At 35.8% G+C, this 131,198-nt stretch overlaps 1 protein-coding gene across 1 annotated transcript; it reads right to left on the bottom strand.

The window, feature by feature from the left end:
* Positions 1-53,626: 53,626 nt before the first annotated feature.
* Positions 53,627-114,402, bottom strand: LOC113915863. Its single transcript, XM_027581783.1, has 5 exons — positions 114,313-114,402; positions 95,072-95,196; positions 90,516-90,670; positions 69,645-69,929; positions 53,627-53,901 (listed from the first exon to the last, which is right to left on the bottom strand). Exons 1-5 carry the CDS (start codon positions 114,400-114,402, stop codon positions 53,786-53,788), a joined length of 771 nt encoding a protein of 256 aa, XP_027437584.1. The 3' UTR covers positions 53,627-53,785.
* Between the last annotated feature and the right edge of the window lie 16,796 nt (positions 114,403-131,198).

Here is a 131,198-nt window from a genome sequence, read left to right as displayed (position 1 = left end):
CTTTTTTTTTAAATCTTTTTTTTTTAAGATTTTATTTATTTATTTGACAGAGAGACACAGTGAGAGAGGGAACACAAGCAGGGGGAGTGGGAGAGGGAGAAACAGGCTTCTCGCCGAGCAGGGAGCCTGATGCAGGGCTTGATCCCAGGACCCTGGGATCATGACCTAAGCCAAAGGCAGACGCTTAATGACTGAGCCACCCAGGTGCCCCCAATCCTCTATTCTTGGTTGGTCCCCCTGGCAAACAGCCCTCATCCTTAGGTGCTTTCCAAAAGTCACCTCACTGACATAAACTGAATTGTGGTGGAAGGGAGTCTGTTACGAATAACAAGAAATCCATTTAATATTTATGGCTCTGAAGCAATTTCAGGAACTGAGAACAAGAGACTAAATATTATGACGAGATGCTCACGTTGCACTCATAAGAAATATATATTTGAATGACCAAATATGTATTTCTTATAAATCACAATATCACAAATATAAACCCTATGTTACTACTGTTTTCTAATTCTTTGTCCTTGTTCTCCTCTGAGCACTCTAAATCTTTTATTATTTTAAAAAATGCCATCTACATATTGTGTATTACTTTTTCTGAGCTTTATTGAGATGTAATTGACATAAAACATTGTATAAGTTTAAGGTATACAATGTAATAAATTGATATATATACATAAATAATTATTATAATGAGATTAACACCTCAATCATCTCACATGGTTGCCATTTTTTTCTTTGTGGTGAGAACTTTTAAGACTTGCTCTCTTAGTACACTTGAAAGTTGCTAAGAGCATAAATCTTAATACCATTGACTATGGTCACCATACTGCATATTAGATCCCTAGAACTTATTCATCTTATAACTGGAAATTTGTACCCTTTGATTTCTTTCACCTATTTCCCTACTCCTCCACCCTTGGCAACAACCAATTTACTCTGTTTCTATGACTTTGGGTTTTTTGGTTCCACATAAATGTGAAATCATTCAGTATCTTTGTCTATTTAACTTAGCGTAATACCCTCAAGTTCCATCCATGTTGTTACAAAGGGCAGGATTTCCTTCTTTTCTATGACTGAATAATACATATACATTCTCTTAATCCATTTAGCTCTTGATAGACACTTAGTTTGTCTCCATGTCTTAGTTATTATAAATAACATTGCAATGAACATAGGAGTGCAGATATCTCTCTGAGATAGTAATTTCAGTTCCTTTGGATATATACTCAGAAGTAGGGTTGCTGATCATATAATAGTTCTATTTTAATTTTTTGAGAAAATTCTATACTGTTTTCCATAGTGGCTGTACCAATTTACATTCCCAGCAGTAGTGCAGGAGGGTTCCCTTTTTCTCTCTACATTCTTTCCAACACTTGTTATGTCTTGTCTTTTTGGCAATTGTCATTCTAATAGGTTTGAAGGAATAGCTCTTCGGGTTTTGATTTGTATTTCCCTGATGGTTAATGATGTTGAGCACCTTTTTATGTCCCTGTTGACCATTTGTATATCTTATTTGGAAAAATATCTATTCAGGTCCTTTGCTCATTTTTAAATCAGATTATTTGGGGTTTTAGCTTTGGAGATGTATGAGTTCCTTACATATTTTGAATATTCACCCCTCATTAGATACATGATTTATAAGTATTTTCTCCCATTACATAGCTTGACTTTTCATTTTGCTATTCTGTAGCTTTTTTGTTTGACATAGTCCTACTTATTTATTTCTGCTTTTGTTGCTTGTACTTTTATTGTCATAATTAAAAAATCTTTGCAAAACCAATGTCAAGAAGATTTTTCCTTGTGTTTTCTTCTAGGAATTTAGCTGTTTCAGGACTTACATTTAAGTCTTTGATCCATTTTGAGTTAGTTTTTGTGAGTTGTGTAATATAAGAGTCCAATTTCCTTCTTTTGCATGTGGATATCCAGAATTCCCAACACAATTTATTGAAGAAATTATCCTTTTCCCATTAAATATTCTTAGTTCTCTCATCAATTAGTAGCTGACTGTATATGCATGAATTTATTTCTAGACTCTCAATTCTCTTCCGTTGATCTGTGTAGGTTTTTTGCCAATAACATACTGTTTTGATTATTATAACTTTGTAGTGTAGTTTGAAATCAAGAAGTGTGATGCCTCCTGCTTTGTTCTTTTTCTTTTCAAGATTGCTTTGGCTATTCAGGGGCTTTGGTGGTGCTGTACTAATTTTACACAGCACTACAATTTGTTGAGGGTTTTTATCATGAAAGGATGCTGTATTTTGTCACATACTTTTTCTGCATCTATTGAGATGATCATATGACTCTTATCTTTCATTTGTTAAAGTGGTGTATCATATTGATTGATTTGCAGGTGTTGAAACATCCTTGCAACCCTGGAATAAATCCCACTTTGTCATAGTGTATAATTATTTCAATGTACTTTTGAATCAGATTTGCTGATATTTTGTGAGAATTTTCACATCTCTATTCATCATGTAGTTTCCTCTTCTTATAGTGTCCTTTTTCTGGCTTTGATATTAGGGTAATTCTGGCCTTATAAAATGAGTTAGGGAGTGTTCCCTTATCTTTAGCTTTTTGGAAAAGTTTAAGGAAGCTTGCCATTAATATTTCTTTAAATGTTTGTTAGAATTCGACAAGTGTAACCATCTGGTCCTGGGCTTTCTGTTGTTGGGAGGTTTTTTTTTTTTTTATTATTGACTCAATCGCCTTACTCATTATTGGTCTGTTCAGGACTTTTATTTCTTCATGTTTCTGTCTTGGTAGGTTGTACATTTCTAGAAATTTATCCATGTTTTCTAGGTTATCTAATTTTTAATATATGATTATTCATAGTAGTCTCTTATGATACTTTGGATTTCTGTGGTATCTCTTTTAATGTTTCTTCTTTCATTTATAATTTTATTTATTTGAATCCTCTTTTTTCTTCTTAGGCTAGCTAAAGATTGGTCAATATTATTTATCTTTTAAAAAACTCTTAGTTTTATTCATCTTTTTATAGTGTTTTCTTATTTTCTATTTCATTTATCTGCTCTAATTTTTATTTCTTTCATTTTGCTAATTTTGGGCTTAGTTGGTTCTCCTTTATCTAGTTCCTTGAAGTATAATGTTAGGTTGCTTATTTGAGATCTTTCTTTTTTCTTGATGTATGTGTTTATAACTAAACTTACTTCCTAAAACTGCTTTTGCTACATCCCATAAGTGACTGTGGGTTATGCTCCCCTGCCTGGATGGCCTATAGGATATGTTCCACGGCCAGTGTGGCCTGTTAGCTGGGGTCCAAATCAGGCAAAACTGTCAACTGAGCACCCTGGCTGGAGGGGGCCATGAGTTGGGTTCTGCAGATAGGCAGGGCTGCTCACTGAGATCTTTGCTCAGATGCCACTGCAAACAGGAACATGGTCTGCCAAGATCTGAGTACTGGTGGCAAAGACTCTCAATTTCTATCTGATCCCCATTGGTCATGCTCCATATGTTCGCCCAGTAATTCCATGACGAGGGTCCTGAGTGAGCCTCCCAAGAAGCATTCTGTAATGCTGAGGAAGCTGGAGGTCCACCTCGGGCTCTCTTTTTCCCCCAGAAAAACTGTAGGGCCAGGGAGGCTCTATCAATTCTGCACTGTGCCAGCCCAGAGGAGGGAAGATACAGTTAAAGTGAAACTGCACCTCCTACCCTTCTAGTGCTGGTCCTCTCAGGCTCTGTTGTCCAGGGGAGTGCATCAGCCTCACTTCTGGGGTCTGGGATTTTCACAATGGTGTCTTGTCTGTGGATAGCTGTTAGTTAGTCTTGTGAGGTCCACTGAAGTTGGGAGTGACTTATGAAACCATCTTGATGACCTGAATATTTTTTTTAAAACTGTAACATGGTAACTTTTTTCTAAGTTTTCTTTTCAAAGATAAGATTTTTGCTACTGTTAACATTAAGAGATTTTAAGCTCTTATGAAACTGTTCCCAGACTAAGATAAATCATTTCTTGAACAACTGCAATCGAGGTACCAACTAGACAGTGAGACATTCACTTATTTAAAAATGAAGCACTTATTCCACATATGTGAAGATTTACTTTAGTTTCCTTACACAGTCAATGGCAAAGTAAAGGAAAAGAAAGGAAAGGAAAGGAAAGGAAAGGAAAGGAAAGGAAAGGAAAGGAAAGGAAAGGAAAGGAAAGGAAAGGAAAGGGAAGGAAAGGGAAGGGAAGGGAAGGGAAGGGAAGGGAAGGGAAGGGAAGGGAAGGGAAGGGAAGGGAAGGGAAAGAGAAGAGAAGAGAAGAAAAGAGAAGAAAAGAAAAGAAAAAATAGTGAAGGAGAAGAAGGAAAACAAAAAAAAAGTAACAAAGTATAGTTTTGAGAGCTTACTGGGTTCTAAACCTGTGCTAATAAGCACTTGAGAGGTATTATCTCATTTATTCTCATTTATTCCACACTATAATTCCAGGAAGCAGGTATTATCCCCATTTTATGCATAAGAAAACTGAGGTCATGGGGCACCTGGGTGGCTCAGTTGTTTGAGAGGCCAACTCTTGATTTCGGCTCAGAGCATGATCTCAGGGTTGTGAAACTGAGCCCTGCATTGGCCTCCATGCTAGGTATGGAGCATGCTTAAGAATCTCTCTCTCTCTCCTTTTGCCCCTCCCCCATCTCTAAAAAAGAAGGAAGAAAGAAAACTGAGGTCATGAAATACCCAGAAAATTTCCCAGAGTTGTGCAGCTAGTGGTAGGTGCACTCAGGTTTTTAAAGGCAGGTTTATTTTATTCACCCACTATGTGCTAGGTGCTCTGCTAGGCAAAACCACATGCTAACTTTTTACTTGAAGAAAGAACACAAAAAGCATCTTATCAGATTTCACAGTATCACTCAGAAGTCAAGAAAGACCACAACAAAGCACTTGGGTGTGATGTTTCACCATGGCATATGGAAATACTGTTGTCATCACTGCCAACCCAACAAGTAAGATTTTCAAGGGGAAGAAGGTGACACACAAAGACAGCTTTGCAGAGAGAAGAGTACTTGTTCTTGACTTTGTCCATTTTCATAGAATAAAAGTAAACAGGAAATATCAGAACGTCTAAATGTAAAGCTCTTCTAATAACAATGGGAAAATATTTCTTCAAAACATTCGAATATCTTAAAAAAGATGTAATACCCTTATTATTGTTATAGCCAGATGGTGTCCTGGCTCCAGCTAGTATTCATATCATATTCCTTATGAAATTTTAGACATCATATTTATTGTAATGTTGTCATTTTTTTTGTAGCACAATTTAAAATGCACTCTAAAATGAGCATGTAACTTACTATTTCATTTACAACTGACCTTTTTCATTTAAAATAATTTCAAAAGCAAAAGGAAATTTTTATAATATGCAAATTATATATAATAATTTAGAAAAACTGGGTAGCATAACCTAATTGTCAAGAAAAAAAGCAATAAAATGTTCTAAAACCTAGACAATATTCCTAATCTATTTATAAATCTTGAAGGGGTTTGATCTTAGCATACTACTTTCTTGTAACCAAAGGCACTGGGGATACAACTCTCAACTGAGTCCTAATCCTAATAAGATCGTCTCTTTATGAAGCCCACATTCTGATAGGGAGAAATCAACAAAAATAAACAAGGCAACAACAGATGGAAATAAGCACAATGGAGAAAAATAAAATGGTGAAAAATTAAGGGAGTTAGGGAGTGGACTTGTTATTATTGCCATGCAAGGAGTTCAGGAATGGCCTCTCTAATGAGTTGACATCTAAGCAGAGACCTAAATGAAATGAAAGAGAAGAGCCTTCCATATCCTGTTGTAAGAATATGCTCGGTCTGTTTGAGGAAAAGCAAAGGATGACTGTGTAGCTTCAAATGGTGAGTGAGGGGTAAATAGCAAGGGATAAGGTTAGGGATATTGTTCAGGACAGTATGTGTGGAAACTTAGAGGCCACTGTGAAACTTTGACTTTTACTACTCTGAGATGGGAAGCTGTTGGAATATGTAAGCAGAGGAATGACATAAGCAGATTTACATTTGTAGAGCATCATTCTGGAAGCTATTTTGCAAATAGGTTCTAAAATATGAAGAAAGAAAAGGAGAGATCTTCTAATAGACTGCTGTGCTATCCCTGCTAAGCAAGGACAGTCACATGCTCAGTGGTGGTGGTGAAAGTTGCAAGTAACCAGAATTTGGATGTACATTGAGTGTAATCCCAAGATAATACTCTGTTGAATTGGAAGTAGAATGCAGGAGAAGGTGAACCATCAGAATGACCCCAAGATTTGGGGCTGAATAGCTGGAAGCAAGAGGAAGATTTCAGGAGGACTAGATTTGAGGGTGAAAGTAAGTTTAATTTTGTACACTACAAGTTTGATCTTCTATTACAGATCTAAGTGCAGAAGTTGAGAAAGTATATTGAATATATTGGATATAAGGTTGGATATTTAAGAGTCTTGAGTTCTGGATTCCAATATGCAAATATATTATTTGGAAGTCATGAAATAACCTATCATATTTAAAACCATATTTAAAGCCAAGAGTCTGAATGAGTTCATTAAAAATTAGGCAGATTGAGGAGGAGATTTCTAAGGATCAAGCTCTGAGATACTTCAGCATTATTAAGAAGCCGGGTGTTAAGTAATGTGAAAGGTTAAAGATAGCAGCAATATTTTTTATATTCCTCCCAATATGTGATGTGTCTATTTCCTTTCCCTTTAAATTTGTGCCTGCTTTGACCAATAAAGTACATAGCAGGAGTGACACGATGCCATTTCTAGGCATAGGCTGCAAAGTGCTGGCAGCTTTTGTCTTGATCTCTTGGAGCCTGAACCTCCAAGAATGAAGTCCAATTACCCTGGTGGAGAGACCACTTGGTGAGGAAACTTGCTGAGCTCAGTCTTTCAACTATTCTCACAGAGGCATCAGGTATGAGTGAAGTCACCTAGAAAACTTTCAAAACAGATCAGCCACTAGCTGAATGGCATCAAGTGACTCCAGTCAATTCCACATTTTTACAAGAATCTCCCTAGCCCAAAGTCCAAGTGCAAAAAGTTGTGAGATATAATAAAGTTTTGGATAGTATCTTAGAAAACAGGAACAAAGAGGAAACAGAAAAAAAAAAAAAAGAAAGGAAGGAAGGAAGAAAAGGAGGGACCAGTAAGATAAAAGAAAAGTGAGACAGATGACTCCTAAAAGTCAAGTGAAAAGAAGATTCAAGAATGAGGAAGTGACTGTATCAGATACTGCTTGAGTAGGATGAAAACTGAGAATCGACTTTGTGTTTAGTAATGTTGAGGCCACTGGTGACTCTGACAAGAGAGCTATTTCAGTAGAATGTTGGGGACAAAATCCTGCTTGGAAGGGATTCAAGAAAGAAAGGGTAGAAAAGAAATTGGAGGCAGAGAGCATGGAAAACATTTGAGTAGTCTTGTTTAAAGGAGACCAGTGAAATGCTGTGGTTAGAAGGCTTTGAGGGGCCAGGGAAGTTATTTTTGTAAGATCAATTAAATAATATTCCTCTGCTCTTGTGAATGATCCACCAGGGAGGGGAAAATTAAGGATGAAGCAGAGACGGGACAATTGGGGAAGTATTGTCCTTTATTTCATGAGATGAGCAGATCTAGCGTACAAGTGTAGGGGTGCTCTTATAGAAGAGCACAAACTTTGTCCAATACCCCGATGACAAAAGGTCAAAGACAGAGCCCAGTAATTTCAACAATATAGTGGTGGGTTCATATATTTCTTTTCAAAAGTGATCATCCTGGCACAAGACTAGAGCCATAGATCATTAGGTTAAAATAATTTGGTTCTAGGCATTTGTAGGAATGCAATATTTAAAAAAGGTTATATGACAAAGAAATAGAGAGAAAGGATTCTTTAATAAATTGTGAGACTACTTAGCAAAATGGTAATATCCTGTTGAGTTCCACCACTCGCAATCTTTACTAAAAGAAATTCTAAGTGCACTTAAAAGTTAATAGCTTAAAATCAGATTTTATATATATATATATATATATATTAAAGTTTAACCTAACAGAGAATTCAATCTTTACCAGATCTCTTGATGGAGACAATTTTCATAAGTTATAAGTAATACAGTGTAAATTTAAAAAGCAGAGTACAAAATGCTGTATTTACTATGAATATACCCACTCAGCCTGCAATTGTTCAAATATAGAATTTCCAAACTGGACTTCTTTAGCATTCATGACTACCTGTCCCTAATTTTCTGGTTCACAAATCTATGAAATGTTTGAACCAAATGAGATTTACTCTCCTCAAAGTTACCCTTATCAAGGAACTGCTTTTTTTTCTCTCTGCTCTCTGAAACAGAGATGGGGGGATTATGCAGATCATCCTAAATTTGAGGTCTAGATAGAAGAAGAGAAGAAGAAGGGAGAGGAGACCCATTCCCCAAAAATATCTTACCCACAAGACAAAAGGCACTGATCCTTTGCACTTTGGGGTCTATGCACGTTACCCCAACCCTACTCTTCCTAAATATGTGAGGTTTTGTCATTAAAAAGGATGTCTTTCATACAGTCATCACTGCCTAAAGGAAAAAGACAAGAAGTGAATACATAAAACATATTTGTTTTGGACTGGTAGGATTATGGCTAAAGTTTCTATTTTTATACTTTCCCTACTGTTGTGATATCCTTTAAACATTTAAAAATCCAATATAAAAAATTGAGAATCATTTAATTAATACAAAGTTCTCGAGATTGCACACATTAATGATTATAGCTCCAAGTTAAATTTTACTCTCCCCAGTGTGTTTATTCCTACTATACATTTCTATATTAATGTTTCATTTACATTTTGATTGTCATTGATTTGGATTTACCTGGAGTCAGATCAAGATTGGATCCTGGTTCTATTGCACATGAATTATGTGTACTCATCTGGTAAAATGGAAATAACTCTTCCAATAAACTTGGGAGGATAAAATGAGATAATCTAATGGAAGTGTTTTATGAAGTGTAAAGCACCATGAAATATGTCCTTTGGTTATTTTTATACTAAAATATTAGCCAAGAGAAAGTTAGATTCCATTTATGGTCCAAGTTTATTAACCTTTTTTAAGAGCAAGACCTAATTTGGGACTCTTGTCCCAAAGGCAAATGTAAGAATGAGAAATGATTAGAGTGAAATCAAGCATATTTAAAATTTAAATTTTTCAATAAAATTTGTTATAGAATAATTAAAATTGGTCAGACCCCAGAGCTTTCCAAAAGAAGAAGAAAAGGTAGTATCTTATTTATAGAGGAATGATACGGAAGTGAAATATATATATATATATATATATATATAGCAACTGCTATTTCCAAATAACCTTAGTCTCCAATAAACAAAAGACAAATATTTTATTGGCTAAATTTAAAAAACTACTACCTTCAAAATAATTTCAAATGCTTATGTATATGTATAACTGTGCATAATTTTAAGGTATTGTCATCTAATATTTGAGTTTTTATTAGATCTTAATATTTAATATTTAAAATACAATACTCAATATGCAATGAAACTGTAAAAATTGGGAAATAAGTAAATCACCTAGTTCCACCAATGTAACTTAAATATCACTGATTATTATGATTAACTTCCTCTCCATTTTGTATATACACATGCACAAACACATATGTTAACATGGTAACCATAATGAACATACAATTTTGTATGTTGTATTTTCACTATCAACTCTTTAACATGTTGCTACACCTATTAAGTTTTTTCCTTTAAGCACAGTATAAAGAGTTTCTCTCCCAAAATGTGGAACTATTGAATAACACTTAACAGAATTTCCTTTTCTAGAAGAGCTGTGAAAATAGATAAATTTCCTAAGGAAAAATGACAGTGTGATTTGGCACTCAGACACATTAACGTGCCCACCACAATGTATGCCAATTTTAAGATGCTTTTATTTAGGAGTGCAAATCTGTCCTCAGTTTTACCTTTTTTTTACCAATCCCATATACTATATATTGAAGAATGCTAGGGGTTTATAGTTAGAAAGTAGGATATAAATCTAGATCAAAGCCAATATTTTGGGAGCAATAAATTTGTGTCAACATGAAGATCCAATAAGAAGAATAAACCAAGACCCAGCAACATTGACCATTATCCATAGTACATATGCATATATGACCCTGGAGAAAAGAAGCAGAACCAAAACACTTCTCTGGAAAAAGCAGAATCATGAGATTATAGACTCAATAGACATCGTGACAAAAGAGAGAATCTCTTCTTATTATGAGCAAATTGGATTCTAAAAAGTTATTCTTAATTCCATTTAATAACCCCAAATTAACACCGTAAGACTGAGGTCTTCTCTAGTACACAGCGAGGAAACTTGTTTTGTCAATCAACTGAAAATAGAACAGTTTCATACCTGTGAAGGGAAACAAAGCACGAGGCAGAATAATAGACTTTGAGTATGTGTAATTTGGGAAGAAAAGGCATAACAGCTTTATGGTATCAAATTTGCATGCTAACTGTCAGTTTAATCAGGGGTCAGCAAAGGATGACCTGTGGGCCAGGGTCAGTCTAGTCTAAAGCCTATTTTCATCTGTTGAAGGGCATCTCAGCTCCTTCCACAGTTTGGCTATTGTGGACGCTGCTGCTATGAACATTAGGGTGCACATGCCCCTTCTTTTCACTACGTCTGTATCTTTGGGGTAAATACCTAGTAGTGCAATTGCTCAGTCATAGGGTAGCTCTATTCTTAAGATCTTGAGGAACCTCCATACTGTTTTCCAGAGTGACTGCACCAGCTTGCATTCCCACCAACAGTTTGGGAGGGTTCCCCTTTCTCCATATCCTCGCCAACATTTGTTGTTTCCTGTTTTGTTAATTTTTGCCATTCTAACTGGTATAAGATGGTATCTCATTGTGATTTTGATTTGTATTGTATTTGTATTGTAGCCTGATGGCTAGTGATGTTGAGCATTTTTTCATGTGTCTGTTAGCCTTTCTGTGTCTTTTTTAGAGAAGTATCTGTTCATGTCTTCTGCCCATTTTTTGACTGGGTTATTAGAGATGGATAAAGAAGATGTGGTACATATACACAATGGAATATTATTCAGCCATCAGAAACGATGAATACCCACCATTTGAAACAACATGGATGGAACTGGAGGGGATTATGTTAAGTGAAGTAAGCCAAGCAGAGAAAGACAATTATCATATGGTTTCATTCATATGTGGAACATAAGCAATAGCACAGAGGACCGTAAGGGAAGGGAGGGAAATCCAAAGGGGGAGAAATCAGAGAGGGAGATGAACCATGAGAGACTATGGACCCTGAGAAACAATCTGGAGGTTTCAGAGGGGAGGGAGGCGGGGGCAGGAGGTAACAGGGTGATGGGTATTGAGGAGGGCACGTGCCGTGATGAGTACTGGGTGTTATACGCAACTAATGAATCATTGAACACTACCTCAAAAACTAATGATGTACTACACAGTGGCTAACTGAACATAATAAAAAAAAAAAAAAACCTATTTTCAGTAAATAAAGTTTTATTTGAACAGAGCCATGTCATCTGTAGTTGCTTTTGCTATACAGTGGTGTCCCACAAAGCTTAAAATACTATCTGAGCTTTTGCAGAAAAAGTTGACAGACCCCTGAACTATAGTCAAAGCATCATGATAGACACACAAATCATCTTCGCCACCACCCCCGAGAGTGCCAATACTGCAAGCTTTCTTTTGACTGTCTCCATCATAATCTGAAAGATAAAGCGAAGATTTGTGTGTGCATGTGTCTGTGTATGTGTGTTCCTCACGATCACCATATGAGAATATTATTTCCCCTTTCTTCCACCATGAAAACCGAGCCGCTGAGTGTTAAGTAATTTGCCAAAGGTAACACGGTTGGTAAATGACAGAGCAAAACTTCAAACTAGCTTCAGAGTCCATGTTCTTGATCCCTATCCTATATTGCATATCATTCTCCTTTTACACAAAAGAAAAATGAGGCTCAAGGAAATTAAATATGTTGTTCAGTACCAAGTGCCATTAAGTACCAAGTAGAAAAGCTAGACTTCGACCCCAAAGCCAACACACCTTCCATTTTTCCACATAATTATCCCACTATATTATCCCTAAGGAGATAAAGAATTGGAAAAGTTTAAGGGAAAAATAATACTCATGTTAGGGTTGGAAAAATACCTCTATGAGAAAAGATCATTTGATCCCAAGAAACAAATGATGTGGTTTAAATTAAAAAAGTAGGCAAGAGTGACATGGCCTCTGTAACTAAGAATGCAGTGAATAGAATACAACAATCTTTAAAAACATAGCCTTTAATTTAACATAAGGCAAATATACAATCTAATGAGTACCTCTGAGACTATAGATAGGATTATGCCTAGAATACAATGGTGAAAAATCAGCAAACAAAAACAAAGCACAAATTAGATTTTATAGAAGTAATGTAGAAGGAAGGATTGGAATTATAATATTTACCTATGAAAAGACAGGCAAAATGATAAGATTTTTGGTAAAAAGAATATAAGTGACATAATTGTGTGAACAAATTAGAGTTTACCCAGTGACAGGATTTATATGGTGCTTTCCTAATATAGAAGATCAAAATGTCCCAGAAGTGAGATACAGGAGCGATAGAGGTTTTCACACATGTGAATAGCTATTAAAGTCCAAATTATGCTAAAAGAGAATTCACTTTTGCTTGCCTTTGTTACACAGGATGGCATTTATACAACCAACATTCACTATATGTCAGGCCTTGCCTTTAATTTACTTGTAGAGACACATATAAGGTATGCCATTAGGAAAAACACTACACAAAAGTCAGAGGGAAGATTTATATGACCTCATGGGAAAATTTTGTACAGATTACTAAATAACTAAATCAGTAGTTGAATAAAAAAATGCTACTCAGTGGAAATGGAATTGCCTTAGCCCGCAGTCTTGGATAATTCTGTGCCAGGCTCTACTCCGAGCACTTTTACAGACATTTACTCATTTAATTCTCACTAATATTTATGTATGCGTATTGCATTTTACATTCTGATGCTTGATCATTGTACTATGTCCACTCTGGTCACCACAGACAAGAAACTACCCACTGGTTACAAATGCCCTGAGTTTCTAAATTCAAGGGATGAAACAACTTTGGGATCTATCACAAGGTTTTAGTAACCTTCTTAATACTAAAGGGGATCAGGGGTGGGATTTTTTTCACCAGCTGAATGTGGACACGATATAACATGTATACTGTCAGACACTATAGTCTAATAGATAAGTCCCTGGGTTGAAAGTTAGGACCTCGAATGCTGTATCATCCATTGAATCACAGAATTACATCACATCTAAGTGAACACATACTGTACAGGAACAATTTAACATTTTATTAATGGCCGATTTGATTGGTCCCATAGTTAATCTTATGGGTTGTGCAGAAATACAGCTGGGGAATATGAATCTATAATCTATGGTAAAAAACAGTTCCCAATTTGGAATGGCTTAACACAATAAAGATTTACTTCTTGCTCATGTCATAGTGAGCAAGTGGTTTTCCTCCACTTTTTATAAGGCAGAGAGCTCCTTCCTTCCATCTTGCAACTCTGCTATTTGAAAATCCTTTGCTTACTGCTTTGCAGATGACAGAGATCATTGAAAACTTACCTTGTTTCACTTAACTCCCTCAGGTTGGAAGTGACAATCATCCCCCGGATTAATGTAAGGCTTTTGTCATATGACTCCAACCTTACTATAGGGGATGCTAGAAAATGTTGGAGAGCACGTGCAATATTCGATTAACATTAATGATTTCTTCCAGAAGAGGTGAATGACTATGGGCAGGATAATTTAAGGAGCCCATGCTAGATTCAAGACCCGAACTCAGGCCTTCTAGCTATCAGTTCAATGTTCCCTCCAGATAATATGTGGGGTTAACAAACTAATGTCTCTAAAGCCTTTGAAATTAGCAAAGGGACAATTATTTCTCATTATAAAAGCTTGCATTTTTTTGTGATTTCTTAAAGGAAAAAATAAAGTTTCTTCAGCCAATACAGAAACATATAGCCTTAATTAGCTTTCTAGGGAGGTTAACAAAACCAGCCTATATTTCACCGTTTCCCATTATTCAGAAGCTCTAGTCCAAAAGCTGTTGTACTAATGTTCTTGTTGAAAAGATTTTATCAAAGGCAAAATCCAGACTATACCTTTTTTTGATATTCCATCCTCTCCAAGTGAGAGTTTAGAGCTGAGAATCTCGTGTGGGTAGGATGACTGATGCTGAGCTACAAAGTACAAAGATTTCTCAGAGGTATTTGAAAAAAGGCTTGTGAAGCTTTCTAGGCTAAGATGTTTGATTTTTAAGATCCTCTCTTTAAAACCTGGATGAAGGAATAAATCCCATTGTGTTTTGGTGGTTGTCTGCTTCCTCTCAAGCATTCTTGGCTTTAGTGGCTGGTGTCAGAAGCCAGAGAAGCAATTCAGTCTACTGGACATTTTAAGAAACTGTGGTTATCCAAAATCTGGGTTCTAATGAAATCCTGAGTTGATCCCATGACTTGGCCAAACCTTTCCTTTTTTTTTTTTTTTTTTTTTTAAGAGTAAAGCTTTTTATGTTACTCCAACCAAGAAATAAAAGAAGACAGGAAGATAGTAAGCTATTGCTTTTCCATTCACTATCCTGGTATGTTGGGAGGATCTTTCTGCCTTTAGAAAACCCAGGTTCTGCATCCTGTCATTAATCCAGCCAGGAAAATAAATGGTAAGAGCACACCTGTGGTGAATAACATCCACACCTATTCCATTTTCCCCAGTTAGTCACTAGTGCATTTTCTTTCTCTTGATGATCGCAGCAACTCTTGAGCACAGTATGCAAGTAGTTTATGATACACTAGTAGAAATGTTGGTCATTATCTTCTTGTTTCTTTTCTCTCAAGACAAGGAAATTCAGTACAAACTGAGCCTTTCATGTTCAAGTTTATATTTCTCTATATGTGAAATGAAATAGTTATATCAATCTATCTTCTGATGGACATGCTAAAATCTATCATATGTGTTCATTTTCTAAATAAAATGTTTCCATTTTTATTGAAAGAAGTACCATCACTTACTTTTACTAATCTGAGATTGATTCCACATCAATAACTTTAGGATGTGCTGCTAATGAGAACTTGAACTGATAAACTTTTATTGCACTACATTGTACTTGTTTACTTCCCTTTCTATTTAACAAGACTGAATTAAAAAAAGACTGAATTTAAAGTCAAAGCCCATGTTTTATTCATCTTTGAATTTCTTGTCCCTAGAACCCTAAGGTCTTAACAAGTATCTAGAAAATAAAACAAGAGGCCCTCAATATTCTTTAATTGATTAATGTATAGACCAAGAGGTCTAGAGAGAAAATAATATCTATTCACTTAGAAGTAGCAGTAAAATATTAAATAAACATGTTACCAGCTTAGTTTTACTTCCTTCAAGACAAATTTAAAAGTTACAAGGTCAAAAATACTTATAAAATTGACATGATATCACACTAGAAATATAAATCATGTATAATTCTAGGCTAGCCAAACTAAACTAAACTAATAGAATGTTCAAGGTGGAAAGAAACATTGAGAGCTTCTAGTTCTTTCCATTTGAGGAAAGTAAAACCTAGAAAGGAGAATAATCCAAAAACAGAATATAAATTCATGGCAGAATTTGGGCAGTTTGAACATGAAATCAGTGCTTTTTCCCCCTGTTCTATTTATTTAAATATAATGAAATATTTAAAGACTTTATTCACATGCATGCCAGATGTCATTAATTTTAATTTATGTCACCACATAAGGTATTAATAAACAACTCAACAAAAATATTTGACGAGGCTGTTGATATTTAAATCCTGGAATGCAATACTTCAAGACTTCAATTTTTTAAAAAAACTTGTATATATGAAATATTTGCATGTTAGAATTACTGAATTGGAAGACCCTTATTCAAGAGGTGATCTGCTCTTGGCTTCAGGGTAATAAATGTTAAATTCTCTTACATTTTTGAACAAATTTATTTGCAAATTCTAAATTCTACAGACATTGTTTATGAGCAGAATATTCATATATTCATTAATTTCTCCATTTGATGCTGAGAATATTAAAGAACATAATGATAACGTCTTTAAGTTCATATGTCCAATTTTTGTACATGTGTCCTAAATTTATAACTGCAATATTTTTGGCACAACCTTAAACAGATGGTGGGGTATTTGGTGATGCCTCTAGGGGAAAATCATTATTATGTTAAGGCAGGGAATCATGAATGCAAAGAGAAATTTACATTTTCTATCACCAATAGCACTACTTTTGAGTTTGTTTTGTATTTGTCTTTATTGTCCCACACAGAATTTTTTAAAAATAAAATTTTAGGAGACCAAGGGACTTTGTTCAGGATGAAATAAATATTTGGAAAATGTAAAAGAACTTACACCTGAGACTTTTCTCTAAGGACTAAAGACCACATTTCTCTTTTTTATAGCAAATAATACAGCTATAACCTCAGGGTGTGCTTGCTTCTCCCATCTCAAATGAATAATATACATTACTTTTAACTAATATCCAGAGATACTTGCAGATTATTTTCTAGGTAATAAAAGACTTGCAACTTAAGTAAATGGTCCCATTTAGACACAATCTATGATCATATAATATTGAAATAAAGTCCTTTATAAAGTACATGAATTAAAATATTCCCTAAGCTCACTAGAATAGCTGCTTATTTTTAAATCAAATTGCTTTCCACAATATGCAGTTAAATATAAAAGGTTGTTACAGTTGTATAATTAAATATACTTTGCTATTGCTTTGGAAGCATATGGAGTGATTTTCATTTTTGCCATCTGAGAATATAAGATGACCAATACTCAAAAACATAACATGAAACAGTTCAATATACAAATATCTCACTCTATGCGTCCTAATTGCAAACTCTTCTGAAATTATCTTTGAGTTGATACTTGTTCCAGTAAAAAAAAAAAAAAAAAATTACACCCTTCCACAAAAAATAATTATTTTCTAACTTGAGAAACGCACATTTTTCATGAAAGTCACTGGCTTGTCTCAAGGTTTAATTGAAACCAAATGAAGTCTAGTAAAACTAATCAAAACCAAACAAACCCTTGGGCTACATGAAGGACTTACAGCTAGCAGGTTTCACCTCGAGTTACAGTTCTTCAAGACTTGGTTAGAGCACTCTGAAATCAAATTTAAAATGCTGCCATGCCATGTGAACTAGACATAAAATATTCTCCCAGGAGTTCCATGAATGGTTAAATTATGAATGCAACCTTATGACCTACAGAATTACACTATGACTATCAAGAAAGGCAGAAAATGCTGAATTAATTCATAGAAAGTAATTGATGGTAAAGAATTAACCTAAGACATTAAAGCTTATCTCATGTGCTATATTTATATCACTCATTAAACAGAAATTTCGGGAAATCTCCCAAATGTCAATACATAATTTGCATAAATCATTCTACAGGAGCTGAAATTTCTAGAGTAATGCAGGGAGAGATAGAAAGCAGTAAAAAATTAGGGGGAAAGACAACATAGGGATCCTGGGTGGAGTACCAGATCTGAAGCTGAATAGTAATGTGATTTTCAACTTTTCACACCTGAGTTTTCTTGCTACAAAATGAGAGTAATAATTTCAACTCTTAACATACACTTTTCTCCGATGTAGTCATGTCAGAATGATGCAAATGGAAGTTATTCTGAAAGCGTAAAGCAGATATCAGCAAACATCTGGAAGGTACAGAATAGAAAAGATGATTGCTTGCAAATTACTACTTCACAAATAAGTATGCCTCTTTGCATCTGAAGCAATACAAAGACCTGATAGAGAAAAAGTGACTTCAGCTTTGCTATAGAAGAATATATGTATTTTGATGTGTCTTATTTCATATTAAACCATATGAAATTAATTGTTTCTCTATTCAATGTTTCAGCAGGCAGAATACTAAGTGTTTTGACCATATGCTGAATAGAATACCAATGCCGTATATAAAAGTGATTTAAAATATTTGGTATTACAATACTGAATAGGTCCAAACACCATCTTTTATTCTATGTACCTTGGCTCTTGCCAAGTCACTTTTAAAATTATGGGGTGTTAAAAAACAAATAGACATAAAATAGAACAGAACTGTCCTAAGGGAAAATTTCCTTTCAGTTAGATAACCTGCATTTCTTACAGAGAAAAAGAGAAAAGAAATACAATTGGGAAATATTGTTATTACCAATAATTTGGTGCTGTGCTTAATTGAACTTTCAATTATATACTTTTGTTTATAATTTTAAAATGTTGACAACCTAAATAATTTGATAATATATCTGATCACTTTTTTATATTAGTAAGTTAGTATTTGGTAATCTAATTTTTAGTAACTTAGAATATTGCCATTAGTCAATTTTCACTATGTGTACCTTATGGCAAAACAGATTTTTAACAGTTACCTTTTAATTTCTAATGCCTTACATAAATTTAAAATTATTAAACAGTCTCTCCAATAATGTACCTGACAAATCCAATTGCATGTGCTTTTAAATGCTCTCTGCCATTATGATAAGCATTAAGCAAGAGAAACAGAAAGCGAAAACCTCTAAATATTTACCTGGGAATAATAACATAAGACTTACTCGTCCTTTTACACGTGTGCAGAATACTGACTTACTCAACAGCTTTATTTGATCTTAAGTTAGTAGATTTCATAAGTTAATGTCTTTTCTAAATTCATTATCATCAGTGAAATTAGGCTTATTCTTCTAATGTGTATAGGGACAAAAGAAAATGGTAATGTACTCTACCTTCTTTACTCCAATGTCCACTTCTGTAGGTGTGAAATTGCACAGAAACTGAAGAATACCTAGAATTTCTGCTTCAACTGAAGATATCCTAGTTAAGTCAGACCAGTCTTTTAGTTGAGAATGAAAAATAGCTAGATAAAATATTAAAATTGGAGGGGGAGATGAACCATGAGAGACTATGGACTCTGAGAAACAAACTGAGGGTTCTAGAGGGGAGGGTGGTGGGGGGATGGGTTAGCCTGGTGATGGGTATTAAAGAGGGCACATATTGAATGGAGCACTGGGTGTTATACGCAAACAATGAATCATGGAACACTACATCAAAAACTAATGATGTAATGTATGGTGATTAACATAACATAATAAAATTTTAAAAAAAGAATTAAAAAAAGAAAGCTTCTTTAATGTATCAAGAAGTTATAAATTCATGAAGCATTACTGGGCTGAGATCCAGGGAGAGGACGGGAACTCATAAAACCAAACCCAGCATTCAAGTCTACTTTTGTACCGGAGCTACTTCAGCAACTTAGCAGCCTTGCAGAGATCAAAATACAAAACCTGGAGTGCAAGGTTCTAAAAAGTTTGGGCTATATTGGGCATAGAAGCACTCCCTATATCAGATTGCAACCCCAAAGGGCTGCTCCCTAGGAGTATAGGTGAACCAGAAATAAACCAGCCATTAAAAATACCTACAGCTCAGCTGTACATTATCAAGAGCCCATAAAATGTTAAGTCTTGAAGTTGGATTAGGGAATCTAGGATTTCTTGCACCTCTAGACATATAGCAAAAGTAAACCAAAATTCTGTGTGTAGAAAGGTAATGATATACTGGACTTTGAAAGTTTTCTACAGTGTTTTTTAAAATATAATGTCTAGTGTACAAAGATAACTAGGTACCCAAAATTTGCAAAACCCAATGGAAACACACCAATGGAGGCTTTACATATTGGAATTACCAGACTCTGATTGTAAAATAACCATATTTAAAATTTTCAAGAAGATAAAAGCCAGGCTGGAAAAATGCAACAGAGTATTCTCAAGTGATAACAAAATATTTGTAAAAGAGCTAAATAGAATGTATAGAACTGAAAAGCATAATAACCAAAATAAGAAACTTAATGGATTTAAGAACAAATTAGACCCAACTAAAGAAACCATTTGTGAACTGGAAGATAAGTGAGAAGAAACCATCAAGAATAAAGTACAGAGAAACGAAAATATTAAATTTTTGGACTAAAGATATTATACTTAAGGAAACAATAAGAAAATGTAACATTTGATTGGAATTTCACAAAGATAGAGAATGAGGCATAAACAATATTTGAAGAAACAGTGGCTGAGAATTTTCCAGAATTGAAAATGTCAGTGTACAAATTTAAAAATGGAATGAAACCCAAGCAGAATGAAAAGCAGACACATCATAGTAAAACTCAGAGAACCACAAAGAAGAAATCAGAGAGAGAGAGGGAGAATGAGAGAGAAAAGATAAATTACTTTCCAAGGGTTAGTGGCTGACTTCTTAACTGGAAGCCAGAAAACATTAAAATGTTTTTCTTTAATGTATTGAAATGAAAGAAGTTTCAACTGAAGATTTTATGTCTAAAAAAAAATATTTTAAGAATGAAGGTGAAAGGAGTATTTCAAACAAAAACTAAGAGACTTTACCACCAACCACCTATACACTGAATGATATATTTCAGTCATAAGGAATATAATCCCAAAGGGAAGTTCAGAGAGGCAAGGAGGGAAAAGGCACAAGGGAAAGTATGGACATGTGGATAACTCTTTTTTTTAATTTAAATTTTGTTAGTTAACATATAGTGCAATAGTGGTTTCTGAAGTAGAATTCAGAGATTCCTCACTTACATACAACATCCAGTGCTAGTCACAACAAACGCCCTCTTTAATGCCCAGTGCCCATCTAGCCCATCCCCCACCCCCCTCCCTCCATCAACCTTCAGTGTGTTCTCTATCCTTAAGGGTCACTTATGGTTTGTTTTCCTCTCTCCTTTTTTTTTTCTTTTCCCCCTTCCCATATGTTCATCTGCTTTCTTTCTTAAATTTGGAAATGTGGATGATTCTAATTAAATACTGACCCCATAAAACAATAATAAAGGTATTATATAGTTTATAAAAATATATGGAATTAAAATAGTCCTACCTCATACCATATAAAACAATCAATTCCAAATTAATTATATACATCAATTCAAAAGACAAAGAAAATGAAGATTCTAAAAGATACAGAATGTAAGACCTCAGAGTAAGAAAAAGCTACTTAAACAATACAAAAAATGTACCAACCATTAATGAAAGATTGATAAACTTGATTACATTAAAATTAAAAATTTTAAATTAAGAAACATTTCCCAGGAGACATTCTTAAGAAAGTAAAAAAGCAAGCCCTCAAGAAGGCATCAAATGAGTTTGTAATTCGTATAATTGACAGGGCTCATCTGTGGAATATATAATGAATTGTTACAAATCCATAAGCAAAAGTCAGGCAACTTAATTTTGTGAAAAGGAGAGGGGACTTGAATAGGCATTTTAAAAACAGGATATCCAGATAGTTGCTAAGCATACTGAAAGCACACTTAACTTCACTAATAATGGGAAAATTTCTAATTAAAAACACAATGAGATACTACACCCACCAACACAAAACGCTGGGTAGGATGTAAAGCAACAGGGCGGCTCACACACAAATAGCTGGGTATCATTTAATAAAGAGGAAGATCACTATGAATAGCATTCCACTCCTACTCCTAGGTAAATACCCCCCAAATTATACACATATGTGGAGCAAGAATCTTCTGTAAGAATGCTTGTACCATCATTTTAAATATACAGAAACTAAAATATGCATGAATAGTATAATTAACATTCACTGTAGTACCTAACAGCCATGAAAATGAACTAACTATAGCTACCCACAGGAATATAGATGAATCTCATAAACAACATTGAAGGAAATAAGCCAGGCACAAAACAAACTTGAAAAACAGATAAAATTAACTTTTGGTGTTAGGAATCAGGATAGTGGTTATTTACCACTGGGGATAGGTTGAAGACAGAGATAATGACTGATGGGGACCTAGGAGATCTTCTGGGTTATGTCTTTTTCTCTGTTTTTGATTTTTTTAAAGATTTATTTGCTTATTTTAGAGAGAGAGAGCTAGTGCGCGGGGTCCGGAGGGAGGGGATGGAGAGGGAGAAGCAGACTCTGCGCTGAGCAGCGGAGCCCAGTGCTAGCTCACAGCAGGACCCTGAGATCATGACCTGAGCCTAACCAAAAGCCCCACACTGAACTGACTGAGCCCCCCAGGCGCTCCTTTCTCTGGGTTTTTGGTTTGTTTGTTTATACAAGTGATGGTTACTAAGGTATGTTCATTTTATGATAATTCATCGATCTGTACATTAATGATATGTTTTTCTGTATGTGTATTTTATTTCACTAGTCAGTAAACCATACACACACACACACACACAGATACCATAGCTATATAAAATTAAAATGTTAAAATGCATGACAGCAATAATTCAAAGAATAGTCCAGAACTTTTTGTCCTTATCAGTGAGTTCTAACAAATATTTAAGGAATATATATTTCCGATATTATATAAATTCTCCTGGAAATTAGACAAAAAGTATATTCTACATCTTATTTTTATGCCTAGAATACCATGATATGAAACTAGAAAAAGAAAATGTGAAAATAAAATTTAGGTTGCTCTCGTTCATGAATATAGATGTAAAAATTCAAAGCGAAACCTCTACAAACCAAAACCAGGAGTGTATAATGTGCGAAATATATCATGACCAAGTGAGGTCTATCCAAGGTATATAATGATGGTTTACATTGGGAAATCAAAATTTCCACAACCATGATACTTAATGCTAAATCTAGAACAATAAGCAAAAGACAAAGATAGATATCATTACCCTTCTTGTTCAATATGTCAGTATTGAGAACTGTTGACATTTGTAGATTACATATATTTTTTAATACAGAAAATGGAAAAATCTGTAAATTGATGGAATGAATGAGTTTAGCAAGGTCATTCTCTACAAAATCAGTATACCAAAATCTTTTGGTTTTAACTATCAGTCATTTAAAAAAATATTTTTATAAGGTACAACTTAGGATAGCATCGAAAATATTAGGCAGCAAGGAATAAATCTAAGAGAAGATATGCAGTAATTCTGTAGAGCAAATGATAAAACTTTACTGAGAGAAATTAAAGATCTACATAAATGAAGAGCCGTATCATGTTCATGAATTGAAAGACTCATAAATAAGTCAACTCTTCACAAATTGATTTATAGATTCAATGTATTACCAACCAAAATCACAACAGAATTTTCAACTATCCAGCTGATTCTAAGATGGAAATGGAAATTTAAAAGGTCATGAATGGATAAACACTCTTATATGAAAATAAAACACAGGAGCCTTGCTCAACTAATATTAAAACTTACCATAAAATATATTAATATTTAGACATTGTGATATTAGCACAGGGAATAACACAAAGATGAACAGGAAAAGATTAAAGACCCTGCTATATATACACTATACGTACGAACCCTTTATTTAGCTGTCCTACATAATAATAGGAAAGGAACATTTTCTCAAAGTACATTGTTGGGACAATTTTTAATACTTAAAGTAATACTTTGGAGATTTTTTGTTTCCTAATGAAAATAGTCCTTATGGAATCTTCTTAGCAAATTCTTATATTTCAATATGCTCAGTTTCCTAAAATGGCTTTCACTGTGCTGTTAAACTTAGGTAAATACTTCAACCTATAATGAGGTCAACAAAAATTTATTATTTTACTTTCAAAGGATAGGAAGTTTGGAAAATCATGATGATGCTATCTGGTGTATATTTTTGCTATAAAAGTATTTATTGTTAAAAAGGTACTCAATAGGTGCAGCCTTAAAATTGTTCAATAACTATAAAACTATTTCAAAAATGATTTTATTTTTTTACCCACTGCTTAGATTCTTACCAAAAAAGAGTTGCATTTAAAAACTACATCCTTTTTTCTAATACCTAATGGCCATTATAAGGCAATCTAAAATAATGCCTCACAGTTAAAAAAAAAATTAATACTATTTCAATGAAACTTTGTAATGAAATTCTTTTAAATTATTAGTTTTTATTAAGGATAAAATATACTAAGCATGAAAGTGGGCATGTAGGTATTAGATACATTTTGAAGAAATGTATCTTCATTATATTAATATTAAATTGCACATTTGCTGATCAGAAACTAGAATGGAATATATATATAAATTTTTAAAATATATAATATATATGTATACTGTGTATAAATAAATATTACATATGTACAAATTTTTATTTCAGCATGACCAGTCTTTTTTTCTAAAGTAAGTTATCATATCCAAATGTTAAAAATTTAGTAAATCTTGCAAACTTACCAGGGAAGCAAACTTCTCTCTCATTTTGCATGAACTAAAACAGAATGTGGACTTTTACTTTCTAGTATACACATTTCTATATTTTTAATTCTTTAGATAAATTTTGCTTTTATATTTCTAAATACAAAATATATTGATTTATAAATAAAACAAAATAGCTTGATTATAAATGTTATTTCTATGTATTTAATTATTAATTAAAATCTATTGATATAACTATATAACAAGATAATAAATAATTCTACTGAAAAATATTGGAAATTTGTAAGTCAGATATTATTTGAATTATAACAAAAAATTTGCTAAGGAGTTGTTATATTAGAAGTGGTCACTGAAAATATAATGCCCTACTTTTAGGAAAGAAATACTGTTAGAGCTCTCTTCACTTTACAGAATTAGCACAGAAATCTGCTTCCAATTAAAAGAACTGTGGGAGAACCCAGCTGTATTTGGGATTTGGCAAATGTACTAAACTGTGCTCAAATGCTTTGGTTTCAGTAAAGCCTATAAAGTATTTTCTCATGTCTTTTCCTCCTTAACTTTAAAACACATGTACAGAGCATGAATCTGCAACCTCTTTCTCCCTCCAGTTTCAATGATTAGAAAAAAGTTTTACTCTTCAATGCCCTTAATATTTTTATCTCTCGAATACACAAATGGTGAAAAAAAAAATTCATGAGATCACCTCTATAAACTAAAGGATTTATATCCTGGTTGCTATAAAAGACCATCTATAAGGAAGTGATGTATTTCCTTCCTTGAGATAGATAGGGGAGTAAAATAATACAATTATCACCAACTCACTGTGTGCCCGGCACTATTCAAAACCGTTTGCATACATTAATGTATTGGATCCTTTCAACAACTCTATGAGATTAGCTATTACTATCATCAACATTTTACACACAGGGAAAGTAAGATATAGAAAAATTAAGTAAAAATTAAATAGGTTATATAGCTATTGCATTGCATATCTAGGATACAAACCCAAGCAGGAATCCTTGACAATGCATTTAACAGTGCGGTGACACTCTATGATATCAGGGAGCATGACAAAATCAGACATAGGTTAAACACTAAGATTTTCACTTATTAAACACTGGGACCTCTAATACAAACTATGGCATAGAACTACTCAAATTCTGAAAGGATATAAGTTCCTGGCACATTTTAAATACACAATACATGGCAATTCCCACTGATACAAATTTTTCCCCAGCCATATTACGACTCACAGTTCAGTTTTAAAGGAATGCAGGGTTCCTGGTTAAACCTGGAATAGTGAACATGTTTATCAGTTCTGTCTTTAAAAATTCCATTACAATGTCTATAAAAGAGTTTTTTTAAAAGAGAGGAGGATTGCCCAGGAGAACGGAAGAATGGAGAGGGGAAAGTAGCAGATTTCAATAAAAGAAGGAATCTGTTTCAAAAGAAGGTGGGCAAGTGGTGAAAGAAAACATATAGGAGAAACCTGAAATCTAAATATCTGAAAGCATAAGAAAGCCAAAGGAAATCAGCATGCACTGTATACCAATAAAAGTCTCCCAAATATGAGATACCACAAACCCTGAAGGCAGAGAGTGGGTGAAATAAAAATTAGAAGAACTTGGTTGAATGTCTGTGTGAGAAGAAGTTGGATTCCTAAACTTAGCAAGAGTTACTCCACTTGAAAGAAGAGGATGAAGAGAATATACTTTTTCTAAAAATGTGTCTCTTTTAGTCTGTTAGCTAATTTATATTGATGGAAGATAATTCAACTTGGGCCTCACTTACTTTGGAAAAGCTAACCAGCTCTTACATCACAAACAACAGGAGAAGAGAAGGGGCCCTCAAGCCTCTGTCGGTCATATCCCAATGTTTTTTGAGCAAGAAAGATCAATTTAAAAGATGGTTCTTTCTCCCTTATTAAAGTTGTTTCAGATAACTTCAGAGTGGCTTTCATTAAGCTGATCTTTCACATGTTTATTGGATTTCATTTTTATATTCCTTTTTTTCCTCCATGCTTTTTTTGGGTGTTGACTTGTCTTCTAGTTTACTATCTTTTCATTTTTTTCAAATCTACTGTTAAAACCATTTATTGATATTTAATATCAGATATTGATATTTTAATTTTATTTTACAACTCTAGAATATCCCTTTGAATATTTTCATAAATAGCAATTCTGTATTGAAATTCTACATCCTTACATTTTATTCTACTTTTCCTCAGTTAACATTAACATTTTAATTATAATTAAAGTTATTGCCAATATGTAAATATCTGTGCATCTACTTTGTCTATTCTTTCTCTTTATATTTTCCTGCCCCTTTACATGTTTAGTAATTTTTATGATATCTTGAAAATTCATGAAGGAACCACAGAATTCCAAATAATGGTATCTTCCATCAGAAAGGGTTTGGCCCTTTCCTTTGTTAGACACATTTAATGAGGGACTGGTGACACCAACCAATTAGGGTTTGAAATCTTTCAGGGTTGGGTTGAAGTTTTGGTAAGACTCAGTCTACCTGTCGGTTAACTCCTACTCCTAAGGCATGGCCTCCCCAGGTTTTTGACAGAAAGTCTGGCAAATATCATTTCTTCATCCCTGAAAGACTTGGGAGATCAAGCTCTGCTATTACAGGTTTCAAGGTCAGTTCTTCAGCCACTTGACCTTCAAATCTTCTACTCAGGGGTAGATTAACCGTGTGTTTGAGTAAATTACCCTTTCTCTTTGGTGATTTTGTTTTCTTAATCTCCACAAGTCTGCAGGAAATTTCACTCTGCCTTTTTTGACTTAGTTCCTCAACCTCTTGAGTAGTCCCAGAACTCAGCCATGTGTTAGAGTTCTCTCAAGTTTACAGTTTATCACTCTAGCTTTCCAAGATAACTGAAAGCTTTGTTGGTTTCTTTTTTTCCTAGTAGTAGCCCTCTGCTTGGATTGAGCTGATTCTCTGCCCTCATTCAGAATTGGCCAGCGCCTTAGGGAATTAAAAGCACCTGGTGATCTTCAGATCATTTCAGAATGGCTCTACCCTTTCTGATATCTAGTCCTTATTGTTCTATTATACCTTTACAAGTATTATTTTTGTAATTTATCTTCCTTTTTCTGATAGCTATAATGTCTGCTGTGGGTTGGGGCCCACACAGGAACAGTGAATGAAGAGGAGATTTCAGGCTTAAAATCTACAGTGAGATAAAATTTCTGCTTGTGCTTACTTGAACATGGATTTGACTGAGACTATTACATTTTTATGTAAATTTTCTCTTCAAAGAAACCACAAGGGAGATTTTAAAAAGGCTGTGATTTTCAACTGTCAAAGCAACCTCAAGGTCTCCAAATCTATGCTAATAGGAAATGGACTGTGAAATCTGTATTTTTCCAAAGGAGGGCTTACATTCCAGCACTCACTTAAGATATGGCCATGAGGAATAATGGATAAAAACAAACAAAAAACTTCTCAGACAGAAAATTTTAGGAGCCATGAAGGGCAATAGAAAAAAATAGTTACCTCCAGAAAGCAAAATAGTAATGATCAATTTAGAAAGATCTAGCAATTCTTGCTTAGCAGGATTTGATAATTCTAATGAACTAGTGACATTATATAGTCATAGATTTTCTGAAAAAAGGGATTTTTTATTGTATTTTCTGTCCCACTGTATATGAGTTTGTATGTAGAGTCAGGAAAGAGGTAATTAATAATTCTTCCTTTAGTTTATGACCTTCTGGATCACAATTTGCTTTATCTCACCCAATGAAGAGAATTAAACCCCCTTTGAGCTTGATCAAGTAATTAAAAAAAGACTGTATCATCTCATGTGGGGCAGAAAAAAATGTATTTTAAATATATCAAAAACAAAAACAAACAAACAAAACCATGGCTCATGGGTATATGGGTGATCAGGCTATGAGAGAATGGTATTTGTCAACCAATATCCATTCTCTCATTCTGCTCTTTTAGTAACAGAACCCCTAAATATTTAACTGAATGTATACCTGTTAGGAGAAATCATGTAAATAAGAAAAGCCTCCTGGATGTGAACAGAAATGGTGCAAAATGTGAACAGAAAAATACACAGCCTTGAAAGGAAGCTATTTGTCTTCAACTTCCTCTTCTCCTTGTGCCAGTGTAGAAGTAAGCCAGTTTTGTCTATGCAGACAAGAGAAACATTCAAGGGCATGGTAAAGTAGAAACATAAAAGAAACTTGGGACTCTGAATGACCTCAATGGGCAGGGCATCTCTGTCTATCCCCTTTCTACAGCCCGCTCCCCTGCCCCCAACCCCACAGCCACAATAGATTGTCACCTTGGACTTTTACTGGAGAGACATAAAGCTTCTGTCTTATTTAAGCCATTGCCCATTTGGTCTCTGTTAAAGCACTGAAATCAATATTCTATTTAATATATAAGCTTTGTAAAATTATATGCTTTTAAAAATATGTGCAATTACAATTTATTATTTTGATAAAAGCTAAAATTATACTTTATAAGAAAAAAAGAAATGCTAACCCCCCAAAATTTTGAGTACATCAAATATTTCTAAATTATATATAATTACCTTAGTGTTATTTTGCTAAAGCTAAATGACATTTTATGATCTGTTTACAGAGACATAATTCATAAAGGACTTTCACATATGCCTGCTTCAATGTTCTTAGTACCATTTATTAAGAATTATGATATTCATGGCCATAATCAAGATTGATTATCTTGAGAGAATTCCCTATTGTGGAATATCCAAGCTTCAACCACCTTTAAAGGTAATATGATGTTAGTGGAAAGAGTGAATGTCTTGGAAGTCGAAGGAACCGGTCAAGTTCTAACTCCACCCACCCCATTCTTTTCAGCAGTGTGCCCAAAGGCAAATAACAGATTCTCTTTGAACCTCAGTGTCCTCATCTATATTTTGAAGATAATAGTTGCCTATCTTTTTTACAAGATAGTGTCAGTCAGGCTCAAATAAAATAATATACATGAAAGTAATTTGCAAGTGTTGTGAATCAAACGTTATAAGCCTTAGAAAATAAGTGAATGGTAACTCAACAGATGATGAGCCTAACTTTCAGAACAAGTTACTTCTAGGGTAGGATGAGGGATAATCTGCAGCAGCAGAACAAGAACAAGCAGTCAATGAAGCTAGCTCTAAGGGTAAAAAGTAGGTAATGTCCAAGTTCGGATAAAAAGCTAAAATTTTTTAAATGTATTTATTACAAATAACATGAAGCTGCATGTAGTTAAACAGCATTTGTTTCTCAAAATAACATGAATAAGACATTTTAATCGATTTCACTGAGTATCAAATATATTGCAGGATTTGGAACTTGCTAGGAAAACACCATCACTCTCCTGAAAATTTCTGATCTAAGACTTAGAGGAAGGTCCTTTCCCAGCAGTTCCTTCCCTCTCTGAGTAAGTCATGGACACTTTCTTGAACTGCTTCTCATCTCACAAATAGTCAGGGTCTGGGTGCTAACTCAAGTCTTGAATCTCCCAGGACAGGAATGACTACTCCTGCTTCCCCTCTGCTCTTTTCTCCCATCCCACAGCTTATAAAAGCTGGTAGTTCTATTGTGATACATTCCTTTTAAATGAATAAACAGGCATCCTTTCATCTGTTGACTTTATTCTCACATTCTCCTAATATTTTCCAGCTTAGTGAGAGACCATGTCCAGTGCTTGATGCTGAAAGGCTAAGACCAAAATGGCTGGTAAATTTTTCTTCTTAATGGGTATTGCAGAGTGATCTGAAGGGATAATTTAGTTTCTTTTAGAAGGTAAGAAAGGGACTGGAATTGGTTTACACTCCCTTGGTTCTTTGTTTTCTTCCCTCAGTATTTCTTGTTTTCAATTTTGACAGCTGAGGTCTAGTAGGTACTTGATAACTTTTTTTTTGAGATTTTATTTATTTATCTGACAGACAGAGAGACAGAGAACACAAGCAGGGGAAGCTGCAGAGAGAGAGGGAGAAGCAGGATCCCCAGCAAGCAGGGAGACCGACACGGGGCTCCATCCCAGGACCCTGGGATCATGACCTAAGCCGAAGGCAGACGCTTAACTGACAGAGCCACCCAGGCGCCCCAGTACTTGGTAAATTCTGATAAAGATAAATGCAAAAGAAGAATCTATTAGGAACCAACCATCCTGCAGCTAAAACTGTTCCATTTAGTTAGTCAAGGTAACTCTGGAGTTAAAGACTTAGTTAATTCCAATAGATTTTTCCCCTTCACTATGAAATAAATGAAATATGATGAAATAAATAAAAAACATATATGAGCATGGAGAGAAAAAACACAGCTTTACAATGGTGGCAATTGTTATGAAAAGCATCTTAGTAGTTATTCAATCCTCTTAATATAAAAAGGAGTCATAGGATTATTAGAAGTAACAGAACAAAAGCAAAGTTAAACTTGTTAAAGTGAAACAAGTAGATTGCATTTAAAAAAAACTATCGGGGCGCCTGGGAGGCTCAGTCAGTTAAGTGTCTGACTCTTGATTTCGGCTCAGGTCAAGATCTCAGGGTAATGGTATCGAGCCACAGGTTCTGTGCTGGGTTTGGAGCCTGCTTGAGAGTCTCTCTCTCTGCCCCTCTCCCTTCCAAAAGTGTGAATTGAACAAATAGATGAAAATGTCTTTCTCCTAAAAATCACCCCAATATACTAGCAAACAATATATTACTTCAAAATGCAAATCCAAATAATGAAATTGAACAGTAATTAAAGAACTACAATGGGCTGAAATTACTTTCTCAAAGTACATTTTCTGAATTATCTAATTATCACTGATTCTTTTAAACTTAAAAAAAGTAAGTTTTTATTCATAATGCAAAAAGAATCTTGGCATATTCATTCTGGATGCTTTTGTTCCCTAAAACAGAATTAATATCCAAAATCAATTTGTTTTCAGGTAATTTTAGTCATAGATACAGTAAGTATGCCAGTAGGTCTTAAAACCCATTCTGTACTCACTCACCTGAATTTAATTATAATTTGAACAATTTAGTTTCATTTCTTCTTAATAGAACACCATGGAAAAAGTATTAATAAAGAAATAAGAAATTATTTCTTTTTAGATATTTTAAACCCTTCCAACTAAGTTTTCCCAATCAAATTTTTAAAAATTGAACCCTGGGGGGCGCCTGGGTGGCTCAGTTGGTTAAGCGACTGCCTTCGGCTCAGGTCATGATCCTGAAGTCCCGGGATCGAGTCCCACATCGGGCTCCCTGCTCAGCGAGGAGCCGCTTCTCCCTCTGACCCTCTTCCCTCTCGTGCTCTCTATCTCTCATTCTCTCTCTCTCTCAGATGAATAAATAAAATCTTTAAAAAAAAAAATTGAACCCTGAATATTCACATTCTGTATTATCACAAACAACACTATCATATTTCCTGTCATCATGTTTTTGCTGATCTCACTGGATACGTTTCAATGATATAGGATCGTATTCTTTCCCTCACACCGTAAGATTTTTTTCTTTAAAAAATTGTACAACACTTGAGTAGTAAGAGAGAACAAAATAGGGGACACTTACCCATGAATGCAAACTTTTATCTTTCTCTTTCAAGCAATATGTCTCCCAATTCTCCAGCAATTTGTCTCAGCTCTGCCTTCGAAATCAACCCCTAATTCAACCACGTCCTATAAAGTCCAACCTACCGCCATAGAACACATGCCTGTCGCAAGCTACTTAACACAAATTGCCTGCTGTCCATTGTGTTAGTCTGCTAGGACTACCATACCAAAATATAACAGACTGGATGGCTTAAATGACAGAGACTGATTTTCTCACCATTCTGGAGGCTGGAAGTCTAAGATCAAAGTGCTGGCAGGGTTGGGTTTTTTCTGACCCCCCCCCCTTCAGTTTGCAGATGGCCGGCCTCTTGTTGCCCCTTCACACGTGGTCATTATTTTGGGCACATATCTCTCTGGTGTCTTTTCTGTGCATCCTAATCTTCTGTTCTTAGGACACCAGTTAGATTGGATTACGGCACATTCTAATGGCCTAAATTTAATTATCTCTCTCTTTTTTTTTCCCCCCCCTTTTAAGGTTCTATCTCTAAATATAGTCACATTCAGATGTTTGGGGGTTATCAACATATGCATTTTGAGGGGAAACAATTCAGTCTGTAACATGCGTGCACATGTACACACACACACACACACATAAAATACACATACACAGATATGTATATTTTATATATAATAATAAAAAAGAAGAAAGAAAAATAGCATAAAATAAAATACACATACACAGAGATGATTTCATTATTGGTGATAGTTATGTATGATAGTTATGTATTAAAAAGATGCTGTAAACACTAAATTAGCATATATGAAACCATTGCTCCTAGGGGAAATGCAGGGTTATATTCCTGCATGCCTCTGGTCACATTTTAGTCAATCCATCAATACATACCCTATTTCATGTGTATTTCTATATAAAGACACTCTATTTAACATATATTTCTTAGAGGGGTTCCTGGGTGGCTCAGTCGCTTAAGTGTCTGCCTTCAGCTCAGGTCATGATCCCGAGGTTCTGGGATCAAGCTCTTCATCAGGGTCCCTGCTCAGTGGGGAGCCTGCTTCTCCCCCTCCCTCTGCCCCCCCACCCCCACCCCCGTTTGTGTGTGCATGCTCTATTTCTCTATCTCTCAAATAAATAAATAAAATCTCTAAAAAAAAGCACAATTACATGGTCCTTGAATGACTTAAAGCCAGAGGCTTTAGAGGACTTTTGCATAATATAGGTTTGTTTGCCAATGTCATTGTAAAACAAACCAGTCTCAGCAGTATCAAGAACCTATTCTTCTAACAAATAATGCAATATATGTTAAGAAAAAAAAAAAGAAGAAGATAGTAGGAGGGGAAGAATGAAGGGGAGTAAATCGGAGGGGGAGACGAACCATGAGAGATGATGGACTCTGAAAAACAAACTGAGGGTTCTAGAGGGGAGGAGGGTAGGGGGATGGGTTAGCCTGGTAATGGGTATTGAGGAGGGCACGTTCTGCATGGAGCACTGGGTGTTATGAACAAACAATGAATCATGGAACACTACACCAAAACAAATTATGTAATATATGGTGATTAACACAACAATAAAAAAAATTAAAAAAAAAACAAAAACAAACTGAGGGTTCTAGAGGGGAGGAGGGAGGGGGGATGGGTTAGCCTGGTGATGGGTATTAAAGAGGGCACATTCTGCGTGGAGCACTGGGTGTTATGCACAAACAATGAATCATGGAACATTACATCAAAAACTAATGATGTGATGTATGGTGATTAACATAACAATAAAAAATTTAAAGAAAAAAAAAAAGAACCTATTCTTCCATGTAATCCTTTTCCTGTATAACTTGTAGCAGGTATTTTTAAAAATTCCTAAGCCTCCTGATCTGCAGAACTTGCTTTGCCTCTGAGTTTAAGATTTTTTATACCACATTTCCTTTTGAAATGTGTGAACCAGCTAGCACTAGCTGAGAAGGGTTTAACATTTTCCTGACCCTGGGTAACATGACGGTAAATTTCTATGGCCTTTTGCCTCACAACAATCCTGTCTACCATGCCTTTTTTATTGCTGTCATCTCATTAATCCACAAATTGACTTCTTATCTTTTCCATAGCTTCATCGTTCCCTATAGATGTTACTTTAGCACTTTCCAGAGCTGTTTTACATACAGATTGGCAAACATCCTCCTTTTTCTGGATGCTTCATACTGTTGATTCCTTAACATTTAACTCACAACCAAGAGCGCTATAACTCATACCTGAACGGAGCGGATCTAACACATAGATTTCTTCTATAAGGCACATCATAGCCTTCTTGCACTCAGTTAACACCGGATAGCACTTTAGCACTTCGCATGGGACCAATTTTAAACAATAAAATCACTAACAACAAGCACAGAAGTGCAAACAATGTGGCACCAAATAGACCACAGAAAGGACACTAGTTTACTGTCTGAGAGCTGAAACAGGGGAGCAGAGAGAGAGTTCTCTTGTTTGATCTCAATTGGAAATGTACACAGTGTACATCTCAAATTGTTTGCCATTCTGAACATGCACATGTCTGTGGATGACTGGGGCTTACAAATAAATTTTACCAAGTAGGCAAATTCACAAATAGGAAACTGCAAATAATGAGGATCAACATATATATAAATATTTATATTTATATAATTTATATAAAAATCTGATTTTACCCTCACCTGTGCTGCCATGGTCTATATTGAATACAACTGCTAGAATAATTCTAAAATATAAGTTAGATAATGTTACTCCTCAAAACCCTCAGAATAAAAGCCAATGTGTTGACAATGGCCTATAGGGTCCCCCACAACTAGACCCTGCCTATTGTTTTGAGACGATCTCCAGCAGCTTTTTCCTGTCACCATGGTGGCCTCCCTGCTGTTACTTAAACTTGCCAAGTACCCTTGGGTGTCCCATCTTGTCCCTGCTACTCCCTGTACCTGCAAAGCCTTCCTTCTAAAAGTTTGTGTGACTCTCTCTCATCTCATCTTTTTATTCAGGTCTTTCCAAACCATTCTGTATGAAACAGCCCTTTATCCCCATTCCCTTTTCCTCTTTTCTGTTTTCTTTATTCTCCAAAGCACTTATCAGCATCTAATTGGTTATAGGTTTTACTTTTAACCTGTGGAGGTCACTGTTCTTACTCCTCGTTGCTCTATGAGGTCAAAGAGTCTTCTTTTTTTATATGCCCACTGCCTAGAATAGTGCCTGGTATATTTGGATGCTTAATAAATATTTGTTAATAAATAATTGAAGGAATGAGATGTATTTAGTTAAGGTTATTTAAAATTATAGATAAAAGAAGAAATACAAAGTTGTGGAAAATATGCAAAGTTTATAAATTTTGTCTAAATTCACTTTATATACTGTTTTGTTTAGATCAAAATTAAAAACCCTCTGGTTAAGATAGAAAATAAAAAAGTCAGAAAAAAATTGGCCATAACAATATTTACTGAATGGTTGGGAAGGTTTTGCTTTGACTCTCAAATCAAAATTTCAACAAATGAGTTCAACTTTTGCTTGAGTACCATATAGTCCTCACTTTTCCTTCTTTCCTATTGTTTTAGGAGGATAACACCTTCTGAAGGCCTTTTTTTTGTTATAACCAGTAAATCTAGCAAGGAGACTCCCAGTTTGTATTTCTAACTAATAAATATATTTCCTGTAACTTACTCATCAAAACGTAAGTGCAGGATGAGTTTATTCTCTAGACTTTTGGAGAAAAAATTTTCAAACATAGTATCTAGAATGAGATATCTGTTGTGGTTTATTGTGACACTGTACTTGCCAAAACCACTTTGCTGAACAACCTGACTGTAGCTTCCCTTCAATTAAACTGATAAGTGTATTTCAGCCAACTTCTCTTCAACCTGATTCCTGCTTTCTTTATGTTGGGCTCTGTAAGAATCAAGAAAATCTATTTGCTTGAGTTCTATTTAAAAACAAACAAAATGAGTTACTCACCTATAAGTTTAGAATAAAAAATACTCAGGATACAAAGTGCTTCATGCAGGAATAGAGCATCATCTAAAGGGATTCTTAATTATGTTTGTAGGAACATTAAATATATTTGGAACTTGATCCAAACCCCAGTATATATATATCTGACATTGTGTGGCCAAGCATTTTAGATTGACAGTATACTGAGTTCCTACTGCATTTTTTCTGGTACTAATGAATTTTTATTTTATTTTGTTAGGAAAAAGGTCTATATCAAGAAGGAGATTTATTTTCATTGTATGGTTAATCATTTATGTATTAATTTCTCAAGAAAAATAAAAAATAATAAAACAAAATACATAAGGCTCTGAAATTAGATGTCTTATAATTCTTCTGACTAGTTGATAATCAACTAGTTTATGATGAGAAAGTAGTAAAAGTTTAGCAAGAAAAAAGAACATGTATTTTAAATCTTTTCCTCATACTATAACATTGAAAATCTCAAAGATTAAAAAAGTATGAAATAAAAAATTTACAGTTCTACCCCTACCTTTGTCTCTGAGCTGTGAAATGAGGACGACACAAAGTCAAGATAAAGAAACAGATCTGTTAACTTTGCTGTTTTCCTACTCTGAGAATTTAATGAAAACAATTGGACTTGTGACTTCACATTTTGATCACATTTTAGCTGGTGGAATAAAAGAAACATGAATTTTAGGATAAAACTATTATATCATCTCAGATTTTATGTTATTCAAGAAGAGAAATTCATTCATTCACTTTATAGTGATTATTCTCCAATATGTCATAGTATGAAAAATTGAAGGCAATTCTGACTGTATGGCAGGTATTGTGCTCATGTCTCTGAAGTAGGAAACTATTACTAAGCCCATTTGTTGGAATGGAAATTCAGGCTGAGAAAAGTCCAGTGACTTGTGCAGAGGAATAGAAACAGAATTTCAACTCAGCTGTCTACCTTCAGAGACAAGGTCTATCCTTAGAGCATCTTGATCCACTGCCCCTGTGTATCAGCATTAGGCTCCATGTCAAGCACAGAAGGATGGTCATATTAAAATCCTGACTTCAAAAACTTACAGTTTGACAGGAAAAGACTATAGTCATTGTGATCTAAATTTCAGGAAGATATTTAATCATTATATTCTTGTAGACAAGATTAGGTAGTGTCAGCTTAATAAGAATACAGTTAGGAAGACAGAGCAATGATGAGAACTTGAACTCATAAAATACTTGCTATACGCCAGGCGTTTTCCTAACGCCTTTCCTATGTAATTCCAATAATAGCTTCTCAAGCTTCTCCCTTAAGACCAAACAAAAAACAAAAAGCTACAGAGAATGCACACAGGTAAAGCACATAGCTGTTCATTAATTCTGGGGGCATACCGCATTTTACACCAACAAACATGTAAATGGCTGGATGGCCATTCCTGTGAGTGTGGGGTCAATGGGCAGTCAATGAGATGTTTCTAGTAGCATACTGCCAGACTTCACCTTCTCTCTTGATGCACTTAAGTATTCATTATTCCTCTTAAATAGGAATGGAGGAGAGCTCAAAGAGGTGATGAGGGAGACACAAAAATCACATATTTGGTGACAGAGTCAGGGATTAGATTCAATACTCAGAACAATGATTCAAATCTAAGAAAGTTAAATTTAAAAGGAATAATTGTAAAATTCAGCTATTAGAATTTGAAAAACAAAACAGCAAGGGTACAGAAAAGCATCATAGAGTGAGCATGAATGATACAGTTTTTACCGCACTTCAAGTTCCATATTGGTCAATAATGTGATGTGTGACAGCAGGCAAAAATATCCAGTACAAACTGAAGCTAAACAAATAAAGAGAATAAAGAAGGCAAAAACTCCACGGTCATAGGCCCTTGTATATCACCAATGAGACATTTGTTCAGTTTAGGACATTTTTGCAAATTAAAATGATCCATCTTGTTATAGAAGAGATTTGTGCATTTTGAAGAATGTGGAAATTCGATTTCTGAGATTCCTTACAACTCATAATTGTGTGAAACCCTTATGCTATGGAAAATTCTCTTCTTTTGTTCTTGTTATACTCACCAGAATGTAAAGTGTTACTTCCACAACTCTAACCTAATGGTCTATAAGTAATTCCCTGTGCAGTTTCAACCAATTCTTCAATCACTCTGGATCTAGATGAGATATAAGAAAGGAAAAGCCTATCACATGATAATCTGTGCAGGTCAATTTGGGGAGACTTGTAGCGTAGCCTACAGATCAGTTACCATTTGAAGAGGGTGAATGATGGCACTTGACAAAGATGATAGCCAGGTGGGATTTTTCTTTAAAAGTTTTGTAGGTTTATGAGTTATAAGTAAAATATTAAAAAGAAATGTTTCATCTTTAATCTTATGTGGTAAAACAGTATTTAAAAATACAAACCTCTTTCAAGTCTTTGCTCAGATGTCACCTACCTTGATCACCCTATTTAATGCTACAAATATCCTCTCCAATTCTTTTTTCTTAGCTCTTATTACCTCCTAACATGATATAAAATGTGCTTACTTTTTTCCTGTTTATTGTTTATTGTCTGTCTCATTCCACTAGCATGTAAGTTCCATGAGGTGATGGCTTTGGTCTGTTTGTTACCAATGATTCTCAGGCACATATGAATGAATACATTTATAATATCAGTTGACACGTTTTGACTGCTTACTATGCAATGACCAGTGTTCTAAATGCTTTACTTATTATATTTGTTATGTATCAGTTACAGAGAAAAGAGTCTGCACCTTACTTTTTAAACCCCAAATGATTTATTGCTCGGTGTTAAATGGCTTACATAATCACCAGGAGGGGGGAAAAAACACTATTTTGAATTTTCAGGAAGAACTCCTAAAGCCACAGTTCAGGACTAGGCCATGGGAGAAACCATTGCTCCTTCTACAATAGGTAGCTGCCTCGAACATTGGTAAGTTTCCAGTAGCTTCCACTAGTTTCCAGCTAGCCCCAAAACCACATCATCACAAACATAATGGGTTAGCCACCAAGATTAATAAGCTGACAAAATCAGAGTCATTACCAACAGGAAACCACATCTGCTGTTGCTGGATTCAAGACTGAACCTCATTTGCTAGATTATCCACAGCACAACCAGGAACTCGTTCTCTCTTTCTGAACTGTTAATATTCTTCATTTTTTTTCCATCCTACTCATCTGTCCTGTTATTCTTTGCTACGGACTGACTTTTCTGTCCCCAATTCAGCTATAGAAAACTACAGCTTTTGACAGCTCCTGAATTTTGTGCATCCCAATCCAGGCACTCAGAAAAACTGAGCTGGCTCCCAATCCCAATTACAAAATCAAGGGGAAAATATCAATTAGGTAAGATGGTCACTGCTGATTATCACTCACCACTGTATTTACAGAGGCCATATGGTAAGCAGGATTATGTTTTATGAAAGTGCCAATATGAATGGAGAGGAATAGAAGGGGGAAATTCCAAGACAAGAAGGTACAGTGGTAAACATAATAAAAATATGGATGCCTACTACAATGGCATCTGTCAAGAACTGCCCAACATGACTCACTGAAGCTAGAGACTGCAGAGATAAAGTTTAGCATGCCTTCAAATAGCAATAGTTGAGCTTTTGAATCCTTTTTTATTAAGATTATGAGTTGCCTTGCTCTTTCTCTAAACTTGACACAAGCTCATCTCCTGACACTAAGTGGCCAAGACTTCTAAATGGCTCATCTCCTGACACTAAGTGGCCAAGACGTCTAAACCCAGGGGAGGGTAACAAACATAAGGAATGTGACTGAAAAAAAATCTTATCATCTCTATACCTTCCAGAGAAATAAAAATGAAAACCATAGTTGTGAAATAGAAGTGTAAAGGTTGGGTAAAATGTAGAAAAGCATGAGATAAATTCTTTCAATCTATATTGAGAATTTTTTTAAAAATAAATTTTTCAAGAATTCCTTCAAATTTTCATAATTATTTTAAAGTTCTATTGCAATGCAGTCAATTCCTAACTAACAAATGACTGTAAGAAGGACAAGTCATCCATATCATATATGAATTTAAGGGTTAAATAGCAAAAATGCAAGAACTAGACCTCAGCTGCTATAGATTTTTGAGGCTGTTTTCCTCTCTGTTTTTTCTTTAATTATAAAAAACACTGAGAAATATCCCTATTTTTTTAAAAGTGATTTTAGAAAAGACAATAACCACAGTTAATATCAAGAACACAAGTAATACATGACTTTAGGAAATGAGTCTCCACACCGGATATATCTGGGTATCTCTGCAGATTAGAATGATGCACTTCTGCCTCCATGCAAGTCCTGGTCCAAGCTGGACAGTAGAAGAGCCACCAAATAGTTAATGGTGAAATCATTTTGTTTTAGTGCTGGAGGCTAATATAAATTACATCCAACACTGAAAGCTAAAAGACTCAATAGCCAGCTCAAATATCCTCGGAAAAACAGTATGCATGCCATTGCATTCCTGTTACAAATACTAGGTGGCTTTATCAACCATCATGATGTATCTACCTTAAAGCCTACTCCACAATGTCCTCAAATTGAATGAATCCTACCTGTCCAGCTCAGACTCCCATTTCTTCAGATTTCCAAACATCTTCCATTAACACCTAAAGCTTTTAGACTCTCAGTTACTGCTTAATAGATTTTACAATGATGAATCTTGTCTAATAAATGAAAATATATCTTTGCCCAGAGGCAGAAGAAATGTGATGTTCTATTTTAAACAAAGCAATACATAAATATTTTTTAAATGTAGCTTGTTTCCCTATATCTTAGAGTATACATTAAAATGTCTAATATGTGAACCTCTGCCCCTGAAATAACTACTATTACAGATTTTAAAGGAAAATTGTCACAAGCATAAATTACTTGTAGTTAACAAGTAAAATGACAACATTCATAAATAGGAAAGAGAAATATTTTCTGGGCTTTACTTTTCCTATAGAGAACTATTTAATTGCAGGCTACAGAGAGAAACTTTCTTATAACATGCTTTTATAGACACTGCTTTAGCTTATAGCTCCTAATTAAAATATAATATTAAAAACTGGGGAAAGGGTTCTTTATATGTTAAATGTAATTTCAAATGAAGTTCTTTAGAAGTGTAATAGAAAGGATAAAAGCAACTAATAGACTTTGTAACACAAATTCCAAGGACAACTAACAATGAGCTTGCTAAGATACACTTTGACAAAAATCTTCACCAAAGCAAAATCCAAATCAATTGTATGGTTTTCCCTGATAAATTCTGTTTAGTAATTATTATGTCTAAGTATCGGAACTTATAAAGCAAATCAGCATTATTGAGTAGTATTTTGGAGAGAATAATTTCTTGATAAAGTTCAAAGATTAATATGTATTCACTCAACAAATTTACCCTGAGTACCTATTCTGTACTGGGCATTGTTCTAGATACTGGAAATAAAGCAATATACAAATAGAACAAATATTTCCTCGTCCTGCATAGTGAGTAGAAATAGATACTAAATATTCACACACACACAATATATGTGTGTGTAGAAAGGTAAGTATATTTTGTGAAACTTTGTTTTAGGGACATATGTATGTGTATTTATGTGTCTGCACATGTACTGAATGATGATGCAAAATGCATTTCTTACTGTGATCAAAAAAATGCAAAAGCTACTGATCTAGTAAATAAATGTGGTTGGATATGTTTGCAGGAAGACCATGAAGATTAGACATATTAGGAATTTCAGGCAGACACTAAATGTTTTTAAGCAGGAAGCAATATTATGATCATATTTCTATTTCTAAAACATCCTTTGCATGTTATGTGAAAAATGGATTATAGAGGAACATGAGCAGTAGCAGAAACACCAGTGAAGACATTACCATGCAGCCTGAAATGACAGAATTTAGTAGAGAGAGTAGAGATGGAGGGAGGTGGACAAATTCCATATACATTGGGGAGGTTGAGATGAAAGGACTTTTAAGAGATGCACACACACTGAAATAGACACACATACACACTGAAGGAAATGAGGGAGGAGAGTGGAAAGATAAGGAGAAAAATGGCAAATCTCAAGCATCATCATACTTCCAAACTTTGTTTAGTGTAGACCATAATCAAGATCATTCACAATAAACACCCTCTGGTTATGGAGGTGTAATATTAATCATCAGCTATGGGATCCACACAGCAAGGGAATCCTTTTCAACTCTCAGAAATTCCCTATTTTGGAGCACCTGGATGGCTCAGTTGGTTAAGCATCTGACTCTTGATTTCGGTTCAGGTCATGATCTCAGGGTCGTGAGATCAAGCTCAACATCAGGCTCTACACTGGGCATGGAGTCCACTTATGAGTCTCTCTCCCTCTCCTTCTCCCTCTGTCCCTCCCCCCACCCTGCTTGTGCGTGCATGTGCGCTCTCGCTCTCATTCTCTCTCAAAGAGAAAAAAAAAAAAAGACCTATTTTGCATCGCAATGCAATGGAGCCCAGGGCCAGATGGCTTCCCAGGGGAATTCTACCAAACACTTAAAGAAGAATTAATACCTATTCTTCTGAAACTGTTCCAAAAATAGAAATGGAAGGAAAACTTCCAAACTCATTTTATAAGGCCACCATTACCTTGATCCCAAAACCAGACAAAGACCCCATCAAAAAGGAGAATTACAGACCAATATCCCTGATGAACAAGGATGCAAAAATTCTCACCAAAATACTAGCCAATAGGATCCAATAGTACATTAAAAGGATTATTCACCACGACCAAGTGGGATTTATCCCTGGGCTGCAAGGTGTGTTCAACATCCACAAATCAATCAATGTGATACAATACATTAACAAAAGAAAGAACAAGAACCATATGATCCTCTCAATAGATGCAGAAAAAGCATTTGACAAAGTACAGCATCCTTTCTTGATCAAAATTCGTCAGAGTATAGGGATAGAGGGTACATACCTCAATATCATAAAAGCCACAGCAAATATCATTCTCAATGGAGAAAAACTGAGAGCTTTCCCCTTAAGGTCAGGAACATGGCAGGGATGTCCACTATCACCACTGCTATTCAACATAGTATTAGAAGTCCTAGCCACAGCAATCAGACAACAAAAAGAAATCAAAGGCATCCAAATAGGCAAAGAAGAAGTCAAACACTCACTCTTTGCAGATGATATGATACTTTATGTGGAAAACCCAAAAGACTCCACCCCAAAACTGCTAGAACTCATACAGGAATTCAGTGAAGTGACAGGATATAAAATCAATGCACAGAAATCAGTGGCATTCCTATATCCCAACAACAAGACAGAAGAAAGAGAAATTAAGGAGTCAATCCCATTTACAATTGCACCCAAAACCATACCTAGGAATAAATCTAACCAAAGAGGCAAAGAATCTGTACTCAGAAAACTATAGAATACTCATGAAAGAAATTGATGAAGACACAAAGAAATGGAAAAATGTTCCATGCTCATGGATTGGAAGAACAAATATTGTGAAGATGTCAATGCTACCTAGAGCAATCTACACATTTAATGCAATCCGTATCAAAATACCATCAACTTTTTTCAAAGAAGTGGAGCAAATAATCTTAAAATTTGTATGGAACCAGAAAAGACCCCAAATAGCCAGAGGAATGTTGAAAAAGAAAAGCAAAGCTGGTGGCATCACAGTTCCAGACTTCAAGCTCTATTACAAAGCTGTCATCATCAAGACAGTATGGTACTGGCACAAAAACAGACATATAGATCAATGAACAGAATAGAGAGCCCAGAAATGGACCCTCAACTCTATGGTCAATTCATCTTTGACAAAGCAGGAAAGAATGTCCAATGGAAAAAAGACAGTCTCTTCCACAAATGGTGTTGGGAAAATTGGACAGCCACATGCAGAAGAATGAAACTGGACCATTTCCTTACACCACACACAAAAATAGACTCAAAATGGCTGAAAGACCTCAATGTAAGAGAGGACTCCAACAAAATCCTAAAGGAGAACACAGGCAACAACCTCTTCGACATCAGCCGCAGCAACTTCTTCCTAGAAACATCACCAAAGGCAAGGGAAGCCAGGGCAAAAATGAACTATTGGGACTTCATCGAGATAAAAAGTTTTTGCACAGCAAAAGAAACAGTCCACAAAACCAAAAGACAACCGACAGAATGGGAGAAAATATTTGCAAATGACATATCAGATAAAGGGCTAGTATCCAAAATCTATAAAGAACTTATCCAACTCAACACCCAAAGAACAAATAATCCAATCAAGAAATGGGCAGAAGACATGAACAGACATTTTTCCGAAGACATCCAAATGGCCAGCAGACACATGAAAAAGTGCTCAACATCGCTCGGCATCAGGGAAATCCAAATCAAAACCTCAATGAGATACCACCTCACACCAGTCAGAATGGCTAAAATTAACAAGTCAGGAAATGACAGATGTTGGCAGGGATGTGGAGAAAGGGGAACCCTCCTACACTGTTGGTAGGAATGCAAGCTGGTGCAGCCACTCTGGAAAACACTATGGAGGTTCCTCAAAAAGTTGAAAATAGAGCTACCATATGATCCAGCAATTGCACTACTGGGTATTTACCCCAAAGATACAAATGTAGTGATCCAAAGGGGTACATGCACCCTGATGTTTATAGCCACAATGTCCACAATAGCCAAACTATGGAAAGTGTCAAGATATCCATCGACAGATGAATGGATAAAGAAGATGTGGTATATATATATATATATATATATATATATATATATAATGGAATATTATGCAGCCATCAAAAGGAATGAAATATTGCCATTTGCAATGACATGGATGGAACTGGAGGGTATTATGCTGAACGAAATAATCAATCAGAGAAAGACATGTATCATATGATCTCTCTGATATGAGGCATTCTTAATCTCAGGAAACAAACTGAGGGTTGCTGGAGTGGTGGGGGTTGGGAGGGATGGGGTGGCTGGATGATAGACATTAGGGAGGGTGTGTGCTATGGTGAGTGCTGTGAATTGTGTAAGACTGTTGAATCACAGACCTGTACCTCTGAAACAAATAATACATTATATGTTAAAAAAAAAAAAGAAGATAGTAGGAAGGGAAAAATGAAGGGGGGGAATCAGAGGGGGAGACAAACCATGAGAGACTATGGACTCTGAGAAACAAACTGAGGGTTCTAGAGGGGAGGGGGGTGGGGGGAGGGGTTAGCCTGGTGATGGGTATTAAAGAGGGCACATATTGAATGGAGTACTGGGTGTTATACACAAACAATGAATCATGGAACACTACATCAAAAACTAATGATGTAATGTATGGTGATTAACATAACATAATAAAATTTAAAAAAATGAAAAAAAAATAAAATTAACTCCAAATCATAACCACAATAGCTTGGTGTGTGGGAAGTCCAATACTGATCCACTTCCAGGGCTTTCTCTGATCTCCTAGAAGTCATACAAAATCACAGAAAAATCTCTATGTGGTCCTATGTGGTCCAGGACATAGGGAGGTCCATGGTTCTCGGACCATAGCACTCGCCCTTGCTAGAACTTTTTTTTCTTGCATTGAATGATTGAGGTATAATTGGCATCACATTATATTAGTTTTAGGTGTACAATGTAATGATTCAGTATTTGTCTATATTGCAAAATGATCACCACAATAAGTCCAGGTAACATCTGTCACCATACATAGCTACACTTTTTTCTTGTGATGAGAAATTTTAAGATCTACTCTGCTAGCTACTTGCAAAGGTGCAATACAATATTAACTAGTCACGATGCTATATATTACATTCCCATGACTTATTCGCTGCCAGAACTCTTGACCTAGATCCATATGGAGGCAGGAATTTTCACTCATGTTGTGCTCAACCCTGAAGGCCATCAAAGACAGATACCCTGGTGTTAACCTTATACTGTGTTCTGCCATCTCTGTGACATCTTATTCACATTGCTTCCAAGAACCTAAGGCCTTTCCTCTCAACCAGCCCAGAGAAATATTTATTCCTCATATCAGCAGTGGGTCCTCCATTTTTACTGCTAGAAGATTCACTCTTTCCCATTCTTTGGTAAGATCACTTAGTTCTCCTTCAAGAGTTAAGAAATTAAAAATCAAATCCTGCTTTTTCTCTCCCAAGTGGCCCATTCTGTCCATCAATCCCTTTCTTTTTTTCCTATGCTGGAACATAGTCTCTGGGAATGAGGTAACATAGAAGTGACCACCACCTAAAATGGGCTGCGGAAGAAGGAAACGTCATTCTATTCCTCCTGAGAAGAAAATGGAGATGAGTATGAGAATTTAATTTTTAGAAGGTTATTCTCTGTATTTTTTTTTGCTAAAGTTGCTATCATATAAATATACTAATGAGAAATCTTATTTTAAAACAATCATTTTTGATGCTTTTGGAAATATTACACTTATGTAAAATAATGTTGTTATGAGGATTGAGTAAAATAGTCTGTGTAAAAGAATTTAGTCAATATTAAAACATTAAATAAGCATTAAGTGTGTATACCTGGCTATAATTATTTCCTTCTTTGATAATAGAGCTGATACAGTAACAGGCGAAAGAGAGTTTTACCAAATTGATTCCACCAAATTTTTGAAATCCACCAGAGAAATACCCATGTCCAAAGAGCCAAATGATTTGGAAAAGAAAAGGAAAATTATAATGCTAAATATATTTTGAATATGGAAAAGTACAACCATCTTTCACAGGTAATTGTTCCCATCTTTCTTAGTTCATAGTTTAAAAAAAAAAAAAAACTCTCTATGGATGGTCCAAGGCAACCTAAAGGTAATTTACTTCAAAGTATATTATAAATTATAAATAATATGTCTTATGAACTGGTGCTTCCAAAGTGTACATAGTTTGTACTCTTTGATTAAAAATAACAATCATAATAGCTAACATTTATAGAATATTATGTGTCAGGCACTGTTATAAGTAATTTACATGTACTAAGTCAATTGATTCTCACAAGAAAACCTGTGAAGGCCTTTTATTTCTCCTCTTTATAGACAGAAATGAACATGTGCAAAGTCAGGAATGAGATAATAAGCATGAGGTACCTTGTTATGGCTGGAGAATCAAGTGCAATGGGAGTGGGGCATGAGATGAGGTCAGCAAATGGTGAAGGGCCAAGTCATAAAAATATACAGACATTTATAATGACTTTGGACTTCACCTGGAGGGAGCCATTGAAAGGTTTTAAGCAGGAGAGAAACATGACCATATTTGCACTTTAAGAGACCCTTTTTCTGGCTATATGGATACAGTTTGGAGGGGAGAACCATGGAAGCAGAGACCCTGGTTATGAAGATGTACCAATGCAAGGCATTATTCACAAAGTATAACCCAGAATCTACAGGAGTCTACAGTTTATAAAACTCTTTTACAGGACTTTTATTTCGGACCAAGATAATGAGAACTAAATTTGCCTTCCCAAATTCATCAACTAGAAAACTAGACACAATAGATACAAGAGTTTTCATATGTTGGACAACAGCTAATGCAAGAGTGTGGTACATGAAAGAAAGGAAACACTGGAGGTGAGACCTAAGACTGTGGCAGCTTACCTCCTGGAGGTGGTCTTCAGGCCACAGAGCAAAGAGGGTAAACCCAAATAGAGCCTGACAGTGTCTCTGAGTTAAGGAATGAGGAGTTGAAACTTGTAGATGTCACAGAGGATAGAATTTGAGCAAGGAGTTACATACAGAGAGACCTAGAGATGTACAGAGTGGATGCCCTTGAGTCTTTGGCTAAGTCCTAATCCATGCATGCATGAGAGAAAACTACCAGAGACTTGGGGGAAGAAAAAAAAAAAACGCCCAAAAGGACTGGACAGAACAATCCCTAAAACTCACAGGGGGCTGAAAATAAATTATGTTCCCCCCAGCCAGAGTGAAAATTCTTCATAATACACCTGAACTGGGTAGAATTCTCAGAAGAATATCATCTTGGTGGTAATACATATTGGTTCAAGAATAAAGTATCTAACACAGCTAAAACCTAGATAGGGTCCAACTGATTCTAAGTAACCTAATACTAGACAAAAATAAAAATTTACACTATTTAAAGGACTGCAACAAAATCAAGCCACAGACAACATAAAAAGAACAGTATTTAACATCTACTGTGAACTGACTGCACAGCAAGAAGTTGGCTGTCTTCAAGCCAAGAAAGAACTCTCAGAAGCAGATCTTGCTGGACCTTGAACTGGGGCTTCCAGCTTCCAGAACTGTTAAGAAAATAAGTTCTAATGTTTAAGCCATCCAGGGTCTGGTATTTTGTTGTGGCAGCCTGAGCAGACTAATACAACATCCAATAATAAAAAAAAAAAAATTACAAAGCATCTAAAAAGCAGAAAAATATGACTCTAAAAAGAATAGAAATAGATTCATTAGTGACAGAAATTTTGGAACCATTAAAAAGTATTTTATAACAGCTCCATAAATTTATCCTGTACATTCAAGAAGATAAAGAAGAGGGGGTGGGGCAGAAGGAGCCTGAGCAAAGTGCCTTGTCCTCAGCACTGAGGGGAGGGGACTCATTTCTCTTCCCTCTCAACTATGAGCCCCAGGGGTAGGGGGCTGCCTCTCTAGGCCTGCCCAGGCCCCTCTAAAACAGCTTGCTTCCTGCTATTCCTCATTCCCAAGCCCCAAGGATAATCACTTTTCCACCCCTTGCCTTCCAAGTTCAAGACCAAATCTGCTAACTGCCCCCTTCCCTCCCACCATTTCCCTATGTGTTTGCTGTAGCTGAATGTGCTCCTGGGAGCCACAAAACCCTGGGTCTGGTGTAGCTGGCACCAATCCCTGTTAATTCCTTGAGTCTAAAGGTGATAAACTTGGAAGGAAGGAAGGAAGGAAGGAAGGAAGGAAGGAAGGAGAAAGAAGGAAAGAAGAAAGAAAGAAAGAAAGAAAGAAAGAAAGAAAGAAAGAAAGAAAGAAAGAAAGAAAGAAAGAAAGAAAGAAAGAAAGAAAGAAAGAAAGAAAGAAAGAAAGAAAGAGGGTTCCCCTTTCTCTGCATCCTCACCAACATCTGTCATTTCCTGACTTGTTAATTTTAGCCATTCTGACTGGTGTGAGGTGGTATCTAATTGAAGTTTTGGTTTGTATTTCCCTGATGCTGAGTGATGCTGAGCACTTTTTCATGTATCTGTTGGCCATTTGGATGTCTTCTTTGCAGAAATGTCTGTTCATGTCTTCCCCCCTACACTGTTGGTGGGAATGCAACCTGATGCTGCCACTCTGGAAAACAGTATGGAGGTTCCTCAAAAAGTTGAAAATAGAGCTACCCTATGACCTAGAAATTGCACTACTGGGTATTTACCCCAAAGATACAAATGTAGTGATCCGAAGGGGCATGTGCCCCCCAATGTTTATAGCAGCAATGTCCACAATAGCCAAACTATGGAAAGAGCCTAGATGTCCATCAACAGATGAGTGGATAAAATGTAGTATATATGTATACAATGGAATATTATGCAGCCATCAAAAATGAAATCTTGCCATTTGCAATGACGTGGATGGAACTAGAGGGTATTACGCTAAGTGAAATAAGTCAATCAGAGAAAGATATCATATAATTTCACTGATATGAGGATTTTGAGAAACAAGACAGAGGATCATAGGGGAAGGGAGGGAAAAATGAAACAAGATGAAACCAGAGAGGGAAACAATAAGAGACTCTTAATCTCAGGAAACAAACTGAGGGTTGCTGGAGTGGAGGGGGGTGGGAGGGATGGGGTGGCTGGGTGATGGACATTGGGGAGGATATGTGCTGTGAATTGTGTAAGACTGATTAATTTCAGACCTATACCCCTGAAACAAATAATACATTATATGTTAATAAAATTTTTTAAAAAAAGAGAGAGAGAGAGAAAGAAAGAAAGAAAGAAGGAAAGAAAGAAAGAAAGAAAGAAAGAAAGAAAGAAAGAAAGAAAGAAAGAAAGAAAGAAAGAAAAGAAAGAAAAAGAAAGGAAGGAAGAAAAGAAAAGGAAAGGAAAAGAAAGGAAAGGAAAGGAAGGAAAGATAAGGAAAGAAAGGAAAATAAAAGCCTTATAACAAGAGAAATGGAAAAAAATTTTAAAAGACATGAATGAGACTTCTAGAGATAGAAAATGCTATATCTGAAATGAAAATTCACTGGGTATAATTAACAGCATATTATACACCACAGAAGAAAAAAGTCAGTGAATTTGAAGACATAGCAATAGAGACTATACAAAGTGAAGCACAGAGAGGTTTAAAAAGTCATTGAAGGGGGCGCCTGGGTGGCTCAGTTGGTTAAGCGACTGCCTTCGGCTCAGGTCATGATCCTGGAGTCCCGGGATCGAGTCCCGCATCGGGCTCCCTGCTCAGCAGGGAGTCTGCTTCTCCCTCTGACCCTCTTCCCTCTCGTGCTATCTCTCATTCTCTCTCTCTCTCAAATAAATAAATAAAATCTTAAAAAAAAAAAAGTCATTGAAGGGACACCTGAGTGACTCAGTTGGTTGAGCATGGGATTCCTGATTTTGGCTCAGGTCATGATCTCAGGGTCATGATCTCAAGGTCCTGAGATCAAGCCTTGTGTCAAGCTCCAAGTTCAGTGGGGAGTCAGCTAAGGATTCTCTCTCTCCCTCTCCCTCTGCCCCTGCCCCTCCTCTTATTTGCACATGCACACATGTGCGCACGTTCTTTCTCTCAATGTAATGAATTCTCTCTCAAAATAAATAAATATTTTTTAAAAGTCAATGAACAGAGAAGTGACCTGTGAGAAAATGTTATGTAGTCTACCTTATTTTGTTTAAAGATTTTAGTTATTTATTTGACAGAGAGACACAGCAAGAGAGGGAACACAAGCAGGGGGAGTGGGCGAGGGAGAAGCAGGCTTCCCACGGAGCAGGGAGCCCGATGAGGGACTCGATCCCAGGACCCTGGAATCATGACCTGAGCCAAAGGCAGCCACCTAAAGACTGAGCCACACAGGCACCCCATGTAGTCTACCTTATATGTAACTGTAGTCCCAGAAGGAGAAGAGCAGAGGGAACAGAAAATATAGTTTGAAGAAATAATGGCCATTTTTTTCTGAATTTGATAAAATTCATCAAATCATAGATTCTGAAACCTCAACAAATCTCAAGTGGAATAAAAGTAAAGAAAAACACAATTAGTATAACAAAATCACATCACTGAAAATCACCAGGAAAGTGAAAATCTTAAAAGCAGCCATAGAATAAATACACATAACATACAGAGGAATAAAGATAAGAATTACAGCAGACTTCTGCTAAAAAATTATTTCAACCAAACACAATAGAGAGAAATATTTAAAGTTCTGAATGGGAAAAAGAATTTCTACCTATAATTCTTTACCCAGAGAAAGTGTGTTCAAAATGGAGGTAAACTTAAGACTCTTTTAGAGAAACAACCCCAGAGGGAATTAATCACTAACAGAACTGCACTACAAGAAATGTCAAAGGATGTCCTCTAGGCAGAAAGACAATCATACCAGAAAAAAAAAAAAAAAAATCTGTGTCTGCACAAAGGAATGAAAATCAATGGAAATGACAATGAAGTGGGTAAATATAAACATTTTTATCATAAAAAGTAATTTAATGCTTTAAAAATATATTGTGTTGTTTATAGCATACAGAGAAATAAAATGTTCCACACAAATAGTACAAAGAGAGAATACTGAGGAACAGAAGTACACTGTTAGAGAATAGAAATGTATTATTTACAAGGTTCTTCCTATGCACATGAACTGATATAATATTAATTGGAAATGTATTGTTGTAAGGTAAAGTTGTATATTATAAACTCTAGAGCAACCAATAAAAATTAAAACAGAAATAAAGCCAATAGTGAAAATAAAAAAAAAATTTAAAAATTACTCAACCTAAAAGAAGGAGAGCAAAAGGAAATAAAGGAACAAAAAAACAGATGGGACAAGTAGAAAAAATAGCAACATTATAGTTGTAAATCCAACTATACCAAAATTATATTAATTGTAAATTTTCTGAACACTTCAATTAAAAGTAATGAAAAAACAGGGGCACCTGGGTGGTGTTCTCTCTCTCTCTCTCTCTTTCTTTCTCTAAAATAATAAATAAATCTTTAAAAAAATGTAAGGAAAAAACAGGGATTGTCAGATAGAATCAAAAAGCAAGACCCAACTATGATATTGTCTAGAAGAAACCTATTTTAAATATAAGACACACATAGTTTAAAAGTAAAATGATTAAAATGAACATGCCAACCAAACAAAATTTTTAAAGAAGCTAGGGTGTCTGTATTTATATCAGACAGAATAGAGTTTATGATAAGGAATGTTATTTGAAGAATGGCATTCATAATGATAAAGGAATCAATTCATCAGCACATATAAAAAAGCCTAAATATGAATAGCCCGACAACAGAACTCTAAAACACATGAAGGGAAATGGGTTACTTAAAAAGTTAATGATGTATTTACCATATAACCCAGCAATGCCATTTCTATACATTTACATTCACCTCTGACAAATGAAAACTATATCCACACAAAGACTTGTACTTGAATATTCACAGAAGCTTTATTTTTTTTTAAAGATTTTATTTATTTGACAGAGAGAGACACAGTGAGAGAGGGAACACAAGCAGGGGGAGTGGGAGAGGGAGAAGCAGGCTTCCCGCTGAGCAGGGAGCCCGATGCGGGGCTCGATCCCAGGCCCCTGGGACTATGACCTGAGCCAAAGGCAGACGCTTAACGACTAAGCCACCCAGGCACCCACAGAAGCTTTATTTTTAATTGGCCCAAACTGGAAATAATCCAAATGTCAATCAAATGATGGCATATTCATTTAATATAGACTACAGCTTGACAATAATTAGGAATGAACTATTGGTACCCTCAATGATGTGGATGGTCTCAAAAGCACTATGTTGAGTTTTAAAAACCAGATATAAATTACTACATACTGTATGATTCCATTTATATGAAATTCCAGAAAATGCAAAACTGCAATACAGAATGTAAATAAATGGTTGATAGAAGTGAAGATGAGTGGAGGCTGCTGACTACAAAGGAGCACAAGGGAACTTTTGGAGGTGAAGGAAATGTTCTCTATTATGACTATGGTGATGGTTTTGTGACTGTATGGATTTTTCAAAACAACAACCTGTACACATAAAATTTTAGTATTTTATTATACAGAACACAAAAATAAAGCTGATTTTTTAAAAAAAATCATAAATAATGTTTATACATAAATGATCCCATTTTACCCTTGTAGTATCTTTACAGGTTAAATGTTATAAATATCATTACATAACTAGGAAATTAAGGTTATATGGTAGATGTATGTCTATATATACGTACCACTCTATTAAATGGCAGAAACATGACTATTCCTTTTAATATGCTGTTTATATCTACATTGGAATCTAAATCAAATGCTTAAATTAAGTTAAATGACACCTACACACCACTGATACAAGAAAAAAAAAAAAAACCAACAACCAACAATCCCATTACGAGAAACCTATTTCTGATGGCCCCCACAAATAAGCAGCACTAGATCTATCTTCTTAATTATTTCATATCATTTAATATGAACAAAACATATATATGAATTCAAGGAAATTGGTACAATATATAAACAATCTGTTGCAACCTGCCTAATTTCTCCAATTTTACTAAAAATATAATCTGTACCAAATAAATCAATTCTCTCTCTTTTTTTCTTTTAATTACATATTCGATGATTTAAAAAAAACAAACTTCATTTGGCTTTCTCTTCCTAATCAAATCAGAGATGTGATTTAATTACATTCTGAAGTATGAAACAGAAAGGGAATCCTACTTTCCTACAAATCCTGCAAAGTATATTAAAAGATCAGACAGGAATGACTTCTGCACAAAGAAAATAAGGTTCGCTTAACATGCTTGCTTCTCCCTAGTCTCAACAAACAAGCCAATAAAAAGCATTTTTTTAGTCCTAACACTGGCTCCACAAGTTCTATTTATTAGGATTACCTTTCTTGAAGTTAACCTGTCAATGTAAGATATTCACCTCTTCTTTGAAGAGCAGGCTGTTCGTTCTCTGGAAACCGGAGTTATATTGTTATCTGAAGTGTCAGAGCAAAGAACTTCAAAGGGAGACAGCTGCAGAACATATCTTCACGGCTCCTTGATCTCTGGATTGGAGTGTGTACATATACTTCTAAATTGTCTAAAGGGAAATTTAGAGTTTACTTTTGGAATGTTTAAAGGTAATTTGTTCTGATAAAGGTGAAATGGGGAGACTGTTATTCTAAGAGATAGTATCCATTTAATGTGGCTAAATGCCAGCATGTTAAACTTCAACCCAAACTTATTTTGACAAGTTTTTGTTAAACATATATTATTATATGGAAAGCATATAATAGTACATTTATCAAAGCATACTTTTCATTTGGAGATTAATGCTAAAATGTGTAAGGATGAAATGATAGGATGTCTGGATTTACGGCAAAATAATAAGGGAGGAAAAAATTAGATGGGGGTATGGATAGGATGGAACTGACCATTGGCAGATAGTTGCTTGGATTAACATAATAGCTGCATGGTGGTTTAATAGGCTATTACCTACTTTTGGTATCTTCAAATTTCCAAATAAAAAATAAAAAATTAACATTACTAATAAAAAAGCTACATTTAAAAACCACTGTTTATGCCCAAATGAAAAAGGAACTATTTCTAAAATTCCTTGGTATCTGGAAACTAGACCACATTTTTCATTTGATGTAATATTTTATATACATGATGATTAGGAACCTGCACCAATCCACAAAAACCTAAAAATTTTAATTTTACATCTAATCACTATCGTGTAGCTCAGTTTTGGATTTTAAAATCTTTTGTGGGCTGGCCTGGGCATCTAACATCTCCATATAATGTTATTTTCATGTGCTGATATATTCCCCAGAACTGAGAAAGGAAATTTAGCTATACACAATACATGTCTTCCAAACTCTCACCGATCAGTCTGGCCCCGTGATCATATGCTACAAGGTATTGTCCAATTCCACCCAATCTTTGAATGAAAGGGAATGCTATTATAAATGACCAGACAATGTGCATAAACGGAGAATGCCCAAAGCAAACCAGGATATAACAGCCATCTCTATAAGGTGAACACTTTTATGTTCTTAGGCTGAAAGAGCTCATGTGTTATAGAAACTTAATTGGTTTTCTAGTTATACAACACTGTTGCTTTAAAAATAAAAACTGAGAACTGTAAAATTCTAAATTGATCTTTTAAACCACAAACTGTAAAATATTACAGATTTTTCCTTCTCTTCTTATAAAAATTCCTACAGATTATATTTGGTGGCTAAAATAATTCTACACGTTCTGGACAATTTTCCACATTTTAGTCAAATTAAAAATTATTTGTATAATAGACTAATTTCAAGTCTTTTCTACTTTTAAACAATAACCTATCTCACTCAGGACTTGCTGGAGAGCATCTGACATATGGCAAGGACTAAACTAAGTCAGAAAGTTAAATTAAATTATAAAACTCAATGTCATATTTCCTCTATATTAGTCAAGAAGGGCCAGATTACACTATGGGAGCAAATGAGCCCTGAAATATCGGTGACTCATGGCAGAAAATATTTCCTCTTCACTTAGTACTCAGAATATTTTCTTTCTATTTCACTTCAGTTATAGCTCCTTTATAAGCAGAGTCTTGGGACTCCTTGGGGCTCTGCCACCTCAGTACAACTCGTGGGCATTTTTCTTTATAATGAATATTGATCTTCATGATTATTATTATTATTTTAGTATAAAATATTTTTTGATGTAGTGTTTCATGATTTAGTTTGTGTATAAAACTTGATGACTTCTGATCACATTCATTAGCCAGAACTATTATAGGATGCCACCTAATTTCTAGAGCTAAGAAATCCCCACTTTCTTTGTACTCTAGAGGAGAAAAGTGAAATGGGATTTGGTAAACAGAAGTGTGACCTTCACAGAGCCATAGGAGGTTTTCAACCAAATGAGGGGCTCTTCCTATGCTTTCTCTATTCAAAGTAGTGCGGCTGTTATGTTCACTGCCCCCCAACGCAGCAGGATGATGTCCAAAATACCGTAAGTGAAATAAATGATTTGCAGAGGAAAGGCTTTGCACAAATGTCTTTAGGAACACACCCTGATAGCAGGATTCATGAAATTATTCTAAACAAAATGCTTCAAATTACAATTAAATCTTTCTTTCGAGTATTCTACTTAGAGGTGGGCAAAAAGTTCATCACTATTCACTCTAAAACAAAACAAAACAAAACAAAAACCTTTACATTTTGAAAAACAGTACCACTCAATCTTTTGGGGGGAAACATTTCAAACAGTCACTTAATATTTGCTCATTATCAACCTGAGGGTAAAAGAAAAAAGGTTTTCCAATCTATGATTTGCTATATTAACTGTATTCAATTAAAATAATAGAGGACTAATGTGGAGAAAAGAGTATTTAAAGATCTAAAGATATGATTATTTGAGAGAATTTTGGGTAATGACTTGGATGGAAAGATAACTACCTCCCATATATTTAAGTAGTGATGTGAATCATTATTGAATGATAATTAAAAGACTCAATCTACCATTTATGCATAAGGAATTGTGAGCGAACCATCTTTGGAGCTCTAATTTTGGAATTTTCTCCAATATTTATAATGTAATACAGGAAAGCCATTTAAATTCTTTTCTAGCTTTACAATATCCTTATTAATGAAAATCATATTCTCTTTTCCACAATGCATTAAAGAAAGACTATATTTAGTGGATAAAATTGAACTAATAAGGTAGGAACTTGAATTTAAAGTTAGCTTTTTTCTTTAAATTCTTTTTTCTTTATTCTAAGGACTACATAATTGGCAGTCCATACAACTCTAAATGCCTGTGCCCCACAACTTCTTCCTGAGAAAGTGACTTCAGGCAATACTTTTCCTATTAGCTAATCTTGTGCCACATGACCTTGGCCTGAAGAGCAGAAATTAGTGCTCAAGGCAAAGATGACTATGTATTCAGGTAATAATGTAATTTATCATCCTAATTAGGAAAATTCTAGAGTAAAATGGGGACCTATTATTAATTTCACCTGGAAACAGCCAAAAACTTTGATCTTTTCCCTTGAGCTTTTTAGGTATAAACTGCCTCCAAAGGGATCCAACCAGCTTTATGGAAATGTAGTCTGAGACTGCCCATAAAGGATGATCTATGTAACATTACAACAAATCAACTCAACCAGTTCTTCTCTCTTGAAAGTATAAATAAGTCATGCCAAAAAAGACAAGCAGGGGCTAACTTCCAAGTGCTCTGTGTTGGCAGGAAGTTACCAGAGCTGTTGGCCCTGGAAACCCGCTGAATCCTGAAGAAAGGAGCTGTTTTGTCCCTCCATGAGGCTGCTATATACTCAACCTTGGAAGTACTGAAGCAGTCTCCCGATTTACCTCTCTTCCCTGGTTATCCTTATCATGAACTTCCATCACCTAATATTACCTGAAAGCATCTCCTCCTTGCAATGTTAATATGCAACACAATGCAGACTGCCATGATCATTGGAATTTCAGTGCTCTGGAAATGGGTAGGTGATACGGTAAGAAAGATGAGGAACCAGGTCACCATCACCTTTGGGTTAAAGATTAGGCTTCTAATAAAGCTAGAAAATCAAGCGGGTATTACTAATAAATTTAGATGCTTAGGTAAATGTATTCATTTGACTATTATCCAATTCTTAAACAATTCCCACAACCAGAGCAAGTAATATTTTACCAGACATCATACTGTTAGGACTAACCAGTAATTCCACAATGGCTTAAAAACAGGATAGAAAGTGAGAATTTAGAAATAGAAAGTAAAGTATTTTAAAGTGTGGAATATGAGAAAACAGAATTCTTCTGAAAGTTTTGTAAGTAATCCAAATGTGCTTAAATATTGACCCAAGATTGTCGATTGAAACTTTTAGAACAAAGATTTGATCTACTGCCATCTAGTGGAAATTTAATTTCTATTTATTGATTAGCTGCTGAGAAAATCTAAAGCAAAAACAAAAACAAAAAATAAGTCTAATTTCAAATCCTACAGAACCTAAGTGATTATCTACTCATGGCTTCAGTCTCATGGAGCTCTGAGACTGTCATCAAGACAAGGGCACCACCTGAAGTGCAGGAGGGGGCAGAAAGCTAAGGCTCTGAGGTCCCACCCCTAATCCAACCAGGGCAGTTGCAATACATATTCTAAATGTTGAGCTACTGACTCAATTTCATTTGAAGAAAGGATTTCACTTTGAAAAAGAAAAAAATAATGTCAGATAAGACGTTATCTGACCCCATGTCTATCATTCTATAAACTGATATACCAATAAACATTGTTTTTTTTTAATTTATTTTATTTATTTGTCAGAGAGAGAGAGAGCACAAGCAGGGGGAGTGGCAGGCAGAAAGAGAAGCAGGCTCCCCACTGAGCAGGGAGCCCGATGCAGGGCTCTATCCTAGGACCCTGGGACCATGACCTGGGCCGAAGGCAGATGCTTAAGCGACTGAGCCACACAGGCGTCCCAAACATTGGTTTTCTAACATCACACAAATGGCTAGTGGCATCTTTTGATTCCTGTTCTCATTCAAATAATCTTGGATAACTTCAAGTCTAGTAGACTTCAAGTCAGGTGGTCTTGTTCAATAGCACCAAGAGCTTATTTCATTTAAAAAAGAGATTATTTCCTTGATCCTTATTTAAAATAATCTGACTTTACTATCTTCCTTGTATTATTAGAAACATGCATCGGTATAGAATCTCAAAGTAAATCAACGGAAATGAGATCATAGCTGTAACCTGTAATTATATCATGTCAAATACACATTTAGAATTAGTCTTGAACTCCCTCAAAATAATAATGAAAATGTAACTTCTGAGGGATATTTTCTCTCCTCTCCTTTAGAGTCACTTAATTTTAATGGTGAAAGAGACATCACAACTCATTTAATAAAAGTATCATTTTTTAAATTATTTTATGTTTTATAAAGTGTAAAACTGGGGCACCTGGGTGGCTCAGTTGCTTAAGCACCTGACTCCTAATTTCAGTTCAGGTCATGATCTCGGGGTTGTGAGATCGAGCCCTACGATGGGCTCCACACTCAGTGCACAGTCTGCTTGGGATTCTTTCTCCCTCTACCTCTGCTTCTCCTCCCACTTGCACACACATATGCTTCCTCTTTCTCTCTAAATAAATAAATAAATTATTTAAAAAAAAAAAAGGCCTTAAACTATCAACTCTCTGGCCTTCGGAGAAGTCACACTACTAGTCCCAAGTTAGTTTGAGTGTATCTCCAGCTTTCCTGTCCTCTCATTCAGCAATAGGATGGATGAATGAGAAAGAACAAACAGGTCTATGGCAGGTGGTGGTGGTTGTTTTGTCTGTTAATGATCGGGGAGTGTTGGGGATTTTTGAGTTCTGGGAGGAAAGAGTTGGTTGAAGGGAGATGATACAGGAGAAAAAAGGATCATCAGTGAAGTAAGTTCCTTGAGGATTTAAGAGAAAATATAATCCAAAATGCATGTGGAAGAGATGCTACTCTCCAGGAATGCGATTGGGTATCCAAATCTAGAATAGCGTTGTCACTTTGATATATCTCACTTGAATTTGACACAAACAAATATTTTTATCAAATGACATTGAAGTTTTCTATTATATGTGTATCCTATTTAATCTCGTTATAATTTGTAAATTTGTGATTCAAAAATCTAGGGTTTTTTCCCTATATCTATCTTATAAGAGGGATAAGATACCTCCTTCATCTTTAATACAAATGTACATCCCTCATATAATACCACATAATATTATGTGTCTTTTAGCGTTTAAAAGTAAGATATACAATTGCTAATAAGGTGAAACTTCAATATTATTCAAAAGATGTGTATATTTTTAAATAGAGTTTATGTAACCATGGTAACATATAGAGTAAGTTAACTAGACATTTTCATTTTCTTCTATATCCTTCCTAAATTTTTCAAATGTATAATAAAGTATCACTTGTATAATCAGAATTCTTTCTAAAAAGCAACATTTAAAAAAAAATCTTGGTTCTTTTTCTGAGTCTGCTACAAAATATTCTGTGAACTTAGGCAAGTCAAATACAATTTCTTCTCCATACTTCCTGTGCCCATTTGAAAAATAAGGAAATGAAACTGGATCATTTTATTCTATTTCAAATGTTAAATGGTTCTGATTTTATGATACGATTATTCTCATTTTGAATAAGGATGTCTATTTGGTATATAAATTGCTGATTATTTCTTTTATGTCCATAAGTCAATAAAATTTTAAAATATTCATGGGCTTTATAAAGAGCTAAATAACAAGAGAAGATGCTTTTCCAAAGAGAGAAATCATTTGAGAAGCTCCGGGGTACATTTTTAAAAAGATGAATTATATATGTTGGTAGAAAATGACAAAAACCCATCCCTCCCAGTAAGGAAAAATAAAAGTTTTCAAAGACAAATGAAGTAATAAGTTTTCCACATGCCCTTACATATTGACTAGAACACGGAAGATATCAAGACTAGCAGGAATTGGATTTTCTGCATTTCTTCTTTATTAAATTGTCACATAAAAGTCATGAGCAAGTGGCACCATCAACTCCAGGAGGGCCTAAGATGTCAGGTAAGCTATTAAGTGAAAGAAAAAATAAGGTACCCAGTAGGAATTTATGGTCTGAAATTACCTCCATCATGGAACCCTCTTATTAGGAATGGGCCTCTGGGCGCCTGGGTGGCTCAGTTGGTTAAGCGACTGCCTTCGGCTCAGGTCATGATCCTGGAGTCCCGGGATCAAGTCCCACATTGGGCTCCCTGCTCAGCAGGGAGTCTGCTTCTCCCTCTGACCCTCTTCCCTCTCGTGCTCTCTCTCTCTCTCATTCTCTCTCTCTCAAATAAATAAATAAAATCTTTAAGAAAAAAAAAATGGGCCAGGTTTTAAATAATGCTTTCCATTTCTCAAAACAATCTGTATAAGAGAGCAAAACCTCATCAATGTAACTTAATAAATAAATATTATTACTATATAAAGGAATACTAGAACAAAACTTCATGAAAGCATAGGATTTTGTCTATTTGCTTTACTGCTATGTCCTTTGCTGCTTATAGCAGATTGGCACAAAGATAGTGCTTAAACAATATTTGTCAAAAGAATTAACATTCTGGACTCCTTCCTGATTTTAATAGAGACCAGCATACTAATGAAATCTGATGTTCAAATGAGAGAGTTTAATTCAGCAATTACTCATTGAGTGTCTAACACATGTTAACAAAATTACCTATCACTATTGCAACCATACTTTCAAAACCAAAACTCAATTTGCATGGTCTGCCAAGTACAAATAACCTTATGAAGACAACAAATTAGAACATCTGTTGTTGAAAATAAATTCAGGAGTTAACTTTATATTATAGAGTAGCCACATAATTTCTAACCTAAGATGGGTCACTATGGAAAATGAAAGGGGGCATCTTCAATATTTACCCTGGGCTATCATGCCTTAACTAGAAGTGTCCCTGGGGAAACAGTCTGTACGGTTTCTTTAATAAACTCCAAGTAAAGTCTGTACCTCGTGAAAACGTGTGTTTCTACAGTGCTAAAAACTCAGTCAGTCAATTCTAGAAAATCAATTATTAAATAACAAAGGTAAAAAATTAAACTTAATGAAATTTGAAAGAATCTGAGACCATCAGGGCTAGAACGGTAAAGATAAAGTTTAACTCCATTGCAAAATGAACTTTTAAGAACTGAAAAACTAAGTAGATCCGAGTACACAATGACACTGACATCCAAGATTATTTTTGGTGATGTTTAATAGAATGTTAGCGAATTGCTGTTTAAAAGGACAAGAGGGCCCAGGAGTTATTAAAAGACAGCATTGCTATAAGATACCCCAAACAGGATGTGTAATTTCTTTGTTTTTTATACACACAGTTTAAGCAATAACTACACCTACAAGGTATCATGACAAAGTTCATCTAATAGCCAAACCCATTATTGACACCATGAAAAAAAACATAAAAAGAGCCTGAAGGAAGTAGTAACAAACCTTAATAGATAAGATGGAATTATAAAACATCACAAAATTGGCACACGGGAGTTCAAATATGATACTGCATATGGAATATCATCTGTTCACCTTAATGGTACTCCTGACAATTTGTCGCATCTAAAAATCTATATGCCTTTGAACATACCTCCAATTCAATCATTGGAAACCCTTCCTGATTCTCTTCTCTATTCAAATATGTTAACATCCCCTAAGAAAGAAACAGAGAGACACAGTGACAGAAAGAGACAGTCAGACACACACACACACACACGCACACACACACAGAGAGTTTCTTATACTTTTGTAAATGCACCAATCTTCAGTCTCAGTCATCATTCCCAGATTAAGATAAGAAAACAATCTGATTTAATTAAATTGCATTAACAATCCCCCCAATTCAGTCAAATTAATGGGAGCTTTTATTTGAAATGTAAACAAAAGCAATCTTATTCTCTAATCTAGAACACAGGGGCGCCTGGGTGGCTCAGTTGTTTAAGTCTAATCTAGAACACATAATACAAGAGATTGTCTCCTCAGAGCTGGCATTTTATTGAAATCATACTGCTCTTATTGACATTTAAGCACACACTTGAACAGGCTTTGTGAAGTCTACAGAAGAGAGAGAAAACATTACTCCACAGGTCTTACTTCACCTGCACAACCTACTCTTCTTGGTAGTCATTATAATTATCCCTATTTTATAATAAGAAAAGTGAGGCTTAGAGAATTTACACAGGGTTCTAAATAGATTAGAATCAATTTTTTTCTTCCTGAGCATAATAGAGATTGCTATAGGAAAATCCATGTGTATCAATTACCTGATTGATGAACATTAGACATTTGGACTGTGAGTTAAGCTAATGGACAGAATGCCACTGATTAGGAAGCTATCCATTGGTCATTCTAGGGTATCATGATCTGAAATATTAGCTCCACCACAGAGCTCTGAAAAAAATAAAAATAAGTGGTTTCATGCATATTTACATATGTCTTAGGACTTTTTTCTCCTGACACATCCAACTAGTAAGGGAGGGAAAAGTGGAATCAAGGAACGAAATATTATTAACTGCCTGTAATTATAAAATCATACCAGTATAATTAAAAGAGGATACAGTTTTTAAAAAAACTTTTAAAATGAAACCAATATTTGATGAGATAAACCTGATAATTATATTAAAACCATAGTTTGATAACTTGGCCAAATAAAAGAAAAACTGACAGAATAGGTAGAGTCAATAAACAAAGTATTTATATAAGCATGAACATATCCGTTATAGCACTGAACAATACCATCTTAATATTTACACACACACACACAAACACAATCACACTCCCCAACTACATTTTACACTCTGAAGAAGAGAGACCATGAATTTGCCTATCCTTAAACTATCATCCTTTGCAAAAATGCACAGAATCCTCAACTCTTGTAAGGTAGGTACTATTACACAGATGATAAAATTGAGACACAGAGAAATTATTGTACTTGGCCAAGGTTATGTATGTAGTAAGTAATGGAGCCTAGTTTCAGGACCAGGCATATGGCCAGAGATTCCTGTGCTCCTAACCTCTTCTGTATGGCCCCACAGAGTTAAGTGATCATTAAATAATAACTGACATAGTTTCCCTTATTATTAGCTCTGGTTCTCATTGTGTAAAAATAAACATTCTGAAAATAAGTACACCTTAAATATGTTACTAATGAGGCATTATCTTGGTAGCTTCAGAAAGCAATGAGAAAATCCACTACGTTGACCTTCATTCTTGCCCACAAAGAGAAAAATTGTTAGTAACATGAAGTAAAGGAATCTTAGGAGGAAAAAAATTATCAACTGTTGAACACAGAAGAGGATAATGGAGGGCACAGGTGAAATCACAGCGTGACCCTGGAAACAGCTAATGAGTCTGTAGACCATATCAATGGGCCTTGTGTCTTCAGAGCACAGAGATGGCATTGCTTCAGCCTGCATTCGCTAGACCTTCTAATGAGAGCATTCTCTTGAGTTCTATGTGTCAAGATCATAGAAGAACCACAGATAAAGTGAAGTAAACTCAAATGAGAATCACAGGGCTCAAACCTATTGCTTTTCTAGGATTTTTGAGGAGAGGAGTCCATAAATTACGTGACAAGACTAAACACTTTAATTATATACTAATATATATTGGTATGTAGCATTTCCATAACAAACATCAAAAATAATGTCGAACTGAAGTTCAAGAGGCTAGGTCTATTGCCTGAAGTTTCTAACATGTGTAAGTGCATGACATGTTTGAGAAAGAAATAGAAAATTGAGGAAGAGACTGGAAAAGGATTCATCCAGAAAGGGACGAAATTAACCACACTTCTGTTTTCTGTTTTCTCCTTTGCCTTCACTAAATTAAACCAATTCTGTTAAATTCCACAACTTGTTGACTCTATCACTTAGGCCTGACTACTAGGTAAACACTAGAAAATCTAACATTAGGCATGGGATTTTTAGTAAATAGTGGCTGCAAGTTTCTTCTCTTTTAGCATCCCGTGGGTTGCAGTGGGTTGGACACAAAATGTGTAACCAGGACTGAGGAAGCGGAGATGCCTCAAATATCTGGATGGTCAGGATCTAGTGACACTAAGTGACATTCTGCAATTGCCAAATCAATAGGTACTAATTTTCTCATAAAATAGGTGACATATTTAATAATATATCTAGAGGAAAGAGGAAACGGAAACATTTAGCTTAATAATCATTTTTAGTAATTCAGACTTATGAGGGCATTTTAATAAAACCATGACCTTCCATTTATATGGTACTTAACTATTCTGAAATTGCTTTTGTATGCATTACCTTAAGTGGTCTGCGTTGTTGCATAAATACAAAAACATAAGGAAAATATTAATCTAGGTCAATAGCTTTGAAACAAATTTAAAAAATACTATATGCATATCTAACAGAATGAACCAGAGAAACTCTTTATGGATGTAGAATAAGAAAAAATGTTCTGTTCCCACAGCCAAATGGCAAGATCACATGTAGTGATTATTCAACTTGGGTGCAATGCTTAAGAATATGGGTTCTCAAGTCAGAATCTTTGCTTTGAATCCCAGTTTTGCTGCGCTTTAGTCATGTGACTTTGACAAGTTGCTTAACTTTTCTGAAACTCTGTTTTCTCATCTGTAAAATAAAGAAAATACCAAAAGACTGATTTAAGAATTAAATGAAATAATGCCTGCACGGTCCATAGTGTAGCATATGGCATGTAACTCATCCCCATAATCCATATCATTTTGTTTTTCCTCATGCCAGCAACCTGAGCAGTGCCACTGTTCAGTAACAGTAAGACACGTGATCATCAATGTCATGAAAATATTCATTGAGCTCCTAAATATACTTGATTATAGCTCTTGACGTTGAGCATGTTTGAAGGTTTAAGTAGGAAGAATTGCTTGAATATGAAAACTGTGTAGATCAATTTCATGTTTCTTTGCCATCCTACAAATAAGTGATTCTCAATCACAGACCTCATAGTTTTATTGTACAAGCACAGGTCCCAATATTTACTCCTGCTTTTCTAATTCAAGAGTTCATTTTGGAATAGGAATCATATGATCATCCTATAAAAACTCTCAACATAAAGGGGATTGTCCCATTAGTTTTTTCGTACTTATCACTACTTTAATAAGTTTAGCAAAGACAACAATATTCAAATGCAAATGGCTTTCAGTTACCATGTCTCAAACCATGACGCAAAGTAACATTTTTCTTTAACTAAGATGATCCATATTTACTCAATTACTCTCTGAGTTCTTAAATATGTCCATACATATTCTGTCTGAACAGAAGGAGCTGAACAGACTCCTTTTATTTTTCCTGTCTTTGAGAAACATTTGTTCCTTAAGAGGGCACAATTCATCTCATATGAGATTCAGAATTCTATTTTTAAATACTGGGATGAAAAGAAATACCCTCATTGAGATACCTGAAGATTTCAGCAGGACAAAAGGAGAAAGAAAAAAAAAGAAAGAAAAGGTCAGTAAATAATAGCTCAATTCATCAGTTAAAAAAAAAAAACAAAATAAGGTATAAACTGGCCCTTCCCAAACCTTATTTAACCAGTCCTGTAATTTAAGATACAATATTCATGTTAATTGAATTCAAAGCCACTGCAAAGTGAACCCAGATATGAGGTTTCCATTTTTCTCCATCAAAACCAAAATTATTTTAGGGAATACTAACATAAATGGTGATTTATTAGTAGTTGATTACATTCTTGTAGGGTAGTAGAAAAAATACACCTCAATAAGTTTCAGTCTCCTTGTTTTCAACCATAAAATACTATATACTCACAGTGAATTACAGTGAATGTAATTTATGTTAGCACCATAAAATTGTATAATCTTATCTAGCTGATTTTAGAAGTACAGATTATTTAGTGGAGTGGAAAGAATATTGAACCAGTCATTCTGAATTCTGGATACCAGTCTCAGCTGTTCCGAGGAACTTGATAGAACATAGTCTTGGGCAAGATACTTTTCATCTCTAAGACTTGTGTAAAACATGGAGTTCAGACTAGATAATATCCAGTGCTAAAATTTCTGTTTTCCCATATATAAAAAGTAAAGATGTATATATTTTCTGTTTACTTCATTCCCATCTCATAACATGCACTGGGCAAAGAGTTTGAAATAGGATCTTAAAATTCTAAGCACAACTTGCAAACATCTTAATGAGAATATCATTGTTTGCAAAGAAATTAATCTCTACTTAACAGTAGTACAGTAGCCAAAAGTATAAACAAAAATGAGCAGCATAAAACCAAAACCATATTTTGGCATTATCAGATTATACCAGGTGCATCTAGAAATACACTCTTAAAAGACTGTTGTGCTAGTTTATGGATTAAAAATACATATCTTAATTATAACACTAAGAATAAGACTCAGGATTCTATATTCCCTGATTTATTATGCTTTATAGAGCATTTCAACACCCAACATTAATTGCTTACTTCCTCCAAGTAATTAATTCTTCCATATCATTAACAGTAGAGCTTGATACTATGATTTGCTTATCACGGCTGCTTTGGCAATTTATTTACATCCATTTCACTTACGTTTTAGTTTGAAAACATCAAACCAAGTTGGCTTAATCTCATATCTGATAAATTGGGAATTTACAATTCCCTATCATTGGTTATTTAAGAAAAATAATGCAGCAACCATTTATTCTGAGCTTTATAATGTAGGACCCGTGCAATGAAAGGCATAACACTGATAAGGCAAAACTGACATCAGCCGGTACCTGGTCGTAATAGTTGACAAGAGCAATAGTAACCCTTGGAATTTGTAAACACTGCCGTCACAATTTACAATGAACCTTTAACTCATTAATTAGATCATTGATTTAAAACTTAAGAGCATAATTCATTATTCTTAGAGCAGAGGGTGGAGGGCGAATTCAACGTGGTCTCTGTCCCCAAGGGGCTTTCAGTCTAGTGGAAAAGATATGCGCACGTGTGGCCCCACAGCAGCTCTGACTGCCACACAGACAATAATGGAGACACAAAGAGAATGATGGAGAAGTGGGAGATTCTGGCCATGATGATCTGAACAGATTTCACAAAAGCAGGAATACTGAATCTGGTCCTTGAAGCAAAGAAGGATTTCAGATGTTTAAAAAAGAAAGGGGAGTATTCCACAATCTTTCTGTGCTGGCAGTATATTTAATTTTTGCAGATAAGGAAAAGCGGAGAAATTACGTGATCTGATCCAAGTCAGAACAAGAGAGAATCAAAGCCATTCCCTGAGCCTTTAACTCCCAAGTCAAATGGTTCCTGCTAGATCTCATCGCTTCCTTCCCAAGGTGAGACAAGGTTTCTCTGTTCACAGCCATCGACGCCTTCCATCCACCCCTCGGTGTTGCCACACCCTTTGCAGGACCTTGGGAGGATGTGCAGAGAAACACACAGAGGCAGCCATGTCTTCCTAGAACACGTTACCTTTCAGCTTTGTGTCTAAAACTCAAACAAACACATCGAGGTCTATTTTGGGCCCCCTTTCCCCACCCTTCTCCATCATTTCAAAGGAAAGGGAGCTTGCGCTTTTGCCACATGGCATGCTCAAGAAGACTGCAGTCCATTCCTCTAAACCTTCCATTTTTCTACTTCAGTTTTGTCAAGTGTTCCCAGTTCCAAGAAATCGTAATTCAGAACGTGGGGGAGGTTGCAGATTTTTGGCTCAGGAGGTCGTGCAGATGTTATTCCTTAAGGAAGATGATCATGATTGCCTATGTGAGTAATGGCTGTGAGTCGGCTAGGAGCCAAAAGTTCTCTTATAGCAGAATGTATAAACCATTCTCCTACTGAAAGAAGGCCCCCAGTAGGATAATATATTATTACACATGATTCAAATTACAGGATCTGCAGCAGGGGAGCTCATGACTGATTCAGGACAGGCGCTCCCTGAATACTGATGATGGGATGATGGAATGCCTCATGAATTAAAAGGGCTGTGGTTTAGCGCCTAAATCCTTCATATGCTTTAGAAAGTGTCTATGCCTATCATTATACCCTTTAAGCTTCTTAAACGAATCATGCACTGTTATGAAACCCTTGTCGATGTTTTAAAAAATTCCACATCTTTGAATAATCATATTCAAAATACTCTTTTTTAAAAAGACAATGAAACTTTACCTTCTCTGCCGGAAAACCATATCCCTTTAATGCCAATATGCAATAAAGATATGGCTTAAGACAAATCGCATTTAAGTGTGACCCAGTTTCCGCTCTTTGGGATTCTCCAAAGCAACCTGAAAATCTTCACATGCACACGTTTCCAGCCTCTTTAAGCTATCTATATGACAAATAAGTTTATCTCTGACAAACCAAATACAAATGTACGGTACGAGACAAAATTATGTTACCAGAGGTTTTCTGCTGACAAATGAACTCATTCGTGAATATTATCTCATTTGGTCTATTTTAGTTATATAACAAACCAATAAATTAGCTAAAGGTATTACACTGGGAACAGAGATCAGGCATTTTTACAGAAACGCTAAGGCAGATGTTAAATATTACACATTCTAAAACACAAATGCTGCGACATATTCTAAGATAATATGTAAGCTGGTCCCTTAACTTCTTTTCAAGCTGGTTTTTGTATTCAGTTTTTCTAGTAAATGGATGCAAATCAGGTGCATTGTGCTGGGACGGGAAGAGAGAGATTTGTCCAGAAATGACCTCAGTTCTATTCATTAATAAAATGACATGTTGGCTGAGCGCAGTGAAGAATGAAATATAACAAGAGTGAACTTTCCTCCATGTGACAGAAGCACATAAGTGCTTTTGGGATAAAACACTGTATGTAAAATGGCCACTGCAGCATAAAATCTGAAAACATGAAAAGAAGCCCTAAGATGCAGATTGCTTGGAAAAAAATTGCAAGTTCCATGGCAATGCACTCCCTTATTCTCTATTACCTTGTACAATTCTGAATCCCAACTTTCAAAAAGCATGCTATTCATGGGGGGGGGGGGGAGTGCAATCAGATAAAATAAACAAAGGTTTAATTTTTTTCTAAGACTTTTTTTTTTTTTTCAAGAAAGAGACGATCATTTTGCAAGGTCAAAACAGAACAGAATTGTACCCAGAATCACTTTCAGTGACAGTAGACAGCAATGGGTGTGGCGGGAGGAGAAGGTAAAAGCTATCAGAGAAAATGTAGCCACATTTTTGCATAGAGGTTAAAATTATGCCACCAGAATAATTAATGGAAGGACCTAATATGGGGAGGGGGGGTAACAGGAAAGGGGGGAGGCTATGTTAAACAAAGTTCATTACTGCATGATGTAAATGAGTTTCTCACCAGTGATGTCACTGATTGGCTGAGCCGCAGAGCTGGCTTCGAGCATGGCCGGATTGGCTGCTAGCTCTTCTGGTGCCGGCCTGCTTGGGCAGCGGTTGAACCAGATACTTTCTGTCTCTCTTGTTGTCGTTTGAAGCAAATCTTGTTCAGCCCAGCTGTGTCTCCATAGTAGTGGCACCCTAAGAGAGAGTCTCCCTCCTGCTTCCCACGGCTCGTCTGTGAGGCGGCCGCTGCTATGAAATACCAGCGCTTGGCACCAAGCCCAGACAGCGTTCTCAGATCCATCTATAACACACACATACAAAAAGAAAATAAAAAAAAAAAAGCAGTTCTTTCATCTGAATTGCATCCTAAGGAGGATTAAGAAGGCTTCTATTGCTACTGATTTGTGTCCTTTCAATTTGATGGCTAAAATAGTTTTTGAAATACAGTATCCTCTCATCTGCAGTAGAACACCATTGGTTAAAAAAAAAGATAGGGGGGATCCCCCCTCCCATGTTTACCTTGATTACAGAAAAATAATTCTTCATTTCCCTCCTAAGCACCGTAACTGATGGTTTTGGTCCCCTACCAGAATTTTAAACTCTCGCCAGATTTCTAATTATATCCGAGTCATTATTTTCAAGTTAAGACAAGGGATCTTAATTAGCATTATTTTTTAGCTATGCGAAATGAGACAGGGCATGAAACAGAAACGATCTATGGAGAGGCAGAGAGAGAGAGAGAAAGAACAAATCTGTGCAGCTTTTACAGTTGAGCTGACACCCCCTCCTTCCCCGCTCTCCCTCCACCCCCCTTGCAAAAAAGAATGCAGTCATATGAACTTTACCAGACAATGGAGTACCTACAGGCTCTCCCCTAGACAAGTCCTTTATAACCAGCCAGTGCTATGTGCTGCAGACAGTGGCCAATCGGCAGGCTCCTTTCTGCAGCAGGGACACAATAGGTGCATTGGCCACACTGTCCTCCTAGCCCCTGACAGCAGTTCAGGTTCATTTATTGTACACTGGAAGGCACATATGTCTTTAATATTCACTGTGAAATTATCAGTGAGGCTGCCTTTGCTTCACCGTAATTACATCCACCTAATTACCGCACACGAGCTGCAATAGCACTGTTTGCACAGAGTGGCGCATAGGCATGCATGCCGTAAAATATGCATGAACATGCTTGCTTATTTCAATAATAAAATCCCCCAATTATTTCCTTCCCAGAGCTTAATGTTTCATCCAGAATACTTCAGCGGATATAGTCATCACTTCCCCTCCTCAAAAGAAAAAAGTGTGTGTGCATATATGTGTGTGTGTGTCTGCGTGTGTGTATGCATATATACATATATGTGTACTTGCATAATTTAAACATTGTTTTAGTCGTACATTGGGGTGAGGTAGGGAAGTAGAACCTAGTCAGCAAATAAAAGGTTACTGAGGACCTAAGGCATTTTCCCCTTATCACTAAGCATCAGAATGAAGTAATAAGGGAATCTGCATGCATCGCCATAGCTGGGCATAGATGCCGATTTATTGGGAGTCCAACTATCATGAGCACCTACCTATGTCTCATTTAGGTATTTCCATGTTACATAATTATAGCATTCCTTGCAACAATGACTCAAAATGGGTGAAAAATTGAATCTTGGCTTTTTGTGTATTAGTTAAACAGAGTTGGGAACAGTCTGCAGTGGGAACCACCCGCTAAATTTTTTTTTATTTTATGCATGTTGCATTTACATATTCATGAACAGAATAGCTGTTATGACCGCTGATTCCGCAGCAGGAGATGAAAAGACAGGAGCCAGCAGACAAGAGTGTATTAATTTCTAGGGGAAGAATGGCAGCGTATGATGACCAGGAAGAGAAGATACTTGGGGTTTCATTGAGGGGTCACCTCATTGTGTAATAAAGGATCTGGGTAGACAACTTACCAAAATATGTGTAAGTATAATAAACTTAAAAAGTAAAACCAATTTGCATTGTTCACAGCCATTCAGCCACACTGTAAAGAAATAAGCATTTTGAAATGGAGATTTCTGGCTCGGTTCTTTGCAGGTAAATAAAATTGCCTTTTCTTTTATGGCTACTTAGAATATCATCAAAATGGGATGTGCTCAGCAGCTCTGAATTTTCTTATTATTTTATGATTTATACATTTCTTGTTCCAAATCAGAATGCTAAGCTTTAAGCATTGATTATTTCCTAAGGTGGAATTTCACCAATGTTTACCGATGTTTATGGCTACATTTTGATTTTTAGCTCATGATTCTCTAATCAGGAATGGAATTCATCATTATAATAGGCACATGAGGATAAAGAGTATATCTTTATAGATACATGTATGTGACTAGCTCACCCATGCTAGAGCGAAAGGGTCCCAAGGTTATTTTTATCAATTTATATTTTATAGTTCTTGTTATTAATATTTGTAAGATTTGTATTATAAAATACATTCAAATTGATTTTGCATTTTATAACAATTTTTTAAAAAGCACAGTTATTCTATCTATACTTTCCAAAAATCAAGTTTCGATAGGAAGGATGAGTGAGGCAAATTCCAAACTAGATCACAAGACTCAATTATAAAAAAACACAAATGATATAAGAAAATTCTACATTTTTATTCCTGAACTACTACATATATTGAAATCAAAACACCAGAAATCAAAGATGTAGATTAGTTACTTGATATTTAATGCAAGATACTTCTTTCCTTGGTGATTGTAGAAAAACCTAAAAAGCTATTTGCCTCACCTTGTTGATGGTTTTTCTATCAGAGGCTAGTTTTTCTAAACCTTCAAGTAAATCACAAAAAAATTTACTGGTAATCAAATCAAGATATGTATACCTCATCTCCATCTCTCTCTCTTTCTCTCAAACACACACACACACACACACACACACACACACACACACACACAAATACACACATATACAACCATGGCTGTTCTCTTTTTCTCTAAGAATGTGCAACTTTTCTACCTGGTCATCTCAGTTCTTTGATCTGGCATTGTACAAAAAAGCCTAAGAAAATTAAAAGGATAACACTTAATTTCTAGTGGTCCATTTTGCTAAGTAAAAATAAAAACAGGATAAACTCTCATAATATTAATAAACACATATATTTAGATTCTACTAGTACATAAAATATACTTAGGAATTCACCGTAGTACAAAGTACTTTGATGAATATAATAATTTTATAGTAAGATTAGTGGATGGTCTATATGTGACCTCCTTAAACAAATAGGGATTTGTAAACAATGAGCACTAAAAATAAAAGAGGCCTTTTTAAGTACCATAATACATTAAGCCTGGCAAGTTAGGCTTCCTACTGCCTACCATAACATTCTGTCATAGTTTGAATTATTAGATATATTGGAAAACAACATTCTATATTTCATCATATTTTAGTAGTAGGATTTACTGTTCTTCTCACACCCCAAATACAAAATGCAATTGTGAGATTTTAATATACTACTCAAGCCAAAATAGTTTTGCAATAAAATTTTATTTGAAATCATTTTACTAGAGAACTTAGACCTTCAATCTATCTTAGAAATTTAAACCATTAATGTGAGATATGATATCCAGAGAAAATTAGTAACTAGTGTATTTCCACTCATCATGCTACCATACTTTATTAAAAATACAGTTCTGATCTGCTGTTAGGACACTCTTAATTGGTTGAGTTTTACTAAAGATAAGGAATTTATGGTGCCTTCCCATAAGATCAAAGACATGCATTTATAAAATAAGTGTATAGAGAATATGAGAACCATCTGTGTTCCCAGGATGGAAGTAAGCAAACTTCTTTATAAAGATCAAAAGCATAACCTTAGACTTATAATCATGATCTAATCAAAAGAGTCAAGTCAGCACAAATTGGTTGTAAGAATGTAAAATAACAGCCAATCACATTAACTTTAAAAGTAATACAATGCATTCTATATGTAGAGCCACCTTGGAGAGAGATGCAAAAATAATAAATTAAAAAGCAACTTGTCAGTCTCCTGATGTGACTCATTCTTTAAAAAAAAAAAAACTTAAGCCATTTTAATAAGTGTGGAAATTATTCATAGTATAATCAACATCAAGAAAAAAACCACTGTTTATGTCTCTGTCTACACAATGACAAGCATCCAGATGACAAAACAAGATATAGTTAATCATCACAATAACTAAATATCTGGCTGCTTTTGTGCCCACAAACTCACTGCTTAAAATTTCAGTATCTGTATTTTGGATTCCAAAAGAGCAATTTGTGAACTCTTTAATAATGATCATCTTTATAAGATACGAGAATCGTAGGATTTTCAAAGGTGCCACTTTTGGATTACCCAGTGCATGAATCTGTTTCCAAAGGGTACTTTTTTGAGCATAGCTGTGATTGATCTCATTTATATTGACCTCAAAAAAGGTTAGCAGTGCATCGCTTGTGGCATAAAACACTTAATACCTCAGTTTTTAAAACTTGTTTCTTTTGCAAAGTTCCCAGTTGTTTCAATTAGGATTGTTTATTAACGGTATACTCATGGGGGGAGAAAACACGTAATAAATCATGACATCTAAATACCCAATGGAACAGAAAAACTTCAAGCAGATTAATCACTTAAAGAGAAATATTATATTAGAAAAACAGCCACAGGTTTTATCAACTGTTAACATGATGCTCTATAATTACTATTATTTGTTACTCTATATAGAAGGAATAGCAGAAAACTTGAAAAGGAAAATGAAAACCTTTCATCTGAGAAGTTGTCACCAAGAATCTAGAATTATCTCACTGTCTTTGGGTAATGATTTTCATCTAAACAAAAATTATTTTTAACATCCAGGATGAATAAGAGGGAAACATTCTACTCAAGCCATGACAGAAAGCCAGAATTATATTAAATCTGTGAGTAATAAGAAAGTCATCAGATTGTATCTCATAATCTACATGCAGTGAAGTAAAAAAAATTATTCACGCTACAGGACTGATGTGCAAAGGAAACAAGGCTTCTCTACTTTAAAAGTGATCTAATTTTCTTCATATGCCCATCCCATTGGGTAACTGGGGATGGGAAGGGGAAATTAAATTTGCCAATTTATCTCATTCTTTTATGGTTTCAATAGTCTCTTTTGAGTTATTTCTCTTGTAGATACAATAATGTCCACAGACTAATCCCCAGAACCTATGAATATGTTCCCTTACATGGCAAAGAAGAATTAAAGTTGCTGATGGAATTAAGGTTGCTAATCAGCCAATCTTCAAATAGGGACATTATCCTAGATCATCTGCAGTGGCCCAAAGTAATCACAAGGGTCCTTACAAGTGGAAGAGGGAAGCATAAGAAAAGAGTTAGAGATGTGACTATGGAAGAGTGATATGAGAAATGCAACACTGTTGACTTTTAAGATGAGTAGGGAAGAAAGGCAGCCTTTAGAGGCTGGAAAAGAAAAGAAAAAGGAACACAGCTCTGCCAATACTTTGATTTTAGCCTGGTGATACCTATTTTGGACTTCCAATCTCAAGAACTATAAGATAATGTATTTGTGTTGTTTTAAGCCACTAAATTTGTGTCAGTTTGTTACAGTAGCAATAGGAAACCAATAAATGCTATCTTTTGAATAAATGAAGGTCTTAAGGTAAATGTGCTTCTCCTCTAAAATGATGGGGAAGAGATGGATTTATAGATCTTGTGATTTTGAGGAATGGGAATTGTGTCCTTGATGATCTCTTCTTTGAATGTGTGCCTTGTCTGATTTCTGGACTCCTGTGTAGGGTTCACTGAGGTAGCATAGCTGATTCTTCTGGGCCTGTTGGAGCATTGCATTAGCTCTCAAAGCTGAAGTCCTGGGGTGTCTGGGTGGCTCAGTTGGTTAAGCGACTGCCTTCGGCTCAGGTCATGATCCCAGGGTCCTGGGATTGAGCCCCGTATCAGGCTCCCTGCTGAGCAGGGAGCCTGCTTCTCCCTCTCTCTCTGCCTCCCACTCTGCCTGCTTGTGTTCTTTCTCTCTCTGTGTCAAATAAATAAATAAAATCTTAAAAAAAAAAAAAGCTGAAGTCCATGCACCTCAGCATTTTGCCTTGATCATAATATCTTCATGCTGTGTAGCCTCTTAATTCTAGCTTCAGACTTCTGTTGGAAATCAGCCCTCTCAACCTCACTGCATTTACCTATCAGGGCATGTGAAAATGTCTGGGTCCTCTATAAACTGTGCGGTCATAATGAACCTCCTCCATGTTGTTCTGACATGAATCTTAACATGACTCGGAGCATCCAAAGGGGATTACAGCTTTCTCAGTTCACGTCCAGCCAATCCCTGTGTCCATGGGAAGAAGTCTCCCCTCCTCCACCAAGGAATCACCAAATTTATCTAGCGGTATATTGAATAAAAACTCTCCTTGGGACACCTGGGTGGCTCAGTCAGTTAAGTGTCTGCCTTCCACTCAGGTCAGGATCCCAGGGTCCTGGGATAGAGTCCCACATTGGGCTCCTTGCTCAGCAGGGAGCCTACTTCTCCCTCTGCCTGCCATTCCCCGTGCTTGTGTGCTCTTTCTCTCCCTTTCTCTCTCTCTCTGACAAATAAATAAAATATTTAATAAAAAAAAAAAAAAACTCTCTTTGGGCCTTAAGCCCAGAGAAAGGAGAGCAAGAGCATACACATATACATTTGCTTCTTCTTCCATTTGTTTTCTGGAATAAAAGATTGGTATTTTTTGTTCTCATATCTTCTTCCTTCATGAGGTGGCACCCATAAATCCTTCTTTCACTGATTCCAAATGGTAGAATGGCTATAGAGGAATATGGCAAATATAATTTGCAGGGAAAAAAAGTACTTTTTTATTATTTCAAAATATTATGACCATGGACTATGGGCTAAAATGGCAAATTTGATCTCAACATCTTACTAACACTACAGAAAAAGTATTATTTTTTTCTTTATGGGGGTGGCAGAGAGAACAAAGGAGGAAAACAAAACAAAAAATTGAAAGGTAGAAACAGAACAAAATTTTGAAAAGTGGAACAAAATTGGTGACTGACTTCCCAGACCTAGGAAAACTAGATCCTAAGCCACCAAGAGATAGAGCCAGAAACTATATTAAGAAAGTTTCAAGAATCAGAAGCACCAGATACTTTGGACCTGGCAAGAGAGAAGGGAAGGATTAAGAAAATTATTAGAATATATTGACAAAGAGGTTAAATCCCTACCTCTCATCCTCTACTCCATGTTTATGGGCAAATTACTCCCCTGCTCCCAACCCCCCACTACAGCAGAAGACTGAAGGTTTATTGTCCAGAGCTTTCTTATCTAAAACAGACACAGTCGAGGATAGAGTTCTCATACTCTAAAGAGAAGCTTTAAGTCAATATATGCATTCTAGATATCTAAATATGTTCCCACACCCTTTTCTTCCCTAACTAGGTTGGCTCTCAAAAATCCCAGCTTCTGCATCTTCTTTTCTGAGCAAACTGACTTAGCAAGAAAAAATAAAATAAACATAGAATGTAGAAGTGATGGCTAGCTATACAACAAAAATTATCGTCTTCTTCCATAGTATAGATTTGTCCCTATGAGGTGGATGCCATGCAAGAAACTGTAATTCCTATCATCTTATAAATGTATATGCAAAATTACAGTAATGGGATATGAGTGGAATCAATGTGTACCTCTTCTTGGCCTGGCAGGTCCATAAAACCTTGTCATAGAGCTTTTCTTTATGTTATTTTCCCTGTTAAGCTGTTTGAAATGTAGATGACCTCCAGGGTGACCTTGAACATCACATATTAAAGAGGACAAAGCCTCTGTTGGTCTAGAGCACTAAATGACTGTGTATAGAAAGGATGGTCTCCAACATAATTATCTACAAAAAATAATTTTTTATGTGTATTTCAGTCATTTAACACTTTGGGTCTACTGGGTCTGTTAAGAGTAGTATGCTATAGCAAAAAGCATAATATAAGTAATATATCTAACAATTATGCCAGCCATATTACATATAGTGAAACTCATTCATAAGCCGCATTCATGCACTCAGAGCTTCTGTCAACTTTGTAGTTCTTATCTTTTAATCTTATGCAGAAAATGAGATATAGAGAACCCTGGCACTATAACATGGAAATGAGAAAAAAAAAAATAATAAGAGACAAAATGGAGGCAATAAGACTATACCAGTTAAAGCTTTTTAAAAGATTATCATTAATGCCATGAAATATTTCAGAAAAATGAAAAACTCTCTCCATGAGAGAGTAGAAGATATTACAAAAAGAATCTAGATAACCAAAAAAGTTACCAACATTTCACTTAAATTCATGATCATAAAAATGAAAAACTAAAAAGAAATTGAAAGTTAAACTTAAGAAGAATCTTTCACAAAGTATAGAAAAAGACAAATAAATCTACAACAGAAGAGAAATTATGAAAAGTTAGAAAAGAGTTTCAGGAAGTGCAAAATTTAAACAATAGAGAAGTTTATGGAAAGAGAAGTAAAGGTAATTAAGAAAGAAAATCATCAATGATATAATCAAGGAAAAATTCTGGAACTAGAGAACACAAGTTTTTAGAAAGAGTTCCCTAACTGCCCAGCAAAATAAATGAATATAGATTCATACCATGGCATATTAGTTCAGAATTTCCAATCACGTGGGACAGGAACTTCTAGTTCTGGCAATGGATGGAGTAGCTGACATTAAACAAATGCTCTGCCTAAAAACAATGATAAATTTGAACAGAATATAAAAATTACTTCTTTGAAAGCATTGGTGTGCAACCAACATACACACAAATTGTGTGTGTGTGTGTGTGTGCGCATGTGTGTGTGTGTGATGTTATAATCCTTAAGAAAAGGGAAGCATATACTAAGAGGTGTCCATATTCACCCCAGCTTGTTCTTTATTTGTATTTCTCAATGTGTGCTGCAGGAAATTTGAGCCCAAGCAGAAAACAACAGTCTTACTGGCTAAGGAGATATAATTCAAGGTTAGAGCTGAGAAAGCACTGAAACTTGAGAGGCATGAGCACAGAGAGGAAAAACAACAGATAAAAGAGTTTCAAATTCCATTTGTGATTGCCACTCCAGTCACTGATTGACATCTGGGCTGAGTATGAACATGTGCAAGCCGAGAATTCAAGAAACCTAGCAGAAAACAGCAGTTGGGAAACTGAAAATCTAAACAGCTACTTCAGTTAATGAGTGATGTTGGTAAGACAGAGATGGGAGTTCAAACCTCACTAAGATATAGAATTTTCTGAGCTTTCTCTATAGTCCTCTGATGGTTCATTCCCTAGGGAATGTGATCTCATCCTGAGGTTACAAGCCATGACCTAGAACTAAGGGCTCTTTCTAGTATTAAGGGTAAAAATAAAATATAACAAGCATAGTAAACCCTAAAGCTAACCTTGTACTAGACCTTGTTGACCCATCATTCTATTTTTCACCCCAAATTTTGTGTATCCAATAAGAACTTACAATGCATGTTTTTAAAAATAGAGTACAAATTTACTGAGAAATAATAAAAAAAGGAACAGAAAACAGAAACAGACCCACAATTGATTCAGGCATGGAATCAACAGACAGGTGCTCTAAAATAACAATAACTGATGCTTTCATGAAATTAGAGGAAATATGGAGAATTTCACCAAAGACAAGGCATCCATTAAAAAGAGATTACAAGGAAATGGCAGAACTGAGAAAACATAAAAACTAAAATAGAGAATAAATTTCTATTTAATAAAAATATTAAAAACAATAGACCAGAAGATCAGTGAATTGGAAGACAGATCAGAAGGAAAGAAAGGCTAAAGAGGGAGGAGACACAGGAGACACGGTAAATGTCCCAGATAAGTGTTATAGGGCTCCAGAAAGTGAGACGAATGAGAATGGGGCAGAAGCATTATTTGAAAACATTCTGGCCAACTACTTCTAAACTGATGGAAGAAACCGACTCATAAGTTCAAAAAACTGCACAAAAGTAAGCATAAAAAATACACATGGGTACATCATAGTCTAATCATGAAAAACCAAGAAAACACTTTCAGTGTAGCACCAATAAGAATTACAGCTGACTTTTCACTGAAATAATGAAGACCAGAAGACAATGGGATACACATTCAAAGTACTAAAGGAAAGAGGGGGATAACAGCCAAACTAAAATTCTACATCTAGTGAATATACTCCCCCACCCCAAATGAAGGCAAATTAACAAACTAGACATACCAAAGACTTTGACACTAGCATATATGTAATAGTAAACATACTAAAGAGAGCCCTTCAGATGAAGGAAAATAATCACTGATGAAAGTATCAGTAATATGTGAGTAATTATAAAAGATTAGTGACTATTATATACAACAATAATAATAATAATGGCTTGTGGAATTTGAAACATTTGTAAAGTAAAATATATGCCAACATAGAGGTAAGAGAGCATAAATAGAATTAAACTGTGATGAGATTCTTGCTTCAATGTGGAAAGTGGTAAAAGTACTAAATTCACACAGACTGTAATAATTCAGTGATGATATTATAATATGTGGCAATATCTCAAAAACATTAATACAAGAATGTAAAATTTAAAAAGCTAATCAAAAGATAAATAAAATCAAAATTCTTGGTTAATTCAGAGAAAGGCAAAAGAAGAAATAATAAACAAATAGAACTAGAAGACAACTGCAAGATTAATTTAAAACCAATTTATCATTAATGTATACACACTAATATTCAAGATCCAAAATGGTATGTGCTGTTTGTAAGACACAAACTTTAAATATAAGCATGGATACAAATTGAAAGTAAAAGGATGGAGAAAGGCACCTCAAAACAGTACATTAAAAAACAAAACAAAACAAAACAAAAACTGGTGAGACTATAAGGAAACAAAGTAAAATTCAAAGGAGACAAGACATTTCACAATGATAATAGGTCAATTCAATAGGAAGATATCATAGTACTAAATTTATATTAATCTAATATCTTAGTTTCATAATATTTATAGAAAATGCAGAGAATTAAAAGAAGAACTAGATGAATGCAAAATTATGGATGGTAATTTTAATATACTTTTTTCAGAAGGATTTGAGCTTTCATTAAAAGAAGTTAGAAAGGGCGCCTGGGTGGCTCAGTTGGTTAAGCAACTGCCTTCGGCTCAGGTCATGATCCTAGAGTCCCGGGATTGAGTCCCACATCAGGCTTCCTGCTCAGCAGGGAGTCTGCTTCTCCCTGTGACCCTCTTCCCTCTCGTGCTTTCTATCTCTCATTCTCTCTCTCTCTCAAATAAATAAAATCTTTAAAAAAAAAGTTAGAAAAATAAAAATAATCTCAAATGAAAGTAGAAATATAAATAAATAATAAATCAATGAAACAAAAAGCAGTCATGAAATTGGGAAACTCAGTTAAGAAAAAAGCCTTCAAGAATATTTTAAAATTGATAAAGCCCTCAGAGCACTGACCGTGAAAAAAAACAACCTAAAACCCCTATCAGTATTAATAAAAGGAATATAGATACAGATACTAAAGCCATTAAAACAGTATAAAGAGAATATTAGAAATAGCATTATGCAGATGACTTGGAAAACATATGTGCAATATATACAAAGAGGTCATATTTGAAATATATAAAGAACCCTATAAATAAATAAGGAAAAATACAAGCAGCCTGATTAAAAATGGAAAATAGAGGGCGCCTGGGTGGCTCAGTTGGTTAAGCGACTGCCTTTGGCTCAGGTCATGATCCCGGAGTCCCAGGATAGAGTCCCGCATCGGGCTCCCTACTCAGCAAGCAGACTGCCGTCTGCTTCTCCCTCTGACCCTCTCTCCTCTCATGCTCTCTCTCACTCTCTCTCTCTCAGATAAATAAAAATCTTAAAAAAATAAAAAATAAAAATGGAAAATAGAATGGAGTAGGCAATTCACTAAAGAGGGTATCTATATGACCAATAAATATGTGAAAATTGCTCAGCATCATTTCTTATTAAGGATATAAAAATTAAAACCACAATGAGATACTACTACAGATCCACCACAATGGCTGAAATTGAGAAGACTGACAATTAACCCAAATGTTAATTGGTAGAATAATGGACAAAATAATTATACTACATAGCAATAAAAACAGACGAACTATGTCCATGTTCATGGACATAAATGATATGCAGATAAAATGTTGAACCAAAAGTCAGTCACAAAAATAAATATATATTGTGTGGTTCCATTCATATGAAGTTCAAGAACAAGTACAACTCAACAATAGTGATAGAGATCAGAATGGTTTTTACTTTTGGTGGAGAAGGATATTAACTAAAAGGGGACACAAGGAACCTTTCTGGGCTTAGTAAATGTTTTATATCTAAATCTGGATGGTAGTTACACAGATGTGCACCTGTGTGAAAACTTATCAAGATGTACACTTTAGATTCAGCAATCTACTATATACGTGTGACACTAGAGTAGAAATCTTTTTAAAATAGTGGAAGACAAGTTTCATCAAAATGAAAGGAAAACAAAACAAAAAAGAATAATATGCAATGCCAGCATCAGAGCACTCAACATGGAAGAGAGGTAAAGGAAATCTCTGAGGGTAGGTGAAGGAAAATCCCACGAGACAGCTGTACTCTACCTATAAAGAGTCGACGAGGCAGATTCAAGCAGTATGACCCAATGGGTGAGGAAGAGGATGGCTATCCCAGAGATCTCCCCTGCCACTGTCAGGTTGAGCCTTGTCCTGACATGGGTTGGTGAAGATTCTGGTTTCCTTTCTAGGTCCTGTTGCCTTTTAGGCTGAATGTCCTCATTTTACCCCATAGCACTATCCTGCTTTGACATTCTCCTGAGAACCAACAGGCTCTTTTGAGCTTACGAGAAGATGATTCCTTTTACCACACCCCTAGTTCATACCCCTGAAAGGTGTTCAGTAGCTAAATCACGAGTAGCTTCTTACAGGATGAGAACAACAGCAAAATATTTTAATTTTTTGAAGTTGTAATTTATTACATTTAATAAAACACAATCCTTACTTCTGTAATCTTAATACTGGCCAATAAAAACTTGCAACAAATAAACATTAAGTGTAACATCATGTTTAGAAATGCTGTAAGTCATAAGTGAATATGGACATGAAACAAAATCAATTATATATACTTCTTTATTCTTACTAATCTTAACAGTTTCTGTGAAATAGAACAAGATTTTGAGCACATTGATGATTTCTTCAACAGTTACAAGATTATACCTTTTGAACTGTCTAAATGACAAATCACAAACAATTCAAACATTAAAAGAGGTAGTTATCTACAATAGAAAAATATCAACAAAATACCCTTAAGTGTTAGAAATCAAAAGCAGACCTCAGAACTTGCAAGCAGAATTCCACTTGTGTGTGGCATAGCGTATTCAAAAGCGTAAGTTTAAAAATATCTGGGAGGATACAACATGTTGAGTGGCCATTCCTTGATAAAAGACGGGGAAGAATGAGGACTTCTTTCTTCACTGTATTTTTTATACTAAACAAAACCAAATAAAATATTTAAAAAACATAAATGACATGAGCATATGCATTAGTAAGGTAGATAATTCCAAATGTACAGGTATTTGGAAACATGTGGCTTACCCGTTTTTTTTTCCACATACTTCCAGATAGTTAAGATCATGAAGATACTTTCTCGGTTAATATTTAAGAAGTGTTATAATTTGCAGCATCCCCTCTCAACATGGAGTTATAGATATTATAGTCCTTTCCCATGTTTATTTCTCCCTAAAATAGCAATGAGTATTTCTGAGGTGGAAATTAAATACAATAAATAGTAAAGTAATATAATGGGGAAAGCATGGAAAGGAAGCATGGGTTTGAATCCTGGCTTCTCTGCTCGGAGATAAAATGTTTTCACTTATACAACAGAGAGAATCAAACCTGGTTTGGAATCTTGTTGTAACAGTGAAATGAAGTAACATGTGAAAATATCTTCCTTGGGATGCCTGGGCTGTTCAGTTGGTTAAACATCTGCCTTTGGCTCAGGTCATGATCCCGGGGTCCTGGGATCGAGCCCTGCATCAGGCTCTCTACTCAGCGGGGAGCCTGCTTCTCCTTCTGCTGCTCCCCCAGCTTGTGCTCTCTCTCTCTCTCACTCTGACAAATAAATAAAATCCTTGAAAAAAAAATAAATAAAATATCTTCCTTGGTTTCCAGCACAAAATATGTGCTTGATGTTTGTCATTTCCCTTAGTCTCCTGATAATCAATATTTTATTCTAAGTAGGTCATAGAATAAAATCATTTTTTTCTATTGGATGATTCAAAATTTTGAATATAAATATGCCATGGTGGTGGAGAAGTATGAAAAAAAGCTGGAAACTTTTAAAAATCCTTCTTAGAATTCAAAAGAGAGAGAGAGAGAGATGAACTAGTCCCTTCCATGTATTACTCTAAGGCAGATGTATGTCAGGAGAATGATGCATGTTTGGCTCTTGCATTGATGCCTCCACCAATGTTAGGGAAAACGTATGGTTTTCACCTGACTCAACAAAGTAGAATTTGGCCAAAGATTATATGGATTTAGACTGCAATGTTAACTCTGCAAGGATTTATTTTTGCTGTTTTTTAACTGCTTATCTTAGTAAGAGGTTGGTGATTTAACACCCATCCAAGTATCTAAATTAACAGCCACCATTACATAATCAAACCTTCCTTTTTCAGGTCTTCAGACTCTGGCCTAGAGTAGATGAAGGTCGTAGCATTATATAGAAAGCAGATATAATTATAGTGTTGTTTCACCTGCTGGCACTTGCTGCTGAAAGCCTGGTTCTCACTCTTTGCACGTAGAAAAGGATCCACAATTGTAGGCAATATCCCCACTTCCAGCAACCGTTGTTCAGGCGGCCTTGTTTGAGTCATGATGAATGGTACCCTTGAACTTTCCTCTTTGTTGGGAGAGGAGGACCTTTACCTTTTCCCTTCAATGGGATGTGCCAAGGGCAGAAAGCGTTCCACTTTCATTAAGCTTGTCTCTGCCTAAAAGAAAAGCCCCTGCTTTACTCTCTGCACACCCAGAACATTGACTTTTCATCAGCTGGATTAACTTTTCTTTCAGGTCTCTCTCCAGGAAGCATCTCCACATTAAGGAAGGCTTTCAAAAAGTGGAGTCCCCAAATATATCATCTTGAAGTTTCTTTGAGTTGCCTTCAAGAGTCACAACAAAGACTTTGCTCCTTTTAAGACCCAATAAGAAAACTCATATCTTTTCCTAAATCCTGGTTAAAATAATGGTCTTCAGTGTTCCTCATTCTAAGCAAGGTCACTTCAATAAATCCTAGCTCTGGTACGGTCCAAGAGAAAAATGTTATATCTTCAGGTGTATTTGCATTCCCTCATCAGAACACAAAATCTATGTAATTAAAGATGTTTCTCTTATTGCCTTTGACGTCAGAAAGAATCAAACAAAAATTGCTGTACAAGTGTGGTCGTCTGTACTTGTTCTGTTTCAGTCAGTGGGCTCTTTATACTTTCAGATGTCTCCCTGTGTGCAGCACTTTAACGTCTAATCTCTCAAGTCTTTTCTTAAATAGATGGAGGGATTTATTATTTCCTATTGCTGTTAAAACAAATTACCACAAATTTTATGGCTTAAAACAACCCAAATTTATCATCTTACAGTTTCAGAAGTTCAGAATGGTCTCAGTGAGCTAAAATCAAGGTGTTGGCAGGGCTTCTTTTTCCTGAAGGGTCCAGGAGAAAATCTGTTTCCTTGCCTGTTCCAGCTTCTAGAGGCCACCGACATTCCCTACCTCATGGCCTCCTCTTCCATCTTCAAAGCAAACAAAGTTGCATCTCTCTGGCCATTCTTCCATGATCACATCTCCCTCAGACCCTGAAACCTTCTACCTCCTTCTTGGTCCCAACCAGTTAATCTAGGATAATGTCAGCATCTGCTGATTAGCATCCTTAATTCCATCTGCAATCATAATTCATTTTTGTCATACAATGTAACATATCTCCAGGGACATGGACATCTCTGGAGAACCATTATTCTGCCTACCATAGAGGACAAGTCTTAAATTAACAATGGAGAACTGGGTGGCTCAGTTGGTTAAGTGCCTACCTTCAGCTCATGTTATGATCCCAGGGTCCTGGGATCCAGCCCATGTCGGGCTCTCAGCTCAGTGGAGCGCCTGCTTCTCCTTCTCCCTCTGCCCCCTCCCTCTGCTTGTATGTGCACATGCTCTCTCTCTGTCAAATAAATTAATAAAATCTTAAAAAAAGAAACCAATGGAGAATTAATATTCACAAAATATATAAAATCTGAATTGGGGAATTAGTCTAGGGTCAAGAGTAACAACCAAAATTCCCACCAAAAAAAAAGGAGTAGCATTTGAGGTGAGATTACCAGACAGAAACCATCTGTCCATGGGTATGGGAATGGAGGGTATATTCAGACAGAATAGGAGAGGCCTGGGAAGCAGAGCATCAATCGTAAGAGAAAGGGCCAGGATGTTAAATTCCAAGCCACTTTCCCAGTCTTCCTCTTCCACCAGACCCAAAAGCCTTTCTCCTGCTACAGCTCTCTCACTGGCCTTAACCCTAGATTTCATTACTTGATTGGCTTATGCAATCAAGTTGCATGCAAACACTAAATAAGCACCTGAAGGAGGCTTACCCCCACGGCCTTAGTAGCTCCATGACTGCTCTACACCATTAATTACCAAGGGTTTAACTGAATCTAAGTACTAAGGCCACCATATTATTTATTCATTTGCTGATGGCACAGGACTGCCAAATCCAATTACAGAAAGAATTCAGATAGATCTGGGGACCAAAAATATGAACGTCACTGAAAAGGCATGGCCCACTACTGATGGGTTTGATATCTATTCCCTTCTTCTCTTTACTAAGTATGGCAGTTTCCTTTCACTGCTGTAAAAATCTGTCACAAAAGTGTAGCTTAAAACAACAGAGTTTTGGTCAGGCTGATTCCTTTTGGAAGCTCCCAGAGAGATGCCATTGCCTTGTATTTTCCAGCATCTAGAGTCTACCTGCATTCTGTGCTTCCTCACTCCTTCCTTCATCTTCCAACACTTCACTTATACTCCCCCCCCCATCACCTTCTTTGTACTGACAGCACTCTTTTGAGGATCCTGTGATTCCATTGGGCTCACGTACATAACCCAGGATAACCTTCTCTTCTGCAGATTCGTAATCACCTCAGTGAAATCTCGTTTGTCAGGTAAAGTCGCACATTTGTAGGTTGTAAAAATTAGGACATGAGTATCGTTGAGGGTAGGAGACATTACTCTATCTCCCATGGTAAAAGAATCCCGATTTTCAGCTTAGTACATGGCCAGATGGAATAAAAACCACATATCACAGTCTCCTTTGTAATTAGATGTGACCATTATGAAACTAATGAGATATAAACTGAAGTATTGTGTGAAAATTGCAGGAAGTGAGCCTAATAGAAGGTAGTATGCTCTGTTGCCTTCTTCCAACTTGATGGTTGGAATGCGAATACAATGGTTAAAACATCAGTAGCCATCTGGGGTCAAAGAGGAAACTCTTGACAATGGAAGCCCTACATAGTGGAACAATAAGATGGGAGGAATTTGGGGCTCTTTTGGGAACCAAAACAAGCCTAAACTGACCTCTTAAATGTGAGACATCTTAAATGTGAGAGAGAAATATATTACTATGATTATTTGGAGTTTCCTGTTATGCATAGCCAAATTTAATGCTAACAAATACAAATATATTTGCATTAGATGGATTAGTATTAAACTTTCATCTTTTAGAAAATTTCTACACTGGCTCTATGTATACAAAATATTTTCTGTAACAGAGGAATTTTGTTATAATGATAGCTAATGTGTTTATATGAAAGGAACCAAAAGGAAGTCTCTAGATAAAGTTGGATTTAGGTAGATTAAATACAAATTTATATCAGTGGTTAATTTCCTTTTTACTACAACTTTTTCCTTTGCAAAATCCTAACAAATTTATAACTTGAAAGGACTGGTTTAAAGGCTAGCACTACTACGGACCAAACAAAATGCCAATTTAGAAAGACACATTTAAGGATCTTTGCATAGGTCTTCCATGTCCCTGATAAGGACCAATCTAATTCAGTTTTTTTTAGTCTTTTTTATTTTTTTTAAAGATTTTATTTATTTATTTGAGAGAGAGAGATTGAAAGAGAGAGATCACATGAGAGGGGGGAGGGTCAGAGGGCAAAGCAGACTTCCCGCTGAGCAGGGAGCCCGATGCGGGACTCGATCCCAGGACTCCAGGATCATGACCTGAGCCGAAGGCAGTCGCTTAACCAACTGAGCCACCCAGGCGCCCCTCTAATTCAGTTTTTAAATCTGTGGGCTTAAAACCAAAGCTATGATTTAAAAATTTAAAAAGAACAAGCACACCAGGAATGATATATATATATATTTTATATTTTTATCTTCTCTTTACCTAGCAGGTTGTTGAATATATACTGCCTCTAGTATTTTACACTCCATTTATGAGCCCATAAAAAAATTCTATATTTGAACATGTCAACTTAGTAAACATGCATTACCAGATAGATTTCCTCAAGCCAATTATTTCTATATTTAGCTTACACACACACACACCACTTCACTGAAATATATATTGTCCCCAAATTAAATACAAGTGCATAATGGAATCCTTTCTGCTATGTATTTATCCCATTTCTACTCATTCTAATATTACTGAAGAGAGAACAGCTGGTTATCATCTTCTTAATATTTAATTTGTATGTCTGCATATAACAGACATATTTCATACATGTGAATATGTATTGATAGTAATAGTATTTGTAAAAGATGTACTTTTGCTTCCATATAAATAAATTCTTCAAATATTACACTTATATATGAATAAAATGTTAAAGGTAAACAATATAGAATATAATATTTAGGAGAAAACATAATAAAATATCATAATTAATTCATAGAAGCAAAGTTAAAGTCAAGATGATTAAAAGCACAAGAAAAAAATCAATCGGTGTTACAAATGGACTGGCATAACTCCTAATATTTGACTATTCTGCATCTACATAAATTATACCAAAGAAAACATATGTAAAATGAATAATAATGGAGCATATACTAACAGCTTCCAACTTGCCAAGAAATGATGCTCTAAAAGCTTCTCTGTGAGTAGATTGCCTGAAACTCAGAGCTTATTTTCATTGTTTTCCTTCCAACATGGGATCATAAAAAATTTTAAGCTTTCCACAAAGTTGAAAGAATTTTTACAGTGAATAAGTATATCTTCCCCCACCTAGATTATCTCATTAATGTTCACTGTATTCACTATATCATAGATCTCAAAATAATTAAATAATTACATTTTCCTTCTGATGGCAGTCTCCTATTCTAGGTCACATAAATTGATTTAAGCTTACAACATGGCAATAATTTATATTAGGTTGTTTAAACTTCTCCAAGAGAGGGTTTAAGTGGCGGAGGTGCATTTGTGTAATAGAAAACTGGGAAATGTAAGAAAGTAGAAGAGATGGACCATACATAATCATATCACCAAACGTAACCACTGTAAATACCTACAAAGCATTTTAAATGTTTATATTTTGCTTTACACAGAACTAATTTTTTTATATAATCATGATTATGTTTGGTAATTTTCATAAGAGTTATATAACTTCTGCTCTCATTTTATTTTTTTTAAAGATTTTATTTATTTATTTGAGAGACAGAATGAGAGAGAGAGAGAGCATGAGAGGGGGGAGGGTCAGAGGGAGAAGCAGACTCCCGGCTGAGCAGGGAGCCCGATGCGGGACTCGATCCCGGGACTCCAGGATCATGACCTGAGCCGAAGGCAGTCGCTTAACCAACTGAGCCACCCAGGCGCCCTGCTCTCATTTTAAATAACAGCGTATTGACAACATATTGAATGCTAATAGCCTCTTGAACGCTTGTCCAAAACTTACTTAACCATTACTTAACCATTACTTAATTCCCTTGTAATGTACCATTTGGGTGGTTTTTATTTGTTACTCTCATAAAAATGCTGCAATGAATTATTTTGTGCTTCACTTTTGCTCCCTCATCTGTTTTCTCTTAGATTCAGAAGTGAAATTACTGTTTTAGTAGGAGAAAAAAGTATTCTTATTTACCCAATTCATATTATGCATTAATAAACACTCCATTTTTTATCTATTTGTAAACATCCACTTTTGATATCAAAGGATGAAGAAAACCAATTAACATCTATCTTCTGATATTTAAGATATGTCTCTTTCCTGTTTCAACAAAAATGTCCTATTTCATACTTCTTTACAGCAGGAGGTCTAATAATTCAAAAATATACTATGTTTTTGAGGTAGGTATACAGTGAAAATAAAAAAGCAGGGGGAGTGTCTGTTGCCACAGATGGAGATAGAGAGATAGGAATATGACCACTCTCTACACTGGAGAGCCATCCATATATCACAAGAGATAAATTAAGCTAACCTGTACTCAACACGACTGCTGTATGTTTCAATATGACTTGGTGCTCATAAGCTATTAAAATTATGGAAAATAAAAACATCAAAAATATTTAAAGTAATTTATGGCAGTTTTTAAGTTGATGCTGCAGTGTGAGAGTTGTGTTAAGAGTAAAAAGAGGAATGAGTTAACGAGGATAAGAAATAAATTATTGGGTGAGAAATACAGTAGTCCTCTCTTATCTGTGGAAGATACTTTCTAAGATCCCCAGCAGATGCCTGAAGCCATGGATAGTACTAAACCCAATATATACTATTATACCTGTGATAAAGTTCAATTTGTAATTAGGCACAGGACGAGGTTAACAATAATAAGACAGAAAAATTATAACAGTATGCTGTAATAAGTGTTATGTGAATCTCTCAAAATACTCATTAGACTATACTCACCCTTCTTGTGATGATGTGTGATGATACAATGCCTACGTGGTGAGATGGAGTGAGGTGAATGACTAGACGTTCTGACACAGCAGATGTTACTCCGGTTCCCTGACCATGAGCCCGAGGGAGGATCACCTGCTTCCAGACTTGGTTGACTGGGGTAACTGAACCCAAACCAAAGAAAGTGAAACTGTCGAAAGTGAAAGCTCAGACAAGGGGGACTAAGGGTAAAAGTGGGAGGAAGTATCAGGCAGATTCAACACTGGAGGAAGCAGTACATTAAAAACCAAAGGACAGAAACATCAACACCTCTCTGTTACACATATTAAGATTGTTACATCATTATGATCGTTGCCTTGGAATGTTTAACAACTTTGTACCAGTGATTAAAAACCTGTTGTTGGCACAATGGAGGAAGATTTCTTCAAACTCTTATTAATAAAAAGCACTCTGGGTCCTAAACACTTTCATCCAGTTCCAAGGTCTTAAAGCAACTTTTGAAAATCCTTTCAGTGACAACCATTAGAGAAATGGAAAGCTTATTTTATACCTGGCTCACGGGGAAAGATCTCCCACCAGCGTCACAAATGCAGGCTCTGTATAGAACATTGCTTCATGAAACATTACATTAAGGCCTGGACACTGCCTGCTTACATCTGTTCCCAGCCCCAAGACACATCATTAGAACTCAACCATCACTACCTAAAATCTACATTTAAAAAAATTATGAATACATCCCATTGATGGGCTGCTAATCTACTTCTCTGTGTGCTACATTTCCTCATTCTTAATGGAAATTTTCATTGATTACCTAATCTTGTTATGCTTTTGCTAAGTGAATTAATATGCTTAGGAGGTTAAATTGAACGATCCCTGTTCATCTGCTTTAACTTTATATTTTCACCAGGTTGACAGATGAATTTCTAAGAAAAAACCATTAGCAATAGTTTCCTCCCTGCTATTAAACATGACATATGAAATGAAAATAATTTGAAACAGCTGGAGCAAGACTTTCCAGGATAATACTTAAGGACTATGCCAAGTGAAACATGAATCCATATTATTATGTTGGAATAAGGTTTGCTATACAGTGCAAAGTTCGACATCACTTTTAGAGAATTGTCACGTATCACGGGAACGGATCGTACAGCAATGGAAAGGAGTGACAGGTCTCCCCTGATCTTAGCCAACTACAGAAAAAAAGAGACTAGAAACCCAGGAGAAGTGACTAAAAGGACAATGAGATACTTGATATGCTTTCATTATAACTGCGTTTGCTACAAATCACTGCCATTTGTCTAAAATCAATCAAATTTTAGTTTTCATATTTAGAAATCACTAAAAACATGCTATCTTAAGTCAAAGAAGTATTAGAAGTTCATTTCCTGATATAAATTATTACCAACCAATTGGATGCTTTAAAAGGAAGTGCTGAATCCTTGAACCGTAGAGTTGCTGAAAAAAAATACTGAAGTATTTACAGACAAATTGGTATGATTGATACTTAAGATTTGATTATTTTAGATAATCCAACAGGGTGAGAGGATTGAGAGGCGTAGAGAAGGTCAAATTAGCCATGTGTTGATAGTTGTGGAAACCAGGGGATGAGTACATGAGGGTTTTCATATTCTCCTGTCTTATATATTCATCATCCACAAAATGGATTTTTTTTAAGGAAGCACCTCTACAGCATTTATCTAAACCAACTCTAGAGACAACATATGTAAACATATGTGTGAGAGAAACAAAGAAAAGAATACCCAACGAGCTGAGAATACTTTGTTTCCCAATAGACAAGAAAGCACTCCTCAAGAAAATACTGAAGCCAGAAAAGGCAAACTAAACAAATGACCAGGTTTGGAACCTAGAGATCCTAGAGATCAATGGTAAAACTCTACAAGTAGTGAGAACTTCAGGAATTCTCTCTTCTGGTTCCTTCTGAACAAACTGCATCCAAGAATTGAACTCCACATGGTTGGCAGTTAGCTTGTTGATTAACAAAAAGTTGTTGAGTACATATTAAGTGCCAACCACAATACTAGGTGCTGAGGATACCAAGAAGAACAAAGGCATCCCCTTTTGTGAGAGAGACAGGTACTCAAATTATTACAATATATATAGTAAGTAATATAGCAGGATTATGAATAATACTACAGAAGGAGAGAGAACAACCTAATTCTTTGTGGTAAGACCACAGCAAATTTCTGACAGAGCTGAACCTAGAACATGTGATTTCTTATCCCTAGTTTAAGGTTATCTTTGTCAGAAACCATTGGCTTGGGGGAAAAAGTTCTCTTCAAATCAGATTTTCAAAAAGATATGTCATAAGGATACAGAGAACACAACTGCAGAAAATATAGGAATAATTGCAGAAACTGTAGGAACACAATTGTAGAAAATGTGAGAAATATAATAAAATAAAGGATTTATCAGACAGCAGCTCTGGGCCACATCATTTCTCATCTCCACACCCTTCCTGTACCCGTTTCCGTTTCTTTCTACAAGCCAGTGTCTCTCCTCACTTTTATGATTTTATATGAACCATATCATGGCTACCTTGAAGTGAAAGGAAATCTGCCTAATCCCAGCCCAATCTCCTACAATTAATGGATTTAGTCTCTAGGACCTCATTCCAAATTCCTTGGAGAGGGAATGTTATGAGTCATATTCTCATCAAGTGCTCTCCCTCATGTAATCTTCTGTGGAACAAGGAGGCAAGACTATTGGAGCTAAGCCCTTTCACGCTGTGGCTGAGATGCAGTCTCTCAGAAAGGAGCCTGCTAAGAGCTGTGTCCACTACCTCCTCAATAAGTGTGTTATGCAAATGAATACAACCCTAACATAAAGCTTTCTGAAACTGCTATAGAAGAGAGCTCTCTGGTAAAATTATATTACACTATGTTAACATAAGCTTGTCTTTTTTTTGTTATGTTAATCACCATGTATTATTACATCATCAGTTTTTGATGTAGTGCTCCATGATTCATTGTTTGTGCATAACACCCAGTGCTCCAGGCAGAACGTGCCCTCCTCAATACCCATCACCAGGCTAACCCATCCCCCCACCCCCCTCCCCTCTAGAACCCTCAGTTTGTTTTTCAGAGTCCATCATCTCTCATGGTTCATCTCCCCCTCCGATTTACCCCCCTTCATTCTTCCCCTCCTGCTATCTTCTTCTTGTTTTTTTCTTAACATATATTGCATTATTTGTTTCAGAGGTACAGATCTCTGATTCAACAGTCTTACACAATTCACAGTGCTCACCATAAGCTTGTCTTTTGAAATAAAAATCAAATGATTAAAAACATAACTTAAGAGAGATACAAAGTACCTTGTTTTGTTAAAAGGAGATGGGTTGATACTTTTTGAAAAGTCACTGAAGCAAAACAAAGGTAAAAACAATGAAACAGAACAACAATAGGGGTAAGGTTTAACTCATGTTAATGGAATTTCCCCAACCCCAATTCCTTAGGGTTCATAAAGGATTAGAAAATAATTATATAGGGGCACACAGGTGGCTCAAATTGGTTCAGCATCCGACTCTTGATCTCAGCTCAGGTCTTGATCTCAACTTCATGAGTTCAAGCCCTGCATTGGGTTTCATGCTGATTGTGGAGCCTACTTAAAAAAAAAAAATAATGATAGAAAATAATTATATAAAGATACAAATGCTATGCTGCTATACTCCATCTTTCTTAAATCTAGAGATTATATGACATTGTACTCAGAAGGGACAATGTTTTCAACACAGAAAAAGGTCATAAATTATGCCTTTACCATATACTTATTTCAACAAAATAGATTTTGTAAGCCAGAAAGGATAAAGAAATTAAAATATATTCAGAATCAAATGTGCTTCATTTTCTTTGCCAGGAGCAGTTTGGTTGACATTTCTCTAATACTTCAGACTATAAAACACATATTCCTAAGTAGTTTGCAGCAATAATGAGATAATAGGAGGGATTATGTGTGCAAGAAAGAATCTCAGATCAAAGAGAGACAATTAGGCAGAATCTCATGCTGGGGAAGAGATAACCCCAAAATATCATATTGCCCATAGAGTATGAGAATGAATTAAAGCAAAACAAGTTCAGAAAGGACACACACATGCACACAAACACCACCACCAACAACGAAATATTAGAGATGGGTATCATCTAGATACCAAGCTATAGAGTTTTAGAAAGTTGTCGGCCACTCAAAAGGGAATTCTGATAAAAATGGAAATTTAAGAACTAGCTTACAAATTATCCTATACCAAAAATTAACTAAAGAGATGAAGTAAAAACTAGAAGAGAAAGAAAATCCCTTCTAATACTCACTTAGAGAAGTATTAAAACCATATGCCATAAACTTAAAGGGACTTTTATCAGATATACACAATTTGGATAAAACTGAAAAAAATAGCATAAGCTGAACCATAACCCTTTTACTCAAGAAAATATTTTATAGTACATAAGTGGAGAAAGTTCCAATGAAGCTAAAGCCCCCAACTTGGAAAAACAAAAGAAGGGGGTGTTACCCAGGGCATGGGAGAGACAGGCCCTCCTTTCCCTCCCACTGACCAACAGCCTTCCATGGCCTTAGCAAGTGACGACAGTGTGCCCATCTTCCAACCCAAATCCCAGGTGGAGAGGATGGATTTGTCCCATGACTGCAGAGGATCAATGCCTACCTGCAGAAGCAAGATCTGGGGGCAAGCGGAAGTCTGAAGTCATCAGAAATAAGAACTAACTTGGAGTAATTTTATACTTGCCGACAAAGAGCGGCAGAAGACATTGGGACAAAGGTACGTGGAGTCTTAAAAAAAAAAAAAAAAAAAGGTAGTCCATAGCCTTCTGTGTTTGTCTCTCCAGTGTGTTTAGTCAAAGAATTAGAATCCTGAAAGTCACCCACTGATGAACTAGCTACCTCTCCCTAAACCAAGAGACATTTAAGTGTAATAGTTTCTATGAACATAGAGCAGTAGTTTTCAAAGACCAGTTTCTTCAGCTGGGACTATTCATGGCCATACTCTTTCCCCGTGTCTCACAGGCTGCGAAATGATTAAAGAGGATCCTCCAGGGATCTTGGAAGAATAAATAAACAGGGACAGTCATCAAGAAAGTTGACTAACATTGTTTTGGGGAGAGGTAGAACTAAATAATCCTGGATGAATCAGGTCCCAATGTGATATGTGTACACACACACACACACACACACACACACACACACACACACACAGTAGAACTTACACAAAAATTCTGCAAAAGAAGTGGTAAAGAAGTAAACAGCAAGGCCTGCCATGTGGCTTCAGAAAATTAAATGGCATTTTCTCCCCCTCTGCGCTTCATCAATCCAGGTGCCTGGAAAACGCTGTGTATTCACCGACGGCAGCCACCCTTCAGGAGATGGCACTCTGAGTCCCCCCCATGGTGGCCAAAATGAAATACGTGTGTCTGAGGAGAGCGACTCATGAGAGTGACTGATGAGAACCACTCATCTAAGGGATACTTTTAGGACAAATAGTTGTCTGTCTAGAGATACAGTAAGCCCATGTATGTTTTGAGGTTTCAAAGGAAAAGTTATGCAACAGTGAGGTGGATTCGGGGGGTACAGGAAAGGAGGGCTGTGGTACTAAGTACACGAAAGAAAGAATCTTACATCAACTCCAACACAGCACCCTAGACCTGATCACTGCAAGAGGGGGCTTTCCAGGCAAAGTGAATGAAGAATTTCTGTGAGAGAAATTGTTTCTACCGATCCTGCAGAGGCAGGATCCAGTCTCTACCGCTACATTCTGATCTTGAATGTAAGGCCAGCTACTAGATATGGAATGAATACGACATGGAGTTAAAAGGCTCAGCAGAGGGCATATAATCAGTGGTACTGTAATAGGGCTGTATGGTGACAGAGGGTAGCTACCCTAGTGGTGAGCATAGCAGTAAGGTATAGACTTGTTGGAATTACTATGGTGTACATCTGAAACTAATGTAACATGGTGTGTCAACTATACTTCAATTAAAAAAAAAAAAACAAAAACAAAAACCCAGCTACTAGGATCTTCCCAGCTGCCACTGTTCCGGACAAATGCTGGGGCTGCCTCGGCTACTCTGTGAGACAGGGGAGGTAACTGAGCTCTGGACATCGGCACGACGCACAGGTACCCAAAGTCACCCTTCCCTGCAGTCATTGCAGAAACATATAAAAACATACATAGGGACGCCTGGGTGGCTCAGTCAGTGAAGCGTCCACCTTCGGCTCAGGTCATGATCCCAGGGTCCTGGGATTGAGCCCCGCATCTGGCTCCCTGCTCCATGGGAAGCCTGCTTCTCCCTCTCCCACTCCCCCTGCTTGTGTTTCCTCTCTCACTGTGTCGCTCTCTGTCAAATAAATAAATAAAATCTTTTTTTTTTTAAAGATTTTATTTATTTATTTCAGAGACAGAGAGAATGAGAGATAGAAAGCATGAGAGGGAAGAGGGTCAGAGGGAGAAGCAGACTCCCTGCTGAGCAGGAAGCCCGATGCGGGACTCGATCCCGGGACTCCAGGATCATGACCTGAGCCGAAGGCAGTCGCTTAACCAACTGAGCCACCCAGGCGCCCTAAATAAATAAAATCTTAAAAAAGAAATCTCAAACATGCATAGCTTTATTCTTACTGGTCTCAAACTTGAAACAACCCAAATGTCCATCAACAATAGAATGGATAAATAAATTTGTACAAAAATACTAGGTATCATTGAAAATAAACACACTATTGCTACATTCAACAATCTCACAAATGTAGTATTGAGCAAAAGCAGTCAGACACAAAAGAGTACATATTATAGGATTCCTTTAAGTGAAGTTCAAAACAGACAAAACTAGTCTGTGGTGATAGAGGTCAAGTGACTGTCACTGGGTGGTGGTTCTACAGGTTTATCCATTTACAAAAAGTCATCTAGCCTGCATACAAGATTTGTAAACTTTACTATAATTATAGCATCCTTAATTAGAAAATTAAGAAAAAGATTTAATGAATTAAAAACACTGCACTAAAAATGGCCATAGAAGGAAAAAAGTGCAGAATCACTATTACTGAAAATCAAATCCATCGAATCATCCTCCGTGATGTAAATGGAAACGAAAATGAAAAAAGCAATATGGTCTATTAGAAGATAAGACTATGAAAGGCATATAATTATGATGCAATCTACAATTGTTAATTTTTTAAAAAATAACAAAAGGAACTACAAAAAAACAGTCAAATACATATTAGATAAAATCCTGACCAAAGTAAAAATGTGAATCATTTTTGGTTCAAAAGCATTCACGGTGTGGTAGGGCAAAATGGCAAAAAACAAAGAACCTAGAGATTCTGGTAAAGTATTAAGTTTTAAGGAAAATGAGGGATTCTACAAGCTTCTGTTCATTAACATGACTCATCAGAAGTCTACCTTCACCCAAGCTCTTCCCTAGAAAGCTGGCAGAGCAAAAAGCTACTCTCTGAGAAAAAAAGTCATACAAGTGTCAGACTTCCTCATCACTCTTAGAAGCCAAGAGACGGAATAACTGAAGATAATTGACAGAGGGAGTAGATTTGAGAACTCTTGTTATTCCAGTTGATATTCCTTTAGAAGAGCAACAAAAAGATTGAAAAATACAGGAAATTAGGAACTATATATCTTCATTGTTTCTTTTCCATGAGAAAATAAAAACTATCTGAGGAAATCTAAGAATAAATCTAAACATCGAACAAACAATGTCAGACGTTGACAGAAAAAAACTACCCATAATAATTTACCATATGGAATTGTTATGTTGAATGTTAAGAGAAGAGTCTAGGTGAATTAAATCAGATCTTTAGTCTGAGTTATAGATGGTCACCAACTTACAACAGTTTAATGATTTTTCAACTTAACCATGGTGTGAAAGCTATACCCATTCATTAGAAACCATACATCAAGTTTTGAATTTGGAGCTTTTCCGGGGCTACCAATCTGTGATACGCTAGCACGATGCTGGGCCATGTGATCACAAGGGTAAACAACTGATCCACTTACAACAATTCTCTACTCATACAAACACCTTGTTTTTCACTTATAGTACAGTATTCAACTAATCATGAGATAGTCAACATTTTACTCTAAAATAGGCTCTGTGTTAGATGATTCTGTCCCACCATAGGCGAATGTAAGTGTTTGGAGCACGTTTAAGGTGGGCTAGGCTAAGCTATGGTTGGTGGGTTAGGTGTACTAAATGCATTTTTGCCTTAACAATATTTTCAACTTATGATGGGCTTATCCAGACATAAATCCATTGTAAATCAAGGAAGTTCTGTATGTTGTTCAGTAGTTATCAAGTGGTGGTGGTGAGATCCGGGGGTTGGGGGGAGGGGTAAGAAAAAACATTAAATTTGCTGTAATTATATTTATAGGATGCGGCTTCAGCTGATCAATTCCAGGGAACTGATCTTCAAAATCTAAAGACTTTGGTGGTTGTCCCAAGGTGCTTTGTTTGCAGCCCGAGATGGTTTCCTGGGAGGTCTGTAGGGTTTCGTTTTGAGGATAACCTCTGTTGGATGGAAAGGATGGTATAATTCTCCAGACTCAGAGGGTTTTTGAGATGACCTGGTCAGAGAATTCCATGATTTATAGCAGAGCGAAAGTGACCATTGTGCCAGTGCCTGCCCCCAGCTTTGTGCCTTTTCCCATCTGCTTATCACACAGACCTTACTAAAGATACGACTTCTCTCCTCTATCTTGTGTCTTACTTCTGCCTCACTGTATGACAGTGAAAGTATTTATAGTGGCAACCAAGCATCAAATTCATTTTTTAAAAGCAATAAACATGTAAAAATGGTTATACGGTAAATGCCAACATTAAAATGATATACCCTGTATGATAATATTCAATGTGAAAATGATCATTTTAGTTAAACAAACTGGGTCCAAATCTCAGAGCATATCAAAATGTGAGATGTGAAGGAAGGAGGAGCAGATAAGAGGAAATATAAGTGTGTTAGCTATCTAAAATTCCATAGAGGGAATTAATACCATTTAGTCCTGAAGTTAATAAGTTGCTGAGTACAAGTGTAAGCATGTGACTTAAATCTTTAAAAAGAGCCATTTATAGAACAACAACAATAACATCTAAAGGCTCTGTGCCTTTCTTTAATAGATGACACAGATCAACACAGATCTGCTATAAAATATTGTATTCCAGTTGTACCTGGGCTAACTAGATTAGGCAGGTTATTTCTACCTTCCCAAACCCACTGTATAGGAAAATACCTATAAGACTCTGTGGGAGCAATATTTAAGTCTGAGAAATATTCATGAATCTGATATAGCTGGTGAGAATATAGAGTCACTTTAACCAAAGTGAGAACTCACATTGCTCACAAATCAATATATCTATCATAAAAGGGATGGTAGATAAAATACTTGTTTGTGTCAACAGCCCAGGACAGGGAATTACATGAACTATTTTCTGTCTTCTTGTGACCACCTTACCCCCACCAAAACATAAATATACAGTTTATAAGCAAATAATAATAATAATAAAATAAAATAAAAGCAACAAAAAACACTGAATTCCAGAACAATTAATTTCAAAGAAAGTTTTCCCTAAGCTCTGCCCAAGTATTCATCAACTTTGTTTTTTTTTAAGATTTTATTTATTTATTTATTTGTCAGAGAGAGAGAGAGAGAGAGAGCACAAGTAGGCAGAGTGGCAGGCAGAGGGAGAGGGAGAAGCAGGCTTCCTGCTGAGCAAGGAGCCAGATGTGGGACTGGACTCTAGGACCCTGGGATCATGACCTGAGTCATGACCTGAGCTGAAGGCAGATACTTAACCAACTGAGCCACCCAGGCATCCCATGCCTCAACTTTCAAAAAATAAGTTCTCTTTTGAAATTTCCCCAGTAACCTGAAAAAGAAAAAAAGCACCAGGAAAATAAAGAATGGAGTCCTTGAGCCAATGGCCATTAGAGGAGTCTCCTATCTCCCAGAAAGTAGATTAAGTATCTTGGTTCTGGGAGCAGCTCATAGCCAAGTGTTTCTCATCACAAACATGCAATAAATTTTGCAGGACTAGGGCCCTTAGTCAATTATACTTCCCATAATTAAATACCTGTGAATCCATGAATACCAAGCACTTAAAACTTTTGTAAATAAGCAGGTTGCATTAATAAAAATTTAGGATGGTATTTGCAAAAGCTTTTTCTGTTAGGAAATTATTTTAAAATAAAAGTCTCCCCCTCTCTCTCTCTCTCTCTCTCTCTCACACACACACACACACACACACACACACACACACACTCACATGCACACTGACTCATGTACATTGTTCTGACAGTGTATCAACCACTGAAAAATTAGTCCCTGAGGAAGAATGGAAAGAAGGTGGATTTCTTTCTATAATTTTACCATCCCTAAAAGGATTATACTAATAAAAATATGTAGATTGCTTGCCTTGCCCTAAGGTTATTTAAATCTGAAGGGAAAAAGGAACCTAATATTTTTTCTAGATGTATTACATATGTTATCTCAGACCTCCTCATAATACTATTCTGATATATGTATAATTACCTCTATTTTCAGAAATGAGGAATTGGAATTCCAAAGATTGTTAAGTTGGCTTAGCACAATCACTAGGTTTTAGACTGAGGCCTGGCAGCGTTTAAATTTATTCTACCATACTCCTTTGGAATCTTCCAAACAGTTTTAGACTTAGAAGAAACAGAATTCAAATTAATAAAGAAGTAAAATTTTACTAAGCTATATAGCTTATATTTCTAAAAGACAGAAGAAAAATTCAGATAAACATTTTGCTGCAAAAATTCTCAGAGACTATAAAAAGGAATTCATCACATAAACTATGAAAAAAAAGCAATGAAATATAATATTTGGCAATTATTGACATGTTATTTATCCCAGAATCATTACTAACCTATGTAAAAAGAAAACAATAAAATCTTCACACCATGCAAACATGAAGAGAGTGAATATACCTCCTTTGTTTATCCAAACATCTATGAATGTTTATTTAAGTTCTTTTCAGTTTTAAGCTACTATGAATAAATTTATTATTAACATGAACATACAAGTCTTTACTGGACATATGTCTTATTTCTCTTAAAATATCTACAAACGGAATATATAGACTATAACATAGGTGTATACTTTTTAGTATTAATTATTCTAATGGTTGTATAGTGCTATCTCATTGAGATTTTAATTTGCAAATTCAATAATGATTAATGTTATGGAGCATATTTTTATGTACTTACTTGATGTTTGTACATCTTCTGTTCAAATAGTCATCTGAGATGGTGAGTATTTTCCAGACCATACACTTGCACTTCCTTGTTGAGTTTGTCTACTGAGTAACAACTAACATTATTGAGATTCTGCTGCACGGGAGAATGGGAGCCAACCATATACCCCTTCCAGGTATAAAAGCTGAAAGGACCTAGAGAGTTTATGGTTTCTCTGAATTAAGATGTTTTAAACCTGCCTTATCTGGTCTCTTGTGACCACATTCATCTCAACAATAAAGATATCAGAAGACATACTTAGAGAACTCAAGACCTCTGATTTTTTGTTACCATTCATGCAGTGTGGCCTGCCACATATCCTGTCTTAGACTAAGTAAACTTAGTCCCAGTTGAAACTTATTTTGACTTGTGAATTTAAGAATCAGTCAGAACCCAAGAGCAATGCTCCTGTTCAAGTGAAGTGGGCATTACACTGAGGTTCTGTGAATCACTGAGAGCTCACATGGTCATAAATGTGAAAATTCTACAGAAATCCTAGAAAAGCATATTCAACTGTGCAATAATGCTTTTAATGACAAGAAACCATCTCAAATGGGCTTAGGTATTGACCCACAGAAATTAAAAGTCTAGGAGTAAACTTCAGGTGGAATTCTAGGTGGGTTCTGTCTCAGTTCTGTAATCTGAATTCCTCCTCTATGTGCTTGCTGGCTTTGTCATGAGTATGAAATAGGTACAGTTGTTCCCAGCATTGAGGCCGGACCCTTGGTTCCTGGACCTGTTTTGAAAGTATAAACAAACTATAGTTGTATTCATTGCATAATTAGTTTAGCTTCACGTTCTCTTTTCTTCCCTACTTAATTTTATGCACCACTTAACCTCGTGCACAGTCAGTCATTAACTTTGTCTTTTTACCTCTATTCCCTGCTTACCCACTGATTGTAGAAGCCTAATGGGGACAGGGGTGCCTGGATGTCTCAGTCATTAAGCATCTGCCTTCTGCTCAGGTCATGATCTCAGGGTCCTGGGATCAGCCCCACATCAGGCTCCCTGCTGAGTGGGAAGCCTGTTTCTCCCTCTCCCACTCTCCCTGCTTGTGTTCCTTCTCTCACTATCTCTCTCTCTGTCAAATTTAAAAAAAAGAAAGAAGAAGCCTAATGGGGATGGGAAGGTAACATTGGTCTTGACGTATCTGATTGTACCAGGTCTCAAATAGCACCTCATTGTCTGGAAGAATGCTTACCTCCAGATTTTTCAAGACCTCCCCCCACCTCAAGGTTTCAAGAAACCCCTTATCCTGGTCTCATGTATATAAGCTGTCCCTAGGCTCAACAGGGGCAAGGCAGCTTTGGGAATGATCCCATGCCTTCTTGTTGGGCTGCCCTTCTGAGAATACAGCTTTCTTTGATTCAAAACTAGTATCTCAGACATTGGCTAACTGCGCATCAGGTATACAGACAAGTTTGAATAACAATAACAGTATGACACCTTCTTATAAAACCAGCCAGAAAAAGAGTCAACATCTCTCAACTAAAAATATCAAATGAAATTCATGGCTTCATTCTATAGAAGCTTAGGTGCTGCCCAACATTTAACAGTTACCATAGTCAAGGGAGTGCTATGTATTAATGGCTTAGACCCAGCCTCCATGTTCATCACTAAAGCAAACATTGCAGCATGAGAGAGAGGATTAAACTTGTTGCGTTTTGTTTTATTTGTTTGCTTGTTTGTTTGTTTCAAGGGTGGGGATGAGAATAGATATAAGATACAGAAGCTCTCTCGTTCCTTCCCAAGTTCAGAAACAGAAAATAAGCCACAGGGATAGACACACGGAGAGCAACGTGTCAGCCCTTTTTTGTATAGACTGAATAGAGAATATGGCTTAGTTTGGGACCCAATGGGTTTGCTCACATCTCAGTCATAGATCTCTGGCAACCTTTATATAGGCAAAGCCTGTACTACTAAGTTTATCCATGCTGCTTTGCTGAGGGGGAGAAAATCTAACAAGAGAGAAAAGAGTTGAGTTGAGAACACTAAGTTTCTTTCTATCCACAATCAGCTATCATTCTTTTTCCATAGGAAGACTAATGAGGAATGGGGAGTGTTATTCCATCTGAAATCTCTCCATATGGAAAAATAAAGCCAAGAACCAGAAGATTCTTTACCCTCCCCCATCGATGATGATTAGCTTGGGTCAATAAGAGCCCACTCCTTCAAAACCACAAATCTGGTAAATCTGAAGTCTTGTTAACAGTGGGTAAATTCCCTGATGCCAGGGGAGAGTTAATTGGCTCTGTCTACCACAGACTGTATAAACATATATCATGACAGAGATGTCCTGAAAAACATGGCAGACACATTTCTCTCTGCTTCCTCCCCAAACCTGACTAAAATGGAACTTACATAGTTAAAAAATAAATAAATAAAAGCATTAACACACAAGACCATGCAAATGGTAAAAGAAATAAAAGCACTCTAGTGAAGCCAATAAAAATTGGGAGGCATATGGGTAGAGTAATAGTAACAAAAAGCTAAGTGACTTCTTGGAGAGATGCCAGCATAAATGAGCCAAATCACGTCATAAAATTCTAGAAAGGCTCAGGAATGAAGATACCCATTATCCCCAGAGAAAGGGGAGTAGGGATGTGTGGGTGACCTAAAACAGGAAGACAGAGAGTCTGAAACAAAAATATTAGAACTACAGATGCCCCTTTTCAGGCTGTGCCAACAACATGATTAACCATCCCTCACCATAGCTGACATGTTGATTTCTAAAAAAGCTGCCCCACAGAGCAAAGAAACAGCTGATAATAAGGATAAGATGTTATACTGTCAAATAAGGAAAAGGTGAAAGTATTCGTGCTGAATTACGAGAATACCCCTCCAAATCCTATCGATATCCTGACAGCTACTTTAAGCAGAAGAGTGTTGGGAAAACTGACCAGCCCATAGGGAATGTTGGGCATCCCTTGCTAATCAACCTTCAGTAAATATAAGAGGTCTGCAAGCCTCGCCAGAGCAGACTGAGCTTCCCATAAGCATTTTGGCAAACTCTTAGATATAAATAGATTACCTAAGCCATAAATATTTGAGGAAAGACTCTTATTATTGTAGCTACTTTTCCTTCTGCTTCTTTTCAGATTTAAAAACAAACCAGTATATGGGATTTAGTGTGGTAGAACAATTTATCATGATCTAAAAAATTTAGCTCAGAAATTCCATAATTTTTCAATAGAAGGATATCACAATCACAATTTCAGAAATATGTGCAAAAAATAATAATTTCAAAGAATAACTTTAAAAATACATTGCTCAAATTCAGCATTTATTTATAAATAAAAACCAGTGAAAATGGAAATAAAATTCTGATTACTTGTCATGAAAAGAAATGTCTATACTGGGGCATCTGGGTGGCTCAGTCATTAAGCATCTGCCTTCGGCTCAGGTCATGATCCCAGGATCCTGGGATTGAGCCCCACGTTAGGTTCCCTGCTCCACGGGGAGCCTGCATCTCCTTCTCTCACTCCCGCTGCTTGTGTTCCCTCTCTTGCTGTGTCTCTCTCCGTCAAATAAATAAATAAAATCTTCAAAAAAAAAAATCTATACTAAAGCGACTGTTACTATACTGAAAGGAAATGTACATACCTAGAAGGAAGAGACACCTCATTATCAAGAAATCAAACTATAACATATAATTAAGTATAAAAATGAGACAAGATATAATACTCAACAGTATTCCTAAATAACCAAGTAGGATAGTGAAAAAATGAAACTGTATCTCATCACAATATTAACTAAAATTATAATCATAATTTAAAAATCTGAATGAGAAACACATGTGACATACTACAACACTAAAAAGTTCTATTGGAAGAAAATTATATTTGACTAAATGTAAAGATATAACATGTTCCTGGATGGAAAGAGATAGTTATGTATAATATTAGTCATTTCTAAAATAATATAAATATTTAATAAAAACATAATCAAAATCATAAGCTCCCTCTTGGATCATGGCATTCAGATGATAAATTTTATTTTGACTATTAATTTGTAAAGAATATTTCAGAATAGTCTCAAAAGAAAAATAATGGGGAGACTAGATTTACAATATTAAAATATATGCTAACCGATCAACAAATGAAATAGTGTGGTATAAAAATCAGCACATGATTTCGAAAAGTTGAGAAAACTAAAAACCAACCCATACATCAAGACAGAAAAAAAATCTTTTTAATTAAAATATGCTTAGATAGGGGCGCCTGGATGGCTCAGATGGTTAAGCGTCTGTCTTCGGCTCAGGTCATGATCCCAGGGTCCTGGGATGGAGTCCCGCATTGGGCTCCCTGCTCAGTGCAGAGCCTGCTTCTCCCTCTCCCTCTGCCATTCCCTCTGCTTGTGCTCTCTGGCTCTATTTCTCTGTCAAATAAATAAAATCTTTAAAAAAATATGCTTAAATAATTCTGCAAGTTTGAGGAAAAAAAGTCTATTCAGAAAATAATAATCCATCACAAAAAATAATAACCCATCCCCAAATATACTCTAAGTGCACTATGGATCATTATACAAAACATTAACAACATCCAGAATTCCTCAAATAAAATAAAACTGGACATTTGTTTAATGTGGGGCAATATGAATTGTGGTCAATAACTTTTGAACTATCTAAGAAAAAAGGTAATTCCCCTCATAAAACAAATAAAACTATATAAAATTCTGAAATTTCTGAATTATAGCCATTAAATAAAAATCCAAAAAGGCTAAAAAGAAAATCTAGAGCAAATGTAACAGGAAAAGATTAAAACTTAATTATAATTATTGTTTTAAAATTAAATTGAGCATACAAATGAACAGTCATGAGCAAATAATTTACAAAATAAGTACAATTTTAGTAAATAAGCATTAAAATGTTTAGCCTTGCTTGTATCTCAAATGCAAACTGTAAACTCAGGGATATAATTGCTTATTCTATTAGTGAAATTAAATTAATTATTCCATGCTTTGGCAGAAAATACCTTAAAATTGACACAACCTGGAGAAGGTAAACATGTCCCCTTATAAGGGCAACACAGAAACCCATGAAGCATTTCATTTTTTAAAATATACACCAAGAATAGAGAACACAAGTCTCAATTAACTTAAAAAAAAATGCTAAGATCATAACAAAATAATTCACTAAAACACAAAGTAATTTGGCATTTACTAGAACTGTGGAAAAAAATCCATTATTAATTCAGATCAATGCATCAAATATTTACCATTCATTTGGTATGTGTTAGGCATTGTTCTAGTGTTACAGAACATTAAAAGTTGAGCAATAAATACACAGCCCTACTTTTTCTCTAGAAGCTTATGATCTGCTGTGAGTCTAAAGGGGGTACAGTAAAAAATAAATAAATAAATTTTAACTAAATGTAATACATAATGTTGGAGAATAACAAAACTGATATATACCATATTATGAGTTTATATAACAGTTGATATGAGTTATATAACAGTTTATATAACCGTTTAAAACCCTTTTTTGAAAAAAGTTTGGTATTTCATATAATGAACCATAAGCATTTCAAAACCTTTTATTCAGTAATTCTGTGTCTCGAAATTTAGTCTAGGGAAATACATTCAAAAGGAGGAAAGATCATAATAAATTAATTTGTATATTGAGGTTATTGAGGCAGTCAGAAACTAGAGAGTGTTCCTTGGAAAATTGGTTACATTTAATAATAATTATGAAGATCATAGCAACCAAGAGGAAAATTGTAAGACCTATGTAAAGAAAACTTAAGATACATAATTTTAGTATTCTGTTAAATATGTTTTAAAAGTATAAATTTTGGGGAAAAAATCTAGAAGGAAATAACATAGTAGAAATGTATATCCTCAGGGGTGATTTTTATTGATATTCAACATTTTTTAGCTTGCCAAAAATGTAGACTTCCCCGGGGCAAACATTCCCTAGAGCTATTTAATGCTGTTGGATTCTTTAGTAATTAAGATAACACAAAGGAGTTTTAGACCGTTTGCTAATACAAATTTTAGAATCCCAGATTCTCCCTGTTCTATTTCCAGTAGAAGTTAAATCTCAACCTATTAGCCAGTTAACTGCTGGAGAACTGGGTGGCAGAGAACATGGCTAATAGATGGAAAGCCTCCAAAGGTTTGGCCAAACCCCTACTTATTCATTGAAATGACACTTGTCTCTCAATGCCTTCAAAAACTGGACTTGGGTTGGAAGCCTGAACTTTACCCAAGATTAAAAAATCAAAGGCAACCTGGTCTTGTCCAACAATGTGGAAAAAGAGAGAGTGGAACCCAATATTCAATGTTGTATATATATGGAAGGAGGGAAGGAATAAACATTTAACATCTATTTACAGTGTGTTCATTCAGAAATTTACTGTGAATAACCTGAGGACCAAACAATAGTACTGACTGCTCTCTGCCCAGAAACAGTCTCCCAACTTCTAGTATACTAATTTATTCCCAGAGCGGACACAGTCCTTTCCTTGACACCTAGCCCTACCTTCCAAAGCACAGCCAAATGAAATTTCAAAAAAACCTCAGTAGTTCCTAGTATACGCCTCAAATTTCTAGGTGTTCTGCCTTTAGCAATCCATATTAGGTACATTTGGTACAATCTCAGTTTCTCTCTCAGGAAAATCATTTTTTTTTTTTTTACTTTCTCAAGCAAATGACCGATATTAAAACTGAACTCAATTTACATTACTTAACCAAGCATTTTATATACTGCTTGAGATTTAAGTGACCTTTAATTTCTCTAAGGGCAAGAAGTAATAAATTACCTAACTTTGCATAATTAAAAAGTCCATCTTGTTGTCATTTTAAGTCTTAGATCACAAATAAGATCAACTTTATGACAAGAGACAGCATTTGGGCTTTGATAGTTTGGAAATAGAAAACATTGCTCCAGAATGAGTTGACTGAGGGAAAAGGGCTTAGAGGCTTTATTCTGCTTTGTTGGTTCAGGAAACTGTATTTAGTTCAGAGTGATTGGGGGTTTCATGTGCACAAACTAATACAGCAGGGCATACAGCTGAAAATTTAGGCCAGTAGCTGGCCACAGAAGGCTAAAGGTGCCACCTAGGAACCTACATTGCTTGCATTATGTATGACAGGTGGCCAATCTCCCTTCATTTGAATCCCCAGAGTGCAGTGCCAGGCCTGGAAAGTCTGGAGGCATACCGTTGGCTGAGCCTGAACTGCTCAGGAACTAAGACTATGCCAGTCAGTGTCTGACATTCCCTGCACCACAGAGACGAGGTTTAGAATATGCAAGTGACCCAGTCTGGATCAAGATGGCAGCTCGTAGGGTTTCTTGTGGAGGGAATGAAGTTTTCTTGCCCTCAAGGGAAAACTACTGGAAGATTCTCTCTCTTTGGCTGTCAGGTTGTGAAGATGCCCAAACAGGATCTCTTCAACCAGTTTGCCACCAGCTGGGAACTCCATTGCTAAAGGACAAATCCATATAGATGAGAGCAAAGCCAAAGGAGTTAGAGAGAAATAGGTGGAGACACTGGCTGAAAGTTGCCACAAATCTCTTCCAGCCTGTCTCTGGACTTCTGTGTACAGGACCAATAAAGCACAGTAGTACTCAAAATACAAAACAACCTGTATGTTGTGATATATGGGTACATATAAACCAACATACAATAAATTACTCATACATATGTACTTACACATATTGAAGCTGCTGATTAAGTGATATATGTTGTCACATAAATATAACTCACAAAATATGCAACTCATAAAATCATATGAATAACTTCCAAATTGATTTTTTAGAAATTAGAGCCCTGATATGGCTGCCTCTAGCTAAACGATGCCTGTATTTTAGTCATAATTTGACTTAAGAACTGTATCATCTTCTGAAACTTCCCCATAAACTGTTCATTACTACATGACATAGTCCAAGCAGAGAAATGTAATTCATTATATTGAATCTTCTCTATGTCTCTGCTAAATTAGCAAGTTATATGCAAAATATTTCTAGCATATAATACTCTGTGGTTTTTATGTATTAAATATGTCTATTGCTAGGATGCCTGGGAGGCTCAGTTGGTTAAGCATCCAACCCTTGATCTTAACTCAGGTCATGATCTCAAGGTCATGAGATCGAGCCCCATGTCAGGCTCTGCCCTAGACATGGAGCCTGCTTAAGATTCTTTCTTTTGGGGCACCTGGGTGGCTGAGTTGGTTCGTGTCCATCTCCAGTGGCTTCTGGCTCTGTTCTCAGCAGTGAGTCTGCTTGGGGATTATCTCCTTCTGTCCCTCCCCCTACTCATGAGCTTGCTCTCTCTAAGATAAATAAATTAAAAAAAAAAAATCCTTTCTCCTTTTCCTCCTCCCCCCCCACTCTCCCTTTCTAAATAAAATAAATATGTGTATTACTAATTAATGAAAAACTTTTTAAAATATAATATTTAATTATTTAACCTAATGCTACTGATGTTTATTAATCATTAATCCATAAACTTAATATTATCTGAAAAAGCTAAGACTCAATAAACTGAAAGCACTTAGAAGTTTATTAAATATTTCACCTGTGATGTCAATTTTATGTATTTATCAGTGAATGCAATAGCTTTTTCATTGGAATTACTTTGCTTCAAATGTTTAAAACATGTGCCTTTATTTCTATATCTTGTTCTCTTTCCCAACTTTATTTAGTTTTATAGATTTAATCATTTTTAGCATGCATTCAATTACTCTGCCGGCTTTAATAAAACAACTTTTAATATAAAGCTAAACAAAGTAGTGAAAGCTATAAGACTATTATTATTCAAACCTGAATCTTAAAAAAAAAAAAATAAGTCCACTTTCCAAGTTTTTAATTATTTCTCTTTCAAGTTTCTTGGATAGTGAACATACAACACTCAAAACTTCCAAACCACATTTCCTGTTCTAGAGGCATCAGCTGCCCATAGAGGTACAAATATTTTTTCTTGTTTTTTTAAGATTTTATTTATTTGAGAGAGAGAGAGAGAGAGAGCATGAGAGGGGAGAGGGTCAGAGGGAGAAGCAGACTCCCCACTGAGCAGGGAGCCCAATGCCAGACTTGATCCTGGGACTCCAGGGTCATGACCTGAGCCAAAGGCAGTCATTTAAACAACTCAGCCACGCAGATGTCCTGGTACAAATACTTTTTCAATTTTCATTATGTCAATTTCCGGTAAGTTAGTGAGTCACTCAATTCTAATGTTTATCTAACATATCATGAGTATAAAACTCATCAAGAAAGAAATTTAATGATTTGTGCTATTTACATCTTCTAGTGCCTTATCCAGAAATAATTAAATGTGATAATGTAGTGTTGAATTAAAACATCCAGAAACTTTTATAGAAATCCGTCTTAAACTCCATACTCTTTCATATTATATTATACAACTATGATAAATTATATCATATTTCTCATTTAATTTTTGACTACCACCAATAAAAAATAGATTATTTCAAATAATATTCCTTCCAGTTCCATGATCAATGAAAACCATAAAATTACCTTCAGTCCTGAATTTCACATTTAATTATCAATCACTTTTTTGTAAAACAATTGAAGATTTAGCAAAGAAAATTGAAATTCTAGTATTTTATGTAGAATTTTCCAAAAAAGCGGCTAAGTTCCAAAACTGTTTCCAAAAATAATTGTATGTTTCCCTACAAGTAGAGCCATAAATCTAGATTACAATAATATGTACATATTAGTATTATTTTTGTGAAATGTTATTAATATTTTATATCTAGAAATGCTTGAATATTTCTAATATAAATTGAAGTTCTGATGATAGTTTCTAAATGTTTTCTTACTTTATTGACATTCTTTGAAAAATTCTTTTTGGAAGTTCATATTATTTCAAATGGTTTATTATATAATACTGATTGATGTGATATTATATGAAACTGAGCTGGTGACTGACTAATGATTTCCCCTCTATAATGGTTGCAAATTTTCTTTATTTGAACCATGAGCTTTAATGGAACATGATTAACATTCTGGTGATATACATATGCTTAGCTCTTTCCACTTTACTGACAGAAAATTTAGCATTTTTTCTATACTAAAAGCAATGATAAGCTACTTATAAACTTTGTCAAAATAAGTTGTCTTTCATTCAAGAAATACAAATGATTTCTTTTTATATTAATTCTTGCATACTATCAAAATACATTCAAGACGTTTCTGATTTTTGTCCATCATCAGAAGATATTTCAGGAATCAGTTTATTATTTTATTTCATAAAATCTTTGCTGTGTTCCTACAGATTTTAAAGATTCATAATTAGGGCACCTGGGTGACGCAGGCAGTTGCGCACTCGATTCTTGGTTTCAGCTCAGGTCATGATCTCAGGGTCATGGGATCCAGCCCTGCATTGGGCTCCAAGTTCAGTGCAGAGTCTGCTTGAGACTCTTTCTCCTTCTCCCTCTGCCCCTCCCTCCAAGCATGCACGTTCTCTCTCTCTAAAATAAATAGGTGGATTTAAAATATATATATGCATATTTTTTCTTTTTTTTAAAGATTTCATTTATTTATTTGACAGAGAGAGACAGCGAGAGAGGGAACACAAGCAGGGGGAGTGGGAGAGGAAGAAGCAGGCCTCCCGCAGAGCAGGGAGCCCGATGCGGGGCTCAATCCCAGGACCCTGGGACTATGACCTGAGCTGAAGGCAGTCGCTTAACCAACTCAGCCACCTAGGTGCCCCAAAAAAGATTCATATTTGTAATACAGGCATCTGGTGCTATCCAAACTCTCACTATCCCAATAGATTCTTATAGTAAGAGATACATGTATTTCAAAGCAACAGTGATTAGTTAATCAAAGGGCAATGACAAAATGCTGATTCTCCTAAACCACAGAAAACTTTGTAGATAATGCACATACCATGACACAGATCTACTTAGGAGGTAGAACTGCAAATGTTTTGGATCTCACCTCAAGAAGAGGACAATTTCTTAATAGATTATTGTGACATCAGTAGATATTGTGACATATCCTATAGCAACTAAGTTAATGAGTTTATTGTGGTTTGATTTCATCAATGGCCTCACTGCTTTACCACTCCCCATACCCGTGTATTTGTGCCATGTAACTTTGCAGGACCAGCCTACTGTCTCTGGGCTTCACCAAGTGACTTGCTTGGGCGAATGTGATATTAGTAAGTGTGATGCAAATAGAGACTTGAAAGCATGTGTGTGGCTATCTTGCTTTTCTGTCTTTACCATGAGCACATACCTGGGCTGAGCTTCTATAGGATGACACCTGTGGGGAACAGAGCTGAGTCATTCTATTTATCCAGGCTAGGGCCATCACAGAAGATATGAGCAAGGCCAGGCAAGATCAGAAAGAAGCTAGCTGACATGTAGCTGACATCAGCCATGGGAACAAACCCAGCAGAGATCAGCTGAGCTCAAATGAGATCCTCTAAATCATGCAAAAATCATAAGCCAAAAAAATTTATATTGTTGTACGCCACTGAGAGAACATACGGCCATAAAGAGGACCTACAAGTTTCATATACTAATTTCTTTTTGTTAATTTTACTACTTATTGCCATTACTATTATGCTCTTTAGCAATCAATGAAAAAGTATTTCAAGTCTTAAGAAACTACTATAGCTATCCGAGCAAGAATTGGCTAGACATCGGCCCAACTAATGAGCCTCAGAATTTAGTGCTGCTTGAGTGGGTTTTCTCTAACCTACAGCCAAAAGCAACATAAGTGATGCAATTTGTGCTTTAATTCTGGGAGCAACAACAAAGCATTGAATGATGGCAACACTTCAAAGTCTCACAAGTAAAATGGTCAATACTTTGCCTACATTTTCTGCACATCTACTTGATCCAGAAGCAAATATTCTAATTTGAATATGGGTATCTCACCTTCTTGCTTCCTATTGTGAGTCAAGAAGGATCACATGACTTTTAACAACTTAGAATAGTCATAATCACTGAGATCAACATCCAACGAGGTCATATGCAGCCGGTAGAAGCTTCAATATAACCAACTTAAATTTTATAAATTTGATAATTACTGAATTAAAAATACTGGAAAGAAACTTTCAAAAACTATTATGTGGCAAATGGAAATCCACATCCGTGCTGCATTTTTAGACCTCTTGAGAGGAAATAAACCTGACAAATATTGAAATTCTAGGAAAATAATTTGGGAAAACCTTACTCTGAAATATGATTTGTTTCAACAAAATGACATCTAAAGTGGTAATGATATCATCAGAATGAGGATAAAAATAACTTTGAAAATGCTGCGCTTAAAAATGAAAACAAAACACCAAATATCTTTCCTCAAGTCAGAAAATACTTACAGTAGTGATAACCCTGGCCAGAAAGGGTAGCAAATTGTTACAAAGGTTTTGGAAACAACTTATCAAAATGAATTACAAGGCTGAAAGATCTTCATTCTTTCTGAGCAATAGATTGTATACATTTGTTTGCGTTCACTTTGCTATGAGATACCACCTCTAAACTAACTTATGGAAAGCGACAGCCACTGATTATTCTTTTAACTGGGTAGTTCTGGTCATGCTGGACTCACTTGGGCGTCAGCCTCGGCTACCATGCAGGGAGGCTGTGCTGCTTCTAGACAATCGGCTAGAGCAATGAGGGCTGATGAGTTATGTGCCATTCGTTGATCAGCTGCTGGTGAATAGCAGCAGCTAGGATTTGAAGAATCAGGACAGAAACTTCAAGGCCTCTTGAGACCTGGGCATGGAACAGACACGGTTGTCACTTCTGCTGTATTTTATTGGTCAAAGGAAGTCACAAGTTCTGACTCAAGTGGTAGGGGAAGAGATTTTCCTTCTTGATGGGAGAAGCTGCAAAATGACACAGCAAAAGGGCCTGCTTACGCAAGGTGTGGAGAACCGTGGACAATTCTGCAAACTACCATTTATATTCTGACAATATCTTCTAAGGAATTATCCTAAGTATGAAAGCTGGCAGTACTCCATGCATAAAGATAATTATAGAAGTAAAATTAGGGGAAACACTATTTCCAACTCTTTGCAAAAAATGCACAACATATGTTATAAAAAGTTTACTTTCTGGAATATGATGCAGATAATATTAAAAATATCAAAAATAAATATTTGTCAAGTTGAAAAACAAACTAGAGATGCATGAAAGTAATAGGATTGTACCTTGAAAGGAAATATGTCAAAATGCGCACAGTAAAAGTGTTTGGGGAACAAGACTGTGGGTTTTTTCAATTGGTTTATTTTCCCAAATTTCATATTTCTCTGCATTGAGCATGCACAGCCTCCAGGATATTGGACATAAAGTGACTAAAGGATAAAATCCCCTCATCTTATTCTTCTAGAAGCTATTTTAAAGATGATACATGGAAAGTAACATGACACTTCAGAGTGGCGAGAGAGGTCTTTTATTTCTTTTCCAAGCAGGAAGTGACCCAGAGCACCTGGAACTCCAAACCTATCACGATCCCGGAGCAACCAGAGAGAACATAGGGCACGATGGGGAAAAGGCAGAGAAGTTCAGTAAAGAAGCCCACAGTTCTCATTTAACACGTAAGCAACACCTCAGAGCTGTTAGCTGGTAGAGACTCAATACCTTAAGCTCTACATTGAGGAAGTGCGTAAGCAAAGATTAAGAGAATTTTGTCATCAGTAACTAGGGTCTTGAGGCCAAAACACTATTCAGTGCCAATCAAATTACACAAATTAGTAGTAGAGAAAAAATCAGAGGGATGGAAAATTAAGACTTTAGCTACTCCCATTAAGAATTATAAAGCTATGTAGTGAGAATGATATAAATATTATATATGCCTAATAGCTTCTTAAATACCATTATATATAAATAGCATATTGACACAGTCAACAAATTAGGAACTTCTGAGGTTGTAAAAGGTGAGGAATAGAGCTGTAGCTTTGCTGTTCTGTGCCCATTACAGTGCACAGGTAGACCCTGAGCAAGTGTTGTTGTGTTTTTCTTCACTAGTCTACATGTTCTGCAGATGTTTAGGATGATGGAGAAAATGGTCTTCCAACGTCCTTTCTAGCATTTAACTTCTATGATTTGGAGATTGAGGATTTAATGTTCATTTCCTAAACACTGGGTCTTATTGGGACAGCTCATTCACTCCTTGGCTTGATTAAATTAAAGTTTAGGATATGAAGAGGTAAGTACCTCTTCCTAGGAAACTTTGTCTCATTTGGAAGAAAGTTGTCTTGTGCTCTTAGGTAGTCCTAGAAATAGTTAACTACAAACATTAAGCTCTAGACTGGGATGAAATAATCATTATGTTATCTTTATAGTCAGTCATCCATCATCGATTTCGCTGTTAGTCCCCAGACCAGAAACTGACAGCTCTTATTTCTCAACTGGACAGTCCTTTTTTTATATATGGCATTGATCTTGATGCCCTGCAAGTCCAGACAACTATAGTTATTTGGACAAACTAATCTATGCTAACCCATGGCCTCTCCAATGGTGTGACATGTCATTAAGAACATTAGAATCAGACTGGGGTTTGTGGTAATTTGTTTCGGCAGGAATGGAGATGAATGCACATAGCACAAAACCATAATATAGTTGGGAATTACTGAAGTACATATATATCTTCTATATTTCTACCTAGTTTGTTGTTTAGGCCTTTGGAATGGACTTGACCAAATTTTTACATTGCATGGAGTAATAGATCCCCCTGAGGCACTGTATTAGAAAGAGTTGTTTGCATTTTATTACCCAGAATATATTTTATTTGTGGGTAAAACGACTTAAGGGAGAGTGACAGGAAAATAATAAAACCCTTCAGAATTCAGAGATAACACACAACGAACCAAAAATCTTCACAGGAAATAAAAATAGCTAAGAGCAACCAGACTTAAAATATACATCATGATGGACAAAGGAGATATATAAAATAAAAAAACAAGCCAACAAGAGAAAGAACACTGTTTCCATTTCTACTTGATGTTTTGATTATATCCAGTCTTACAGTGATTCATGTTTTATCAGATAGACCTTTATAGACAGACATATTTCATCAGATAGATGGAGCATCTTTAGTTGTTTAACATTTTTAAAGGTTTTTACATAGTTAACTTGATAAATTATACTATTTCTAAATGAAAATCTGGCCAATTCATTTTTATGCCCGCTGAAATAAACAAGACTGAAATATTGACCTTTTTTCACAGTAACAATTTTAGTGATTGTCTTATGCTTCAAGGACGAATTTTTTTTTTGCTATGAAATGTTTACTTTAGAAGAACACTAATCATCTCAAGTTTATCAATTATGTAAAGAACAAGATAATGAATAGGAAAAACACCTGAAAATTAATTTCATAAATTTTAATAATCACTTCATCCAGCTAGCTACGGAAGACTTATAGGACAGAAAAGAAAAATCATATTTTGATGATACAATAGAAATAGAACAAAGGCATTTGCAAATAGTTTAAGTTCAATTTCTGACCTTTCCCACAAAATACATAATTCAAATCCCTACACACTTAAGACCACAACTATTTTTCTAATCCAACCCCATTTTTTCTACAGATTCTTCTTACAGACCATATCATAAATCAGTAAATTACGTTTTCAAATAGCCTCTGAACTCAGCAGAAGCAAACTGACATGCTGGATTACATTTAGTTTTTTAAACATATGGTGCTTTCTTTCTTTTAATAGAAAACCTTTAAAATGTCAATTCATAGATAATAGGACTACATGTAAATTGTTAAAATATTACATGATTCAAGTCACCCAGTTTACACCTCCTTTCTATTTCATAGATCATGGCACAAGTAAATTTTTCTTTGTCATTTAATCAATTCAAAATGAAAAGTATATTTTGTCCCTTCTATTTGATAAGCCAGATATTACAGCAGTCTTTCATAAAATACTCCTGTGTGCTTTAGCAGAAGTAAAAAGTTCAACATAGTTTAGAGGTGATTAAAATAAAACTGGTAAAGTAGGCATTTATTTTGCAATCGCCATTAGAATGGTGAAAAAATGGTATTTCACTTAATCGTCTACACAATCTGGATCATACTTGATGTGTTTATATCAGGCACAGATGCTGGAAAGAACATGTGAAGAAGGGTAAGAACGAAGTTGAGAGGAGGGGTCTGACCCTGGAAAATCTTCAATGCCCCATAGAAAATGCGTGTGAGTTTGATTCCATAGGCATTGTGAAGCCACTGAAACATTTCAGTAGAGGAGTAGTTTGCCATATTTATAGTCTAGTAAACTCATTCTGGAAGCAACGGGCTGGTAGAAGCAAGAGAATGATCTTCAAATCAGGGGAAAGAGTTATGTGGGATATGATGAAGTTCTATACTATGATAATAGTAAAAAGACTTGACAAGATGATGACTGATTCAGGCTTGGAGCTAAAAGAGAAAAGGAGAAAATTATCCCCTCTTTCTCCTTGGATGGCTAGTTGGAAATGTTAGCTGACATAAAGAGATACAAAAAAATCAGAAGTAGTGTCAGGGGCAAGGGGTGGAGACAGAGTTCGATTTGGGAACGCAGGACTGCATATGCCTGTAGGTAGCCAGCTGGAAATGTCCTGTAAATTGGAACTTGGTAAACAGGTTGAGGATGGAAACACAGATTTCATGATTATAGATGACTGATGATCCCATGAGAAAGAATGATGTTGGTTAGGGTGGTTGTATTATGAAGAACATGTCCAAGAACAACAGCCTGGATGATACAAATACTTGAAGAATGGGGGAAAAAAATCCAACAGGGAAATCTGAGAAGAAATAGAGGTAAAAGGAAGAAAAAAGGGTCAAGAAGAGAAGAGTGGTCAACACCATCAAATACAAAGAGGTCAGATGTGATAAGGACTTAGCAAAATTCATTGATTCCATTCTCCATGTTTTAATAACATAAAGCCTCCTGATAAATTAAGTCTCTTGCCAATTATTCGGGTAGAAATATTTTTATTCCTGTTTCAAAGAAGAGAAGACAACATTTTAGCCTCAATGTGAAGTCCATTTTGATTAACCATTACGCTCTTTTCTCCAGTTTACCGAGACAATCTTTAGGAGAAACCGATCTCGGACACTCTTTTTAGTATGTCTACACAAAATACAAATAAAGTAAACCTATCTGTTTGTATATAAACAAAATATCCACCTTCCACTCATTAGGTCTTCAGAGTAATATTCACAGACATATGCATTATGGTCTCGTTTCCTTAATCAGAAACGCTGACCCAAGGGCCAGAGATGACACTGTAGAGAGGCACTCCATGGGCTTGTACACCTCTTGAAGGAAGGAAAGTGATTGATCAGTCTTATATTGGGAATTAGAAGCAAGAAACCCAGCAGTAGGGACAATACCAGAGGATGTAGAGGAGCTGAGCTATAGTTCACCAAGGCCATGCTAGTCAGGGGAGAGAAGAACAGAAATGCCAAGCTGAGAAACCCTGGAGCCCAGAGCAAGCCGGAGCAGGAAACAGCATGCCTATTCTGTTCCCGAAAATATTCAATTTGCAGGCCAGAGGGACTCATAAGAATCTCCCTGTACTTTTAGGTAACGTGAATGAATCTATTCCTTGCAACCAATCTATAAAGACAAAACCTATTAGGAAAGTTGACAGGGAAGAGAATTTTCAGCTCTGGAAAGAAAAAGCAAACAAACGCACAAATAGGCAAAAAGAATAGAGCAAAGCTGCTTGCAGAAGGTGATATTGGAACTAAGTCTTAAATATGCTGGTTTGTCTGGCAAGCTGGTTTGCCATTATGTCTTTCAGATGGGCATTTGAGAGTCTTGAGATTGGGCCTGTGATCTCCAGGGAGGAGTATATTGCATTTATGAACTCGATAAATATTTCCACATTGCAAAAAGGATATGGAAACATGAGAAACTGTCACAAAAATTTTACCTCAGTACAACTAAATATAAAAATAAGTGGTTTGGTTATAAAGACAATTTAAGAAACTGCTAACAAAGATGTCTCCCCATATTCCATCAGTCCCGGAATTATAGACCATTTTCACATAAGAAACACCCCAACATCTCTCTGAATGTTTTTGTAACCAACGTTTTATTCCATTAAAGACAAAAAGAGTAAAAATAGCCCCCAAGCCTTTTTAAACATGTATTTTATTAATGCTCTATCCTCCATTCCAGATTTTAAAACCAACCGAACAAGTTAAAAAAAAAAAACAAAACCAAAAACCTTAGTCTCACTAAGCCAATTTAATGTTTTTTAAATTCCATGTTGCTTCTAAACTTATATGCAACTACTAGAAAGATTTCAAAAGCTAAGCTAAATAACCCTGTAAACAAGAGGACTTATGATGGAAATATTTGAAGTTCCTCATTGTTAATGGGGTTGCTATTGAGCACAATCAGAATATCTCACAAAGGAGTTTAATATACTGTGTCACATCCAATAAGCAAAAGTATGTTATTCTTCCACATGATTCCTTAGCAAACAATCTCATCCCCAAATATTATGGCACAGGGGACAAGTGGTGTTGGTTTAATTTAGATTTGATTTATGTGCTATATCATCAGGAACAGATAAAACCTGCATAATAAACAGCATATGTTGGCCTTAACCAAGCATGTGGATTCTGTTATATGAAAAGCAAATGTTCAAGCAACAAAATTAATATTAATGTGTTTTGCAAAATCAAAGTCAGGAGTTACTTTTGGAGAAGCTGAATAATCCCAGACCCTACCATAGGCTAAATCCCACTTATTTCGCATAAGAAAAGAGACCTGGTGGTCTCCAGTGCGGGATCCCACAGGTCTAATAACCAAAACTAAGTTTTTTTATTCTTCATATAGAAAGTGTCTTCATGAGAAAAATAAGTTTTACAAAAACTGCAGTTATAATCTTTTACAACAAAAATGGAATTATGCAGATGATAACCACCATAGTTGCAAAATTCTTCCAAGCCATATTCACAGTTACTCTGTGTTCAGGTTGCTTCACTTCATCTTGCAAGGCTCAACTGCAAAGATCATAATAGGCAATAATAAGCCAGGAAAGAAATTCCCTTTAAGGACAAGGGACAGGGCAATTGTGTTCAGTTTTACCCCAATCTCTGCCACTGGAGACATATTTGTGATCACTTAAAACTTCTACAAATTAAAAATGAATGTTTAAAAATTTTAACACAGCTACCCCAAGAGGCTATTTTTCCTGAAATCCCATATTTTGATCTCACTTTTGATCTCTGGAATCACATTTACTCATATATATCATATGCACATTTTTCCCTATTTACTGCTTCTCTTCTTGGTCTTTCTGCATCTCACTCTGTCCACTGTGACAAACAACAGTTGTCAAGCCTTCACTCTCTCTACAGATGGGACATGGAAGTGTTTTCTTGTTTGTTTGTTTTTGACTTTTTATAAAACAACTCCTCCTACAGTGGGCTGACAGCCAACCTGATTAGAACCAAGTGTTCCATTATCAATATTCCTCCAAAATAGTCAGAATCTGTCCATTTAATATTAATGTGTACTCATATCTTGAAGTCAGAATAAAGCGCCTTGGGGTTCTATCATTTTATCCAACAGAGAAATTTCCAAACATATCCTGTGGCTTTCCCCCTCATTAAACCACCCTAATAAATCCCCTATTTCCATGATTCAAAGTTCCGTATCTCTGACCTCATGTAAGCGTAAAGAGTAGAAAAAAAGCAAGCTGAGAAACTACTAAAAGGTTCCTATGTTTACTTATTTACAAAAGCATAAAAAAAGTGGCCACTCACCGAAAAAGCATTTGTTTGTAATAATTTCAAAATACCAAACAACTCTTTTAAGATGTGGTTTTAAAAACCTGCTGCTGAGGTCCTATGTCAAAAATCCCAGCATTGATGATGTCATTCATTTCTTAAAATAAGGTTATTGTTTCTCAAATATAAAAAATATGCTTTCTACAAAATAATTCACAGGAATAAACAAAGCATGGGGAAATAAAGATAGGCCGTGATCCTTTACCCAGATATAACCATTATTCATTCTTTTATTTATACAGCTTTATAGTATGCATGCGTGTGTGTGTGCATGTGCATGTGTGTGTGTTATAGAAAGAAAATCATACAGTTGCAGAAGCAGCATTTTACACTTGTCAACAAATATGTCATGAGACTCTTTTGCCTCTAATAAGTGTTTTTATGGATCACTTTTGATAACTATGCACTATTCTATTGTATACCTGTTGCACAATTTTTAAATTGGCAATTAGGATGTTTCTAATTTTTTCTTATTGAAGACAAGGTTGTGTTGATGATAGTTGAAAATACATTTTGATACACAAATCTCATTACTTCCTTAGGATACATTTTTAGAAGTGAAATTGCTGAGCCGAAGAATAAGCACATTTTCAAATCTGAACCATATTGTCCAACTGGTTCCCAACCAACAGTAGATGGTTGTGCTCCCTTGTCCTGTCTCCTACTCATTTTTTGTTGAGGCAACATACATTGCATGCTTCCTATGTCCTGGAATGTGTACTTGGTACAAGATAAGGAGACATGGAAGGACGTTTCCAGCAACTCCTCCCAGACCTCATAGTTTAATAATAGGATATACATGTAATTTAAATACAGTGTGATCCATGACAAAGTCTTAGCCACATATGCACAGTTGATTGAGGAGGATAAATAATGTTCCTTAAACATTCACTGAATATGCTTTAATATATGTTACCTCATTTTCTTTTTTAACAATTTTTTAAAGATTTTATTTGAGAAAGAGAATGAAATAGAGCACAAGCAGGGGGAGCAGCAGAGGGAGAGGAAGAAGCAGACTCCCCGCTGAGCGGGGAGCCCCACGTGGGGCTCGATCTCAGGACCCTGGGATCATGACTTGAGCCAAAGGCAGATGCTTAACCCACTGAACCACCCAGACACACCCATGTTACCTCATTTTCTACTACAAACCTCGTAAGAGATGGGCCTTATTATCGTCATTCTACATAGGAAAAATCTAAGACCCAGAGAATTTAATAATTTTTACTGGCTTGCCTGCTCTGGTCTCAATTCCATAATTCTTGGCAAAGTAAATTCTAAACCTTGGTTCCTCATGCGTAACTTGAAGATAAAACAAACTTCCAGATTTGTAGCAAGGACTGAATTAAATGTGAATTATTGTAAAGCATTTAGCATAGTGCTTAGTATACAGTAAGTGCTCAATAGATGTTATTACCCCAAATACTTCCACTATCTCTACTAATATCCCATTACAAAAGAGAGAGAAAGACTACTCTGCTCATGATCTATTTCACAATCAAAAATATTTCTTCAACGTTCAACCTAAATATCTTTAATGGCCTTCAGTGACATGAATGGAAATGTCTCTAATGTTTTCTTCCCATTTATTGCTTACTGATTCTTAAGTTATTTTTATGAAAATCCCACTGTCTCTTAAAGATATACCAGAGTCCTGCACTTGGTTTTGAGCATATGAAGAAATCCTTCTAAATGAGTTCCTAAAGCAATCTAAAATATGTTTTTAAAAATGTTCCAACAGCATGAACAATGAGCTCACATCACTATCTAAGGGCAGGAAGGACAGACTGCAGGAGAGTTAAGTAAATTACAGGTGTAGAGGTTTCTTTTTCTTTTCTTTTTTTTTTTTTTTTAGATTTTATTTATTTATTTGAGAGAGAGAGTGAGTGCACAAGCCGGGGGAGGGGCAGAGGGAGAGGGAGAAGCAGACTCCCCACTGAGCAGGAAGCCCAACTCCTGGCTTGATCCCAGGGCCCCGGGATCATGACCTGCATGGAAGACAGATGCTTAACTGACTGAGACACCCAGGTGCCCAACAGGTGTAGAGTTTTAAGGTAAAAAAACATCTTTTAAAAAAGTATGTCAATTTTAGCATTCTTCATTCATGTAAATACATAGAAATTCATAAGGGATATACTCTGAACCTCTCAAGTAATCTATTAAACCAGATCCTTTTTTCCATGAATTGTTCTAGAAATTGCTTGCAGGGCAAAGCATAGCTGGCATTTGGTTCTCTTGTTTTAATTTTGATAATGTTTCTAAATAAATAGTGTTTCTAAATAAGCATGCTACTTTTGCTTATTTTTTGTTAAACAGAAAGATTTGGTTGAGAGAAAAGTTTTAATTTGTATTCATGCTTGCAGTATTCAAATTGATCAGTTAAGAGGCTCTATTTGGTTTTGGAGCATGGATAAAATGGCCCTCAAAGTGCAACTATCTCAAGCTTTCTAAAAATAGAGTTATGTTCCTCATTAAACATGTACAAATGCAGGGAAATCATCTGCCTAAAAATGCTGTAGTGATGAATCTAAGAAAGGCTAATACCAGTATCTTAAAAATTTACTACTCTAGGTATCTGACTACTTAAACCTTTAACTATTTGTCACCTAAAGTTAGCTCAGTGGAGTGTTTCTTTAGTAGGCTCACTAATTATCCTTATCATTCTTGAAATATTGTTTTAATTTTAAGATTTAGAGTAAAAAATTTTGGTGGAATATCTGTCCCAAATTCCAATATAATTTTACTTTTGTTTTCCATAATTTAAAGACCAGGGATCACTAAGCCTTATTTATTACAATAGCAAAGAAATTCATCTAAGTCATCTCAACAAAGAGTTATCCTTAATGTAATATTATTACATTGGGAATTTGTGGGATCCCATTCTACCTCACTAGGAAATACACACAATTGACCTGCAATTAATGTAATTTGTGGAATAAAAAAATACTGTATTTGATCTGTTACTATAATCACTATTAGCATGGATATTGGGTTTTGAAAGCCATTTATAAATTCAGATTGCAAAACAACAATACGAACCTACTCCTAAAAATGAATAATACTCACTTCTTTTTCCCATGTGAAGTACACTTTAGAGAGCCTTTCTGACCAGAAGAGAACCATATTACCCAATTGTAGTAAACATTGTTTTCTTAGAAACCTCAACCTTGCAAATGCAGCATCAGAGACCTCACTATTACATGGAGCTTGAAGGCCAGCAATCTTTGGCTCAATAGGGAGGGGGAAAAAAAAGGACGTATTTTCTCTAAGTGTCAGACATTCCTTCATTGACTTCAAAGTCAGACCCATTTCCAGTCCTCCAAGACGTAAACTGCACTACTCACGTCAAGTGGATTTTCTAGTGGGTTATTTATTTCCATCTGTCTTATATTTGTGGGCAGGTTGACTAGATCTGAGTCTGCTTGAGAGAGATGAAAGATGGACTCTAAAGTAAGAGCCGAGTTTAAGCAAGAAAAGAAGACTCCATAATAGCAAATGAAACTTAAAAACCTTGGGGAAATTCTTATTCAGGCAATTTCATGTGCACATTTTAACTCCCTAATATGGAAATTTGACCATCTCTACGTTGTTATATATAACATTGAGAAATGAGAATTTATGTAAATGAAAGTGATATGTCTGTGTATTTCCTAAGAAGCCCGTTCAAGTTGAGTTTTTACCCGTTGAATTTGTTTCTCATTGTTCTTTAAAACTGCTTCGGTTTCCCAAGTTCCCCTTCATGCACACCATCTAAGCTTAGTCTTCTTGTTTCCTTTTGTAGGAAGGTCCATTCTTTGTTAACACTTTGCACCAAGAATCAAGCAGAAAAATAAATGTTCCGGTGCAGTCACACGTAACAGATTCTTGACTCCTCATCACACATTAAACCTGCACACAATTTCTGTTGGCAAAAACAGCAGATTTATGTCCTTTGAACCTTTTTAATAAGCAAATGCTTTATTTCCCCTAATGTAAACACGGCTGCTCGTTCAGATTCTTATAAAATATTTAACAAATTACTCTGGTGTCCTTAGGTAAAAATAAATTAACTTAGAAAACGAGACCAGCCTAATTAAGTCATGTGCTAGGTAGCTTTCTACCTGTCCATAATTATAGGTGGAAACCAATACCTTGTACTAAAAAGAAAAGACATACGGTATTAATTAGTCTTCTGGGGTGGCTAAAGTGTTAAAAATTGGATGCATTTAGAATCAAATACCTCCCATGATTTAGGAACAATTGTCAGGGGCATGAAATCCAACTGGAGGAGGGCAGAATTTGCTGCACAGGAGCTTTTAGCTTTCTCTCAGCTTGAACCTATATTAGATGGTTTTTTGTTCTGGACAGCTTTTACTTTCTTATTTAAGTGATCTACACCAATGTGTAGGGGAAACAACCCCAGGTAAGTTTTCCAACTAGAAAACCTTTGTAAAATTGATTTAAAAAAAAAAAAAAGATTAACTCCAGATCTCAATGGCTTAGCACAAAGTTCTCTCCTTGCACACAGTGTAAGTCTGACCTGAGTAGACTGATCTTACTCAGGGCTTCGGCATTTGCCAGAGCAAGGGGAGAAAGAGCTGAAAGAACTCAGCCACTCTTAGGAAAAGCACGTCCTTTCTGTTCACAGCTCATTGGCATAAACTCCAAGGGATGTTGGGAAATTATCAAGCACAGGGAAAACAATCAATTATGGTAGAGACTAGTAATCTCTATCACCTTCATTTCACTAAATACTCAGTTCCCTCTTCTTCCCACACATAACACATGCTCAGCAGCTCCCCAAGGAGACAGCCTGCAGCCCATCCAGTCCAGACCATCTAGATGAAGTTCAAGCTCCTATGTGGCTTCTCTTGGCTTGGAGACCTATGAATATAAAAGCCAAATTACCTGCTCCTATACACACACACACACACACACACACACACACACAAGCACACACACGCATGCACTCAATCCACAAAAGCGTGACAGGGTCAGGATAATTACAATAATACATTCACTTTTAGAAAGAAGACAAATGGGACATAATCAGAAGCTCAAGGTCCTGCTGAGCACACAGGGAGGGCTCCCTACCGGTGACTTGAGTCTCCACCCTACAACAAGTTATTTATTAGTTCCATTCCTTTCTCTGATTGTATATGAAAATAAGTGTCCTCAGGGCTTCCTTGGCCTCCTTGCTCACATGAGGTTGTGTACACAGAGGCCATTTTCAGCTTCATACAAAGGTGTCATTCATCCAGGCTATGATTTCTTTGGCAGTACATTTCTCTCAAATACTTAAGAGGCTTCTTCTCCATTTGTTTCCAGTCATTTACACGTGCAGTAACCACACCCAAGCTTTTAAAATACCTAGTTCTCAGGGCGCCTGGATGGCTCAGTTGGTTAAGCATCTGCCTTCAGCTCAGGTCATGATCCCAGGGTCCTGGGATCGAGCCCCGCATCGGCTCCCTGGTCAGTGGGAAGCCTTCTTCTCCCTCTCCCACTGCCCATGCTTGTGTTCCCTCTCTCACTATGTCTCTGTCAAATAAATAAAATCTTTAAAAATAAATAAATAAGTAAATAAAAATTAAATATCTAGTTCTCGGGGCGCCTGGGTGGCTCAGTCGTTAAGTGTCTGCCTTCGGCTCAGGTCATGATCCCAGGGTCCTGGGATCGAGCCCCACATCGGGATCCCTGCTCAGCGGGAAGCCTGCTTCTCCCTCTGCTTCTGCCTCTCTCTGTCTCTCATGAATAAATAAATAAAATCTTTAAAAATAAATAAATAAAATAAAATAAATAAAATATCTAGTTCTCAAATCTCCAGGAGTTCTTTGTTTTCTTGACCCCCTGTCTTTTCCTACCAATTTGATGGTGGCTACCTAAAGCTCATCTGTAATAACAGACAGGAAGACCTCACATTTAAAACTTTCTCTGCCTTAAGTACTGGACTCAACAGAAAGGTTTTGTTGAACATAAACTTTCTTTGTGTTCTGTTTGGGTCTAGAAGCAGTTGGCTTTTCCAATACTGTAGGAATCCATATTCTTCTCAATCCTGCATGTGAATCAGCCAGTTCTTTCCTGAATTCACCTTTACTTTTGTAATACCATGCCAAGCATAGCCAATGGCAGTTAGTAGGCACGACTATGGTTTTGTTTTTACCTCTTACTCAGGAGCTAAATTTACCTAAGCACAAGATCTGCCTTCCAAGTTCTGACCTGTAGTAGTTTCACCAAATGTTTTCCCACTCTATGACATACATTTTCTTCTTTCTCTCCTCCAGGATCATTTTTCTCACTGTCCACTGCCTTTCAAGAACACACCAAGTATTTAATTATAGTACAGCCCCATGTCTAATACTAATTTCCGTGTTGATGAGAATGGTTGAGGTTATATAATCATAACAAATCAGCGACAGAATCTAAATGGCTTATCATAGCACAGGTCAATTTCTTGTTCAGGTAAATGTATAAGTTATGAGGAAACTCTCCTCCATAGAGTCACTCAGGGAACCAGGTTATCGGTGGCCTCACTGTCTATAGCTTTGCCATCTCAACCTGTGGCTCCCAATGTTGTCAGGTCAAGAGGAACTCAAAATCTTGCTTAAATACCTCAGACTTGAAGTGACACATGTCACTTCCTCTCATAGCCACAGTCCACAGTTAGACACATGACCCTGCCCTAAAGACAAGGGAGATGGAAATTTACATGGAGGCTGAAGGGAAGGGGAGGAAAACTGAATGTTGCAGGGTATAGTTATTTCTCTCTCTTTGTATGTTTAATGTTCAGTTAAATATGGAAACACAAAGAAGCCACAGTAACATTATTTGATCACCATGATGGAGAAATATTTGTCAAAGTATTGGATCATATCATATGTATAATTGGGAAGCACGAGTTTGATCCATTTCCTCAGGTATAAAAGTCCCTAGGGACTAATAGGTATTTTAAAAAGCCATGTAACAATCTAATTGGCTCTTAATTAAAAAAATAAATAAATAAAAGACTCCCTCAGAACTAATGATACAACCTGGAAAACAGATTGAACAAAAGCCGTCACTAGCAGGAAATAATAAGTGAGCGGAAAAAAATGAATGAAAAGGAGAAAGGAAAGAGTGAAACCATGTAAAAAAAAAAGAGTGAAACCATTCAGGAAAGATTTAGAGTGTTATAAAACATAAGGGATTCTTTTTTAAGATTTATTTATTTATTTGAGAGAGAGAGAGAGAAAAAGAGAGCAGGGGGAGGGGAAGAGGGAAAGGAAGAGAGAGGGAATCCTAAGCAGACTCCTTGCTGAGCATGGAGCCCAACATGGGGCTCCATCTCATGATTCTGAGATCAGGACCTGAGTCCAAACCAAGAGTCGGCCGCTTAACTGACTGTGCCAGCCAGGCGCCCCAAGGACTTATGTTTAATAAAGCCAGGAGTCCATATAAAACAATGCTTTATGGCATCAAACTTTATCATAGCTAGGATATCAAGGTTTGGTACAAATAGAAGGATCTGAAATGATTCTCAGAAATGATATTTCTTAACATCTAGGTCAAGAAGAAGGGTTGTGAACGTTCTGGTGAAAAAGTGACAAGCCAGATAAAAAATGGGCCCACCCACAATCATCGTAAAAAGGACAATAGCAGCCCTTCTAAGTTAATGAATGCTGCATGTGTCATTCAGCACCCCAGGCTCAGGGGGGCTGAGAGAAGAGGGGAAGAGGAATCCCTTAAAGGAGGAAATCTCAGGGCCTGATCAGGCAAGAAAGTCACTTGAAATAAAATATTTGCAAGAAATATTTCAAACAAGAGTTAAAATCCTTGCCAAATAAATAGCCCGTTCAAACTGATAAAAGCAGGTCTTGAAAACTAGACCTCTAAAACATGAGGAGGGGCCCTTACACTCTTCCTGTAAAAAATCAGAGAGTAAATATTTTAGGCTTTGATGGCCATACAATCTCTGTCATAGCTACTCACCCCTGCTGCTGTAGCAAGAAAAAAATACAGACGATAGGCTACATAAATGATGGGCCTGCTTGTGTCTTGGTGAAACTTTATTTACAAAACTAGATTGGGGCTGAATTGGTCTGCAGCCCATAGTTTGCTGACTCCTGCTCTAACAGAGGAAAGGGCCAAGAATTATAACAAAATTGTAAAGTAAACTGGTCAAAACAAAACAATGTTCCACCATACTAGTAATAAAAGGAATGCAAAGGAAAACAATGACATCTATTTTTCCCTAAAATACTATGAAATACCATGATACGTGACTAGAAGCAGGGAGAGCATATTGACATAAGCTTCACAACATTTCTGAAGATCAAATGCATATATATGTGTATGTATAGACACAGACGTATATTTGATACACACACACACACACATATACACACATATATATGGACACGCGCACGTGTCCAAAAACACAGACCTAGAATTTGGAATTCTTACCAAGGATGCATGGCATTGAGTTTGAATTTTAGAACTTGAATTAGTCCAAAAGCTATTTAGAGATGAATTGGGAATGAGACAATACTTCTTGGGTCCATAATAATGATTTATTTTAGTAATATATATGCACTTTCCTAGCCCCATTATTTACCTGGAGAATAAAAATAGGTAAGAAGTGGGAAAAGTCATGCAACCTCTCTCCTGGTACTAGGAGTTCTTAACAATGGGAATATGAGGTCTCCTACTCAGTCTCCCCCTTATTGCCTTCCTTCATCCCATGGACTGAGCAACTTCTGGAGAAATCATATCAAGTAAAAGGAAGAAGCATGTACTTCTAGCCATAGGACTGTCCATCCCATATGAGGAGTCCTAAGATCCGCATTGGTCCATAAGTCCAACAATTTTTGCATACAAATATTTTCCTAGTACCTTTGAACTGTAAGTAGAATGAATTACAAATTACAAAGTTTTGTGGGTACAAAAAAAATGAAGCTTCCACTAAAAAGTAAAATTCAATTCTGATGTACTCTCAACTATTGTGAAAGACTGACACAGATTTGCAGAGAGTATCATAGTTAACATTTTTTTTTCTTTTTGAAATTATCTTTCTTTCTTCCCTGTTCACAAAAGTAACCATGGATCAGGATCAAATGTCACAAAGAAAGAACTTAAAAGAAACAGTTACCCATGATGCCAGTACTTAGAGACAACTACTGTTGATATCGTGAAGGATACGCTGCCAGATTTTTATATTGGTGTATATGTGTATATTTACCAAACTAAGATCTACTAAACAAACTCTCCTTTAATTTGCTCTATTTCACTTAAAAATATAAACAATTTTAGTGTACATAGGTAAAAATGAGCTCTTTCTCTTTTAACCACATTGCATTCCACCCGAGTATGTGCCATAAATTATTTATGTCATCTTCTACTGATGGACATTGAGGCTGCAAAATTATTTTCACTATTTTCCACTGTAACATGAACATTTCAGTACACATATTTGAGTGAGTTTGCCCTATCACTTCCCTTAGGGTAAATTCACAGAAATGCAATTTTCTATGTTGAAGAGTACCTAAATTTAATATTTTGCATTATATTAATAAATTACCCTGTAGAAGAGTTGTAACAATTTACTCTGTCCCAAAGTTTCCAATATGAGTGTGTTTAAATAAATTACAGGATTTCCACAGACCAAACTACTGTGTTTCAAAAATTAATGACATGGCAAGCTATACATAGGATTATATCAAGTAAAACAAGATACAAGA

Source organism: Zalophus californianus, chromosome 1, assembly GCF_009762305.2.
Source record: "Zalophus californianus isolate mZalCal1 chromosome 1, mZalCal1.pri.v2, whole genome shotgun sequence".
In the NCBI taxonomy this organism is placed as follows: Eukaryota; Metazoa; Chordata; class Mammalia; order Carnivora; family Otariidae; genus Zalophus; species Zalophus californianus.
This window is presented reverse-complemented; position numbering and strand designations above follow the sequence as displayed.

Bases quoted from the DNA above. Each gene is read 5' to 3' on its own strand.
- LOC113915863 (XM_027581783.1), bottom strand. From the start codon at position 114,402: ATGGCACATAACTCATCAGCCCTCATTGCTCTAGCCGATTGTCTAGAA. The intron at 90,671-95,071 runs GTCAGTGGGAGG...GTTTGGGTTCAG, and splicing joins AAGGCCATGGAAGGCTGTTG to TTACCCCAGTCAACCAAGTC. The intron at 69,930-90,515 runs GTGAGTATAGTC...TGTGTGTTATAG, and splicing joins CACACATCATCACAAGAAGG to ATGGATCTGAGAACGCTGTC.